General features: G+C 37.0%; 2 protein-coding genes across 4 annotated transcripts; both read left to right on the top strand.

The window, feature by feature from the left end:
• The first annotated feature begins 473 nt into the window (after positions 1-473).
• Positions 474-73353, top strand: LOC112057117 (neurogenic locus notch homolog protein 1). Of its 3 annotated transcripts, none has more exons than XM_024097611.2 (25): positions 474-642; positions 52467-52549; positions 53491-53637; positions 54554-54747; positions 55520-55751; positions 56417-56557; positions 57087-57408; positions 58002-58291; positions 58966-59165; positions 59530-59713; positions 60115-60319; positions 60971-61164; positions 61512-61680; positions 61980-62130; positions 62565-62771; positions 63203-63389; positions 63959-64135; positions 64472-64534; positions 65091-65219; positions 68163-68303; positions 68391-68663; positions 68828-68965; positions 69058-69272; positions 69663-69794; positions 70621-73353. In XM_024097611.2, the coding sequence occupies exons 2-25, from the start codon at positions 52489-52491 to the stop codon at positions 70873-70875; spliced, it is 4407 nt and encodes a 1468-aa protein (XP_023953379.1). In that variant the 5' UTR covers positions 474-642; positions 52467-52488; the 3' UTR covers positions 70876-73353. The 3 variants fall into 3 exon arrangements, with proteins under 3 accessions (XP_023953379.1, XP_052743981.1, XP_052743982.1); XM_052888021.1 differs by lacking the exon at positions 474-642 and adding an exon at positions 52367-52392; XM_052888022.1 differs by lacking the exons at positions 474-642; positions 64472-64534 and adding an exon at positions 52367-52392.
• Positions 73354-73877: 524 nt separating this feature from the next.
• On the top strand, positions 73878-101410 carry LOC112057106 (egl nine homolog 1). The gene is made up of 7 exons (XM_024097600.2): positions 73878-74821; positions 80126-80245; positions 85784-85864; positions 95088-95227; positions 96155-96271; positions 96965-97026; positions 98074-101410. Exons 1-7 carry the CDS (start codon positions 73955-73957, stop codon positions 98100-98102), a joined length of 1416 nt encoding a protein of 471 aa, XP_023953368.1. The 5' UTR covers positions 73878-73954; the 3' UTR covers positions 98103-101410.
• Positions 101411-102206: the final 796 nt, after the last annotated feature.

Below are 102206 nucleotides of genomic sequence, written 5' to 3'. Positions count from 1 at the left end.
TGATTTGTATAATGTATTTTTAGTTACATGTAGGCTTGTATAGCTCATAAACAAACAGATATAAATTAATAATAAAAAGTTTAGTGCTCTTGAGAGTTTAAAAAATATATTTGACCTCTTGGCGTAAATGTTACTTGAAAGTTTGATGGATTGCTACCCCAAAACTGGTAAATAGAGAGTTTATGAACGTTTAAGTTTTAGCAGTAGTAAATCCATGACATTTTTATGGATGCAAACACATCAGAATAAAAAGAGACGCTCGGATTGTTTATAACCTTTCAATTTCAACGACATTCGGCGCCAAGAACCGGTCCGGTCACTTTCCATGACCAAAGTCAAACAGAATCATCCGAATGAGTCAGATATCAGTTTTTTGGGTGCTTTCTCCCACACCTGTACTATCACGGATACGACTTTCCACTGGGGGGAAATGGGAGCAACGTTTTGCATGGCCTTGTTCCGAGGCGAGCGCCAACTTGGCTTCACTTTACTAGCAAACCCACAGCCAGTCTTCGCCGGTCTGTACTGCGTGGTGTACGTATTGAACGAAGTCCCGATACGCGCGAAAATTCGCGAGTGAATAGTGACAGTGTTGTGCTATACAGGATTTGTAAATCTGGAGCTGTACGCGTTTTTGTGGAGGTGTGTTCTATTTTTAAATCTGTATTTTATTGACTTCACTTCATTTCAGATTGAGATGTTTCTTTTTTTTCTACGTTATGCGATTTCGCCGGTGGAGCGAAAATGTGAAAGTCCGGCACGTTCGTTTTATCGCGTGGTCACGCCTGCAGGGTTAACAATGTGCGTTATGATTTATTGCGTTACTTTAAAGTTAAGTTAATAGTGACTGATTCGACAGATTGTCCTTTGATATAATTTAATTAAAAAATATACAAACCATAACGTTTGCCTAATAATTATAACTAGGTATTGTTAACAGGTATTCATCGCATCTTAATTCAAGCTTTTTTTAAATCAAACAATTATTTTACATTTTATTTTAATATAAAAAATATTCTCATGTATTAGTGGTGGGTACGAAAATATTCCAGTGGATGTTAATCGGAGATCGAACCCATGACCTCTCGGTATTAAGCCCGGCCCCTTTACCAAGGAGTTATTGAGGCTTCATCCTCATCATTCATCATCATTAACAACCTATGTTCGGCTCACTGTTGAGCACGGGACTCCTCTCAGAATAGAGAGGGGTTAAGCTAACAGTCCACCACGCCTAGCCTAATGCTAGGCGTGTTAATAAATAAAATTATATTATAAATAATAAGAAAATTCTCAGGTATGCAGGTTTGCCCACGATGTTTTATTGTTTTATTAAATGTAAATATTAAAAAAATAACTAATTAGGTACTATGCGTAAGATCCGATTGTATGTGACTTTCCAATAAGCTATTCAGCATAAGGCACGTGATAGCCCAGTGGATATTACTTCTGCCTCCGATTCCGGAGGGTATGGGTTCGAATCCGGTCCGGAGCATGCACCTCCAACTTTTCAGTTGTGTGCATGTTAAGAATTTAAATATCAAGTGTCTCAAACGGTGAAGGAAAAACATCGTGAGGAAACCTGCATACCAGAGAATTTTCTTAATTGTCTACGTGTGTGAAGTCTGCCAATCCGCATTGGGCCAGCATGGTGGACTAGATTCTGAGAGGAGACTCGAGCTCAGCAGTCAGTTAGATGTGTAAGTCCGATGTGTTTTTGTTAGTGTAGGCCTATGCTATAGGCTGATAAATACATTACAGTTATATTTTTCCTAAATCCTAAATAGGGAATTGCGTAGAATAAAATTTAATACATACAACAATTAGAGTATTATAAAACTCTAATTAATTTTATATAACAATTTCACCCCATTTTTTATTTTAACATTTTAAATTCCAAACTTTTCTTTTTGTCTAACGCCGCATGAAATATGGCCTACTTTTAATTAAGTTTTCATCAAAATTACGTAACAGTCGTAAACGTATTTCCTACATTTTACAACAGAAATAGGAAACCTTAACAATAGCCATAAATTGCTATTCATTATGGCTGTCTACTGCGAAGTAAATTAAAGATTTAAACGAAAGGAGATCCGAGAAGGATTTTCTGCCTACACAATTTTAAACAAAAATCCCGATAAATTATCCAAGTAGGTACCTACTTTCATTCCCCATTAATTCCCCATCATTACGTAATTTAAAAAAAGTACTACGATTTTTTCATATTTACTAACGACAATTTCACCAGTGTGCCTAGTGGGAGTTTTCAATATTTTCATACTTTTAAACGCGAATTTATATGGAATTGAAACAGTTGTGCAGTAGTGCCACTAGATGGCACTACTGCACAACTGTTTCAATTCTATAGACATTTGCGTTTACGTTAACGCGATCGTCACAGTATCAAACTGCTACTAGGCCCTCTGATAGTAAGTGATGATGCAGTCTCTGATATGGTACGGATTGTTGGACATACCATCAAAAACATAATATCTATCTCTTCTCTTCGTTAGAAAGGGACCCAAGAGAGAGAGAGAGAGAGCGATATACAGCCGCTATTGGTTTACGATAGACATTTCAGACCAATAACTACTTCGTTATTGGTCTCGAACTGTCTGGCTAGCCGTTACCACTCTCAAAAGAAAGTATATGATCACGATCTAAAGTGTTTGTACAAACTGCATCTATAGAATCGATGTTTAATTGTTTTAAAATCTGACCAGATAGCATACATACCTACGTAGTAAATTTTTTTTATTAAAAACGGTTAGAACTCCGTGAAACAAAGTCTGAATATGCCCGATTAGTTTCGAACCCATACGGGCCCTTAATCATGAGCTGGTTCTTGAAATGCCCAAGCCAAACTGCACTCACGATAGTTTAAATTCTTAAATACATGTACATAGACAGTCAAAATCATTACCCTTTCTTTTGGTTTCCTATACCTAGTCGTATCACATTTTGTTAATTTAGAGAGTTGTAGGTATGTGTCTACGTTAACACCTTCACCTACTTCCTTAGCTTTGGAATATCAAAGTTATTGTTTGACCTTCACTGCCGACACGCCAAACGCAAATTAGCAAGAAAAGCGAGGCTGATTGATACTTCACAATAGCAAACACTTTAGTTTTATACTTTCTAGATCGCTTTAACGAGAATCTCTAGCAACAATGTAAACAATTAATTTCATTTAAGAGTCACCTGTTTTAGCAGACTCAGAGGTGATTACAAAAGTAAGAATAATAATAAAGTAACCAAAATAAGACCCTAGAATGGCAGAGAATGACCTTGAGTGAAGTCACGCACTTGTGAACGATGTGTGTAGGGTTAAAGGTACCTTTGACTGTTAACAAATACTCCCCTTTTCCACTCAAGTCACTCTCCCCGCCTAACCCAAGTATACCCATAAAGAATTACACAACAAGAGATGTGGACGGCTCGAACGCCACGAGCACACTGAAGCCGTCCGTACCGCAAGTCGTTGCAAATTGCAACGCGGCGATAACACCTGTCACATTTTGATTTAATTAACCCGTTGATTTTAGAATATAACGGCCATAAGGTTTCGAGGGTAGATTAGAAATATTGGACGCCCGTAGACACTATTGTTATAGATGCGACTATTTGTACATAATATTATACATATATTATATTACCAAGTACGTATTACATTTTTTTTGGCAAAGCACTATTGTTGTAAATCAATTCTGTTTGTTATCATACAAAGTCATACTATTGCAAAATAGCTGTTTAAGTCACTAGTGAACAAATGTATTTTCTCTCTCGTGACATAACATTGACCTTAAACCTTAAGAAATTTTCAAAAATTTTACCGATCATCGACCGACTATTCGATAGCAGTACCACATTCAAAAAATCAATAAGAATGTCATAAATGAAGTACCTTCACGAATCCATTAATTAAAATTCAGCTTATCAAACAAGTTTGTGTACAATGGTTTGACGTGCCTGGAATATTTCACTTGAAGAATGTTGTGTATCTGTCAGGCTCGATATCCTTTTATAAGAGAAAATGACGAGAATATTTTCTTGGAGTAAGTAATTTCATTAAATTATTATTACTTTTGAAATGTACCTAATAAGGCCAATCTAAAAAGCCTTAGAAGGCTCAAAGTCACTCAGCGAGCGATGGAGCGCGCTATATGCTTGGAATTTATCTGCGTGATTGAATCAGAAATTAGAAGATTTGCAGACGAACCAAAGTCACTGACATACACTCAGCGAGTCGCGAAGCTGAAGTATCAATGGACAACCTACATAGTTCGAAGAGCCGATGGACGTTGGGGTCCCAAGGTGCTGGAATGGCGATCCCGCAACGGAAAACGCAGTATTGGTCGCCCTCCTACTAGGTGGTCATCAAGCGATCAAGGGAGCCACTGGATGCTCGCGGCTCGAGACAGTTACGCTTGGAAAACCATGCAAGAGGCCTAAGTCCAAGTATGATGAAACAACGGGGCAAGTCCTGTCGCTCTTCATGTATTTCTATGCCGAAACGATGTTACAAAATGGTCCGGTTGTAAATATAGATGAATTTCCCGCCACCACCCAATATTTGAGAATGAAAAAAAATTAGTATAAATACGAGTTCATAATCTATACTAATATTATAAAGATGAAGAGTTTGTTTGTTTTTTTGATTGATTGAACGCGCTAATCTCAGAAACTACTGATCTGATTTGAAAAATTCTTTCAGTGTTAGATAGCCCATTTATCGAGGAAGGCTATATATTATCGTAGGTTGTCTATTTTGACGGCCTCCGTGGCGCAGTGGTATGCGCGGTGGATTTACAAAACGGAGGTCCTGGGTTCGATCCCCAGCTGGGCAGATTGAGATTTTCTTAATTTGTCCAGGTCTGGCTGGTGGGAGGCTTCGGCCGTGGCTAGTTACCACCCTACCGGCAAAGACGTACCGCCAAGCGATTTAGCGTTCCGGTACGATGCCGTGTAGAAACCGAAAGGGGTGTGGATTTTCATCCTCCTCCTAACAAGTTAGCCCGCTTCCATCTTAGACTGCATCATCACTTACCATCAGGTGAGATTGTAGTCAAGGGCTAACTTGTCAAGAATAAAAAAAAAAAAAAAAAAAAAAAAATCCCCGTACTTTACGGGAACGGGAACCACGAGGGTGAAACCGCGCGGCGTTTAATTATTATAAGCCAACTTATGGAACAGGGCAAGATGTGTATGAAGTATATTTCAACTAGATTACGCAACCCAATCAAATGATCCGTGATAGCCCAGTGGATATGAACTCTACCTCCGACTCCGGAGGGTGTGAGTTCGAATCCGGTCCGGGGCATGCACCTCCAACTGTTCAGTTGTGTCCATTTTAAGAAATTAAATATCACGTGTCTCTAACGGTGAAGGAAAAACATCGTGAGGAAACCTGCATACCTGAGATTTTTTTTTAATCTCTGCGTGTGTGAAGTCTGCCAATCCGCATTGTGCCAGCGTGGTGGACTATTGGAATAATCCCTCTCATTCTGACTTGAGACTCGAGCTCAGGAGTGAGCCGAATATGGCTATTATCAACCCATATTCGGCTCACTAATGAATGTAGATCAAGAAATGCAATTGAAAATGGATTCAAAAAGAGTTCATAATACATTCAAGAGAATGAAATTCCATTAAATTTAATTTAAAATGGAATTGGAAAAAGAAATGCAAATCTAAAAAAACAGTACTTAGCGTGCAAAACTTGTCAATCATTTTTCCGTTCAATGATTTCCCTAAGCGACTATTTTTCAATAGACCAGGCACTCGACCTAAATGGGAATGTAGGCTATTACCACTAAACGCTTAGCTAAATTCGATATTATGAGATTTATTAGCCCGGTATGACTTGGCAAACGCTTCACGCATGACCTCCAAAACCCGATACCCAGTCATGTATGTATAATAACGATTAATTAGATTTAAGGACGATATTATCGCCTGTACTGAACAACGTAAATTACGAGTACCGATATAAGGATGCGGTATTATGGGACACAATTTAAGATCTACTTCATCATCATTATAGCCACCCACATTGGTGTTCACTGTTGAGCACGAGCCTCCTCTCAGAATGAGAGGGGTTAGGCTTATAGTCCACCACGCTGGCCCAATGCGGGTTGGCGGACTTCACACACGCAGAGAATTAAGAAAATTCTCAGGTATGCAGGTTTGGATATGGTCTTTAAATCTATTTACAAAAGAAGTAAAGTTGAGCACGAGTCTCCTCTCATTCTGAGGGTATTTCCTCTCATTTTGACTGGTGGGAGGCTTCGGCCGTGGCTAGTTACCACCCTACCGACAAAGACGAACCGCCAAGCGATTTAGCGTTCCGGTACGATGCCGTGTAGAACCCGAAAAGGAGTGTAGATTTTCATCCTCCTCCTAACAAGTTAGCCAGCTTCTATCTTAGACTGCATCACATAACATCAGGTGAGATTGTAGTCAAGGGCTAACTTGTAAATAATAAAAATAAATAAAATAAAGACTCGTGCTCAACTGTGAGCCGAAAATGGGTTGCTAATGATGATGATGAAAGAATATAATCAAAAATTGTAGAACTGCACTGTATATGTATAGTGAAAAACTTATGAAAGTTTTACGGGTCTGTATATTGTATGTATATACGGTTTAACCAACATAAATTTATCTATTAAAAACTTTATGAATTATGATTGAATAGCGACTTTAGAACGAGCTTGCTAGTTCACATAAATTCAAACATGAAACTTCTGAATTCTGAATTCAAATTTTACTAGAAATTCTCTCTCAAAAATAAAAGGAAAGTCTCGGTTTCTCTATTATTTCATAAGCATTAAGATAAGCTCTATCAGTGAGTCATGACAAGAAAATTCCTTCAGGAACGTAGTAGATACTGCAAACACCATTGATATTTTATACTAGAGATAGGGCACTCATCAAAACTGAGGCGGACAAATGTGAATAATGGGGATGATGACTAGGTTTGAATATATTGATTTTTATGATACATTCGGGTAAATAAGGTCAATGTTAATTAATTTATTCATAAAAAGCAAACATTGTCTGGATATTTGCAAATTAAATAAGATTAAAAAATTTCAAAATCTATTAAAAATCTTTTATCGTAATTAGACGAAAATTGATACAGTTTTAGCTTCCTAACATTAAATGTGACATTTTTAACAGACTTGAAAAAAAGGAGGAGGTTCTCAATTCGACACGTATGTTTTTTTTTATGTTTGTTACCGCATAACTTCGTCATTTCTTAACCAATTTTAAAAAAACTTTTTTTGTTTGAACGAGTATACTTTTAGATTGGTTCCATTTATTTTCATGAAAATCTGTGCAGTAATTTTGTGTTAAAATGAAAATTACTACACCGATTTTAGGACACACTAAAAACAGAAAAATATAATATTTTTAACAAGAAAATTGAACCGATTTCAAAATCACAAAAATAAGCTAAAAAGCAAAAAATAACATCGTATGTGCTACCTTCTAATCACTTTGAAGGTGGTGTCATCAAAGTGATGCATTAGCTAAAGCCGATTAAATCATTAACTTTTTGGATTTAAAGACAGTTCTATCCCGTGCTTCTGTCACTGGTTATATCTATAGAATAAAATATCATTGGCGAACACAGTCGACGACGCGTTCAGCTTTAGCAGTAAATATTTGTTATCATCTTAGTTAGCCATTCATAGTGGCGGTTTCGGTCGGTATTTCATTTAATATTGCGGGAAAACTATATACCTACGCGTATAACCAGAACATTTATTAATGTAGAAGGACCTTTGTAATCTGCTCGCACGTTAACCTGAATAATTTTACATTTATATGTACAGACCGATAGATACAGGTAGAGGATCATATTAAACTATTTAACTGCTTTCTTATGAATTAATGAGTTATTATTAATATTATAAAGAGGTCAGATTTGATTTTTTGTTTGTTTGTTACGATTGAACTCAAAAACTATACGAACTACGCGGGACAATCCGCGTAGCATCTGTCAATGTTAGATATTGATTTAAAGGATATTTGCTATTTCTTTCAAACGTGACCAATACGCATTTTCCCTCCAGTTTATCGTCAAGACTGTGTTAGGAGTGGTTACGACCATAATTATTCACCACCACCAGACGAGGCCATGACCGACAGTCGGTCTTGTTCGGCTAGGCGACACCGCATTAGAGAACGCAGTGCTGGCCAACCCCTCATCAGATGGACTGACGACAGCTAGTCGCTAGATGCAGCCAAATCAGGATCGAGATAGATAGATGGAAGTCCTTACAAAAGGCCTATAGCCTGTAGTGGACGTCCATCGGCCGATATGATGTTGATACTAATTAATATTATAAAGAGGTCAAGTTTGTAGTAATGTAGGGGTAATCTCTGGATCTACTGAACCGATTTTGAAAATTCTTTTACCACTATAAAGCCAAGTTATTTGTGAGTGTCATAGGCTATATTTTATCCCCGTTTTCTCCCGGAAATGGTAAATTATGCGGGTGTAACCACAGGTTTGGCTAGTATAGTATATCTTACTTGGCACTTGTCAAGTGATTCTCTGCATAATTGAATTACTGTGAGATATTATGGTAACTGGATTTTTAGGTGACGGATACACCTCGCGTTCGCGCTGAGGCATGCAAAAAAGCTTGGGAATTAATTGCTATAAATGTATAAAGAGGTAACTTTGTTTACAAAAAAATAGCTTTCTGAGTTGGTTAGAGAAGAAACTCAAGTGGAAGATAGGTACATCACCTAATTATATCAAAAACTAATTTCATTAATTTTGTACAAAATTGGGTGATATTGTATATATATGTATATATTTTCGGATTTTTTAAATTTTTAGTCTTTTTCTCAAAAAAATCTATTTACTTAATGCTGTAGCTGCACCTACCTAATTAAGATTTGATTTCTGTTAAATATTAGAATTAAAATTACCAATGTACCTACCTCTAATAATACCACCTCCTTAAATAACGTTTTACTATTTTTGTATATTAAAGAACTTGTTAAATATAAGTTATTTAAAAATTAAAAGAACTTGTTAAACATAACTTATTTAAAATGCTAATTTTCGCTTGCATAGCTTGAAATTCTACTCCAGCAGTAAAAAAGTATACCTAATTAGAAAACTGAAGAGGCTTTTTTAATATTTCTTTCAAATAGCAACCGACTCGGTCTAAGAATGGAGGTAAAAGCGAAAACGAAATTAAAAAGTCACGCAATAACTTCTACCCGGGTACATTAGTTTGTAAATTACTTTATTTTTTACTGTTTTTCAATAAAATTAACAACTTTTCCTTTCATAGAGCTTCGTTTTAATGGCTGAATAAAATTTTGTAAAGCTTTTTTCGTACCAGTTTGCTGTATAGATTGGATAATGGAATAAAAAGTTTTTTTCAGTTAACGGTTAATAAATATTTTTTATCTGAATACGTTTTCGCTACTTTGCAGTTTTAATATTATTTGTAGACACAATAGCATATATTTATTTTATTTGTTCTATCTGAATGAACTCACATTCAAATTTTAGTTTAAAACATATATAAAGCTATTTTGAAAAAAGAAAAAATGTACCTACTAAATGCTAACTACTTATTTAATTTCGATGGAATAAATTTAGTACCTACTTAATTAGGAACTTAATTAAAAAATGCTTTTCCCGTGAGAATGAGAGGATGAAATAGACTCTATGACATTCACAAATAACGTGACTTTCTAGTGGTAAAATAATACCAACTTTAGCTCTTTAAAATATAAGTAGGTATCACCCGTATTATACGGGGCCCCGGACTTCAGGAGCCCCTTGAAAGAAAAATATAGTAAAATGTAATCCACAATCTCACTTAATCTGGTGCTTCCCGGAGAGAATCATAAAAAATACTGTAGAAATTATAAAAATAAAAAAAACTTATTGATGTCTCTCATTTATTTATTTCTCCTTTTTTTATTTTTTTAACAATGTTATACATAAAATATACAAAACACTATTAAAACTTATAAAAAAAAAAATTCCACCCTACCGCTGCGGGACATTTGAGTGCCCAAGCAACCGGTGTTCAGGGCTCCAGAGTGAGGAACCTCCTCACAATACGCACCGTCTCAAGAATCACGGCCTTTTGTATCCGACTCTTGATCCAACAGTTAAGCGAAAGCTTCTCAAGGTGTCGAAGCTTTTCGCTATAAGACCATTGACTGAAACAATTTTGTTATTATTATTTATTATTATTATCCCCTACCAGGTGGACTGACGACATCAAGCAAGTCGCAGGGATTCGCTGGATGCAGGTGGCTCAGTATCGTGATGTTTGGAAGTCCCTACAAAAGGCCTATGTCCTGCAGTGGACGTCCATCGGCTGATAAGATGATGATGATGATTTATTATTATCACTTCAGAAATGATAAAAGTAAAAAACCCTTTTTTTCAGCAAACGTTTTTTTTTTGTGAGAATTCGTTACCTTTCATTCGGGGCCCCTATCTAATTTTGATACAGGGCCCCTCCAAGGCACGCTACGCCACTGTGTAAACATTAAATAATATTCACTGTTGTTCTACTCCCAATGTCAAACATTCGTTTGTAATAATCAACCAATGTCAAACTTAATTGTTATGTGACAAACCGTTAGCAAACATTCGCACAATATGATTTAACTTCAAATTGTGTTGGATTTTGATACACAAGTTTGATAATAATTTATGAAGGTTGTTATTAAAGCACATACATATGTATAATCATTAACATTAACAGCCGATGGACGTCGGCTTGAAGAAACCGAAAGGGGTGTGGATTTTTATCCCCCTCCTAACAAGTTAGCCCGCTTCCATCTTAGACTGCATCATCACTTACCATCAGGTGAGATTGTAGTCAACGGCTAACTTGTAAAGATTAAAAAAAAAAAACGTCCACTACTGGACATAGGCATCTTGCATGGACTTTTAAATCCAAACACCATAATATCGAACCGCCAGCGTCCAGCGGCTCTCTAAGACGCCAATCATAATTCCGACGTCAATCGACGTCGTCGACGTCGACGCATGAATTATGATTGATTCTCATTTCTTTTATTTCCTTTTTTTTTTTTCATTTTATTGTTCAAAACAAAAAAGTTTTACATTATTTAGGCACATAGTTAGCCATCCTCATAAACCTGAATAAGTATAGTACCTAATTTGGTAACTCTATCTAGTTAGCAGCGGCGAAGAGTTCCGTTCCCGTAGGATTAAGGTGATAAAATATGGCCTGTTGCTCGCTGACAGTGTGGCTTTCAATTTATGATTTTTTTCAATCATTTTATTTGTTGAGTTGAAAGTGTAACATACACACAAAGTCACATTTGCATTTATACTATAAGGGTTACAAAGGAATGAGGTGATAGCCCAGTGGTTAAGACCTTCGATTAGGAGGGCGTAGGTTCGAATCCGGTCCGGGTATGCACCTCCAATTTTTCAGTTATGTGCATTTTAAGAAATTAAATATCCCGTGTCTCAAACATTGAAGGAAATGCAGCGTGAGGAAACCTGCATACCTGACAAATTTTATTAATTCTCTCCGTGTGTGAAGTCTCTCTCATTCTGAGAGGAGACTCGAGCTCAGTTGTGAACCGAATATGGGTTGATAATGATGGTAGGTATAAGGGCTACAATCCAATATTAAACTAACCGTGTACCTCCTGTGTAGTAACTAGTACTGTATATATGTACCTATTATGTAGTCTGTGGCAGTGGCGTGCCTAAGGTTTTAAATTAGGGCAATATGCTCTTTAAGGCAAAATTGGAAAATTCCTTGTCCAACTACGGATTCTGTGGTCCGACATAAGTTTTTATTAAGTCCTTAGGGTAGGCAGTGATTTTTTGCTTCTATTAAGTGCACACCACTGGTCTGTGGTAATGACGAACATTCACAATTCACCTAATTACTAATATCTCATTGATAAATGGCTTTATTCCAAGATTGACGTGGGATTTATAATGGATTTCCATTTACTGTTTCAACGAATTAATATAGAATGCTGTAAGCCGCAAACGCGACGTTCATACGGATAATTTATTTAGCTCCATTTGCAAACTAAATTATGAAAGTAAATACATAATATAAAAATAAATCTGTCAATATATAAACAATGGAGTTTCTGATCTTCGACTTTTCATTACTTACTAGAGTTTGGCTAATGAAAGTAGTCTGAAATCGCCCGCCAAATTTAAAAAATCTATACTAATATTATAAAGCTGAAGAGTTTGTTTGTTTATTCTTGATCTTGATCACGTGACGTGATAGCAAATGTCATTCCCATACATTTTTCTAGTTTTCGAAGCGTTTGCGATCGTAGAAAAAGAATCGACGTGCCACTTGGCTACAGGGGCGACTTCTTTACCGTTGAGCTATTGAGGATTGGAATCAGACCTCCAACTTTTCATAGAGCTTAAAAGCTTTTGGAACAATAGTGGTTCGCGAATCACATGATGGTTTAGTGCCGCCGATACAACAAACATTGGTAAACACAGACAAAGCTTGACGGCCTCCATGACGCAGTGGTATGCGCGGTGGATTTACAAGACGGAGGTCCTGGGTTCGATCCCAGCTGGGCCGATTGACTTTTTCTTAATAGGTTCAGGTCTGGCTGGAGGGAGGCTCCGGTCGTGGCTAGATACCAACTTACCGTAAAGACGATTTTAAAGAATTTGAATATCACGTGTCTCAAACGGTGAAGGAAAACATCGTGAAGAAACCTGGATACCAGATAATTTTCTTAATTGTCTGCGTGTGTGAAGTCTGCCAACCCGCATTGGACCAGCGTGGTGGACTATTGGCCTAACCTCTCTCATTCTGAGAGGAGACTCGAGCTCAGCAGGGAGCCGACTATGGGTTGATAACGTAACGTAACGTATATGATGGGTTAGTGCCGCCGATACAATAAACAGTGCCCGGAATTCTACGTTTACTAAATTTGACACGCGAAGTTCGCATGAGTAAACACAGACAATGCACGAAAAGCGGAACAAATATCTCCATCTTGTGCCGGCTTCACTGTTCTCACGGCCGCCTCTTCTCACCACCGATTCCAATGTCACCAGTTAACATAAATTACTTAGATAATGGATCGTAAAACAGTCGCGATGGAGTTATAGGTGAAAATTGCTGTTTTTTACCTTATATCGTTGACAAATCCGGATCTGATTGTTTGCTTTGTGATATCAGAAAGCATTGTACCTACGAGTAATTTACAAAATCGGAAAGAGAAATCAGTGTGACGCTATCGAAATTTCCCTCACATGTGGGTGTAAGTTGGTAAATACAAAACTTTGCATCACGTTTCAGTTAAATGAAATGTCGGTACTTACTGAAATAGAATCCTTCAAGAAGAGTTTAGGAAAGGTTTTTACGTAAATCAGCTTTCTACATTAAAATCCCTTCTATACCTACATGATTATTATACGACTTACCAACGCCCTGCGATTTTACCCGCGTAGTTCCTGTTCCTATGGGAATACGTTATACGAAGATAAATAGCACTCGCAAATAACGTGGCCTTCTTGTGGTAATATGTATAATTTACAAACTCGGTTGATATATATTACCCTACAACATCACAAACTTTACCTCTTTATAATATTAGTGTAGATTACTCTTTATAATATTAGTGTAGATATATTATAAAGGCTAATATTATAAAGGCGAAAGTTTGTGTGTAAGTATGTTTGTTCCTCTTTTACGCTGCGGCTACTGAAGCTATTTGGCAGAAATTTGAAATGAAAAAAGATTTTCCTCTGATTAACACATAAGCTACTTTTCATCCCGGAAAAATCCATGGTTTCCGTGGGATTTGTAAAAAACTTAATTCCATGCGGACGAAGTCGCGGGCGTCCGCTAGTATAGTATTAATTACATGATCACCTATCAGCGTGTGCCTCTCCTGACAGGTGAATTAAACAAAGCTTAAACTACTTACTCGTGTTACTTTAGGATTAGGACAACGTAATTCTAATGAAAACCGCGTAAATACCATAAATTTCCATGTACATTTAGTCAAGTCAAGAGTCAAAATATACGAGTATCTTTAATTTTGGTAAAATGTTTCGGCGAACGTTTAATTATCGGAAACATTTCATAAGGTCGGCAACGCACCGTGTAAAGTTTAATTAATTAATTATTGAACTTTGGAAATTTCGACAGCGCGCTACAATGGCCTTTCTTGTACGCTCAAATAAACCGTAAATACAAACAAAATATGAAGCTATTGTTGTTGAGTATACCTACCAAGTACCTAAAATAGTACTTTAATCGTAACGCAATAATACTATTATTCTATTATTATTAGAGATGGGCCGAGTACTCGGTTGATACTCGGTACTCGGCGTAATCGGCGGATTTTTTGATACTCGTACTCGGCCGAATAACTCGGTCGGTGAATGCCGAGTATACCTTGTTTAAGAAGAGCATTATTTAGGTACATATAATTAAACAAGTGTTAATCAAAAAGTAATTATTAGTAATTTAGGAAATCTTTGAAAATCTCAATTTAATTTAAATAAAATTAAAATTAAAGATTTATCAAAAGAGCAACTGTTGAGTTTCCCGTCGCTCTTCTCAAGAGGAGACTGCGCCTTCTGTGCTGGTGGTAGAGTCACTACAAATGTCAAACTTGACGTTTCAAAAGTGCTTGTAAACTAAGCTTACTTGAAAAAAACTATTTTGAATTGAATTATTACTTGTTTACGCGCGCGAAATGGGAATTTGATTGAACCGAGTTACTCGGCCGAGTACTCGGTAGAAAAAAAATTGAACCGAGTAAAACTCGGTACTCGTTACTCGGCAAAAGTGTTAATCGGCGCATCTCTAATTATTATAATAGAGATTCGAAGTAGAGTTTAATCCCATGTATGACTACATACTACGTCGGCAGTAGATTAAAAAACAAACCAGATTTTTTTTCTTTTTAATGGAAATACGATTAACACACTTAGCAAGCTACCGGTGTATCGTGTTTGCAGTTTTTATAATTATAACGAATTATCAATAACTCTAAGCCAGCTCAAATAATAGACTAGTATGTTTCATCAGTAAATTATGATAGAACTAGCTTTCTATCAGCCTATTTTAATGGCCCACTAGAACGCCAGACCTCCTTCTGTGATTTAAAGCTTGGCGTTGGTCATCCACTACGTTCCTTCAACGTGGGTTGACGTACTTACCTAATCTACACTAATATTATAAAGCTGCAGAGTTTGTTTGCTTAAATGAGCTAATCTCAGGAACTACTAGTCCGATTTGAAAAATATTTTCAGTGTTAGATAGATTATCGAGGAAAGCTATAGGCTATATTTTGTCCCCGTATTCTTGCTGACACCGCGCGGTGTCAGTTAGTAATGTTTAAATTTACAACGATCACCACCTCCGGCACGGGAGTGTGACGTCACCAACACACAAATACCCAACTCCGGTCTGTTTCTGAAAATCTTTTAGAAAAAGAAAAAGTTCTTAATATTTCGTATCTAGCACCTTACGATCTAAAGCCATAAAGGTTAGCCATTCGACCATCACGTAGTTTATTTAATTTATCTATCAGTACATGTATCTAAGCCAGCTCAAAGTTATCCTATTTTAGATTAGAATAGTTTCATCAGTGAATTATATTATAACCAGCTTTCTAAGGTCGCTATAAATTTTCCTTGGGCATTAATTCCTTAACTATCGCGTGACATTCCGCCATGAAACCACAAGTTTGTTCATTAATATGGCGACCATAAATCTAAGCCTTTGTGGACTTCTCTAATTTTAAAACACGCACTTATGATCCATATCGAATATAACGTGAAACATGGTTCTTAACATTCCGCTGATTTTCAGTTACGCACTGGCGAAAAGAGGAAAGTGAATTGAATATAGAGAGCCATTATCAACTGAGGCGTTGGGTCATCAATCATTTCACTATTTTATATACTGATTCAGCCTGCCTTGCTCGGGTAAAACGTTATAAGGGAAACTTACTTGCTTGCTTCTATTCTACCCCTTTTGGGGGCACTATGGGTCAAAAGGGAATGCTCATCCCCGGCCCAGGTCAACCCTACTTAATAATGAAATCATTACTTTATCAAAAAAAGTTTGCTACAACGTTTTACGACATTTTTAATTCATCTTCAATTTGTTCACAACGGGGACAACCTGAGATCGTTAACCATACAGCCTGAGTTTTAGGATATTTTTTGATTGGTTTGTTTGTTAGTTTTCTTGTTTGTCAAGCTTGTAAGAGAAAAATACAGCTTCAAATGTTACTTCGCCGTCGTACACCGGCGAACTTTTTTAACAAGAAGAGTGATAAAACATGTTATTTTCTTCAAGAAACATACTTTTATTATACATCATATTATCATCTCCATACAGGGGTATACCTAGGTTTCAGGGGCTGGCGTTGTATTGGCTGATGGGCATACTCCTTTGTGATGTAATCCATGGGGATGTCGAGCCTTGCGCGATTGGGTGATAAAGATATCAACGACCTACGTCCGCGCGGTTGCATGTGCAGATACGATCTGAAAAATCGGTCTGGAGTTGAACTAATTCCAGTCATTTGAACGACGGGGGCTAACTATGGGTCTTATTAGAAGGCTCGAAGTTACTCAGCGGGAGCGGCTTGGAGTTTCTCTGCGTAATCGAATCAGAAACGAGGAGATCTGTAAACGAACCAAAGTGACTTACCTCAGCGAATCGCGAAGCTGAAGTTGTAATGGGGTCACATAGTTGAGACATAAGAGCCGATGGACGTTGACGAATGTCACCCCGCACCGGAAAACGTAGTGTGATCGCCCCTCCTAGGTGGACCGAGGATATCAAGCGGGTTACTGGGAACCGTTGGATGTTGGAGGTCTATCCCCAGCAGTGGACGTCCATCGGCTAATAATAATAACGATAATGATGAATGACGGGGATGGAATTTTATCTCTACAGCGCTCTGTACGTTCAGAGAACACTGATGATGGAATAGATAATAGATATGAATAGAGACGATATAGCAGATAGAAAACGGGGTTGTAACAACTCCAAATTGTCATTTTGGATTGGGATAGCCATATCGAACAGTCCGCTTCTGAATTCGATGCAAATATTTTAATATGTCCGGGATAATTGAATAACATGGTCGCCGGGAACGTAATCAAGGCAAATGTAGCGCGAATTTACTTCCGAGCGCCGGCGCTCCCGGTGGAACTTTTCAATATGCGATGTTTTAACTGAGAGTTATGAGTTAGTCGTTATTCTTACTTATTCAGTTATGTTGCTTGCCGTACTGTCCAGCTTTGCTATAGGGAGTATGATTGTGGACGCCGGCGAGGGAATAAAGTAACTCTGCCTGTCGTAGAGTCGGGAAAGAAAATTTCAACATGAAAACTTATACTGTTTGAATAAAACTTACGTTGCAATCTTTAGTCTATTCATATTTGACGGCCTCCGTGGCGCAGTGCTATGCGCGGTGGATTTATAAAACGGATGTCCTGGGTTCGATCCCCAGCTGCGTAGGTTGAGATTTTCTTAATTGGTCCAGGTCTGGCTGGTGGGAGGCTTTGGCCGTGGCTACTTACCACCCTACCGGCAAAGACGTACCGCCAAGCGATTTAGTGTTTCGGTACGATGTCGTGTAGAAACCGAAAGGAGTGTGGATTTTCATCCTTCTTCTAACAAGTTAGCCCGCTTCCATCTTAGACTGCATCATCACTTACATGTGAATAAAAATTGACATTTGCGTCTCAATTTTTTTTTCCTATGATCATTAAGGTGAGATGTATGAGATGTGACCTAGGGTTTGCTTTTGCGCCTCCTTGAAAAAAGTGCTGGCGGTGCCCAAAGGCATGGCAAAAGGCAAGGCATTGTAATGGCAAGTATGATGCCCTTTTTAATGGGCTAAGGCTCTGTTAAATTCTTGTTCTAAGTGTTATTACAAATGCAATTTTTAAAATAAATAAGAGAATGTGAAATGGACTTACCTACAAACAAATTTTACAAAAAATATGTAGAAATAATGTCAACCTAGACGCTAGACCTGCCTGTAATATATTGTGACCAATCTATAAGTATGTAAAGTTTTAGCAGAAGAACGAATATTTGAATATAAAATCGATTTGTTTTGTATATGAATAAATGATTAATGACATCGGTACAAAACTTGTTTGAAAGCTCTTGCCGTAGGTACTATAATAATGGTAGGTATTATAATGGTTAAATATATAGTTATAGAGTTTTGTGAGTCTGTGACAGAGCGCGATCACAGAGGTAAAGATGATGACTGGGTTTGAATATATTGATTTTTATGATACATTCAGGTAAATAAAGTGAATGTTAACTAATCTATACTAATATTATAAAGTAGAAAAGTTTGTTTGTTTGTTACGCGCTATTCTCCGGAACTACTGGTCCGATTTGAAAAATTCTTTCAGTGTTAGATAGCCCATTTATCGAGGAAGGCTATAGGCTGTATATTATATTATATTCCCCGTATTCCTACGGAAACAGGAACCACGCGAGTGAAACCGTAAGCTTTTTTTTTTTTTACAAGTTAGCCCTTGACTATAATCTCACCTGATGGTACCTAAGTGATGATGCAGTCTAAGATGAAAGCGGAAACTTGTTAGAAGGAGGATGAAAATCCACACTCCTTTGGGTTTCTACACATCGTACCGGAACGCTAAATCGCTTGGCGGTATGTCTTTGCCGGTAACTAGCCACGGCCTACCACGGCTAACTTGTTAGGAGGAGGATGAAAATCCACACCCCTTTCGGTTTCGGACAAATTAAGAAAATCTCAATCTGCCCAGCCGGGGATCGAACCCAGGACCTCCGTTTTGTAAATCCACCGCGCATACCACGGCGCCACGGAGGCCGTCAAAAGCCTCTTTAAAGCTAGTTTATACATAAATCCACCTGCTTGTTCAATCAACACAAACACAATACAATACACGTAAAACGTTACAAAACGGTTGATTCAACACACAGGTCATACAGACATATCCAAATATAGATTCAAATAAAAGCTATGGGTTTAGGTAAAAATAGACTACATTAAAGCACTACATTGAACTGAAAACGGGTCACATTTCCGTCCCACTGAGCCTCAACCATGCCGTTTTACTACCTATACTCAGAGACACAATTATCCACCCACTTTAATAAACTCGCGTCATATTAAAGTGGACGGATAATTGTGCCTCTGAGTATATTTGGGATTCCGTGTGGTTGACAAGTGAAATGCAATTAAGCTCTTCAAAACTTTTACCGGTTACCGTCACATCCACTGGGCTATCACGGCTCTCTATAATATAATAAACGCGAAAGTTTGTATGGATGTTTGATAGATAGATAGATAGTTAGATAGATAGATAGATATACTTTATTTGCGCACCACAAAGACAAATACAAGTGAAATAAAAACAATATAGGAAGAGATCAGCATACAAAAGGCGGCCTTATCGGTAAGTAGCGATTTCTTCCAGGCAACCTTCGGTTTAGGAAAACTTAAGAACATCAGCAGGTGGCGTAAAACAAAAATAACCCTTGTTTGGATGTTTGTTACTCTTTAACGCCGCTACTACTGAAGCGATTTCACTAAAATTTGGAATGGAAATGGATTTTACTCTGGATTAACACATAGGCTTAAGGCTACTTTTTATCCCTAAAAAATCCATGGTTTCCCGAGATTTGCAAAAACTGATGATTTTAATGATATGAATGTTTGCTACTCTTTCACGCCTCGACTACTTAACCGAATTAGCTGAAATTTTGGTATTGAGATATATTATAACATGGATTAACAATACTTACTTCATACTTTTTATCCCGGAAAAATCCACGGACGAAGTCGCGGGCGTCCGCTAGTTTATTATAATATTAATATTATAGTATAGATTTGAAAATTTCCTTAATCTTATACAGAAACTGGGTTGCAATAATCTGATATGCAGGCTTGTTTGCATGGGGTCAGTGGGGCAAGCGGATACACGAGTGAAACCAGTCCACCAATACTAACTTGTTATTGTGCCTTTGGAAATTGCGTTTCTCCTGGTTAGGACCTTTCACCAAACCTATCTAATTTAAACGCGTAATCCAGTAGATAATTAAAAGTTTATTCCAATTTAAATAAAAGCACAGGTTAATATGCGGATGTATACTAAAGACATGTTACGTGCCTACGAAATCATCGCAAAAAGTGAGCCGAATTTAATTGAGCTCCTCCATTGGCATATCTACGATTATTGCTTTACGTGCTCTTTGAGGCACGGGGGTTTACCAACACCGCCGACTTCCCAACTCCAGGCTGCTATTTAAATTTTTCTTGTAAGAAAAATCCCAATAACGCAATGCCTGGCCCAGGATGGTGCATTTTTTTTTCAAAGTATATTTGTGTTATCACATCACATGACACTAATATATAAATGCGAAAGTTTAGGTGTAAGTGTGTATGTTTGTTGCTCATTTGTGCAACACCTACTGAAGCGATTAGGCTGGAATTTGGAATTGAAATAGATTTTACTCTGGATTAACACATAGGCTTACGCATAGGCATTTCGGAAAAATCCATAGTTCCCGCGGGATTTGTCAAAAACTGAATTCCACGCGGACGAAGTCGCGGGCGTTTGCTAGTACGTAATAAAAGATTGTCGTGATAAAAGGGTTGTCTTCGGAAATACGTAATGTATAAATACCATATTCACTGGCCGATGTCCAAGGTCAGAATAAAGAGCTAATGTTTGCCAGATTCACATGAGAAACGAAACACAAAAGGGCGGTACCAAGAGAAACCTTTTAGCGTTTGATGTATTGCGTCGGGACGGAAAGGATTTTCAGCAGTTATGTGGAAAATGTTACTTTTACGACCTATACAACCTTGTACTGTTTCATATTGTGTGATTTGTGTACCATTTTTTGTTTTAATCTAATGACAAGTAAGTGGATTAAGTTTAAGTTAATATGACAAGCGAAAGCTCGCGACTTTATCCGAATGAAATGAGTTTTTTATAAATCTCACGGGAAGGACGTATTATTTCGGGATAAAATTCCAGTGAAAATTCTAATAAAATCGATTCAGACTTTCCAAAGATTAGCCCGTCTGAAGGACAAATAAACAGACAACATTTGTTAAAAAGTTTGTGGTTAAGTGTTAACTATAAGTATATAAGCACTTAATAAAACACAATTGTTTTGAAGTAACAGACAGAACACTTTAATTTTATTTAATAATTATTATATGTATTGATTGAAAATTCTTTGTAACACACACTGAGTAACCAAGCTTTAGACAATATGTCTACTAAAGAAACTTCTTCTAAGTAAATGTGTGCAAAGTCGGTTTTATCGCTAAATCATTATTGAATGGGGTGGTACGACAAACACAGTTACTTTTGTTTCAGTTTAGATTACAACTTACTGAAGTCTTAAGCTCCCAAGGTCCATATTATTATGATTTTTTTGTGACTTAGAAACTTAACTGTTAAGTTTTCAAATAATGTGTGTTCAACTTTCTCTCGTTCAAATGTTTAACTCTCGTATTTAACACGAAGTGAATGACCGTGTTGAACGTCAGGTTAGATTAATATAGTGCCCAAGGTATTAACGGTTCTCTGCAGATAGATAAGCACGCTGTATACGATGAAATAATGGGCCTTTTGATGAATGGCTTTTACCATTGCTATAGTAACGACGAACAAAGATATCTGCTAAGTCGTTGTTTGAAAATGTTCTATAAGTAATTTCTTCCATCATTATCATCATCATATCAGCCGATGGACGTCCACTGCAGGACAAAGGTCTTTTGTAGGGATTTCCAAACATCACGAAACTGAGCCACCTGCATCCAGCGAATCCCTGCGACTCGCTTGATGTCGTCAGTCCACCTGGTTCGACCAACAGTGCGCTTTCTAGTGCGGAGTCGCCATTCTAGCATGTGCCCCGCCCATTGCCACTTCAGCTTCGCAACTCGTTGAGAGAGTGAGTGCTAGTATACAAAAAACAGCTTGGCAAAAAAGGTGCAATGCGAACTTCAATGTTAAATAAAACCCTTGAATAATAAAACAAACAAAGCCTTAAACAGTTCGTCCGAACAGGGTCATTCCTGTGGCGTTGGACTCAATGCGGCCCGTTTGGGACACCGGCACACCGTGCGCACAGTAAAAGTTTATGGGACGACCCAATTTTTACTTGTTGTGAACCCTTGGTTCAACGCAGGTTAATGTGGGTCGGTTAGGTCGGCGAATTTTCCTCTTAACTGCTTTGGCTCTTTGTTGACATGAAAAATTAAATTTTTCCCTTTTTGTCTACGTTGAGAAATGAATCCCCATTTAAACCTGAATGTAGTGTTTTGAACAGTAATAGTTACTGAAACTTGAGGCATTTGAATGTTTGTTGGTTTTCTTCTTGTAGGTGCATTAATTTTTCTTCAAAGAGAATTGTGACTAATAGATAATAATGTCAGAAATAAAAATGTAAATAAAATTGTTGCACGACACACTAGGTTACAAAAAAATTGTAATTCTTTTAAGGGTAAACGCAAGCTTATAGAAAAATCGTATTATAGTGTTAACGATTATGTAAACGACACAATTGCTTGGAAACGAAATCTATTACATGACAGGCTACATACACCTATTGTTAAATGGTCATAAACTAAAAAAGGAAAAACCTGACTGAGTTAGTTTTGGGCTCTTCTGGGACCAAGGTGCGTTTGGAACCCTCGTAACTTTAATGTTAAGTTTTCGACTAATTATTATTACCATTATCTTAAGTATAATATTATCACCTGACGTTTCAAAAGAGCTTGTAAACTAAGCCAATTTGAAATAAATGAATAATAATATTGATATTGATAGTAGATGGTTGTCTAAATAAAAGCATCGACTCTTTGTCGAAGGTAGACGAAAACTTACTGTTTAAAATTTGTTTTATGCCCACGGGAACGGGAAAGTCCCGAATTGAAATTATGACTTATTGTAATCTAATCACGGGCATTAGCTTTTCTATGAGTTTAATTTCATAAATCTTAGTTTTTAAAGTCAATGGTTTTTATTATTGTTAATACCTACGTAAATACTTATTCCAATAACTGAAAACATACCGAAACAAACTTATCTAGTCATATTAATTTACCAGCGGACGCCCGCGACTTCGTCCGCGTGGAAATCAATGTAAACTTTCAAGCCCTATTTCACCACTTAAGTGGTTGAATTTAATAAAATTTTGAATTACATTATATTTTGAATTTTTTTTATGATTTATGAACAACTTTTTAAAACTGTAACTCTAAAAATAAAAGACTTTTCCATACAAACTTTCAACCCAATAACGTTTGGTGTTACAAAATAAGTATAATCTCAATTTGCGAATAAATAGAATTCGACCAGTTTTATTATAATTATAGATTATAAAAAACGACCAGAAACTCACGTGATACAACGTCAGACTAGCTGGACCAGTTTCGCACGCATACGGGGCTCTTAGTCATGAGCTGGTTCTTCCAACGCGGCGTGATACAAACTATTATTTAATCAATTATACAGTTGCATATCATAATGTGAACTGACATAATTAAATTAGGGGAACATTTCGTTGCTTCCTATTATTACGCAGAGCTTTACGGTAAAGCTAAATTAATTGGTCCCCGCATGTTTACTTTGTTCTATTGCATTCAAAATGGCGGCCCCAATGCTTTGATAAATAAATTTGCATGACTAACAGAATTTTCACAAATAAATTGTATATCTACATTCAGTTTTGAATTTTGATTTTATGTTTTTAGTTTTTCCGGATTTGTTGGTTTTAGGAACTAGGTTATGGTTATGGTATACGGATTTTAAATTTTATAATCTAAATAAATTGTAAATCTGCATTCAGCATTTTAATTTTATGTGTTTTCATATCCTAGTTTTTGTTTTTATTCTTCTACTAGTTAGCCCTTGACCACAATGTCACCTGATGGTAAGTAATGATGCAATCTAAGATGGAAGCGGGCTAACTTGTTAGGAGGAGGATGAAAATCCACACGCCTTTTGGTTTCTACACGACATCGTACCGGATCGCTAAATCGCTTGGCGTTACGTCTTTGTTGGTAGGGTGGTAACTAGCCTCCGAAGCCTCCCACCAGCCAGTTAGTTAGTTTTTCCAGTTCTGTTGATTGGCTTATACTATAAACTAACGGTAGCATACGACTTCGTCCTCGTGGAAATCTGCATTTTCTGTATTACGTTTTTCTCTCGAAATCTCAACGGACTATGTTGCTCCAAGTTTTTTCATGAAAATTTGTCCAGTAGTTTCGGAGATTAGCGTGTTCAGACTAAATAGGTTTGCAAATTTCTGTACTTTTCTGTTATAATATCATATTTTTCTATTAAAACCTAATTTTGGCCTCATAAAAAAAGTCATTTTCAATATCGTTCAAGTACAAAGATTTTTTACTCATACAACTGCTATGTGATCTGCGGTTGCGTGCGTGATAGCGTAGCATTGTTGACATTCACTTCATGAAACTCACTAGATATTCGTAATTATTTACGTAGACTCCGCGCCATGAAAGAAGTCCCGCGGCTAAAACCTGAACTTTCTTATATCTCTGTAGTCTGCCAATCGTCATTGGGTCAGCGTGGTATACTATTGGTCTAACCCCTCTCATTCTGGGAGGAAACTCGTGCTCAATAGTGCACCAAATATGGGTTGATAATGTACCTATAATATCATATTTACACAATAGGTGGCCTTATTTCTTTAATTGAAATCTGTTGCGCGATTCTCGAACCGAAGCAATGATCGTAAAAGATTATTATAGCCCATTTTGTTGACAACGCAGTGAATACAGCCGACGTAATTCCAAATACAAAATATTTATTATTATGATATAAATACGTATCTTCAGTTTATCTGTTGTTGTAAATTGATTTAATTCAAATATTAGGGGTAATACGAAATTGCTTTTTAAACAACTTAACTGAAAAACATTTTACTTCGACGGTTACATAGACTTAGACGGTTGAGGGTCTGGATCCTTAAAACCTACTATCTCCCAAAGCAACAACGGTCCAAACTCCTTATTTTGCTACCGTTCTTACTTATGGTAGGAGCATGAGCTGACAATCTTTCAGCTTTTATAAAATGACGAAGGTCTGGTGGTCACGGGCTCTTAGTCTATTATCTTAGATGTCAACATTTATCAAGCGGCAAGTGGGCGCGTCAAGATTTTGGCAGCGCATGGCGTTCTATGTGGGTCAGCCTTTGTGTAACGACGCGGAACATTGTATTACTGAGACGGGCAGCGTGACGTCAGGAATGTGTATTCAGCAATGAAAATCTTCGTATAGTCCCAACAAAGTGTATTATCACCAACAAAGATCGCGCTCGACTGACCACCAGACGACAAAATAATTACCGACTATGACTCAAACAGTTTTACAATTCAAAATGGTTTCTGTATCTTACAACTACTTTTTAATTAAACAGTTTTACGGCTTAGTCTAACATTATGAAATTAATATCATTATAATATTTAAATTAATTATAAAATGTAAATAGTTTACTTTAATCTGAGTTTAAATAATAAAGCTAAAGATAGAATCTTTAGGTTTAGTCAAATCAGTATCCTATAAACGAAAAACTGTAATCATGACATTGAAGAATTATTATCAGCAAATAACAGACAATGTTTATAATAACATATAGATAGTTTAGTATATTTATAGTTTGTTAGATGGAACTCGTAGGCCCTCGTAACACTCGGCCATCCTGCATTAGCCGTGTCCCACGGCGATCTGGCAACGCATCAGGGTTCTTCTGCGTCTGAAAAACGTAAAATAAACAGAACCGTAAATGTTCTTTTGTATATAAAAAAAAACTTTGTTGGTGGCTACTACTGGAATCTTCAAAATTATGCACCGACTAAGTTACATTTTTTTTATTAGAGCCTGGCTATACTTTAATTTTTATTCATCCCTAGATCTAGCTTAGTTATTAAATGTTCTATTTAGAAGTCACAGATTAGTTTCATTTACTAGGTAATATATTTTAAGGTTGCAGGTCTTATGATCTTGTCTAAGGTGCTGCTGCTATTATATTTTAGAGTCACACAGATTTAGTTGTTTTCTAAATATTATATCATAGTCACACAGATACTGCACTGTAGACACACAGATTTAGTTATGTTTTCTAAATATTATATCATAGTCACACAGATACTGCACTGTAAACACACAGATTTAGTTATGTTTTCTAAATATTATATCATAGTCACACAGATTTTTTTTTTATTTTTATTTTTAGTCACACAGATACTGCATTGTAGACACACAGATATCGTAAACACACAGATACCGAAGACACACAGATCACGATGTCACACAGTTATCGTCGACACACAGTTATCATCGTCACACAGTTATCATCGTCACACAGTTATCATCGTCACACAGTTATTGTAGACACACAGATATTGTAGACACACAGATATTGTATTTTATTCACATAGATGTTATATTTTATACACGTGGACTGTTCTCGTTTTATTACTCTATATTTTATTTTAAAGTTGCATTCTATTTATTATTTCTTTCAGATTAATTTGTTTGTCTGATATTTGTATTTTTTAAGCAGTATGTAAGAGTTCACTAGATATTTAGATTGAAAAGTAAGTTTTCAGTTTATCAACAATTGCTTACATTGTATTAAAAGGTTTTTATTTGTAACTGTAAAATAATAACACTGTTTTTATTAACACGAATTATTGAACTGCAATCTATTGAGTATTTACTCTTATCTCTCCAATGAGATTATCTCGGTAACTCAACTTTGCTGTCGGTAGCGGAGGAGCTATCGGAGACAGATGATTTATGTGGCCGCAAACAATAATTTTATACTATAGATCGGTTACGTCACTACAAAATCACTGTAAAAGAGAACCGAATAATAGGCTACAACACTGAGCGCACACATGCACAATATTGTCTTTAATTCCATTATATATTTACGAATATATCGTTTTTACACTTCCTGAACACACAGCTAGTCATTGTAGACGATATTTAGGTATTATTTCTTTAAATAACGTTCGTTGTTGACCACAACTAACATTGAGTTGACTATAAATTTCCTCTTTTGAGCGCCTCATTTTTCATGTGCTAGTAGCACATCTAACAGTATTTAATATCATTGGTCGCAAAAGCATCTCTAGGAACGATGGCATTACATTTTTTAAATCGTTTAATACCTTTTATGCTATTAATCGTAATAGTATAATCGTAAAAGAGTGGTTAGCCTTAGATACTTTATAAGGTTTCATGTATTTAACTTCCTATCTTTTTAGTAACTCGCGTTTTGTGATCATTAGATAGCCTTTCCACAGCACTGAATCCTATTCTTATTCCTATAATCCTACCTTGTATTTCTTACAACTTTTATGTTTATTTATCGTAGCCATAATAGTCATGTGGCAATCGATAAGTGTTTAGCTTGCTGTCTGTACGATATTTTAGCTGATCAATTGAATTTGGGTGTTCACTATTAGTAGTAGTAGGGTAGGTAGTTAAAAGAGTATTAGTATGTACAAACATTAAACTAAAATCCAGTTACTGCGTGTGGGGAATTAATAATACCCCAAATGACATCAGCTAATTTTTCATCCCAGATGCATTCGCTTTCTGTTGTAGTATTTAGTTCATTAGTACTTTTGACTTTCTGTTGGTTGGTTGGTTTGTTTCAACTTGTTCATTTGTTTTATTTGTTTTTCAGTTACGAACTCCATAAAATACCTAATTGTGAATGATACGCCACGATCAGTTATAAAATCTAGAGGGATTTCCAAATACTGTTAGTATTTCTTTAAAACCATTTATGATTTCTACACAGCTAATATTTTTGTTTTAGGACAGGTTTAGCAAACACAAACTTTGTAAAGGAATCTATGACCACAAATATAATGTAAGTAAAATCAGTACGAGTTTTGATAAAAGGCTCCAAATGATCGGCATGGACAGTGTGTATACGGATTTGTAGTTTTTCTATAGGGTGTAACGCGCTTTCTAGCTTACCATAATTACCCTTTGCATAGGAGAATTGCAGACATGCATTGATGTACTTATGAATTTTGTCATACATAAAAGCCAAAATTGGTGTTTTTGTAATAAACTCGTACACACAACATAAAATAAGATTCTTTACCCAAATCGAAAATGATAGACCGCGTTATAGATATACTTTTTTGCTTATGCACAAATTAAACAAGTATAACCTGGCTGTAGTTCCAAATCATTACTTAGGAACCTTCCCTGTGAAATCATTTGAATAACGCTAGGTTTAACGATTAACGATTAACGATTTATTAAATCGTGGGTAGACTATTTTGGAATTAGTAACTAATGTCACAGTGTAACCAGTAGTTGGACTTCATACTAAAGGTCGAAACGTGAGCTATACCTACGCACCTCGTACGTGGGATGATCGTGGGGTGAAGATCGTTGCGACTGTGCCGCGGTGACGAACGCAGTGTATTGGATTTTTTAATTATGACGACTAGGAAAAAAGTTATTATTTTTATAAAGTTTGATTAATACTTTGTATTCTAAAGGCATAATTTTAAAAAAATATATATATAAATAAATAAATGATGCTTAAATGATAAAATTGTGTAAATAGGTAAAAGACGTGAACGGTAATAAATATTAAATAATTATTTATTAACTTCTTCATTTAGGTTGTTTTCTTTGATTATTATGTAATACATAGATTTAAATCTTATGACATGTATGTTTTGTATACCTGTATTTTAATGTAATAAAGAAGTTAAGTAAAGAAGTTGTTTGAATTTAACAACATTAATGTGTTGCTCATACTTTAATGTATTTGAATAAAAAGAGTAAAGAGCCAGCTGATATTAATATACCTATCCAGATTTTTTTATTAAACTACTAGCGAACCCGGTCAGTCTCAATTTGTTTTTTGTAGTTCCTTCCCTACATGCCAAGTCAGGATCGATTTTTTTATCGTCTATTCTATAGTGTGGGGGTATCGTTATCGGTATTTTTGTGCATTACATAAGGGATTGAAGTGCTAACATTATCTACGAAACCCTACTCTGCGCGTGGCCTGACGCACTTGACGCACTTTTTTATTATTTGGTCACCTAGTGTGGTGGTAATACCTAGATGGCATCACCAAAATAAATATATGAAGGTCCTTCAAGATCATTGATTAGTATCAGCCTTATTTAAAGCTACCAATCAAAGAACAACACGCATTTTATTGATCACTTCCTATTTTACTACAATTTACTAAGTTATTTTATTTGTTTATTTAAAAAAAAGTATATTTACAATCACATAACTAAATGGAAACACAAAGTTGGCAAATGTAATTAAAATGCTGGAGGCGGGCAGCCCTATCACATGTTTACGGAGCGCGCGGCTGTAGGTATTTATTTCAAAAATACGGCAGAGTTATTATACTGCTTGTTATATCTACTGTGCTAATGTCAAGTTCGGATGATTTATAATTGGTTGACCTATTACAATGTTTAAGTCTTCAATTTGTATTGGTTATTTCAGCATTACTGTTTATATATATGTCGTCTATATCTACATGGATATGCACCGTGTCCAAAGAATTGATTTGCAAACCACCAAAACCTTTCATCAATACATTTGAAGTTAAGATTTTAAGTTTTTAAATGTGTAGCTGTTTCTAGTGCTATAATATTAACTTTACTTCCTGTGTCAATGTAAGCGTTTACTACTACTCCGTCAATAAAGATACGTTCTTTATACAAATCAGATAAAATATCGAATGTGTTAAATGTAACATTACGTACCCGGATAACGTTTCGTGAAGTTTACGCAGAGTGCTCCTCTCCGGACACCGTACTCCCAGCAGCGCCGGCAGCAAACCAGCAAGTGGCAGCCTTGTGGCCAACGCGGAGGCAGACTTCGCAGCGGCGGCAGTCTCGGGCTTCGTGACCGGCAACGCCGCGGAGATGAACTTGCATGACGAAAATGCGATCTATTTCCTTCCATGTATACATATCACCCAGCTGGTAAATTTTATTAAACCAGTCCATCACGTTCGTATTTTTCTTCTCTGGGTCAAATTTAGGTACAATATCGGCCTCCAGGTGGTTAACTCTTCGTTTCTTCGGCAAATATATTTCTTCAGGGTGTAAAAAAAAATGTTAATTTTCGTCGGGTAGGTACTTCTTCGTCGGTCGATACATCAGTATGGCTTCGCCTTCTTTTTCCGTGTCCCTTATTGTATGGTCCGAGAATTGAGTCCATTTGCATACCACTTCTGAAATATTACTGAGACGGGCAGCGTGACGTCAGGAATGTGTATTCAGCAATGAAAATCTTCGTATAGTCCCAACAAAGTGTATTATCACCAACAAAGATCGCGCTCGACTGACCACCAGACGACAAAATAATTACCGACTATGACTCAAACAGTTTTACAATTCAAAATGGTTTCTGTATCTTACAACTACTTTTTAATTAAACAGTTTTACGGCTTAGTCTAACATTATGAAATTAATATCATTATAATATTTAAATTAATTATAAAATGTAAATAGTTTACTTTAATCTGAGTTTAAATAATAAAGCTAAAGATAGAATCTTTAGGTTTAGTCAAATCAGTATCCTATAAACGAAAAACTGTAATCATGACATTGAAGAATTATTATCAGCAAATAACAGACAATGTTTATAATAACATATAGATAGTTTAGTATATTTATAGTTTGTTAGATGGAACTCGTAGGCCCTCGTAACAATTGGTCAGATTGGTAAAAAGCTTTGAGAACTTTCCAACTTTATTATCCAAGAAGTAATAGTTTAGACATTGCAGTTTAGGGTTCCGTTAGCAAACAATTTAAGTATAATTACAATTCAAATGCAATTACAGTTGAAAATGTTTTCAATATGAAACTTGAAATTGTGGTTACGGTAATGTACGTTTATTTAAGTACTGTAGGTATACTTTCTACACAAAACACCCAATCAAAACGCTTAAATTAGTATGTTAATCGACAAAGAGAACCTCATGGAAAAATGTTTATTTTCTAAGAACCTGACGAGGAATCCTACTCGTACTAAAACTTTTCCTTAAAACGGAAGTCACATACAGATTGGATGTTTTTTTTTTTTCGAGAAAACCACAGACTTACGTACGTATGTAGGTAGATACGAGTCGAATACAGGTTTTTTATTTATTTTGTATTTGCTTTATGATAGGACAGCACAGCAGCGTCATCAGGAGGTTCTAAATGAACCTTACCTTACCCTTACCTACCTACTACTAACAAATCAAATAAATCAAAGTAACACAACTCACATTAACTCATAATAATGGTTGGAATACGTAGGTAATAAATAATGTAAAAAAATCGCTTCTTTTCATACCTACACACACTTTTCTGATTCCGGATTTTCGATTATCCGAATGACAACGATAACTCCGGCTAATCGAGTATCTACTATAATAAAAAACCTCCATTAGTTGGGAATGTCTCGCAGTTTATGTTACTTGCGGTATAGCGGCCTTAGTAATGGTGCAGTCAATCGTATTCAGCACGATATCGTGTTGTAGCCTCGCTGGCTAGCTGTGCCGTTAACTACTGGAATACAGGCCATGAGAATTAATCACACAAATTGAAAAAAAAAATACTTTTTGTTTCGAATTCGATTCGCTGGAACAAATACCTTGTTAGTACTGAGTTTTAAGAATGTAGTTCCTTGTTCGTGACTTCAGTCGTCCGAATTCCGTTTTGTCGCGTAACTTTTCTCACATCTAAAAAAACATTTGAGATAAAGTCTGTTCTAATATCTGTTTATCTACTCGTACATCTACTAGTTTAAGGGCGAAGTGAGTAACTGTGGAATTCAAAATTCATTTATTCCTAGTAAGCTCAGTTTACAAGCACTTTTGATACGTCAGTTGACTATTTGTAAAGATTCTACCACCGGTTAGGAAGGCATGTTCTGCTGAGAAGAAGCAGAGCTAGAAGCTTTAAAGTACGCACTGTTTGTGATATAAATACTAAGATAATGTATTAAATACTGAAAAGCATCCACGTTCATCACACAAATTTTCCAGTTGTGAGAATCGAACCCATGACCTTGGATAGACACACCTGCACCAATTGGCGTTCAAAACCAGCTGGTCTATTCATTAACTTTGGTTTATTATTCCCCTAATATAATTAACATCGAATCAATAGCAAATCCATTTTTCATATTCTTTAAATATCATTGTTAACGAAAATCACTATGGTGAACACATTGGTGAGTAATTTGGATCAGTTAGCGATAGATTAATATTTAATACGAAATCACGTAGGTACTTAGGAATCATTAATAATAATAGTTACACTCCGCCATGAAGCAAGTGTCATAGACACGGCGCTAAGGCCTAGTTCAGACTACTTTAGTATTTTAGTCGAGTACGAACGATTTTTGGACGGTAAATACAGTACCAGTAAAGTAGTCTGTTAGTTAGTCAGTAGTAAGTTACAATGACTTAATGGCGCTCATTGTCATTTGGTAATGGCGCTCTTATTGTCATTTCTGTAAGGCGCTGTCAATTTTAGTTCAGGTTTTAGCCGCGGGACTTCTTTCGTGACGCGGCGTCTAGTTGGTCATATACGTACATACAGTAACTCAAAGTTAGAGAATAGGCCAGCAGAACTGTTTTACCGCTAACGCTGTCTGCCATCACTTGGACCGCACCTCGAGTGCAGCAGTGGACCGGTCCGTTACCACGGTACCTCGGACTCGTAACTAGGTGGGCTTAGATGCGGCTCGATGCACGCACGCTAACTGCATTTATTATAGTTGTGCGTTATCGAATCGACCAATTACAGATTGGAATATTACTATTCAAAATATTTGTATTTCGAATAGTAATATTCCGAACTATAATTGATCGATGATTGTGAAAATGCAGCCCCCAACCAAATCTTATATTATAATCTCTGATAAATTATGTGATTTTATGCGGTCGTCATAAGAAAATTTAATATCCACGTTATGTTGAGTGTCTGCTGGTCCAGAATCGCACCCCGTGCTTCGGAGAGCACGTTAAGCTGTCTGTCCCGGTCATTATGACTAACATGTGGTTAGGGTTAGGCAGGGTTATTATGTAATTCGGTGTACCATTAAAACAATCAGTCACTACATCGTTTTACATCGTACTTCGGATTTGCAATCATCTAACATTGTATTTTCAACGAAATGACATAATTATTGTCATTTTACATAAAGTAAAATTAGTATAGTCGTGGTAGTAGCCGATAGTAACGTAATTTCAACAAAAAACTAAAATTTACGTTATTCCGTTGAAATAATCATGTTAAATGATAGTAGAAACAAAAATCATAACGATTTCATGGAAAATAGTGTAGTGAAGGTGATTTCGTTGAAATAACTACTTTAGATGATCACTAAAATGAAATTACCATGAAAAACGATGTAGTAACTTACTAATTGAATGGTACACCGAGATACATAATAGGCCCGCTGATCGTGATAGTGGTCGTTTGTCGTCGTAAAGAATTTGACACTATCACCCTAAGTCCGTCAACTTGCCTCGGAGCAGCTAATCCCTTTCCCCCTCTAATAAAAGTAGTGGACCGTTAAAATGATAATGATCCCTCAGTAGCCAGTGTAGAGAAAAACCGCAAAGTAACTCGTCAATGTCAGAGGTTAAAAAGGAATTTTAACAAAAGTATTTTCTCTTTCATTGCCATTAATTTTCCCAAATTGAATTTCTGTCACGGCCCACGTCACCCCTTTAGGAAAGGATTTAAATCTATATTTAGCTGCTGAAACTACGCACCAACCCTTAGATACGTATATATACGAGTATCTATGGTACCAACCATAATGAGTTTCAGTGTTCGTTGTAACTTTTTAAGTGGTATCTTAAGTAGTTCTTAAGTATTTACGTGAAACCATTTTCTTTTTTTTATAAAATAAATATACTTAAACAATACACATCACTATCTAGCCCCAAAGTAAGCATACAGAGTAGCTTGTGTTATGGGTGCTAAGATAGTTGATATTATAATTATAATATTAATATACAATTATATACTACATATAAATACTTATACTTATATAATGTATAAATACACACAGACACTGGAAAACACTCATTGCTCATCACACAAATATTTTCCAGTTGTGGGAATCGAACCCACGGCCGTGGATGCAGAAAGCAGGGTCACTACCCACTGCGCCACGCGGTCGAAATTTCTTTTTATTATTCTTTATTGAAATACTTTTCCTATTTGCTTAAGAATCCACATGGGCGACCGAGCTTCACTTGGTGTTTGTTACAGTTTGTAATTTTGCTTATATACTCGTATTATTAGATACATTCTGATCTTAAATAAGTGAGTACTTTGCTTACAATAATTGTTGTATTCAATTGTTGACCTCAACTCAAATTGGCTTTAAAATCTAGGGCTTCTGATATTTTTAGATCCTTCAATGGTTGCCCAATGTTAAAAGTTGCTGTTAATAATAATTTATTACTTATGTAGTTTTATGATAGTATTATAGTACGAGATCATCATCCTCATCTTTTATTTATTTGGGACTAGCTGACGCCGCGCGGTTTTACTCGCGTGGTTCCCGTTCCCGTAAGAATACGGGGATAATATATAGCCTATAGCCTTCCTCAATAAATGGGCTATCTAACACTGAAAGAATTTTTCATATCGGACCAGTAGTTCCTGAGATTAGCGCGTTCAATCAAACAAACTCTTCAGCTTTATAATATTACTATAGATAAGAAATGAATGATAAAAAATATTCACATTGACACATTGCACATATCATATCATATGTTTTTAACATTAATAAATATGATGAGGGTATATTTTAGAATTTTAACTATTGTGAGTGTCATTCATCGGAGAGTGTAATGGAACCTTCACTCCCCACCACTCAACCCCTCTCCCCGCACGCAATGCGAGCGGCTTCGCGGCCGCTTCGCAGTTTGGATCGTGCCGCGTTGCAAGAACCAGCTCATATCTAAGGACCCTGTATGGGTTCGAAACTAGTCGGGTATAGTCCAACCTTATATCACATGAGTTTTAGCCGTGTTTCATAATCAATTAATATGAGGGTATATATTTCTAATCCCGGATCTTAAACCAATATAGGCTAATGAGGATAACGACATTGTAGTAACTTGGGTAAAAACTTTGCTATTACGACGTAACATTTAATAACAACGTGATTATGTTAATCCAATTGTATAGAAAAGATTTCTATTTCAAGCACGAGTGAATCAGCCGGTAACACTATATTGGTGAACGGTGTTGCCCGTAACGAGCCATTTTCTTCGCCGCATCCGGTTGCGGTCACTGAACGTTGGTAAGACTAGGTAAGGTGAGTCGAACTACGTCTCTACAGCCAAGTTACTCGACCCAAGAATCTAATAGGCTCAGACCAATTATTGTATAGGACCTGCCTCGCTAGACGTTACTTTTCTGTCAAAGTATATGATCAACGATCTAATGCGATTATAAAAACTGTCTCTATAATATCGATGTTAAATAGTTGTAATAGTGTTCGTCGGTTAAAGAGCTCCCTAAAAATACCTTTTTGTGTAATTGAATTGTGTAAAAAACGGGCAAAAACTTCTAGTTTAGAATAAGATATATACCAAATCTAAGCTTGTTTTCTTCAGAAAATGACAGACAATTTTGTTCGTGACTATGAGTACGATACAGGTCCTTCTATAATTGGTCTAAGCTAATAGGCGTCGAATGGACCGAGACTCTGGATAGCCAGACATCTTCATTTTCAATACAGTGGCAGTGCCGCAAATCTGACCATTTAAATCCCTATAGCTCGGAAAGTAATGTTTGATGAAAATCAGTTGAGCCGTTTAAAAGTTATTGTCGATGAATAACCTAATGTCTGCAAATTTACTCGAGTGGGGTCTCAAATGAAAGCGCACTGAAAGAGAATATTGATGACTTGATTGAGAGTGTAATTACGAGTAATAATTTCATGACATTCGGGAGCTTTTTAAAATCATCAGGAATAGTCTGCAGTCGCTAGGACCTCAGCCTCGTGGCAACTGTATGCTAGAGATCCATAAACATTGATGTTTAACAGTGCTTTTCTGAGCTTATTCCATAATATGCGTTTTCAAAGAAATTTTTGTATGTATATTTGAGATTTTAACAAAGGGTGGGATAATTTAGATATAGACGTGTTAATGTATTCTGAGTGTCATACAATTTCTGCTGCGTTTGTGCGCTTATTTTTAGACTGACAACACTTATCATTAGAGCGTCAGAAAGGGACTCTTTAGTCAACGTTGTTCCCATTATAATGAGTGAGAATACTTCAAATGTAGCCCCAGCTTCATATCTTTGAAACGCCTTCTATTTTTTTTTATTCTCTACAAGTTAGCCCTTGACTACAATCTCACCTGATGGTAAGTGATGATGCTACGGACTAACTTGTTAGGGGGAGGATGAAAATCCACACCCCTTTCGGTTTCTACACGACATCGTACCAGAACGCTAAATCGTTTGGCGGTACGTCTTTGTCGGTAGGGTGGTAACTAGCCACGGCCGAAAGCCTCCCACTTGCCAGACCTGGACCAATTAAGAAAATCTCAATCGGCCCATCCAGGGATCGAACCCAGGACCTCCAGGACCTGTGGTTATTTAATAATTAAATGACTAAGATTATCTTTAAATAATTAACCATGCATACATAGGTATATCTTTAATTAGTCAATAGTCATTGGCTCTTGGTGCAAGAGTTGAATGGAAAATAGAAGTAAGTAAGGCTCGGTAACGGTGTAAGTTCGTCATTACCGTTTTTAACAACCCATATTTGGTTCATTGTTGAGCACGAGAGTCCTCTCGGAAGGCTAAAAGTCCACCACGCTGGCCAAATGCTTCACACACATCGAGAATTAAGAAAACTCTCAGGTATTCAGGTTTCCTCGCGATGTTCATGTTTTCCTTCATCGTTTGAGACACGTGATATTTAATTTCTTAAAATGTACAAAACTGAGAAGTTGGAGGTGCATGCCCCGGACTGGATCACTATCAGGGGGTGATTACTGATGCCAAAAATGCAATCAGTAATTTTTTGTCTGTCTGTCTGTATGTTCGTTATAGAAACAAAAACTACTCGACGGATTTTAACGAAACATAGTATAATTATTCTTCATACTCTTGGACAGGTTATAGTATACTTTTCATCACGCTACGATCAATAGGAGCAGAGTAGTGAAGGGAAATGTTAGGAAAACGGGAGAAGTTAGTGCAAGAGTTGAATGGAAAATAGAAGTTTTTAATAGTAGTATAGTAGTTTGAAATAGTAGTTTTTTATTTAGTTTTCTATTATTCAATATTTGGTACCATTACCATGGTATCATTCATTGTCATTGAACATAAAAACGTCGCAGGTAAAAAAAAATCCAATAGGCAAAGATCAAAAGCGAAAGATTCGTGACTCTTGAATTTATTTTCTTCGCCGTCTAGCTATTGAAGCGTCATTTGAAATTGTCACAAGAATATATTTAATATAATTCCCCACTAGGGCTTTTCTCGGCTAAGTAGGCAATCTCGTATGCAGCGCGGTTCTCTAGCGGAGCACCACTTAAGAATAACACCTTCTCTGCCGCAATACTTGACCTCGTTCCACAGCTATCGGCATCTTTGACAAAAAGCTACAAAGAGTTCGTACTCATACTCTTTGACTATAAATTTAGACTAACTTATAATATTATACAGCTCTTTGACTTTAAAGATATACGGGGTCACTGGAAACGTATAGCGATCCAATTAAGGAGTGATAGTAGGGATAATTAGCTATCAAATTGCATCCTACTAATATCATAAACGAGAAAGTTTGTATGGATGTTTGTTACTCTTTAACGCCGATCTGATTTGGCTGAAATTTGAAATGGAAATATATTTTTTACTCTGGATAAAACATAGGCTTTACTTTTCATCCCAAAAAATTCGGAGGGATTTGTGAAAAACTAATTTCACGCGGACGAAGTCGCGGGCGTCAGCTAGTTATCGGTTATCGGTTTTATGGGGCAAAAATGTACAGATTTCGAAAAAAAAAGGATTTCTCTTTTTTTAAGCTATGTGGGTTACTCTACTTCAAAGTGGATTATAAAATAATATATATCTACTTTTTGATTACAAAGTTTTATTCGACGAAGATTTTCTTTGTCAAAGGCATTGGATTGCCTATTATGGCTTTCAAGGTAGTATGGTTCAATGGAAACAATAGGTCTATTTTTAAACGTATTTTATATTATAAGAGTGTAGTCTGAATAAGGGTAGACAGACACGGTTTTGAGCCGCCACTCTGTAATCCGCTTTACTCCTACAGAAACGGAAACTATGCGGGAAAAACCACGGGGCGTCTGCTAATGATTAATATGAATGTTTGTTTTTTTTTTTAAATAAATATTCTCTTTTAAGACTATAGGTGCTATAACCGACGCCCGCGACTTCATCAGCCCTTAAACCTCTTTAATACAGTAGTATCTCTGTAAAAATGGAGTAACTTCTCCCGTTTTCCCAACATTTCACTTCACTGCTCTGCTCCTATTGATCGTAGCGTGATGAAAAGTATACTATAACCTTGCCAGGAGTAGAGAGAAGAATAATTGTACCGTTTCGTTAAAATCCATCGAGTAGTTTTTGTTTCTATAACGATCATACAGACAGACAGATAAAAAATTTACTGATTGCATTTTTTGGCATCAGTATCGATCACTAATCACCCCCTGATAGTTGTTTTGGAAATATATTTCATGTACATTGTACAGAATTGACCTCTCTACAGATTTAGTAATGATACAGACAGTTTCTACTGATTTATTGTAGCATAGATTAATAAAGTCGTGTAATATGTAGAAGGCGTACATTCATAAAGTCTGGGACGCAATCGGGCCGTTGGCCGTAACTTTTGTTTGCCGCTATTACAATGAAACCGAGTCACGTCTCGCACGAGATCAAGATATTGTTTATACAAACAACTGCGGAATTTGTAAGCGTTGAACAACCGCGCACTGCAATATCGCCGGTCTTACTCTATGTATATTCATCTAGGTATACTCGTATTGTATATTTTACTAGCTGATACCACGCGGTTTTACTCGCGTGGTTCCCGTTCCAGTATGAATACCGGGGTAATATATGTAATACATAGTGGACCCGGTCAAGCTTCGCTTTGACTTATGTGCACTTCTTCCCTATCCCTACTCTACACTACTCTACCCCTACCATACCCTACCCCTTGACTCTTAAACGTTTGTATGGGAAATAGAAAAGGGTTGTTTTTATGGTTTTCCCGGCAATTATTCTAATTTTCCTCACCTTTTAAATCTTCCCTATACCTCCACGAACATTTGAAGACCAAGATAAGATAAATCCGTTCAGCCGAATTTTTTTTTTCTTTTCTTTATAAATAGTAAATCAATTATATAATATAAGAAATAAATGAAAGATATTTTAAGTAACAAAAAACAGTAACCCTGCGGGGCGTCCTTCGAAGAAAACAGAAAGGCTGCGTGGGACGACTCATTATTCAATATTTTATGTTATAAATAACACGAAGCTACAACACTACGAGTAGGCGGAGGTTTCCGCCTAAATTAAATCTTACATTTTCAATATTACTTTTATAGCATTTACAAAATAAATAAAAGATGGAACCTTACTGCATGCTCATTATATAAGGACTAATGTCACTAATAAACACAGATAATTGTAGGTTGTAATGTAGAGCATGTAAAGGCGGGCTTATTACTTTAATTAATTTTGAATTTTAGCAGAAGCTTCAAAAGTGGATTTAAAAACTAAGAAAACTAATATTGAACAACGGTTACAATTCTAATGTCAGGACAACTTAATATTAACAAATCAAACTGTAACCAAAATAAGATATATGCCTAGGATGGCAGAAAATGATCTTGAATTGAGTCACGTACTTGTAAAGGTTGTGTGTAGGGTTAAAGGATCCTTTGACAGTTAACAAACACTCCTCTTTTCCGCTCAAGTCACTCTCCCCGTCTATCCTAACTAACCCATAAAGATTACACAACAAGAAATGTGGACGGCTCGATCGCTACCCCTCACGAACTCCCTACTCTTTACGGAAACAAGTCGCGCCACCTAGCGTCAACACATTATCAAAGTCACAGTATATTGTAATAAAGGATTTAAATACTCCTTAGAGGCACATAACAAAAATGTTTACGATAAATGCAAACTCTCTAAACGTACTGGTTTCACTCGCGCGGTATGTCGCATGAGTCAAAGAGAAAGTGTGCGTTTCAACAGAGCGATAATTGTGGATTAAAATATTATATTATCTGCGCTTGATGGAATCTTTGATTTATGTGTCTTTTATCTTGTACCTATGTATTGCAAACAGAAGGACACAAGAGGAGAGGAAGTTTGGAAAAATAAGATGGTTAGGTTAGGTTAGGTTAGGTTAGGTAGAGCCGTGATAAGCCGAGTGGATATGACCTCTGATTCCTCCTCCTCCTCCTCCAGACATCTATACTAATATTATAAAGCTGAAGAGTTTGTTTGTTTGTTTGATTGAAAACTCTAATCTCAGGAACTACTGGTCCGATTTGAAAAATTCTTTCAGTGTTAGATAGCTCATTTATTGAGGAAGGATATAGGCTATGTATTATCCCCATATTCTAACGGGAACGGGAACCACGCGCTAGTTAACAATAACACCCAGGGATCTTAAATTATTTAAGTGGAAGATACGAAGCTCTCATTAAGCACCGAGCGTTACTAATGTGATTATAATTTATTAATATTACTTTTTATTTATTACACTTTTCATAAACCTTACATATTTTATATAAACACAAAATTATCAGAGCAAAACTAACATCGAATATTAGAAGTAGGGCGGATTTATTTCCAGCTATTACTAGAACTGATTATTGTATAGGAACTAGACTTGGTAACAAAGAAAGTAAAAAAAAACGACTATCTTTTTAAATATTTCATTATCACAAAACCAACAGGTATTTTAATTTAACGTCAATTAGCTCAGAGAGTTACCTAATGGTTATATGAATGGTTCTATTTTTAATAGGAAGGTACAGATAATCAGGAGATATCTGTGGATAACAATTTCATAGGAAACTATGACTGTGCATAGGTGTTTCCTCTGACTCTAGGCAGAGTTTGCACAGATCTGTGTCCCGGAGTTTAAGTTGAACATGTGTCTATTGAATCCACAGTGTCCGGTAAGTGCCCGCACTAAGATACATAGGTTTTGAACTATGAGCTCACGTATTTAAAGATATCAATAACAGCATGTACGAGTACTTACTCGTATTACCGTTTTAGGTGTCTACACTCTACACCTACTTAAACGTTGTGATTATATCATGGATTAGAGTATATGAGTTTTTATTTGTAACAATTGAATATCTTATCAAGAATCAACTAACTTATGAGCTATTGTACGAAGATTTCTCTTTGTTATAAACGGAAGCAATATCTACCTACTTCTTACGCGTTAAGTTTCTCCAATTTTATTGTTACAAACCAATTACTGCAATATACAATACGAAATATGTATTTAGCAAATACATACTGTCATTAGTATTGAGAAGAACACAAAAAGAAAAGAAGAAATGGTAGACATAGAGGTCCCAAAGTATTGGTATAACGACCCTGCACTAAAAAGCGCAGACTTTGTCGTTGGTTACAATCGAATCGACGAAGGACCCCTTCAGGGGTCCCTACAAAAGGCCTATGCCTATTTATAAATAATATGTTATGTTATGCTCCAAAGCCCAATTTATCTTTATACCAAACTAGCGGACTCGGTCAAGCTTCGCTTTGACTTACGCCTACCCCTACCCTTCCCCTGCCCTACCCTATCCCTTTTTCTTTGCTATAAACCTCACGGAGCCTGAGACCTTTCTAACGAATGCAAAACCGTGAAAATCGGTTCGTGCGTTCTTGAGTTATAGCGTCAGGAAGGAAAACCCGACTTATTTTTATATAGTAGATTTCATCCAAATCAGTTCAATAGTTTAACCATGAAAAGGCAACAGACAGGCAGACTTATTTTCACGTTTCTAAAGAATGTTAAGTATACATAGATTTTTAAACGAGCAAAGACAAAAGAAAACGCTGAGAATAACACTATAATAAAAAGTGCAATTTACATAGCAAAAATTAATAGCTTATACTTTCTAACAATGCCCTTTAAAGTTTTTAAAGGTTTCTCCATCGTAAAACTGTGTAACCCCTTGAAGTTAACAAAGTAAATTTTGGCAGTTTAGTAACTTTGGGGAACAACGAACATCGCTCATTTTAGGAACTTTACTGTTTAACTTACTATATCAAAAGCCTTTCATGTACGTTAGTTTATCAAAACAAAGTTAATAAAGTAAATAGAAGAGGTAAATAACTTGTTTGGGAATCATTTAGAATTTAGATACTCAAAGTTGGAGCTCATTTTATTATTAACTAGATGACGCCACGCGATTCCACCCGCGTGGTTTCCGTTCCCGTATACGGAGATAAAATTAGCCTATAGCCTTCCTCGATAAATGGGCTATCTAACACTGAAAGCATTTTTCAAATCGGACCAATAGTTCCTGAGATTAGCGCCTTCAATTAAGCAAACAAATAAATAAACAAACACACAAACTCTTTAGCTTTATAATATTAGTATAGATTTAGCTTCAAATATTATAAAGAGGGAAGATTTGATTATTTCCATTGAATAGGTTATGAAAATATTAGACCGTTTTGAAAAATTCTTTCTCTAAGGGAAAACTACAAAATGGGAATCTGGGGTACTGCTATTTAATTCTTTCAATCAGCGTTGGTAGACGTCCTGATAATATAATATGATAATATAAGGCGGACGTACCGATTTTTAAATCAAAATTAAATGTCAAATGTCTTTTCAGGAATAACTCGACCGTGCTCGGCAAACTCACTTCTCAGATAATAAAACTTTTTTGATTTTTATTTTTGTTTTATATTTTTTTTTATTATTTAAAAGACGAATAAGTCTTTAACAACAGGGTAAATCTGATTACAATATAATATTTTTAATAAAATACATTTTCTATGGATATTTTTAAATATTGTGACGTAAACGTAATTTGAACTCAAAAAAAAAAGATAAATATTAAAAAGCTTTTGATACACCTACATTTTTTTAAGATATCCCGCTTTCAACGAAAGAATCCCGATTTTTTCACTCAAAAAAATCCTAAATCCCGACTTGGCAAAAAGAAAATCTGGCAACGCTGTATACGATATTCGTAATCAAAGAGCTATGTATATATTTTCTTTGAAGCCGGTAATCTGATCGTATTTCGTAGTATAGGTTCCTACCCTCATCCGCAAAGTAAACTTCGCCCGACTTATCTTGGTTTATCCAAGTCCATCCATCGACAGCCGACCCATTGTTAAGGAATGCATAAATAGGCAAGCCAGGAAGTTGAATTAGAGTTACACGCTATAAATAATTTATGTAGGATTAGAGATTACTGAGAACCGTGATAGCCTAGTGGATATGACCTCTGCCTTCGATTCCGGAGGGTGTGGGTTCGAATCCCGTCCAGGGTATGTACCTCCAACTTTTCAGTTGTGTGCTTTGTAAGAAATTAAATATCACGTGTCTCAAACGGTGAAGGAAAAAACATCGTGAGGAAACCTGCATACCAGATAATTTTCTTAATTCTCTGCGTGTGTGAAATCTGCCACTCTCTCATTCTGAGAGGAGACTCGAGCTCAGCAGTAAGTGGGATTGATAATGATGATGAGAGATTAATAGCGGACGCCCTTTTAAAAAACCTTACCAATTCGCCTCGCCATTCGCCAATTGAAGATTTATTGACGGCCTCCGTGGCGCAGTAGTATGCGCGGTGGACTTACAAGACGGAGGTCCTGGGTTCGACCCCCGGCTGGGCAGATTGAGATTTTCTTAATTTGTCCAGGTCTGGCTGGTGGGAGGCTTCGGCCGTGGCTAGTTACCACCCTACCGGCAAAGACGTACCGCCAAGCGATTCAGCGTTCCGGTACGATGCCGTGTAGAAACCGAAAGGGGTGTGGATTTTCATCCTCCTCCTAACAAGTTAGCCCGCTTCCATCTTAGACTGCACCATCAGGTGAGATTGTAGTCAAGGGCTAACTTGTAAAGAATATAAAAAAAAAAACGCTCTTTTAACAATTCGCCTCGCCATTCGCCAATTGAAGATAGGTATAGGGCATATTCTTCGGCTATGTGACAAACAAATATATTTCAGTCTATATGTAAAGTTTTATATTACAGACTGTGCTTTTATTATAAAATGAGCAAGTTTGCACACGCGGGACCCATTTGTTTTGTTTGAAGGTCAATGACCCTGCAGTTTGTCGCGCGACGTGTTGTGAAACTGCTTGCTGGCTGTTTAGGGCCGAGTCAGATTCATTTTGTATTCCATAAAAGTGAAGCGGTTCACTTCACTTTCTAATTCAAGTGCAAATGACGCGTTTATTTATTGCACCCATTTTCACTTTCAAAGCTCTGTGCCGAATTATAAGTTGTAAGCTTTTTTGCGTCTTAACGAATGTACCGACTAATTTATTTATTTAACTAACACATGTGTTAGCACAGGTTATACCACGAAGACGACACGAGAATTAAGAAAATTCTCAGGTATACCTACAAGTTTTGTAACGATGTCTTTCCTTCCTTGTTTGAGACAAGAGATATTTAATTTCTTAAAATGCACATAACTGAAGTTGGAGGTACATACCCCGAACCGGACTCGAACCTACGCCTTTCGAATCAAAGGCAAAGGTCATATCCACTGCGGTATCATGGCTCTTTCATTTACCTTATGATTGTTAATGAACAATGTTTTGCAAGAAACTTTTAATATTTAGAGTCTTTTATCTGTCACCCCTATTCATGCCTTCACTGAATATGAAATCAACCGAGTAACGTCGCAAACAAAAGCCTCCAACAGTTTGACAAGAAAACTTTGCATTTTAATTAAAACCCAACTAAGTTTTAGAATTAATTAAATTTTCTCCCGTTTCCAATTTTCACATCGGGCGAATTGCTAAATTCGTGGATGCTTTTTGAAAATATACTGATGAATTTTTCTGCGAAATTACTAGTAACTTTTCAAACTATAATAGCAGAACTAATTTTGAAGGTTTTTCTTGGATTATAATTTCTTATAAACTTACTAATTATACCTACATATACGAGTAGTAATATTAATTCATTAATAAAGCGTTAATTACTTCCGCTAGCTTACCCCAGCTATCCTTGATTTAAAAAAGTTTACATCTATAATAATAATAATAATAATTTATTTATTTGCTTTAAACATGGGTTACACTTGTTATAAAATTAAATATACCATTAATTATTCGATCCAAACATGTCTTGCCTATAGGCGTGCAAAATATTTATGAAATGTGTCAATGGAACAATACCTAAATTACAAAAGCTACAAAATTACAAAACAAAAAAAAAAACAATATAAGAGAAAATTATGTCAATTTAAAAAAAATGTCAATTATTACAATTACTCAAAATTTCAGTTGAAAATAGTCTTTGTAGTTATATATATTTGCATTAATTAATTTATTAAAAATATAATTTTTGAATTCATTCAATGTCATATCTTTCGCCTTTTCGGGTAAATAGTTAAAAAAATTTACCGCCATACAGTAGACATTATTTTTATAATGTTTCTACCTAACGTAGTGTTTTAATCATAAAGGGAAAAAAAATCTAAATAGAAAAGCAGGTTCTTTTATCGACCTATATACTTTGTTATATTAAGAATAGATTTTAATTGGAATGTATCTCCAACTTTTCGGTTATGTACATTTTAAGAAATTAAATATCTTATCTTCACACCGTTGAAACATCGTGAGGAAATATACCTGATACATACCTGAGTATTTTCTTAATTCTCCTCGTATGTGTTGTCTTCCAATCCGCATTGACTATTAGCCTAACCATAATATGTTTTCTGTGGCCTAACCTGAGAGGAGAATAATGCTCAATAGAGAACCAAGAGTGCTCAAGAGGGAGTAATATGGATTGTTATTTATCATGACGTTGTCGTTGTCGAATTATGGAGACTAAATACACGAGTAGGATAGTAGTAGTACTAGTATGACTCAAAAGTAATATTATTCTTTACACCAGCTGACTGACTGATAGCTGACCCTGTGAACTTCATTCATACGACTCAAAAGAGAAAAATCGTACAAGAAAATCACAATTCCCATGCACAATCAATTTCATGCTTTTCAGTTGCTCCTTTGGGATTTGTCGAATTTTCTTTCCCTGTATTAAGATCAAACAAAACATATACTTATATAATTTGTGTATTATACACAAATGTTTATGTATTAGTGTGTAGTTATTTGTATGTATGTATAATGTACATTATTATTACGTACACACCACCTACAGTTATCATAATAAGTTGCCTGGAAGAGATCGCCACTAAGCGATAAGGCCGCCTTTTGTATTCTACTTTTTCTTATGTTTCTGTTTTCTTTTATTTATTGTGGTGTACAAATAAAGAGTATTAAATAAATAAATAAAAATAAGTATATGTTCAGACGACAATGTTTTTAAATAACAATGCTTTTTATAGAGCAGTAACTAATACCCGCCAACGCTGGGTTTTAACGCATCGCTTTTTTATCTCTCGAATTACTTAAGATCAATGACGTCATCTCAATAAGAATGGCATTAAAATGAGTACTTATACTTGGCAGTAATACTTTCGTAATAACCATACTCCGTTCCATATTCGAAGTCATCACACACGTATGACGTGATTGATACCTTACCAATATTTGGAAAGAAAGTTGCATCGTAAGTCAAGGCGCGTCACGCCTTTCACTCGGTACACAACGTCATTGCGTCACCAGGTAGAATAGGTACTTGATCTGGTCACTACGCTAGAGTTCACTCACTTTAACTTGCATCATACGTAAACGGTTCCGAACACGTAAGTAAATAGCCGTTTTTAGCAATACAATGCCGGTGTAAAGCTTCCTTTATCTACACAATTAACAATAAGTGTTTGAGAGCAATCATCATAAAAGGCAATTCACACTTTGCATTATGTAAATAATTGTTACTGTTAGTTTTTAATTTTCGTATTAAGTGGAGATGACTTTTTCATCAATATGGTAGTAAAATATCAAAAATTGAAATTCAAATTTTGTTATTATATAAGATCTAGCTATTATGTAGCACCAGATTGATTAGCAAGACGAATGAGCCTAAACTCGAAGGACGTAGCTTGATTGGTTTAGGAGTTCCTATGGTTAACTTCCGACTCATCATCAGATCGATCTGATGATGAGATTGGCTCCATGGAATCAAATTATCGCATTGTCACTGAATATATGCTTACATACTAGTATATATGTATACCTTATTGACTCCAGCCAAATGACAGAAAGTTGTTCTTTAATTTCCAATATTTGACCCACAAATACTCGTTTTATATTTCAATTCAATTTGGCGACGAAGGGCTGGCCAATATATTGCGCAAAAATTACCCTGACTGTCCATCACTGAAATTCAGCATGTATTCTTGCTATCAATCCACGTGGGCATGATTGGATTGTTCCTATTTATCCTATTTTCCACGTTTCGTGGACGTGGTGTGCTCAAAATTATGCTCCATATTTTATTCCATTTTATTAAGTTAACTTAAATTTCATATTTTATTCTTTCTCAGTAAAAATACCTTTATTTGACTAACAGTTAAAATAGTAATAAGTTAAATAGAAGTTTGTTCACATTCACATTTAAAATTACAATTCAAAGTCTTTGTTTTAACTTAAACAAATGCACTTACCTATATTTGAGTACTCTTATATTTAAACTACCGCCAAAGACGTACCGTTGTAAAAGCAATTTAGCGTTCCGGTACGATGTCGTGTAGAAACCGAAAGGAGTGTGGATTTCATCCTTCTCCTAACAAGTTAGCTCGTTTCCACTTTAGATTACATCATCACCATCTGGTGAGATTGTAGTCAAAGGCTAACTTTTAAAGAATATAAAAATATAAAAAAAGTTACAAAATAAATAGTTAAATAGAATAAAGTTCGCAATATGTAGTGTGTGATGAACATAATATTTAAGTGAGTATGTGAGTGAGTGAACAAAATACTTCTCTACTCAGACAGAAGGATTTCTATAGCCACTAAAGCCTTTAAAAGGAAGAGATAAAAAGATTTGCTCTTAGAAATCCGACAACTAGTTCCATTAATGCTTTTAAAAAACCACCTAGAGTCTAGACTAGACAGTATAAATCGTAGTTATAAATTATATTGAAAGGTTTATAACTAAAAGATAAGTAACTACGAGTATATACATTTATGTAAAAGCTTTAGCTTTTCCGTTGAGATGTTCTTTCGGCGTCATTAGCTATGAGATGGGTATACCCTTGAACTTCTATAGGTATTCCTTACTTTTACAAGTTTAACTAACGTAATACTTAATACTATAAATGTAAAAGTAAGTCTGTCTTTCTGTCTGTTACGTTTTCACGGCTAAACGGCAAAACCGATCAAGATGAATTTTGGTATGATAAATAGGATATTGGAGAAAAACATAGTGTACATTTTGACCCTAAAATATAAATAGATATATAAAATATAGAGACCCATATTCGGCTCACTGCTGAGCTCGTGTTTCTCTCATAATGAGAGGGGTTAGGCCGCTACGCTGGCCCAATGCGGATTGACAGACTTCACACACGCAGAGAATTAAGAAAATTCTCTGGTATGCAGGTTTCCTCACGACATTTTTCCTTCACCGTTTGAGACACATAATATTTAATTTTTTAAAATGCACACAACTGAAAAGTTGGTTGTGAGCATGCATGCCCCGGGAAGGATTCAAATCTACGCCTTTCGAAATCGGTTGCAGGGGTTATATCCACTGGGCTATCACGGATTTATATATAAATGGATGCACATAATATTAAATTCGTTCGCATTCCATATTTTGTGAATGGGTGTAAGATAATTGTTGAATATTAACAGGAGAAAGCGAGACCAAATCAAATTAACATAATGACAATGTTCCACTTAACATGACGTAATATTCCAGCACTCTGTATTATATTATTGAGCAAACAATAGAGTACTTCCGAGCAGCATCATTATACATTGGAATATATTAAACTGAGATTGAATTTAACGACGCATCTTAACACCCACATTCGTACATAATGGATCTACCTACACGATCATTATACTGTTTCGAGCATACCACTTGTACTCGTAAGTATCTATATGTATTAATTATTATTATTAGGCCTCCGTGGCGCAATGGTATGCGCGGTGGATATACAAGACGGAGGTCCTGGGTTCGATCCCCGGCTGGGCCGATTGAGGTTTTCTTGATTGGTCCGGTCTGGCTGGTGGGAGGCTTTGGCAAGCGATTTAGCGTTCCGGTACGATGTCGTATAGAAACCGAAATGAGTGAGGATTTCATCCTACTCCCAAGTGAGCCCGATTTCATCTTAGATTGCATCATCAGTTAGCATCAGGTGAGATTGTAGTCAAGGGCTACCTTGTAGAGAAAAATAAAAAAAAATTAGTCCGCGACTTCATCCGCTTGAAAAATTCTTAATCTTTGAATTTTCAATAAACCACCAGACCATTGGCGTAACATGCAACCAAGTGAAGAGAAAATAGACAAAATGTCGTCCAATGTCGCCAACCAACGCAATGAAAGAGATAGAGATATTTCCGTTTGCACCGCCATTGGTTGAATTTTTCACGAGATTATCTAGTTGGTCGCATGTTAGAGCGTCACACGACAACCTGTAGAAACCTAAAGGGATGTGGATTATCATCCTACTCCTAAAAAGTTGCCCGCTTCAATTTTAGATTCCATCATCATTCATCACTTACCATCAGGTGAGATTTTAGTCAATGGCTAACATGTAAAGAATAATTTTGACGGCCTCCGTGGCACAGTGGTATGCGCGGTGAATTTACTTGACGGGGGTCCTGGGTTCGATCCCCGGCTGGGCTGATTGAGGTTTTCCTAATTAGTCCAAGTCTGGCTGGTGGGAGGTTACGGCCGTGGCTAGTTACCTACCGGCAAAGACGTACCGCCATGCGTAGCGTTCCGGTACGATGTCGTGCAGAAACCGAAAGGGGTGTATCCTCCTAACAAGTTAACCCACTTCCATCTTAGATTGCATCACTTACTATCAGGTGAGATTTTAGTCAATGGCTAACATGTAAAGAATAATTAAAAAAATACAATTACAACAGCTGTAAAATTTTCTTAGCGAATTATTTTTACCCGACTGCCAATAAGGGTTATTCCTAAAGTAATCAGAAAACATAAAGGCGGAATTATATTTACCACACATTTATTTATTTGTATTTGTAGTATTTGGAGTATTTGTGTGACGTGTCGTGACATGACGTGACGCATCAGAACAGAATTGGTATCATACATTTTGTACCTATGCGACACATCAGAACCCATCACGACATGTCACAACACATAAGTGTAAACGTTGCCATACAAAATATATGACTCTGATTCTGTTCTGATGCGTCACGACACGACACCACGGACAAAATATAATTCTGCCTTTAATCTATATTCTAATGGTACTCACTGAAGCTACGAAACGTCTTCCAAATCAAAGTAGCGCGAGGCCGCTACATGTAACGAATTACGATTTAGTATAGTTAATTAAATCACTGGTGCAATCTAGCAGACATTAGTAGATTTGATTGCATCAGTACACATGAATAAAATCATCAAGTTCATATATATATATATAATTCATATATATATATATATATATACATATGTATATATATAAAACTGAAACTTACATTAAAGTGTCTAAGAGCTGTAACAGACCATAAGTAGATACCAAGATAGAAAATAAGATATAGGGAATAATTGATTTATTTTGCTATTCTTCGTGAAAAAAAGTAAAGTGCTTGTGGCAAGTAAAGTTGGTAAAGTGCTGCCAAAGCAACACGATAAAAATCACCATATTGGTACTTGTCATAGCATTGTGATTGCCTATTCAAGACTACAAATCATTATCAGTTTTATCATTAACATTATCATTATCATCATCATCATCATCATCATCAGCCGATGGAAGTCCATCCCAGGCCTATGTCCAGTCTGGACATAGGCCTCTTGCATGGACCTCCAAGCACAACGGTCTCGAGCGGCCAGCATCCCTGCTGCTGTAACCCACTTGATATTCTCAGTCCACCTAGTGGGGGGTCCACCAACACTGCGCTTTCCAGTGCGGGGTCGCCATTTCAGCACCTTGGGACCCCAACGTCCATTGGCTCTTAGAACTATGTAGCCTGCCCATTGACACTTCAGTTTCGCGACTCGCTGAGCTATGTCAGTGACTCGTCTGCGGATCTCCTCATTTCTGATTCGATCACACAGAGAAACTCCAAGCATTCATAGCCCGCTGAGTGACTTTGAGCCTTCTAATAAGGCCCATAAATAACAGTTTTATATGATACTGTAATTTGCAACACCTATGATTTTATAATTAGATAAATTGTTTGTAACTGCAATAGGTACGATTGCTCAATACTTGTGCGTAATTACTCATTACAAAGGCCTTGAGTTACTGCATTCGGATGGAAGACCCGACTCCGGCTATCATATTCGTAATATAATGATTCACGTTCGAAGACTTGAGGTGAATTTTAAACGCTAAGACGTTTTTGGAAAGTTGCATTCGCTGGAAACAACACTTTTTCCTTGTAGCATGATAATCATGAGCAGATTAGATACGGTTTTAAATATACAAGAATCTTATGCTAGTTTATCTTAATAACCATGAATACAGAAATCGTACCCACATGGAATGGTGGCAAGAATACTGGCTCCATATCCGCGTACTGCGTAGGATAGTCAGGATGATTTTTTGCGCAAAATAATAGCCAGCCCTTTAATAGTTGATGCAATAAGCAATAAAAGTCCGGTCGCTCAGAGTTTGCGTTTCTGACAGGTCGTGGTCGATTACAAATATTTAATTGTATGTTTAATGTCCTACAAAAGCGCAGTGTTGGTCGACCCCCCGCCAGGTGGACTGGCGATATCAAGCGAGTCGCAAGCATTCGCTGGATACAGGTGGCTCAGGATCGTCATGTTTGAAAATCCCTACAAAAGACCTATGTCCTGCAGTGGACGTCCATCGGCTGATATGATGATGATGATGATGTACTACAATAGTCCAACCGGTGGATATTGAACTACTCTCGGTGATGAGTCCTATTTACCGTGGCGTTTGAGGCTTCATAGCCATAATAAATTATGAATTTCATGTAGGTAGATACAATTTAGTTGAAAGCCCCATTTCTACGAAACAATGCACTTAAGTGAATTCTTGTTGTTTCAGAAGAAGCTCGTGTAATGCAACGATGGCGACGCGAGCGGTGAGAGCGGCGCTGCTCTGCGCATGCCTATTGTTCGTACAACAAGGTAATTATAAACGTTTTGCAAACAATCCAACCATACATAACATGATATCATCTATCGATAGCTTAGACTAATTATTAAAAATATGGACTTCATCGCACCGCAATTCACCAATAAATTTTGTCTGCCGTTTTTTATAGAGGACGAGATAAACTTCGCACGAAATTTTTTTAACGGAAGTTAAAAAAGCGTTCAAATACAACAAATGCATTCCTAAATATATGTTCACACGACACCGTTTTTAAAACACAACGCTTTATTTCGTGCAGTTTTGAAGATATAACTTCATTTAACTTCATACTATATTTGAACGCTTTTATAACGTCCGTTGAAAAATTCTCATGCAAATGAAGGCTTACGTTACACATAACCATTTTAAATCGCACTAAATACACGTGTAATTTTACACACGTTAATAAAACTTTAACAATCACATTATAATTTACTTTCGTTTTCAGACAAATTATATAGGAACCTGATTCTATAGACGTTACCCCTCTGTCAAAGATCAACCATTGCGTTTATAAAAACTGTTTCTAGAGAATCTTAGATTTAAAAATACTTAATTGAGGTTTCAATTTCAATCTATGTTTATAAATATGACGGCCTCCGTGGCGCAGTGGTATGCGCGGTGGATTTACAAAACGCAGGTCCTGGGTTCGATCCCCGGCTGATTTTCTTAATTAGTCCAGGTCTGGCTGGTGGGAGGCTTTGGCTGTGTAGTTACCACCCTACCGACAAAGACGTATCGCCAAGCGATTTAGCATTCCGGTACGATGCCGTGTAGAAACCGAAAGGGGTGTGGATTTTCATCCTCCTCCTAACAAGTTATCCCGCTTCCATCTTAGACTGCATCATCACTTACCATCAGGTGAGATTGTAGTCAAGGGCTAACTTGTAAATAATAAAAAAAAAAAAAAAATGGCCGTTTATTGTCTGTTCAGCAAGCGCCGAGCTCAGAGGACGATGTCCCGCCGAAGACGGCGCGTGTCCGCCGCGAGCGACTCCCTGCCATGAGGACGACGACTGCGGCGATCAGATCTGCTGCAACACTTCGTGTGGAAGAACTTGTGTTGAACCACTTTACACTGGTAAGTGCCTACGTGTGTCGAACAAGACGTACCCTTGATAAATATCCAAGTTATTCTCCAACTACCTCATTGGACGGCCTCCTTGGAGCAGTGATATGCGTGGTGAACTTACAAGACGGAAGCCCTAGGTTCAATTGAGGTTTTCTTAGTCTGGCTGGTAGGTTTCCACCGAGGCTAGTTACCACCCTACCGTCAAAGACGTACCGGCAAGCGATTAAGTGTTCCGGCACGATGTCGTGTAGAAACCATAAAAGGTGTGGATTTACATCCTACTAACAAGTTAGCCCGCTTCCATCTTAGATTGCATCATCACTTACCATCAGGAGATATTGTTGTCAATGGCTAAATTGTAAAGAAAATAATTATGAAAAAAAACTTAGTTTGTAAGGCTTCGGAAGACGAGGCTCGGGCTATAAAATACTAAGCTATACTTTCTTATAAGTATACAAAATTTTCAGCAAATAGTTGGGAAGTTAACGGTGCTGCACGATGCACTCCTGTGCCTCTGAGAACATATTAAATGGGTCTCGGTCATTATTATCATTATAATTTTGAATGGAGAAAACCACTAAGAATGAAGATCAGTGTTGACTATTTTTAAAGGGATCCCTTAAATCTGTAACCAAAACAAAACAGACAGAAAGAAAAACCCAGAGTAAATCCTGAGACTTGGATACTGTAGGTACTCCCTTTGCTTGGGATTTATCTCCCTGCCTGTATAATTTTGTTTACAGACTAAACTGTGATAAAGCACTTGAGTTTTATTACATTAAAGGTGATACGTCTTATGACTTTCACCGGTTTCTTTCAGAATGGAGCAAAGTTATGCTTCTTTTTCGCTTGACGGCAGAAATAAGCATGCATGCGGTAGTAAGAACACTCCCACAAATAAAAACTTAATTTATTTATTCGCCAGGCTGTGAGAACATAAAGCTGTCGTCTGAGAGAATATCAAGAGCGCTTGCGGCCGAAAACACGCGTAGTGGACGAGGTGTCATTCGGTCTCCACGATCTCCGAGGTGCAAAGTGTCGGACGGAGAGTTTGAGGAGATTCAGTGCGACAATGAGATTGTTAGCACGTGTTGGTGCGTTGACGCCGCTGGGTTCGAGGTATGGAAATAATTGTAGTCCATAGAAATCTTAAATTTTCTTGGCCGAAATTCGGAAATAGAATAATGGTGAAATCAAGAACATGGGGTTCCTGACCTAAAAGCAATATCATCCCCTTCTAAATCCAAGACCCTTCTAGGATCTAGAACCTCAACCCACCTCGGAGTAATCCTCCATGGTTTGTGATCATGGTTGGTACGTGACCAACGTGTAAGGCTGCGATGGTCAGCGTCTTGTCAGCGTGACTCAAAAACCAGCCTAAATTTTTCTGTTTTTCAACACAATGAACATAGCTGATGCTAGGGGTTAGAATCTCGAAATCTTAAATTTAAGCTTCCTATGGTGATCCCCTTCATGATGAAACAAAATAAATAATTCCAAGGTTCAATGAAACTTTTACATAGAATATTAGGAAAAGCAAACAATTAGATTTTTTTTAATATTGTCGATGCCCTCGTGACCTTACATGGATTTACACTTTAGTATGGATTTAATATGAAATATTTTTTCCAAAATGTGTCCCGCCCGAGTTAGTTACAAGTAACTACCTAACTACCCAGACCTTTCGATAATTATCTCTGATCTAGGAAACGGGTTAATGAACAAGGGTAATAACATCTTAATTGATACTATAAATTTTTATGACATTCCCAAGGGTATAAATTCATTATAAAAACCTTCTCCAGGTTGAGATATCTATTTCCGACGTAACTGTACGGACGTAATCAATATAAGGGCAACATCCTTAACTTTACTTTTATTGATATTATAGGTTCCTGGCACCAGAGCGCCTGCGGCAGGGCTTGTCAACTGCACCAACTCAGCTCCATGTGCAGCCCACACTTGCCGAATGTTGTGTCCCCTCGGGTTTGAGCTGGACAACCGTGGCTGTCCGTTGTGCAAATGCAGAGATCCCTGCTCAGGTGTCACTTGTCCAGGACAATTGGCTTGCCAGTTGGAGGAGACTCCGTGTTTGAGGCCGCCTTGTCCGCCTGTACCAACATGTAAGCTATAGAAAAACAAAGAATTGAATTAAGAGAAAATCTTTGACCACCTTGAGAATTTCGTTCGACGTTTGATTGGCAGCGATCAAGAAATGCAGAAGGCTAGTTCTTGAAACGGCGCGTATTGTGTTATGGTTCCTCACTCTGGAGTTCTGACCCTCGATTGATTGAGCATTCAAAAGCCCACAACCGGAGGGGCTGATTTTTTTATAAATTTATACAGTAGTGCCTGTTAACTATACTTATACACTAATATCATAAAAAGGTAAAGTTGTGGTGTTGTAGGGGGTAATCTTTGGATCTATTGAACCGACTTTAAAATTCTTTTACCATTAAAAAGTCAACATTGTTAAAAAATAAATGTAAAGACTTCAAAAGAAGTTTGTGAAGTCCGTGGTGAAGAAGATTGAGAGACTTGACCATCACCAAAAATAACGTCGTGCCTGGACATTGCTTACAAAACTCATGTATGATAGAATTTTAAATTGGCATGTACAAATTGCAATATACACATAAAATGTTGTTATAGATAACTTTTATGTAAGTTTCATGCAAATTTTGCTCATTTTGTATACAACTTGCAAGAACAAAGTTATGCTAGCGCATTCAACTAACAAAGTTTGTCGTTAGTTTTGCCGCACTCAACCAAACTCTAATGATTTCAGGTAAAAGAGGTCGTAGTCTACAAAATATATGCCCAGTTGGAGAACCACTTTTGATATCAGAAACTAGTAGGCCCGTCTTATGTGGCACGGATCCAGGAAAACCGAACTGTCCGCCGCTTTATAGATGTCTGGTTGAATCAGGTATGACTGTGTTTATTGTTCGATACTCCATTGTTCTTTCTGGTACCTGCTTTGCTAAAGGAATTCACAATTTGTTTCGTGTATTCATGCGTGCGAAATCGATTGCAAATCAAATTTAAACTTGAAAACTTGGAAACTTTGAACGCGGAAATGCAACCAGTATTCTTGTCACCATTCCACGTAGGCATTATTTGTGTAGTCATTAGACTAAGTCAGCTTGAATGCGTTATACTCGTATTCTTTCTCAGTACAAAAATTTATCTTTAATCTTAAATATCTTTGGCATCTTATTAAATTTATGCTTACCTACTAAAAGTTCAAGTGAAAAACATATTGATTAGTCGTCGATCAATACAATCACCTTAAAAAAAAACCAGTTTTGTACTACATGCACCAAGAAAACATTGGGCATACAAGGCTGATTTTCAGCTAATACCAGTTCACTTAAATAGTACTAAAATTTGTTAGACAGCTGAGGTACAATGAAATTCATCTTTCATGTTTGTCCTCACTACATAATCTCTTTCAGGAAACGACTATGGAGTGTGCTGCCCCGCGTCCCTAGAGCTTCAGAAAGCTGGTACATGTCCAGCAGCATCTACTACAGACCTTGATTGTGGAACACCCTGTGCTCACGATCTAGAATGTCCTTCGATGCAGAAGTGCTGTGACGGCGGTGAATGTGGAAGACACTGCACGCTACCACACAACGTTACAATGTGTACGCAGCAGAAGATGCTGGCAGAGTTGTTGGTTGTCAGTGAAAAAGAGGGTAGAGGATACGTGCCCCAGTGTACAGCTGATGGTGCTTTTGTATCGAAGCAGTGCTCGAGAAATGGACTCGTTTGTTGGTAAGATTCACATCTCCTTTAAAGAGACACAAATATCATTAATATTAACCTAATATTACGGATAGGTATTTGGAACTGAGAGTAAGATTCTCTAATGTTGACTCTATAAATTAATATAGATGTTATAAATAACGACCGGGAGCGACAGCTAAATGTGTTCTTTGAGGCACAAGGAGTAAACACCATCGACTTCCCTTGGAATGATTTTTTTATTAAGTAAAGAAAAGCTCAGTATTTCGTACACCGTACCCAAAACCCGAACCCAGGACCAACGAAGTAGTTAACAAATGTAATAAATATCTTTCGTTTGGTTAGGTAGTAATTGAACTATTTTATTTCAATGATAAGTCTCTACTCACCTAAAAGTAAATATAAAGTGTGTTAATTGTCTGAAATAAAAATTTACAAGTATGAAATACGATCAGAATCAAAACTAATTTATTTGCTCGAATCATTACATTTTGTGTTAAACAGATTTCGTTATGTTAATTAGGATCAATGTTTATCTCATCTCACCGCTATCAGTTATGCAAATATGAGAATACAATCAAATGTGAAAAAAAATTATCAAACATAAATTTTCTATCTACAAGGTGCGTGGACACAGACGGCAACAAACTTCGAGGCTCAATGGGTCCATCAGATACAGTTCGCTGTTCCCCAACCCCTCGACCTGCCCGATCTGGGGGACGGAGTCTAAGCTCCTGTGCAAGAGCACTCTGCGCCGGGGTCTGTGAATACGGCTACAAGACCGGCAGCGATGGATGCCCTACGTGCGAATGTGACGACCCCTGCGCTGGCTTCCCTTGTGCTGATGGAGAGGAGTGCGTGCGAGTGCGAGATGCTGATTGTTCGGGTGAATTGTGCACTGGATACCCTGTGTGTAAGCAAATGCATTATACGAGTAATAAGATATTTTTACCAAATACAGACTTACTAGCGGATGCCTATACTAAACTATAAATTGGGTACCTCCCTCCCAAATTTAATCTTTGTATGTTATGAGATTTTCGATACTTCGTGAACTTTCGCTTTAAAATATATTATGATTCTTGATCGTCCCCAAAAAGTATCAAAAACATTTCTTAAATATTTCCAAAAAGTATAAAAAGATAGATATGGACTTGTCAAGCATACCTTTGAACAACATATTTATACCTGTTACACTAAGCTAACTACAATTCATGAATTTATTAATGACAAAGATGCTTGATTAATGGAGGCAATCGGACCGGCTTTAATCTTCACACAAGAATGAAATGATAGTCGTCATCATTATCATTATCTTACCAGCCGGGTCATCCACTGCAGGACATCAATAACAATAAATATTGTAAAGAATAATGATTTTAAAAGGGATGTTGGGTTTATTCTCTTCTCCGTTGAACCTGCCTTCCAAATCGGTGGTAAAGTCTCTACAAGTAATCAAACTTGCTATTCCAAGAGTGCTATTGCTTGAAATAAACCAATTTAAATAAAATATTTAAAAATATTTTTTTGGTTGATATTTCTGCAAAAACCCGACCATCAATTCCACTCATCGTTGTCAAATTCCAGGTCGTCCCAAAATTTCCTACGACAATCCTTGTGAGGAGGGCGTACCAGCAACTGACGAGGAAGGCTCACTCATAGCTTGTGGTACAGTCCAAGATTGCCCCAGCGGTCACTTGTGCGCTACAGCGCGACGAAGCGGCGCCGCTGTCTGCTGTCCAAACCCTAACTTTATGGACAATTCTACAGACTCGGAGGTTTTAGAAGTAAGTATCTACTTCAAAAGAATTGATAATAACAGCTTATCACCTTCAAAAAGGGACAAAATATTTCTTGGGCCCCCATCACGCGATGCTTCTGCTCTCGCCCAAACCCAACCCCTTGCTGAGGTCCCATTATGGAGCCTACAGCACTTACTACACAATCAGGGGAAAACCTGTCTGCAAACCTGGTAGAATCACTAGTCACTACAAACATACAAACCTGACGTTTTAAAATAGCGTTTACTCCTACTATAAATTAAGAATTATTTGAATTTAGTTAGATGGGTTTCTAAGTTTTTCTTAGGCACATATTCTTATATCAATAAACTACGATAGTGTTTATTAAAACTGCGTATCATTCTCTAAGATTAACTTCGAGTCCTGCGGTCCGGAAGCCGAGGCAGTTTGCAGCGTGAACTCAACCATCAACTGTTCGGAAGGCGTTTGTGAGGAGGGTCTCATCTGCTGCACCACAGAGAGCTGCGGCCCTGTATGCGTGGATGCTGCCAAGATGCGACTACAGACCGATAGAGTGGATGATACACCTACTAGTAAGGGGCAACCTTTTTTACACATCACTTAAGTCTGAGAGTGAAAACAGTGACAGAGGAGTAAAGCAAGTTGAACTTAAGGTGGCTTAGAATGGACATGTGATGCGGAGAGAATAGAGAGAAAGTAAAGTTACTAAAAGAATGTTAAATCTGCAAGTTGATATGTCGATCCCACTTAAGTAGAATAAGATGGAGATGAAATGCATAGATTAAGAATTGGTCTTACTCTGGCCTTTGCGGAGAAAAAAAATCATAATATAATTAAAAACTCCAAAGCTTTATTGCGATCAAATCAAATCAAGAAACTCAAACTTATCGACTTGAACTGTACTGTGTAGTTGTTAACCCCTGACTTAAAAACTTGGATTTCTAAATACAACAGCTATTCTATTATTTAACAGTGTGCGAATATCTTCGTGACTTCGACGAGAAAATGGAAGGAACTGTTGACGGTATGAAGTTGGCACTGCCAGCCCCGACCTGCCAACCCGATGGCTCGTTCGCACCACAGCAGTGCGCCGGTGGACGCTGTTGGTGTGTCGACTCTTTTGGCACGGAGATACCAGAGACCAGAAGTAGCAATGCTTCTGATGTGGATTGTGACAAGTAAGTTTGACGCGCTAATATTGTTAATTATTTCTTTATTTTAATTTTTACAAAAAAATAAGCCTCGCTAGACACCATTAAAGTTTGCTGCATATCGGTTTCATTGGCTAACGATTAATTCAGTGAGTCTCTAGAGCCGCTACGCTATTATAGTGTGGAGAGCTTGTTGTCTTGCCAATCAGTACCTACGCTTTCAATTTGCAAAACGGTTTATTGAATGATACAACAAATGCTTCTATCTTTTACTTCTAAATTTTATTTATATCTAACTGATGCCCGTGACTTCGTTCACGTAATTAATTTTTTTTTGTAAAATCCGCGGAAGCATCAGATGGTACACGTTTACCTGACGTATTGAAAATTGCAACCAAAGCCGTCGGTCAGTTAGATATTAAAAATATTTAAACAAATACAAAGTAACCAAAGTCTTAAAGCCATTGAGTCGATTTGCTTTGCTTAAACTAAACTCTTAAACTACCTACAATTTTTCTCATCCTCTAGTATATTATCAACTTGCCTCCCCTAGGCAGCTAGGCTATCATATCCCCCCCCTAAGGTATGAACTAGTAACGCTCTAGTACGTCACGACACAGCATGTCAGTCAAATAAAAATCAACAAGTGACATTTAGAATCCACGTCTTTGTCTTCAGGTTGCGATCAGAACTATCATGTTTGGAGCTGACCTGTCGGATGGGCTGTGACTACGGGTTCGAGCTGGGCGCGGGCCGCTGTCCCACATGCAGGTGTCGAGACCCTTGCGCTGGAGTGACGTGTCCCGCAGGGCGTGCGTGCGCGCTCGTAGACGTGGCCTGTGACGCGGACTACTGCCCCCCTGTGCCAGCCTGTGAGTATCATCATTAGCAAGTTGTCGTGTCTGGAGCTGACCTGTCGCATGTCAATGTCCCCTTTTTTGAACGGAACGGGCGATGTCCCTCACAAGAGACTGAGGACGCATAGTGTCCCCGCATTGACTCTTATATTTGGCGGCAAAAGAGGACAGGAACCCTCCTAGTGGAGGAACCCGCTATGCTTAAATCACAATAAAAATATCTAATATACACAACTGAATGGACACATTGTGATGTGAAATAGATTGCCAAGTTGCAGGAAACATAAGAAAAACAAGTTACGGCAAGAGTACGTTAAACCTTCAGCCCTTGCAAATATATATATAATTATGTATTTTTCCAGGTTTACCCCGCAAAGCTGGCCAGTGCCCATACCTAGTGCCATGGACGGGTGCGTGCGAGTGGGCGTGCCGCACGGACGCGGAGTGCGGCGCTGAGCAACGCTGCTGTGCGACTGGTTGCGGCACTGCCTGCACCTCTGTAGTGCATCAATCTGCTTGTCAGCAACGAAGGTGCTATATATGATCCTGAGAACGCACAAAGAGAAAGCATTCAAGCGTTCTGATTAGTTCTGCATATCACAACACTTCTCTTTAAGTTCTGATGCCTAGGGTCCACAGATGCAAAGTTCTGTTCGTTCTGAATTTAGTTCTCTATAATTTAAGCAGCATAGTCTGACCACATACTATCTGCGCGCTGGTAAAGTTACAAACGTTGCTCAGAACGCAGAAATCATAACACTTATAGCTTTCTGCCTTTAATCAAATTGTTATCTTTGGCAAGTTGTTTACTGGTGTATCCTTTTTCACAGAGCACTCGCCTTACACACAGCAGCGGAGAGCGGCAACCCGCCGTCCTGGACATGGGTGCCGGACTGCAGGCCGGACGGAACCTACGCGCAGGTGCAGTGCAGCGGGTCCGGCACTAAAATGTGCTGGTGCGTTGATTCTGTCGGCAATGAAGTGAGTATATCACATTTAATACATCTTAGAATATAATAAACTAGCGGACGTCCTCGACTTATAGAAAGAAAAAAACTTCGTCCTCCCTTAGACCTATTTAATCCGACCCTTCAAAAACCTTTGCTAGCGGACGTCAAGAAAAGTACCTAGCTACACAAAACAGTTGTTAAAAAACTTGTAAAGAGAGCTCAGTTTTTAAACGAGTAGCTACTTTGTTGAAGAAATATATGGAAGTTTCGGAGATTCTCCACTTGATGTTAAGAGAAAAAGCATCGCCTCTCACAAAGCAAGGCTTTGGAGGATATGCTAGGAACTGCGCACTGCCATACGCCCGTAAACCTGTATTCATATATATCAATAATACCACACTGGAACACATCAACCTACTAAAAATCTCTTAAATTACTTGAAAAAATTATATTAATTGTCAACAGATCTCAGGTACCCGATCAACAAATTCGACGCCAAATTGTGATGCACCAGCCAAATGTCCTGACCCTGGATGCGAAGTAGAGGAAATATGCCCTCATGGACGTTTATTGGACAACAAAGGATGTTCCACGTGTGTTTGCAGAGACCCTTGCGCTGAAGCTAAATGTAGAGATGATGAGATATGTGATCTTGTTCCATTAGATTGTGAGGTATAGTAAATTTGTACATTCATCATTACTAAATTTTACACAATAAACATCATCAATTTACTTTTCAGTTAAGTCAATTAATGTCTAAAACTTACAACACAAAAACAACAACTCTAAAGTTTATTTCAGAGCTTTAGTTCTAAATAAAAGTAGGTGTTAGCGTAACTCAACAATATTCAAATTGAAGTCGAGTAATAAGTAAGCAAAAAATTTTAGTGACAGAAGTTAAGTTCTTGTCTAAGTTTGAAAATCAGATAAGCCGAAGAGAATATTTTTCATCATAATGGAAATCACGTGTCTTAAAGGGTGAAATAAGAATGACCCTACCCCCCCCTCCCCTCCCTTCCAATCTCACTCTGAGAGGAGACTCATGCACAACAGTGAAGCCGAATATGGGCTGATAATAAAGATGATGATTTATAACATTTTAGGGAGAAACCTGCCCACCACTTGCCCGTTGCTCCCCTTCGCCGCAATGCCCAGAGGGAGAGCCGCTGCAAGCTCCAGATGGTTCGGGAGCTTTGCTTTGTGGGCCGAGTGCTGCAGCCTGTCCCTACACCCATGCTTGTCGCTTCGCACCCCATGACTCGAGGCCTTCCGTCTGTTGTCCTAAGCCACGTAAGTGTTCTCAGAAATCACCTTCATCCTTTTTTTCTTTTAGTGCCATCTCGGAGATAAATAGCGATTAGGTTTATTTGGCTTATTTAACTGCAGCCTCAAATACTGATTTGAAACTCATATTGAACCACTAATATAAGTTATTGAGCCCAGATGTAGTCAGGCCTTCGTTTGTCCTTTATTCGTCAAACCCTATCTCGACTATTTTGTTATATTCTGCGTCTTCGTGCAGTTTTATAGAGAAGTTAAAAGTCTGACCATTAAACTCACGAACACAGACCATTAAACTCACGAACTTTATATGTATATCAGTAGACTTCATTTTAGCATTACAGTGATGTTTAGCAGTACAACCATGTAATATTTTTGCTAGTGACATCCTTAATGAATTAAAATAATTTCAACAACTAAGCGTCATTTACAACATCGATTTTAAAACTAAAACTCCTCCTTTTTGAAGTCGGTTAATTAGACTCAGCCCAGCAAATATGTGCAGCGCGTAAATATTCTATACCTCGTAGGTTCAATATATGCCTTTATTTTTAACATTTGCATTGGAAATTTTTCAGGAACAGTCTGTTTTGAAAGTAAAGACGAAGGTGATTGTGAAAGTGGCGAGGGTTTGAACACGACGCGATGGCACTTCAATCACGAACGCAACCGGTGTGAGAGGTTCCGCTACCATGGCTGCTCGGGCAACCACAACAACTTCCGGACTAAAGACGAATGCAACTCTGTATGCCCTGGTAAGATCTTCTTTTTAACCGACTTCTTATAGCAATAAATTGACGGACCCTCTGATGTTATGAATAAAACCATCGCTTATAAACAGAGCAACACTTCCTACAAAATGCCGCCCTGTGTCCATCAGGTGTTGACGTGTGTAGTCTCTTGTGCCTGTAATTATACCGGCAATCATGCCCCTGAGACTGGACCTGAGCAATGCTGCAAATAAGCAAGCCTTAGCCGTACCTGACGAACTCTATCAAAATAAGGCTTACTACTAAATATTCTAACAGATACGTCATTCTATTTAACACTGACTGAAAAATTGAGAGATTGATTTGTATTATTTTTAACAGAGAAGAAAGTGAGGGGACAGTTAAAGAAAGAACAGAACAGGAAGAAAATTAAAGGCTCAGAAGGCATGAATTTTGTTTCTGATTTTACATGTTTGTTCTAAACTGTTGGTAACTTTTTTTACGGAGCTGCATTTAATCCAGATAGAGGCTTTTGGGATACCAAAGGGAATATTATTATTATGTTTAATGCAAACACTTTTGACTTTTGATTTACCGCATAATAAAAATTAGCACTTTTCTTGTTTATTGCTTCATGAAAATGTTAAATATATTGCACATATTCTGTTAATAGCACGATTATGTTATTGGTCCTAAATAGCCAATTTGAATAATTTACTTCATGTTTTTTATGCTAAATATATTTGAAACCTTGGGTAAGTAGGTTTCAATTATATCACCAAAAACTTTGAAATATTTTTTTTTAAATAATAATAGCTGGATGTTTGAAAACACAACTACTTCTTTCCTGTTTACGCAATACAATGGATTCTACTTTTGAGTTGAACCTGTAAGCCATTGAGTAATTTGGGATGTTTGTGTTTCAAACGTCTATATTATTTAGGTCTTTGTTGCCTTCACTACACTACATCATACATGTACAATTACGTTTTCTTTATAGTGTTAAGTCCTTGCGAACGATTACGAGAAAAGAACGAAGCCGCTGCTCAGAAGTATGGCAAAGGAACTTTCATTCCCAAGTGTGACGCCAGCGGCGCTTGGGAATCAGTACAGTGCATGTCGCATATTGGTGAGTAAAATAAAACCGTTTTCATTGTAACCAAAGGAAATTAATTCACAATTTGTCTTGTTCCACTTTTGTCTTTCTCATTCTTCGGACCCTCTAATTTAATGTTGTCAGAGTTTTCTCGCTTTTTGTAGTTATCTGATCTACAATTCCTTTAACAAAAGCATAAAAAAGATCATGTAGGTACAGGGCCGGACCGTCCATACGGCGAACGGAGCGGTCGCTCCAGGCGCCAAATCCTAGGGGGCGCCGAAATGGTAAAGACAAGGTTTTAAATATAGACGATCGAAAAGAAATAAATTAAATCGATCGTCTATATTTAAAGCGAAGAGATGAACGCGACGTGCGCTAATTTACTTCTAATAGAGGCGTTTTTCTTTACCTATGGTGCAGGGAGTGCGTTGATTTTAACCCGGTTATATACATGTAATAGAGGGCGCTACGGTGATGATTGCACCCGGGCGCTTCGTGAGCTAGAGTTTTTACCTGTAGTGCATTGGGTGCCTTACACCCGCGTGTCGCGATCTCAGGGGCGCCCAAGCGCCACTCGCCGCGCGGGTTCTATAGGTACTAAGCGGCGCTAGCTAGGGTGATGATTGCACCCGGGCACTACGTGATCGAGAGACGGTATTGTGCCTGATTTTCAATTGGTCTGAGTATGGTCAAAATCTTCGCGTTCCATAAGTTCGTAGCCTAAGTAAACCAGGAAACTACAAAGCTATAATTTTTTAGTTAATTTATTTTTCAACTTTATTTAGCTCAATACACTTATTTTGTTGGCCTGGAAACATTTCTATATCAGCTATTTTTTTTCTTTAAACTCGTAAAAAATGCATAACTTTCATAAAAATTTTGAACTCGATAAGTGCTTTTTCTAGCTGCGGAGATAGATAAAAGTCTGATGGAGACGAGACTAGATCATATGAATATGGTGGTAAGGTAAGAATTCCAAATTATACTGATGAATTTCTGCTATGCTTTTAACAAACGTTTCACACGTTTGTTAAGAGCATAGCAGAAACTCGCAAATTATCCTGATGAAACAAACAAAACTTTTCTTCTCAATGACCATGGCCATTTTTCTTTAATTTGTCCTCTGAAACATCGCAGCAGATTTCACTATTAAGCAGAGTTTATATTTACGCCTTTTTTTAGTAATCCACCGTAATTACATCCCGCGAATCTTAAAAAACTAAGACCATTACTTTTCCAACACGCAAAACTGCTTCTGCCTTTTTGGAACATTTTACCCAAGCGTTTTACCCAAGCGCAAAAAACGCTGCCATTTTACCCAAGCGAAAAAAACGCGCGGCCTTCGGCCGCGCACTTTATACTACACCGGCTTTCGGCCGGTTGTTTGTAATAGGGTTTCTGACTGTGACTATGGCTGGGCATTTTACCCAAGCGCGAAAAAAGCGCTGTCTTTGACCGCGAACTTTATTGTACACCGGTCTTCGGCCGGGGGTTTGTAATAGGGCTTTCGACTGTGGCTATGGCTGGGCATTTTACCCAAGCGCGAAAAACGCGCGGCCTTCGGCCGCGAACTTTATTCTGCACCGACATTCGGCCGGGGGTTTGTAATAGGGCTTCTGACTGTGACTATGGCTGGGCATTTTACCCAAGTGCAAAAAAAGCGCGGTCTTTGGCCGCGAACTTTATTGTACACCGGCCTTCGGCCGGGGGTTTGTAATAGGGCTTTCGACTGTGGCTATGGCTGGGCATTTTACCCAAGCGCGAAAAACGCGCGGCCTTCGGCCGCGAACTTTATTCTGCACCGGCCTTCGGCCGGGGGTTCGTAAAATAGGGCTTCTGACTGTGACTATGGCTGGGCATTTTACCCAAGCGCAAAAAACGCGCGGTCTTCGGCCGCGAACTTTATTTTACACCGGCCTTCAGCCAGGGGTTTGTAATAGAGCTTTCGACTGTGGCTATGGCTGGGCATTTTACCCAAGCGCAAAAAACGCGCGGCCTTCGGCCGCGAACTTTATTCTACACCAGGCTTTGCTAAACCTTTCTTCTTCAAGTTCTTCATTGCAGTGATTAAGTTTATTATTAAAATTAAGATACTCGATTTTTTTTCATGTTAAAAAATACGAGTACCTAGTCACGATTTGTTTGAAGGGATCGCGTGGGGAACGTAACGAATGCATAAAATTTTATTCTATTAATATAGCTATACATTGAATAATGTAGCTTTAACATGAGGGTAATTTAAAAAAAAATAATAAAAAAGAACAACCGACCTTAAAATCATAAAAAAGTTTCCATTAAATTAAAAGCGAAACATAAAACCGTATGTGCTACCTTCTGATCAGTTTGAAGGCGGTACCAAGTTAGTGCTGTGTTACTTAAAGCCGTATCTGAAAATCCAGTTAAAATCTTTATGATTTAAACGGCTTGAATCAAATCGAATCGATTTTTTGAAGTCGGTTAAAAATGTATGACATTCCGATATAAATTAGGCTACGAACTTTTCAAACGTCCTTAGAATATAATGTTAGGAGCAAACAAGAAAGGCGCCATAATTGGATCTCGCTCCATGCTAAAATTTACCTCGGTCCGGCGCTGTGTAGGTACTTGCGAGTAAGTTGGGTATTTATTTACAGTTCTATGGAACGCTTCTTTATTGTCATTCATTCCACTGAGACAGGGAAAATCTTTGCGACACCATATAAACAACTTATAGCCCCTCCAAATGCACTTTTTGCGTTTTATTTGATCAAGATCAGTGCATTCCTTAGTGAAGTTCCAAAGCAAAGAGAGAGAAAGTTCTAGAAAATCAAATATCAGGCTAATAAAGACTTGTACCTTATTGATGTATTGGGAAGGGTACTTCTAATGTTCGCAAACATACCCTGTTTACAGAACATTAATGGTGTAGCTAAAACGTTTTACCCCTATTTTCTACTGTTTGAGAACGTATAATAATAAAATCCCAATTTGCAGATGTGTGCTGGTGTGTAAGCGCCCGAGGAGAACCGCAAAAGGGGTCCCTAGTACGAGGAGCAAAACCAACGTGCAATTTCAGACAAGCTCGTAAATGGGTGCGAAGGGATCCATTAGACGAGAAAGCAAGAGCTGATGAAGGTAAAGAAAGTAATACATACGTGCATGTTTATGTGAAAAAATCCGAGACGTTAACAAAATTGACAAAAATGATGGATTTGTTTTCAGTGCTAGAAGAATTGATCAGACAAATGACAACGTTCAGAGAAGATGAACTCGAAGAAGTAGACGAAGACTTAGATCTCGAGCCCGAACACAGAGGAGGTGATGATCCAATTTCCACAGAAGGTTCATCAAGTGAAGATACATCAGTGCTCTCAGAAGTAATTGAACCGAAGTTAGCCGAAAGTACGAGAAAAAATATAGCGCCAGTCGAAATTGTTGCGGAGAAAATTAGCTTCAAGACCAAGTGTCAGCTGATGCAAGAAGAAATTGATAACGGTAAATTGGAAAATAATATATTATTCTATATATGTAGATTGTTGAGGTCTTTTCGGATTATGTTTCCTACTTCTCTATCAATCGTAACCCATAGTCAAACAGACTACATACGAGTACATCTGTTTGTTCTCCATTCTGACGTGAAACTTTTTAACTTTGCGTAGGCGCTGAGGGTTGGAGGCCCAGATGCATGCCGGATGGATCGTTCGCACCGCGGCAGTGTGGTCGAGCGCGATGCTGGTGCGTGGATGCGGCAGGGCAGGTGCGACCTGGTACCAGCTCCTTTAGCACTGAGCCTTGTGGTAAGTTCCTACCATCCAGCTAATTCAGTACTGAAAAATAATCATTCTGGTTCACATTCATGACTTAAAGTCTCCTCGCTTTTTGTTCACAGAGGTCACACAAATAGAGTCAGCTCTCCTAGAGTTAGAACTGATCGGTGCTGAAGAGGCAATTGGAAATAAGGCCCAAGCTTTACTTGCATCGCGACTCTCCGCTTTGGGCTCCCAAGTGCCAGTAACTGTCAGCAAAGATCGGGAGGCCGTGAAACTACGAGCTATGCTGCCTGGGCCTCGAGCTGCCGATTTGGTTTACCATCTGGAATCGCAGGTAAGCACGTAAACGTTAAAAGTAACACTTTTCGTAATGTGATTTTAGTGTCTGATATTGTGTCTCTTAATCTCGTAAAATATATAAAAGTTTCACCCGCGTAGTTCTCGTTCGCGCTGGAATACGGTGACAAAATATGACCTATGACACTCACAAATAACGTGGTTTTATAGTACGAGTAGTAAAATAATTTTCAAAATCGGTTCAGTAGATCCAGAAATTACCATAAACTTTACAACTTCGTCCGCCCTTAAACCACCTTAATTCGGTCCTGTCGCAAAATCCATTCCTAACGGACGGCTACTTTTATTGTTCTAAACTATCTCCTTGCCATTTAAACGTCAATCAATTTCGAGATTTTGTACATTTAGATTAAATTATGATCTACAGGTCAAAAAGGAAAAGCTATCGGGTGCTAACAAGTCTGACGAAGGCATCATCGGGGCGGATGTCATCCGTAGCGAATACCGACTGGTGGCGCCTATGCCTGCCATTCAGAGGGAGATACTAAGCGAATCCACGGTAAGTTTGGAGTTCTAGCATTTATATCCGAATTTTTGTGACAATTAACGATATAACCAGAATTTGGGTACCTACCAAATTCTAATAAATGTCCTTTAACTGCCTTGCTGGTCCTGTGACTTCGGATCACAAGGTCCTGAGTCTATGAGATACTGAGCTTTTCTTTCTTCTATGAAATATATTCTCTTGATTGAGTTAATCTCAGCCCGGAGTTGGGAAGTCGGTAGTATTAGGCTGCCTGTCCACCAGAGTTGAGCGAGGGAGCGCAGCGGAGAAACGGACTAATGCGGAGCGGAGTAGCGTACTGTGTCTGTCCGGAAGCAGAAGCGAGGGTGCGGAGCAGACAATGTTAAATAAATAAATGTTAAATTTAATTTATTTAACACCGCTCCGTTTCCCCGCTCCCCTTACCGGTATTATAATAACTTTTAACCAATGTCGCAAGTCCCTGTCCACTTGGTTAATATTTCTCCGTTTCTCGGCTCCGCTGCCTCGCTCAGCTTCGGTTGATTGTAAGCCTTAAACCCCCGTGCCGTGGAGATTACGTCAAGCCGTGTGCGTCCCGATCATTATTATTAACATCTGATAGTGTTCGTTAAACAAACATAAACTCTAAGTCAACCAACCCGCATTGGAGCAGATTTGTAGGTCTAATCTGCATGTTAACTCTGAGTGAGCCCTGTAGTGAGCCATTAAAATAGACTAATAGTTATGATTATACGTACTTCTTGGACATAGGTCCTTCTTTAATTTACTATCCAAAAAATTATGTTACGATCGTCTGCTACTCTTAATAGTCATATTACAATCTCAATTGTTTTTTCAGGTTTCCGCAGCTACTTCATATCACACCGCTCTCATCGTCCTAGCAGCGACATCTGCCTTCATAATCAGCATTTTATGTGTGTTAGTGATGCTTTACCGAGCCAGATTACAACGGGAACCCCACAAAGCGGAACGATTCCTTCCAGCAGCGCCTCCCGTATACGTGTTGTCTGCTGACGAAAAAGCGGAATTGGCGAGAGTGTTGCACGCCCCGCCACCACCAGTCCCTCCTAGTGAAGATCACACGAGAGTCTAAAGAGTACATACAATATCAATGTTATCTATCCTCTGAGAGTATGTTTATTTTAGTCGGGGAGCCTAAGTGGGGATTTTGGGATTAACTCAAGCGGGACAGATGCATGTTGTTGAGTACCTCCAACAAGCCCTTGATGTTGGCAAAATAGTTAGGGTAAACAATAAAAACAGAAACACGTCAGATTAAGGCTAAGTAGCGTGCATTTCTAATATTTGAGGGTAACTTAGGAGACACTGAACATTTAATAATTTATATTTCTATGCTTAGGGATTTATTTCTTCAAGAGCCACTAGAATTTTTAATTCGATGAAACTATCCCAAAATGAAATAAAGTTAATGAAACAATATATTATAATCTATCGATTTTCGCAATACGAAACGAAGTGATAAACATTGCCTTCAATCTGAATATGTTTTCCGACCCCTGAAAGCGTAAATATTATAAAACCATATAATCTTCATACATTATACCTCCTCTAGCAAATATAACAATTCCCCGCGAAGTTTTAGTAAATACCTATTTAATATCATGGGCTCCCCTACCATAGAGAACAATGTTGAAAGGGAATGAATTATGGTACCTAATGACGTCACTACGTCACACAAATTAAAAATGACGACCAGATGTAACACGTTAAAAAAATAACAGATTGAGTATTTGAATAACGAACGTAACTTTATATTACCTGCCAAGAATCAAAATGTTCGTCTAAAGAGATAGGAGATAATACAAGAGGCTTTAGATTTTAATAATGATTGATTATTTATGTATTATGTTACATCATATTAAATTACACTATTACAAGCACTTCAGCTTGGCCTAATATTTTTAGGGGTACGAAGCAGCGTTGGCAGCGTTTTATAAATTGTGCTGTGAATGACTATTACCCAACTAATTTGGTCTTCTAATGTTTATAGGCATAGTATAGATTAACGTATATATATTTTAATATACGAGGATACGTACCTAAATTAAACTTATGATTTTAAATTTAGAACTAACTTCATTTTGCAACTCATTTTACCAAAAATATCAAACGGCCAATGGATACATAAGATCATTAAAGTGGATAGCATGAGTTTGATGCTTAAACTTTCTGTGAATAGAGCGTAGGTTGCGAGTAAAGTGATAAAATACGTTTATTTGGAGCCTTGGTTAACCTAGTGATGGTAATCATTTGATAACCTAAAGGTGTGTCTAATAATGCCAGCTTTGTTTTGATAAGTTTAATGACGATCGGGATGGATAAATTATTATTATACGTAATATACTGACATACATAGTACATACTGACGGGTAAGTGCGTCCGCATCGTACGGATCACACGAATCTTTCGTAATCGTTTAATGCGATGCGTCCGTTATATACGATGCGGATCTGTGGACGCATGCCTTTACGCGCCAGTATAAAAATAAATCCTCTTTATGGACTCACGTTCGGATACTTCGCACGTATTAAATCTTAAAAGTTTTTCTTTTTATCGAATATTAGTATATCTTCCGACTGACCAACTCAAGAACTGCCTAATAAAAAATATTGGAAAGTAAATATATTTGTAATTTATTTCAACGTAACTTCGATGTTGGACTTAGAACGATGTCATTGAGAAATAAATCTCGATGTCGGTTTCGGAGGTGGGTAGGGTTTGTTAGTAACTTTAGAATTTGAATAGGGTCCAATTGGCTAGCAACTCGTGATCTTTAATAAACTTCTTTAGTCCTTCATTATCATAAAATAAAATATTAGTGTTTAGGGAATCTCACATGGCCTTGAACGAATTTAATAACTTTGTAAAATAGTTAAGTTTTTTTTGTTTTACGTTTGAGATTTTAGATATGAAGAAATTTTTATTCGTTCTAGCGCACAATGTTTGTATATTTACAAAGTTTATGTACTTACTCGTAATAGACTTCTTCTTCATTTTGAAATTATGATAAATAAAATAATATTTAAGGATTCTTGTATAATAATATCGATAGTATTATAATTATAATCAAATAATTAATTACCTTTTTATTATTACTTTACAAATGAAGTATCTAGTAGTACCTAAGTGCTGTAAAAAGAAAGCGCAGGGGCGGGCGTCGACTAAAACGACGAACGCCTATACGCACCTTTAGTTCCTCTCGCCGAGATTCTCTCAACAGTGTGATTTTATTAAATATAGTCACTTAAATATGAGGGTTTCTCAGTGCAGAACTAATCTAGTCTCTTAATTTCAGTAAAACCTTTCAAATTTGTCTCCATTTTAAGTTTCATCAGGAACTGTACCTAATTTCTAGATATAAGTATTTTGAGATGTAAGCAATTTACGGTTAAATTCAAAATACATATTATGTATTAGGTTTATTGTTTCATTCTTTTTAATTTAGATTATTAGTAAAGTTTTTATTATATTATTATTGAATAGTAAGTATATTATATTATATATTATTTAAAATGTTCATGTAAAATAAAATTAAAAGATAATAATTTTATATTATTTGTTTCATTTATTTTCAAGAAGTCTTTATAATATATCTCAAATATACGTAACTAAATAGAGCCCAACCTTGGGCTCAGGAACAAATTATTCATGACCATACTCATGCTTTGTATGTGACGAGTTGAACAAAACTATGAACGAGGCGAACCATGGTGGTTAGGAGTATTAATTCCGAGCCAGAAAAATAAATTATCACACACAAAGCCATATATTTATGAGTCGGTACAAGTATTTATAATTCTAAGCACAAAACTATAACCTTTCTAAGCACCGATATAAAAGAGGAGGTTTAAGGTAGCGAGTAGCAAATAAGCAATATACAAGTATCCGAACAAAAATGAACAAATTAGTGAGAAGCTAAATTAAAAAATTAGGTTGACGTAATTTACATCCGTCAACTTTTGCCTTTTCCTTACGGAAAGAATAAAGAAAAGAAAAAAAAATACAACTGTCACAATCACTTTGTGGTTTGACAAACAAACGTCTGTGGGTTTGACTATCTAAATTCTAATTATCTGTGGTTTGACATGTTGAATTGACAGCGGAAGGCAAGGGCCGGCTAGGGGAAGAATTTATTTTATTTCAGAATCAGAATGAATCAAGAAGGCGTACTTGCTAGTTGCGCCGTTTGCAACCAGCAAACCCATCGAAGGTGCGCTCGCTGTCTTAACATTTATTATTGTAACACAGAACATCAACGGCAGGATTGGAAAAGACATAAAAGTGAATGTGCACCGAAGTTACAAAAACAGGATCAGCGCAACGACAAATCTGGCGAACATTCCTCGCATATCCAAGATAAACTAAAGATAGAGAATGAGGAGATCATAGCAAACACTCTAGTGAATAGTGATAAAAAAGAACAAGCGCCACAAACTGGTAGTGAAGTGAGACGTTTAAAAAAAGCCAAAAACAAATCCCTCAAGAAGGAGGGTAGTGACATTGTTAGTGATAAGAAACCCTCGCAAATACAGAGTGACAACAGTGACAGTTCGAGTCAAAACAAATCCAATAAGGACAATAGTGTTATATCTAGTGTAGTGTACACAAATAAAGACTTAACTAAAGTGAGTGCCATAACTCACGAGGGCTCCTCGGAGCAGGAGATACTGAGCGAAACAGCCCAGCAGTTGAATGCTGATTTATCTGAAGCAGGTACATCAAATGTTTTGAAAGCTGTGAACAGGACAGAGGTGAAAATGCCCTCAATACCGAGTGAACAGCCGATAAAGATGAAAGAATACCCTGAAGCCTCACTCAAAGGGAGCTCAGCGCCGTTCAATAACATAATGAACAGTTACGACATGGACCCCAGCGACCCTTGCTACGGCCTGTGTCAAAGAGTGATAAAAGACATGACTCAATATGGAGTGTGTGTGTTAAATAACTTCCTTGGTAAAGAGCGAGGACTCTTAGTTTTAAAAGAAGTGTTAGAAATGCACAGATCAGGGATTTTCACAGTGAGTAACCCTTTTCATGAAATCATTTAGAATAGTATTACATTTGCTACATTCATTTTTAATTTGTTTGTTGATATACATTATAGAGGGGACGTCTGACGAGGCCTAATTAGGGACCATTCCACCCAATTCCCGTGGTAAAAGGACACAGGTTCACTGGTGTCTCGACAGTGTTTCCTCCTCAAATCTTTCTGTAGCCTTCTCGAACCTAACAATATCCCCTATAGTGAGATCCGTCAAGTCTACTTCATTTAATGTATCCTTACCTAGTAACAGTTGTAAAAATTGCACAACACAACATTGATTACTACTATTTACTATATTCATTTTATTACTTTTATTACTATTAGTCGCAATTCTCACTCCGATTAAAACAGCCGCGTTCGCGCTCACAGTTAAACTGCTGACACAGCGCTACCGTCCGCGTTTCTTACCGGCCTCGCCGCGCGAGTTACGATGGCCTACATTATTTGTTGCATAAGACGTAATAAATAAGTGATCTGTAATATAATATATTTTACTTACACTAGTATTATTAAATACTAGTATTATACTGAGAATGCGATGCCTTTTAACCCGGCTAACCCCTGGCGCTCCCCGGTTCCCGGACCAGGCAATGTGACCGACGACTCTCCAGGAGAGAGTTCTCAGGACCCTGCCGATGTTCATTCTACTGGAAACAGAAAATATGTGCAACAAGTCTTACATCCAAGTTTCTTCCAACGTGTAACTAATTCTGTAAGTGATGTTGAAGAATCTCGTATCGTTGGCGAAAAACCTGCACAAACTACAAGCACAGACAAATCAAACTACAAAAAACGTCCTATGACCAGCCCTACCAACAATTTCAATGCACAAAAACAGACCAAGTTTAAAAGTCAACCAATTCAAACCTCCAACTCTTTTGAACAGTTGGATCTAGACGCTGAAGACAAAGAATCAGCCGTCCCAGCTGAGAAAATCCCAAGGCCCCCTCCAATATTTGTGGATGGAGTAGAAAACATCACACCTTTAAAACAGCTTCTAGACCAATATGCAAGTAAAAATTATGAGCTAAAAATATTAAGCGGTAATAGAGTAAAGATTCTATTAAAAACTCAAGAAGTCTACAGGGAAGTAGAGAAACAGCTTGATACGAGAGGTACAGATTACTACACATATAAACCTAAACAAGAACGATCATTTAGGGTAATCCTAAAGAAGATTCACCCTTCCACTGACTTGGAAGAAATAAAGGCAGCTCTGCTAGATCTTGGACACGAAACAGTTAATATCTGGAATATAAAACAAAGAATATCTAAGAAACCACTTCACATGTTCATAGTGGAACTATCTCCACAACAAAACAATAAAGAAATATACGACGTCAAAAGCCTTCTAAACTGTCGGATAACATTTGAACCTCCCAGACCAACCCGCCACATTCCACAGTGTGCCAACTGTCAAAACTATGGACATACCAAAGCATATTGTCACCGCAAGCCCAAGTGCATAAAATGTGTTGGGAATCACGCCTCAAAAGACTGCATACGCAAAGAACGATCAGACTCAGTCAAATGTGTATTATGTGGTGGAAATCACCCGGCAAATTACAAGGGATGCAGTGTCTATAAAGAACTACAGAAGCAGAAATATCGTCCTATTCGCCCTAAAATACCTGCTACAGAATCAGGACAGCCTAAAATACCAATCAATCCTATAACGCTGAGACAACAATGGCAAATGCCTGAAACAAGCTATGCAGATATCCTCAAAAACAAATCTCAACCAAAAAATTATTCTAACATCCAAGAATCTTCCGATAATCAAAATGATATGAAGAATTTAATAAATATGTTCAATCAAATTATGAATCAATTATGCACCGTGACAAATCTCCTCACCAATTTAATGACAGTCATATGTCAAAATTCGAGCAGCTCAAAATAGTTTTATGGAACCCAAATGGCCTGTCACACCACTCTTTAGAAGCTAAACTATTTATAGAAACAAATAGCGTATGGTGCGCATGATTACCAATTCTCCTTGGTACATCAAAAATGATTGCCTGCATCGTGAGCTAAAAATTAAAACTACAAAGACAGAAGTTGCACACTCAATGAAAACATACCAAAGCGTATTCGTAAACATCCAAATCAACTTGCAAGGAACCTAATGATGAAGAAACCTGATACAACTTTCAAAAGGCTTAAGAGACCAAGCACCACAAGATGTCATGAAATAGACACTACATTATTATATTTGGGCAAATCACTGGATTTTGCACCAAACACGCCTTGATTCAAATACTTAAAATCCCGCTGAATGTCTCACGACAGATTGCAGGAATAATTGAGAGACTAAATAAAAAAAAAAAAAAAAAAAATTTTATTACTGGTTTGATAGAGATTGATATATTTAAACAAACATAAATACAAACTCTACCTCTCTATAACATTAAGTAATATAGATTCCCACTATTCTATACTATAACTATGTATATATTATACTACAACACATGGTTGAATGAATGAAAATTATTCAATTAACACCATTTATAAATCCAGTATGGCAGAACAGCATTTCCCAAACTTTATTTATAACCTGGTAAATTTCATACTCCTCCTTCGTGACCCACTTAAGTTTTTGGACCAATTATACCTACAATCCGCCCGTCGAGCTATCATTATTGTCTCATTAGTCAATAAATAAAATGGACCATCTCCTACTACTAAGTTAAATTTGCTGCATTGCCTCCATAATGCTGCAACCTGGTATTTTTTTTTGCGACCCGGTTTTGGGTCAGGATGATGGGAAAAGCTGTCACTTTTTATCTTGATATTTCCACAGAAACACAATCTATGCAAGTGTAACTGTAGGACACAGATATCCTATAACATATTTAATCATAGATTTAATTGACCATATTGTACAAAAATAACATGAAATGTTTAAGTCATACCCACTCCTTACACAGTCTAACAAATTTACTAACTAGAAATGGCTCTATGTTTAGTCAGCATGCTGTAGAAGTAGGTGCGAGAGGATTACCAGCAAAATCTCTCTATTAACTTGCTTAAAGACATCTCTAGAACTGCAGCAAATTCTATATTACAATGGGTATCCAAAGCTCTTCTTAGATCTTGCCAAATTTGCCTAGGCAGGGAGAACAACACGCACCAGAGTGTTTATTGATTGTCAAGGAACTATTTAACCCTATGTCCGTTAGTCATAAGTCCAGGTCTCTGCTCTGAGTTTTTTAGTCTGCCACTCAATGGACCCTGCACCCTCACAGTGAACCCATGGATTGCTAAGATATTTCTTTATTTTTATATATTAATTAATCTGGCTACTTGGGGGAAATGGGAATATTGGTGATATTTAAAGGATATGGCACACAGTCTTTTAATTCAAAAAAATTATATAATGTTGTTGATCTCTGTAGCAATGTGCATGCTTGTAATTTAGGTCTTACATCACAGTTCTTACCTAACACTCACTGGGTATTGCCCAGTAGGCGTAGCGTGCGTTGAGTCAGCCTTGTTTATGTTTAGTTTTTATGTCAATCATGTATTCAAATGTGAAATTCAGTACATTAATAATATTTATTATCTACTTTTATTTTTACAACTTTTACTTTGTTAATTTAACTGTTGATTTATTTCTGCATCTGGTATTGTAATCTGTTGGTATAATAACTATGATGTAAATAAATGTGACATCATAAAATATAAATTTTTTTGAACCATACACACATCACTTTATTTACTTTAAAGAAAGCATACACTAAATCTAGTTGTGGGTACCCAAGGCTGTAGATGCAGAAAGTAAGGTCACAACCCACTGTACCACACAGCAGTCGATTTGTTGAAATAACTATATCAGCTAGCGTTTTTCGGTTGTATAGAAACAAACATGATACCAGAACCAACTAATCACAAAATTAATCCTTGTTGCCTACAGAACCCTAAAAAGTACCACCATCTACCACTTGATGTAGTGGCTTAGGTTTTGAAACATGTTTGGTAATATTAATACTGAATGCATGTAAAAATATTTCTAAAATTCCATTATTCAGAAACCTAGTAGATAGGTGTTTTGATTTGAAATACAACAACACACTTAATGTTACACTTGTTCACAAAACGTGGTTGTTGTTCTAGCTACTTGCATTTTTGCTAACTGTACCATGATCTACTGCCTAGTTCGCTGTCCAGAGGTGACTGTAAATTTGCTAAGTAGGGAGAACAACACAGGTGGAGAAGATTTATTTATATTGTACAAGTTTTTCTAAATCAAGATAGACTACCACTGCTTTGGAAGGAGCATAGATCTTCTCTAACTGAGTGAGCCTACCATTACTCAGGCTTTATAGAGCCATTTACCTCGTTTGTTTTATGGTGCATGCACATTTGTGTTTTCCAAATTGTTTCATTATGCCGTTAGGCCATGGCACCTCCCCAATCACGCCATGCATCGCTATCATCATCATCATCATCATCAGCCGATAGACGTCCACTGCTGGACATAGACCTCTTCCATGAACTTCCAAGCACAACAGTCTCGAGCCGCCAGTATCCAGAAGTTCCCTGCAACCCGCTTGATATCCTTGGTCCACCTAGTGCATCGCTATGCCATTACCTATTTATGTATCTACATATATAAAAATCAATGCCACTTTCGTTGTAAATTTATAACTCAAGAACGGACTCACCTATCCAAACTAAATGTTTAGGCTTTGTTCGGACTATTTAGTAGTTTGGCTTTGTCCATAAAGTCTAATACCCAAAGAATGACCACGATGGGCATGAGGGTTGGTCATTCGCAGGGCTGGATCGCCCGATCGGATGTTGTCACTGTTGCCCGACACCGGCCTGTGCCATTTATAAAAAACCAGGCAGTTGAGTCGGCCGCCAGAGCCTCGTCGTTCAATCTGCAGGGTGCACCACGAGTAGGTGAGGTTGGCAGTTGAGGATGCTGACTGGCACAAGCCTTACAAGCCGCTGGATGCTGGCGGCTCGAGACCGTAGTGCCTGAAGGTCCATGCAAGAGGCAGAGAATATGTCCAGCAGTGGATGTCTATCGGCTGATAAGGTTATGTGAAGTTTGCACAAAATTGGTCGAACGGTTATTCATTTATCACATTTTTTGTAATGAATTAATTCAGGGGTTGGATAGGGGTAGGAGTAGGGTAGTGTAGGGTAACGATAGGGAAGAAGTGCACATAAGTCAAAGCAAAGCTTGATCGGGTCCGCTAGTAATGTATTATGCATAATTTTTTTAATATACTTAGATAATATACATATTAATGCTTATTTCCCATAGGCAGGTCAGCTAGTCTCAAATCCAGGCAGCACAGAAGCACAGACGATACGAAGTGATCGCATCACGTGGATCGACGGCAAGGAACCCCACTGTTACCACATAGGACAGCTTATTAGTCAAGTATGTAATCATTTTATAATAAAAATTTTAATAAAAAAAATACAACCGACTTCAAAACCTAAAAACGTACCCACTAAACTAAAAAGCGAAAAATAACATCATAATATGATCTACCTGCTGATCAGTATGAAGGCGGTGCTAAGCCGGTGATGTATTAATTCAAGCCATGTGAGAATATCTTATAGATTTAGATTTTGCAGACAGTGTTGTTTCATGTGGTCCTGTCAGAAATGGCTTAAATTAAGATGAAATGTTTTCACTAATGGTCATTATTATACGTTGTACACGATTAATAAAGTCCATTGAAGTTTTCATCGTTTGTTTTTTGTCAGTTAAGGGGGGCGCAGTATTTTAGCGTAAACTTTAGGGAGGCTCAAAGGGTATTAGGTTGGGAACCGTTGCTGTAAGCGTCGATTGGCCTATGGTTTTTAAAGAGAGCGAGCGAAGAGCTGCCCTTACCTCGCTAAGTCCTTGAATAAGCGTATAGCATTTTAATGTAAGGAAGGTCCTTCTATTGTAAATCAAAATCTACAAATAAATTCATGCCAACTTAACCTATCCATATAGTTAGGTCAAGTATATTCACCTGTTAAACTTCTAACTGTGCATTACAATCCCATCTCATTAATTCCGCAAAGCTCTCGTGAATCCGGTGTAAGTACCTGATTTCTACTGGTCGGAGGTATTTGGAAAATTGTCAGTACGATTTTATGAGTCATTTGTTTTGAACGCGGTGGATTATACAAATATTTTTCACTAGCCGACGCCGTGCGGTTGCACCCACGAAGTTCCTGTTCTCGTGAGAATACGCAAACGAAATATAGGCTTTAAAACTCACAAATAACGTAGCTTTATAGTGAAAACAGGTTGTTTTTAAATCGGTTTAGTAGATCCAGAGATTACCCTTATATCACCACAAACTTTACTTCTTTGTAATATTATAATATTAGTATACAGGCTGCTCGGAAGTATTTCCCACAACTTCAAGTTCAGTCAACTCGGTGTTAACGAGTCCTCTTATAGGACTGAAGCCAAACTGCATAACTTTTTTTTTTTACTAAAAATATTTTTTTTTATGTTTTTATACAAAGTATTTCAAATATTTCCGATTATACATGTAACACACTCCTTTATCTACCCTTGCCTTTTAAAATTTTAAATGTTGGCTGCGTCTTAAATAAGGATGCGTATGGGGCACATTTTAAGATCTATTTACAAAATAAATATTATTTAGTCCGAATAATAAATCCGAAAAATATTAATTTTAGAACACATGTTCTTTGGACATTTATAATTAATTTTCGGTAAAGAAAAAGGTCCCATAGAGTTATGGGAAATACTCCCTCTGTTCAATAGATAAATTATAAAAAATAATTACAGAATCTTCAAGACTGTATTGAATCATCAATCATTAAAATTAGTATTTTTTCTGGACTTCCTTATTATTATGAACTAAAAAAAAAGAAATACTTTTTTTGAACATTACATTCGTTCATCCATTTAAATTAGTAAAATCTCCAATATGGTTTATTTCGTCGTCTCACGTAAATTAAATGGCAATTCGCAAACGAAATTAATATATTGTTATACGAAATTAATATTTATTGTTAGGCGTAGCGAAATATATGTTTATAAATAGTAGCTAGACCTTTTCAAAAAGGAAAAAGTCCCGGAGCTAAAGCCTGAACTAAAATTGCCATTGCCAAAAAACAAAGCGTCAAGACATTGTGACAATTAGCGCCGCGTCTGAAGGACTTCATTCATGAAAAGGGCTTTACCTATATAGTTCCAGCTAAGTTGCATTCCATTGTTTTAATTATTGCGTATAAATTCGCACAACGTATCACATTATACGAATGATAAAATACCAGACTGATTATGTGCTTGAAAGTGATAACTGCTGATAAAATTTCAATTTATTGGCGCCTCACTAAGTAGTTCCAATGCGAAAGGCTGCCTGACGCTATTTTTTGTCGCAACTGTTCTCAACAGTGGATACGATCTCCCTTAGACTTGTACGGAGAGTTTTGGCTCCAGGTCCCTGCAGGGTTATTATTTAACTCGGTGTACCAGTCTCGGTGTAATCAGTCATTACATGCCTGACATATCCAAGACATCAAAACAATACAAACTGGCGTACGTTCTGTAATTCATATCGTTGGTTATCAACCCATATTCGGCTCACTGCTGAGCTCCAGTCTCCTTTCAGAATGAGAGGGGTTAGGCCAGTAGTCCACCACGCTGGCCCAATGCGGATTGGCAGACTTCACACACTCAGAAAATTAAGAAAATTCTCTGATATGCAGGTTTCCTCACGATGTTTTCCTTCACCGTTTGAGACACGTGATATTATATTTCTTAAAATGCACACGACTGAAAAGTTGGAGGTGCATTCCCCGGACCGGATTTGAACCCACACCCTCCGGAATCGGTAGCAGAGGTCGGAATCCACGGCTCTCGTATTTCATATACTCGTACACACACAAATACTTGGTTCAATCCATTCCGTAAATGTGTTAAGTATCCATATGTTTTACAAGTACCTAGTATTACTTATGAGTACTTTCTCGGTAATCTAATAAAGCCAACTCATACAACTCATAACGAGGTACATGAGTCAACTGTTTTGCAAGATAAATACTAACTGCGTATAAAACTGTAACGTGCTTTTGCGTTACATGATTTCTGCCAGTTAAGGCTACTGTAAGTCGCATATACTTCTTTCTCCGTTTCAAAAAAGATGAATCAAATCGGTTTAGTGTTTCTCCAGTTAGAATGTGACCAAGCGAATTACGGATTCATCTTCTTCTTCTCTACTTAAAGGCGAGTATATTAAAGTTGGCGGATAATATTGTGCCTCTGAGTATATATAAGCGTCTAAAGTTTCTGTTTATCGCCGATAGGTATACCCTATTGGTTGCTTGCGTAACCAATTGGGTGAAGAAGAAAGTAAATGAGGTCAAGTTGAATAAGTCAAAGCGAAGCTTGGCCGGCGATATAACGTATTATACCGTAACGTAGTACCTATAACGTAGAAATAAAACGTGGTAACAAAATTCAATTCAAAACCGAATACATTCTCGAGTCAGTACGACACGAAGTGTCGCATCAGTAACTTTCAATAAAATCATTATTCAAGAAAAATGGCGTCATATGTTTTTAAATATTTTAAAAACATTTTACAACAACTAAAGGAATAAAATGGAGTATTTTTTATTAGTAATTAATTATTGATTATTAAGTATATTAATTTACGTAATTGTTCTTACTGTTAAATTTTGAAACACAAATTATAAAAAGTTTATAGAAACTTTTTATAATTTGTGTTTGTTTTGTTTTCATAAGTTGTGTTAGATGTCGAGGAGACGCGTGACGTTTCGTTTTTATGGATTTCACCGGCTTCACCAAATAAAGTTAATACTCATTCTATATGATCTTTATTCTGTGTACGGTAGATAAAATCCGTGCGATGCGTTCCATACGGTGCGGATCAGTGGACGCACTTGTATTGACTTTCTGTACAAAGAATACTACAATTTGCCTGATACGATGCGTACAATGCGGATATGTGGACGCCTACCAATATCCGAATAATTATGATTTATAGCATTTTAACGTAAGTTTTGTATAGGCTTTATGTAGATTGTACTCGCAGGGCCGATTCCCTTTCAGTGGCAGACGTGACAAACATCACACATCCGATATGGGCTTCTAATGCCATATAGTTTCATTAGTAATTTGTTTCCTGCCTAACCCGTACTGAATCAATTAGGTAGGTACCTATTGTTGATGCGGTAAGGGCAATGAGTAATTTTGTTTTCTATGATCTGTGTGACATTCGATCGAGGAAAGAATATGTGGTCACGTATACGAGTAGGTACTCGTATGTTATATTGTCTTTATTTTTTTTTTTGCGAGTGGTAATAAGAAGTATGATTTAGGTAGGCATTTCAGAACGTTTACTTACTACGGTAACGGTAATGGTTCAATAGTTTTGAAAAACCCAATTTGGTTGAGTTCTTTAAGGTATATAAAGGTATATCTTTAAGGTAAATACCTTCTAATCAGTTTGAAGGCGGTAGGGATTTTCAGACAGTTCTTTCAGAAACGGCGTTTATATTATATTTTTTTATTTGCACCTTGGTTACCTAGCTACGCCACTGGCTCGGTTGTAGGTGAAAATTGATCATGTAAAATGATGAATGGGAAGTGTGATGTGTGATGGGAAGAAAAAATAATTATATTAAATAAATAATATCAAATAGGCTCTGTTATTTTTATTTTATTGAAATGAAATGAAAAGAAATGAAAATTTATTGTTTTATCAAGTTTACATAGCTGATTGGGCTGGGACCTTCTATTAAGTACTAGACCTGTATCAGAAAGCCCCGCTCTTCCTTAACTATAATATTATTATAATTATAAAACAAAAACAATAATTTTAACATAAATCAAATAATACATAATTTTCTTACAATTCTAACATGCAAAATAAGTGAGAAATAAGAATAAAATTGTTTGCATGAGCATGCGTACAAGTGCGTGTGTGCGTGTATGTGCGTGTGAGTGTGTGTGTGTGTGTGTGTGTGTGTGTGTGTGTGTGTGAGTAATTGAAACTGAAATGGAATGTGTATCCAATCTAATATTTCTGTTTATTGTTTTGTCTTAACTAACTCGGAATTTATTTAATAACGTTTAACAGATCTTCGGTTTCATCATAGGTAAGGGCTTGTAACCATGGAGAGAGCTTCCCCTTGCAGTCAAAGTAGTTTAAGGGGTAAATACCCAAAAGTTTATTAAGTCTATTATATAACATACTTGATCGTTTTTTATATTGCATAGCTGCAAAACAAGTTTTGTTAATTATTGTGGTTGTAACGTTGCCGTGACGTCTGTTATTTAAATGATCTGGATTAAAATGAAGGGATTTGTGCAGTTTTAAAGTGGCGTTTAAGATGAATAATTGTCTTACTGTTAACATTTTACTTTCTGAATATAATAAGTCCGTAGGGTGTTGATAGGATTTAAAATATATGGTTTTTAATAAGTACCGCTGAGCTCTTTCAACTTCAACAAATCTTGTTTTAGCAGCTCCTCCCCATAAAGGAATACAATAAGTTAAGATGGGTTGTGCCAAAGCAATATATATTTTGTTGAGCAAGTTAGTCGGAGCAACATATCTTAGTTTCTTAAAAATCCAGTTATTCATTAAAGTAACTAATAGCCCAGCATCAGCTAAATCTATCGCCATGGAGATTTATAATATTTGGTATACTTGAATGAGGCGATGTTGTTGATTGATATATTTATTATTTCACTTTACTGATTATAACGAAGTGGAATGATGAACTGACTATGTGTAATGAATGGACAAAACAATTTTTCTACGCATGCGCATTTTACACTATTCTAAATATGAATTAAATATGGAATGTGAATGTAGATGTTGATGGCCTAACCTAAAGTGGGCGAACGAAAGAGTTCGTTCGCCACAAATCCATGTTTGACAATAACAGACTGTTTTGTTACTATTTACAGGTAGATAACATAATTCTAAAAGCAAACAAGATGGTCAACAACGGCAAGATGGGCAATTACAGCATCAACGGAAGGACGAAGGTATGTTTCTTGCTCAAAGTAGTAGTAAGGGAGACCGGGATGCTAAATTTGCAGTTACTAAAGCGTCATGAGAATCTATTAGATTTGGTAGATCATAGCAAGAATAAATGGTTATACGAAACGTAACGTAAGCCAAAGCTATAATAATTGTCTTTAATGCCTGTAGTTTTTTTCCCGACCGCTGAAACCTAATAAAGTATTTATTAGGTTTCAGCGTTTCGTAGCTCGATAACAGAAATATAAGGGTTTTATTTTAGAATTTAAACTATCGTGAGTGTTATGAAACACGGCTAAAACTCACGTGATATAAGGTCGGAGTATGCCCGACTAGTTTCGAACCCATACGGGGCCCTTAGTCATGAGCTGGTTCTTGCATCGCGGCACGATCCAAATAAAAATGGTTTTATTTTGTAACTTTGGAACCCTCCCATTCCATTACGTTAAGTTCAAATCGTCAGATTTTCGAAATGCCACACCTTTTAGCCATCAACTCCTACCTTATCTTAATCTGACGTGCTAGTTGAGTATTTCTGAAGTTTTTTTTTGGTTGCCCTAAACGTACCAACCAAAATTAAGGGCCCATACTTGGTGAAGGTACTCAAAAACAAGCAAGGTATACTCCCTTATGTTCATTTACCGCGCTCGAGTAACTGCAAAAATCCCCTCTTCGGCTCCCCTACTATAGATTTTACAGATGTTAGAATTTAGAAAGTGTTACCACTGACACTATGTTATACTGATATCAAGAAGACTTAGCGATAATGATCCCCCGATGATAATGTACCCCCTCATTCTTAGAGGAGACTCGTGCTCAGCACTGAGCCGAATAAGGGTTGACAATGATAATGATAATGGTACAAATTTATAAATTTTTTTAAATTATTTTATTCTTCACAAGTTAGCCCTTGACCACAATCTCACCTGAGATGGTAAGTGTTGATGCAATCTAAGATGGAAGCGGGCTAACTTATTAGGAGTTGGATAAAAATCCACACCCCTTTTAGTTTCTACACGACATCGTACTTGAACGCTAAATCGCTTGGCGGTACATCCTTGCCGGTAGTGTGGTAACTAGCTACAACCGAAGCCTTCCGCCAGCCAGACCTGTACCAATTAAGAAAACCTCAATCGGCCCACCAGACATACCACTGCGTTACGGAGGCTGTAAAAAAAAACCCGGCCGGAGGGTTAAGAACAAAAACCCTCTAAAGTCTATACAAATTGTAGTAAAGCCAACAAGGCCGATACACACCTACTTTTAAATATAGAAAGCAGATTACACCAGCTACCTATATAGCGCTTGCTAATGATGGCGCCGAATTCGCACGACTCTTGCCAAACTATTTCTAGTTTTCTACTGTTATGTTCGCTATAGCGCGGACTGCGCGAAGCGTAGCGCATCGGACACTTTCAAAATGGAACGAGCAAAATTGTTTTAAGTTGCGTTGCTTATTTACTGCGTTTGGAAATTAGAGATCTTAGTACTTCTTTTATTTAGTTAAGTACAAATTCAATAGTCTTCCGGGGTGACATTACACCCCGTGCCTTTGGGCACGTTAACCCTGATAATAATTAACGATAATTTTACAATGGCAAACTTTGCCCTAAGTCCGCCAAAGCGTATTAGAGCATCATACCGGGTCCAAGTCCTCAAATCTTCCTTTTTTAGAATAGAGAGAAGGATGGAACCCTGCTGTACGCTATCAAAAACGAGCTATGAGTTAGAAATAACGTTAAAAAAAATTTGTTTAAAATAATTAAAAGTACAAACAGGTAAACTACTACAATCTATTTATGTACGTCAAAACATTCATAAACACAACCTTGGAATTTATTGTAGTTCTAATATAAAGTAACTTTTGGTACCTACGTAGGTTTCCATTAAAAATAATACAAAATTAATTCAACATAATTAAAAGTACAAATAAGTATACCTACCACAATATAATCTAGAATTATGTGAAAGATCACGCGTATGACTAAAATATGTACAGATTAGAAACTGCCCGTATTTTACAGGGGATTAAATGTAGCCTACGACACTCGCAAATAACGTGGCTTACTTGTGTATAGGCATATACAAGGCAAGAGTGTATAGGCATTTCCCAAGCAAGCGCGCTCCAACTTATACTACAGCCTTTCTTGATGAGTCCTGTTTACCAACAAACAAATCAAGAATGAGGGTATAAATCACTCATGTCAGTAATTTCACACCTAATAATAATTATGATTAACTTGTTCTTAAATTAATAAAAATAAATGTGGTTAATAAGCTTAGAACAATTAGATATGGTTAATATATTTTATATAACATTTTATAAACAAACCATACATCATTTAAAATAAATAAGTTATGAAATGGCATGCGTTTTCTACCTTCATTTCTAATTTCTTTTTTGATAAACAGTACTCATCAAGAAAGGCTTTCACCAGGCATGATTGTAGTCAAGCGCCAGTCTATTAAGAATAAAAAATAAAAAAAAACTTTACCTCTTTATAAAATGTTAGTATAGATAAAACAAATAAGTAAACTACTCCAAAAGTACTACGTACTAGTATCTGCGTGAAAACCCCCATAAGCACAGCATTGGAATTTATCGCAGATCGCGTGTCCATGCTATACAATCGTTATCAGTGCGAATGTGTTTAGAATCGCGCTGATAGCGAGCGGGCGGAGCGACGCATGCGCGGCGGCGACGTGCGTACGTGATCCGCGGCATGCGGCCGGGGGGGGCGACGCGCGGGGGCAGGGGGGTGTAAACATTGCTGTCGTAGTGGGAAACGTGTGAAGTAATACTGTGGGCACGCCGCGCCGTGTTTACAAACGTTACTCTTCACTCCAGTCCTAACAATATCCAACTACCTATTTGCATGTGCTATTCACGATTTTGGTCTTTAATATCAACCTATTGCAGTGGACAACAAAGTATCATATACTGTATGATACCCACTGTAAGCACCGCTTGACAGTTTGCCTAATGATTTGTTTTTTTTTATTTTGATGGGTTGATAATAAAGACTAAAATAGGAAATATAAAAAAAGAAAATGCCTGCATTAGACAATGTCTATCGAATCGACACAATCAATCAATTTTTGACGGCCTCCGTGGCGCAGTGGTATGCGCGGTGGATATACAAGACGGAGGTCGGGTTCGATCATATATGGGGCTGGGCAGATTGAGATTTTCTTAATTTGTCCAGGTCTGGCTGGTGGGAGGCTTCGGCCGTGGCTAATTACCACCCTACCGTCTAAGACGTACCGCCAAGCGATTTAGCGTTCCGGTACGATGCCGTGTAGAAACCGTAAGGGGTGTGGATTTTCATCCTCCTCCTAACAAGTTAGCCCGCTTCCATCTTAGACTGCATCAGGTGAGATCACTTACCATCAGGTGAGATTGTTGTCAAGGGCTAACTTGTAAAGAATTAAAAAAAATCCATCTATAAAATCAAATCTTAAGTGTAGTCATTAAACCCAGAAATTATAAGTAAAATTTTCAATGACTCAGCAGATTAAGAAAACCATTTTTGCTTTTAATACTTAAATATAATTATTATGTAGATTGAAAAAAGTTTAACACTTATTGCAAAAAGTTCAATACTGATTGCAAAAAGTTCAATACTGATTGCACAAAGTTCAACACTTATTGCAAAAAGTTCAATACTGATTGCAAAAAGTTCAACGCTGATTGCAAAAAGTTCAATACTGATTGCAAAAAGTTCAACGCTGATTGCAAAAAGTTCAATACTGATTGCAAAAAGTTCAACGCTGATTGCCAAATTAAAAGGAAAATTTTTGAAAGTGATATAATATCTAAATTTACTGCAGCATTCGGCTGAGGCTGTGCATATAGTATATAAAGTATGACTTAAGAAAACATAGTATTGTAGGACAAAGACAAAATTATGTACATACAGTTTTGTTATTATAATGTTTATGTACATAAACATAATGAAAACAAACATAACAATGATGACAATAGGTACAAATCTATATACAGGCGAATACAAGATATATTTACATATCATTACGAGCAACTAAAAATAAATTCTCGCAGGGATTTCCCTATGAAAATGGTACGAAAGTCGAGGTCGCTTCTTGTTCATTGCTATGTATGTTTTACTTTGCGCAAACCAACGAAGCATTACCTACTAATCCTTTCATTAGTATTCCAATCAAAGATTTTTTTACTATTAGACATGTTACAGGCCTACGAAATCACCGCAAAAAGTAATCCGAATTTAGCGATTGAACGCACACATGCACTATTTTGTGTTTTTTACATTATACAGGGTGCTCGGGAGTATTTCCCATAACTCTAGGGTTAGATATATAGTTTAAGAAAAATAAATAAAAATGTCTGAGGAACATGTGGTTTAAAAAGAATATTTTCGGATTTAAAAATATTTCTTTTGTAAATGGATCTTAAATTGTGTCCCTTCTATCGCATCCTTATATTATGACCTAGCCAAACTTATTCATTGATAAATATCATGAAGTAGCTTACTAGTGAAGTGCGGAGTGCCAGTTGCAATATCTCGTCGATATCGACATTCTTACCATTACGATTATGTATTTAAAAATGCAAGGATAGATAAAGGCGTGCGTTACATGGATGGTCGGAATTATTTGAAATACTATGTATGAAAACATGAAAAAAAAATTCAGTAAAAAAAAATTGTAATGCAGGTCGTCCTATAAGTGGACTTGTCAACGCCTTGAAGTTATGGGAAATTATTTGAATTACTTTGAATGAAAACATTAAAAAAATAGTTATGCAGTTCGGCTCCAATGTGGACTTGTCGACACCTTGAAGTTACGGGAAATACTCCCGAGCACCCTGTATATTTATATACATACATTGTACTCATAAATTGATTCAACAATAACACCATATTTTAAGGCACGTGGTGAGATGTTCCGATATTTTTCTATTGAACCTCACCGCATTATGGATGTCCATTGACCCTCTAAAGGTCTAACCACTCTTACTTTCATAAAGGTGTCACTTGAACAAAGAAAGCTTGCCTATTCGTATCTATTATTTATTGAACCCAATGACTTATATTGTACCAGATGTTTCAAAACGTTCTTCAAACAACTTTTTTTATGGTTAATAGCGAACAGACCTGACTAATTTTAGTCAAACGCAAACCTAATTGTCTGTTAAAAATGAAAATAAATAATGAAATCTCAAATCTTAGTTGTATTACCTATACCTGCTATATTTTTTTATTTAGTGGTGTTTAAATTATATACTTAAATGACAGTATAAGCTAATTCACTATATTTGACTTATACTCGTTGACATGTACGAAATTGAGATTTTATGTAATAATGTCAACCGGTGCCTACTGGTGGATATCTAAGAGTAGGTAGATGACATTTTGTCAGTTGAATTGATGTTTATTTTAATAAGTTGATAATAAACACCAAAATAGTGAATAGGTCAGCAGGAAACACTGACGCCGCAAAGGTATTTAAAACATACAATTACATATCGTTTTCTTTGATTCATAAACAATTTCTTTTTTTTATATATTTTCAAAGCATCGTCATCTTTATTGCCTATTTTAACTACTCACTACAGAGCCAAGCTGCGTCCTTATATGGGGTATAGAGCATCGACCACACCACTCTTCTCTAATGTATAATAAGTTAATAAGACGTGCAATGCATGCAAAATAAATTCATGCAAAGACTGAACTAATTTTATCACAGTTATAAAGGATAAGTAATCACATTATCAAGATGGTCCAATTCTGTTACAGTTTTCTCACGAAGAGATTTATAGCGATGCCCTTGACACATATAACCATTCAAATGTATCTACGCGCCTTCGAATATTTTCATAACCGCATTTCATTTAACATCATTCAAACTTTCGAGTCATTATTAACGCGTTACACGTAATTTCCCACTATCATCTGTCGGGCCCGGGTTGTACGTTCCAGTACCAGAACATTTTATATGAAGCTATTCACCCTGGTCATCAGTCGTGATAGTTCAGTGGATATGACCTCTGCAAATTCGGAGGGCGTAAGTTCGAATCTGGTCCGAATTAAGAAATTAAATATCACGTGTTTCAAACGGTGAAGGAAAAACATCGTGAGGAAACCTGCATACCTGAGAATTTTCTCAATCCTCTACGTGTGTGAAGTCTGTCAATCCGCATTGTGCATTTCCTTGGACTATTTGGCCTAACCCCTCTCATTCTGAGAGGAGACTCGTGCTCGACAGTATGCTAAATATGGGTTGTTAATGATGATGATTCACCCGGTTTTGTGTCGGACGAAGTCGCGGGCGTCTGCTAGTAGTTGGTGGTACAAATTCAAAACAGTGATGTGTACAGTACTGAAATAGCCGCACGTGCCATAACAAATGTGATGTTATTGCACCGAGTGCAACTACATCACTCGGACAGTCAGTGAGTGCGCGTGGCGCTCAGAGGACGGCGCTCAGACTAATTACATAAGGACTCGTACAAAATTCACAAACAAAATTGTCTGTAGCTTTTTAAGGGGGACGAGGTAAACTCACACATCGAAATTAGTTAACACCAATAAATATATTTTGTGTCCTTGTTAAATATATCTTGTGTATTTACACTACACACTACTATAAATTTGATTCGCAATACACACACGTGATTTTTTTTACACAAATTAACAAACACATCGCTTGCACTGGTTTGTTGGATTGTTATTATTACACCTCTTACTTTTCAGTTGTGTGCATTTTAAGAAAGCGTGGTGGACCATTGGCCTCACCTCTCTCATTGTGAGAGGAGACTCGAGCTCAGCAGTGAGACGAATATGGGTTCGATAATGATGATGAATACTCTAACTACTACTACTACTGAAAGCTCACTTTGACTAAGAAAATTGAGTTTTTTAGTCCATATTCATAAAAACGAGTAAGACAATATAGGAGGAAAATTCTCTGAGAAACATACTTGTAACACAAAAGTGTGTACATTTACATTACGAATAGTGAATCTAAATATTTGTGAAGTAACACATGTACACACTAAAACGTTGGTTCCCAAAGTGATCCAGGTGGACCCCCAAGGGTCCCCGGGAGACTCAACAGGGGTCATGGTTCGTAAGCGGGGGTCCATGAAATTGTATCTAGTTTCAAACTGAATCTGGCGTTTTCTAAATAAAACAAGTAAGAAATTTTTGAATTCTTGTGCTGTGAGTAAGATATTAAAAAGTAAAGTTTTTTGATTGGCCAACTTTGCTTTTTTGCATCCACTCACAACTCAATAAATTAATTAATTTAGCAATCGATTGTCACTTTTTTTCAAAAACTGATAATTTTGTTGTTAATTTGCTTGGAACTGAGCCGCAACGCAAACTTCCATAGTTAGATATACATATTTTTGAAATTAGAAATGGTAAAAATGTAGCTCCACTGGAACCAGCTACATTTCGAAAATGGTCTATGAGAACAAATTGTTTGGGAACCTCTGCACTAAAACATTATTGCAGGGAATTACCCTGATGCATTTCGCACTCAAGATAAAATTATGTGCAATTGTTGTGTGGCATTAATTGCCACGAGGAAACACTATGTGCAAGAAAACAATACATAAGATTACGTACCATCTCGTATTACTCATATAGAAGTATTTTTACTAATGGAGAATGCGAATAAACAACTTTGTGTTTTGTCATAATGATTTCCGATTAGAATGTTGTTATTCTTACCTTATACGAGTATATTAAACACTAGTCGACGCCTGCGACTTCGTCCGCATGAAACTCGATGTAAACCCCTACCCTACCTTTCTGGTTGATTTTTTACACCTTGTGTCAGAAAAACCCAAATATCTTACGGAACCCTATTTTTTCCGAAATAAAATTTAGCCTATGTTACTTGTGGATAATGTAGTTTTCGAATGGTGAAAGAATTTTTAAAATCGGTTCTGTAGTTTTTGAGCCTATTCATTACAATCAAACACACAAACAAAGTTTTCGTCTTTATAATATTAGTATAGATTTTATAATAATTGCATATGATTTGTATATTTTATTTTTTTAAGATTATGCGGGTAATCTCTGAATCTACTGAACTATTTTGAAAATTCTTTTATCACTTGAAAGCCACGCTATTTATGAGTGTGATAGGCTTTTTTATCCCCGTATTCTCACAAGGGGATGATAATGGGAACTACGCGAGTGAATACGCGGGGCGTTCGTTATTCCATAGTAAACATACTTAGCTACACACACTAACGTCCAAAGCTATAAAATCATATCTACCTGCTTGGGTGGTCGAAGTTATTAGTATATTTATGTTTATTGCTATTTTGCGCATCCATTACATTTAATTACTATCGTATATGTATCGCTATCGATTTATAATTATATACTGCATAAGCTGTATTCTATACAAAAGACAGCAAATATCTATTTCCGTTCCCTTATCAGCATTAGGTACGTAATTTAACCTAGGGGTAAACCTTATCGTTGAAACCGGGAATTCAAAGAATATTGTTGCACGTGGTTACGAATTGAAACTAAACAGCGAATTACAAAATGCTTAGCGAATTTGAGGTTAATATCTTTGCTTTGTGATATGATAGGCGTCCACAGATCCTCATCGTACGTATCGGTCGTATCGCATCAAACGGATTTAAATTTTACTGTAGATAAAATCCGTTCGATGCGATCCGTACAATGCGATCCGTAAACTACAAGTTTTTTATGTCATTCAACTACACAAACCGGCATTTTTAGGGAGCTCTTTACACGACGAAAACCATTACAACAATGAAACATTCTTCCTATAGCAACAGTTTTTATAAACGCGTTAGATCATTGATTTTTGATCATTGCCAGAGGGATAACGGTTAACGAAGCAGGTCCTGTTATTAATGGTCGAAGGAGTATTACGATTAAAAATTTACAGAAACTACACACAACTGTTTTAAAACGTAATACACCCGAGCAATTTTGATACAATGAAACATCGATATAGACGCAGTTTGTATAAACACGTTAGATCGTGATCGTATACTTTTAACAGAGGTGTAACGTCTAGCGAGGCTGGTCCTATGATAATTGGTCTAAGGCTTATGATGATAGATTAAATCTTTAACGATCATCATCAGATTCTAATGATAATAACCGAGACAGACAGTTTAATGTGATCTCACCACATTAACTATATTCACAACTACGAGAAAAAGTAAGATAATAATCATGAGTTTGTTCGCAGGCTATGGTGGCGTGTTACCCTGGCTCAGGCAGCCACTACGTCAAACACGTGGACAACCCCAACAAAGACGGGCGCTGCATCACCGCGATATACTACCTCAACCTCGACTGGGACGTCAAGCGATGTGGCGGCTTGCTCAGGTAACACTTCTACCTATCACCATTCGGCTCACTGTTGAGCACGAGTCTCACGAGTCTGTCAGAATTAGAGGTGTTAGGCCAATAGTCCACCACGCTGGCCCAATGCGGATTGGCAGACTTCACACACGTAGAGAAATAATCTCAGGCAAGCAGGTTTCCTCGCGATGTTTTCACCGTTTAAGACACGTGATGTTTAATTCCTTAGGGGAGTAATACCATTTTATAGATCCCCCACTTTAAGAAGGCTGAGAATTTTTACTGAAAATTTCATAGAAGAAAGTAATACTCAGTATTTTATACTTCAAACTGGACTCGACCACAGAACCTCGTGATTCAAAGCCACAAAGACTAACCAAAGACCAAGGAGGAGGGCATGCAACGAAGTCGTAAGAATCTTTTTGGTTTATCAGTTGACTGAGAACGCTACCTATTAGAGTCGTGTTTTTTTTTTATTATGACCAATATTCCCATTCCATCTAAAAAAAAAAAAATTGACTGTATTGTTACGGAGAACCCTATTAGGTACTAGAGACATAAGGTTCATAATCACTCGCCCATAGAGTTGTTTACAATGTTTTATTATTGTTTTTTTGTCGAATTTTGTGGAATAAACAACACGCGTGTAGGCGTTTCCAGAATAATCTAAAATCAATATAATGGATATAAATACGCGACCGACGTGACGCTCGGGGCAGTTGACTTTCGGAGCGAAGCAAAGTAACATCGAAGTGTTACCAGCAATACAAGTGAACAATAGTGAACTCGGCTATAATTTTGAACAAAGAATTGCCTACGTATCGAAGTGCGTATTGGTACTCGGATTAAGGTGTGGAATAAAGTCTCATACGAGTCACCAGGTGTTTCATTTTAAATCCTTGAACCCTAGTTCGTAACAGTATAATAATATTTCATCATGTTTATTTCCAGGGTGTTCCCGGAGGGTACAAACCAAGTAGCAGATATATCGCCCATATTTGACAGAATGCTGTTCTTCTGGTCCGACAGGCGGAACCCACATGAAGTGCAACCTGCATACGCGACGAGGTATGTGATGTTAAGTTTAAATGCTAATTCATGTTGGAGTCAACTGTCTCCCACTCTGCCTCTAAATAGCTGTTTAAGGATAAGTGGACTAATTACAGAAGTAATATATCACCATCATCATCATCATATCAGCCGATGGACGTCCACTGCAGGACAGGCTTTTTGTAGGAACTTCCAAACCAGAGCCACCTCCCTGTGGCTCGCTTGATGTCCTTAGACCACCTGGTGGGGGGTCGCCATTCCAAAACCTTGGGACCCCAACGTTCATCGGCTCTTCGAACTATGTGCCCCGCCCATTGTCACTTCAGCTTCGCGACACGTTAAGCTATGTCGGTGACTTTGGTTCTTCTGCGGATCTCCTCTGAGCTTTCTTATGAGGCCCATAGTTAGCGACCAAGTCTTGAAACCATAGTCATCACTGGCAACACGCACTGTTCGAAGACTTTAGTCTTCAGGCACTGAGAAATTTCGGGCGAAAAGACATCGTGAAGTTTCCCGAATGCGGCCCAGCTGATTTGAATTCGGCGGTTCACCTCTTTCTCGTAATTGGACCTACTTAACTGGATCATATGTCTATAAACATATGTATTCGTCTACAATTTCGAGTGCAGCGTTCTCAATTATAACTGGGTAGAGCGATACATGAGCATTAAATAATTATAATTTTAATATGTGTTGTTTTTTCAATTTCAGATACGCGATAACGCTATGGTATTTCGACGCCTACGAAAGAGAAGAAGCGCTTAAAAAGTATAGTAAGTAATCACACAAATATTATAAAGACGAAAGTTTGTGTGTGTGTATGTTTGTTCCTCCTTCGCTTCGGCTACTGAAGCGATTTGGTTGAAATTTGGTATGTGGAACTTAGATATTTAGTGCATTTTTATTCTGTAACGATCATTACAAAATACTAACCGGCGTCCCGCGTAGTTCCCGTTCCTGTGGAAACATATGACACTCGCAAAAATACTTTTTTTGGTTGTTTATAGCAGAATATCTGTAGCTATACAGCGGACTTAGCGCTGTGCATATCATAGAAGTTAAATTGAATGGATTTAGTGAAAAGTTCAATATGTACCTTAATGTATAAATTCGAAAGGTCGTTCATCACGAAATCTCGAAAACCGAGAACCGTATAGTTAGTAGGTATCCGCTAAGAACGGATTTTGCGATAGGGCTGGATTAAAGAGATCTAAGGGCGGGCGAAGTCGCGGGCGCCCGCAAATTTTTGAATATTGCATTATTAATAATAATAATAATAATATTTTTTTTTTAAAGGTTTTACCCAATATAAAATATATAATCATCATAAGAGCTCTCCTCTTAGGAGAGTAAGGTCATAAGAAGAGAGGAAGGCCAAAGAAGAGATGGTTGGATTGTGTGAAAGAGGACATGTGTGTAAAAGGAGTGGATGATGAGTTGACAAGTAATAGAGACGAATGGAAAAGATTGACATATTTTTCCGACCCCACTTAAGTGGGATAAGGGTAAGGAGATGATGATGATGATGACCCAATATAAAATATACAAAAGTAATAATACAAAAAATATAAAAATTCTAAAATTATAAGTAGCCAGGTACATTACCTACATTACTTTTTATTCGGCTCCTGGTGCACTGAGCGCCAATGTTTAAGAATTGAGCAGTCTTGACACTCCGCCAGTGTTCAGGATCTCGTTTTTCGAGGATCGCAAACGACTCCAAAACTTTGCGACTCGCGATCGCATTATCGCGAAATATTATTGAAATACTGTTTTATTAGATTATTATTTGAATCGTTTAACTGTTTTTTTTTCTCTAGAACGCGTACAGCCTTCGTCGAGCAAGTGATGGTGGATGCGGCGAGGCTTCGTCTGCCTCTAGCGAACCGGCACTCGGCGGTGGCCTGTCAAATGTGGACCTGCTACACGCAGCTCTGCCATATATGGCCTCAATTCATCCCTTGTCAGTGATTAGGGACATACTCGGACAAGTCTACTTATACTATAAATGCCAACAGATCGAGGATAATACTTATAAAACATTACCTATGAGTTTAGATAGTGTTTTTTTTAATTAATTTCAAGTGATTTATTGTCTATAGCTAAAAATCGCGCTATGCATAAAAGTTTTATATACGCAAGATATAATATGCCAGATCTGCTGGCCCTAATCCATACACAATAATCTGTCTTACTATTACAAAACAATGTATAAAACGTCTACTTTTGAGTAATCACAGTTCCTTGGCTTTTTTTTTTTAATTTCCACGCAAATCATATATCTTTTGTTTACTGTATGACTCTATGTACAATATACCACTTGATTTGTACTATTTTCATTGATATATTTATACTTTCACAACTTTGGCTCAATTATTACTGTATTTGTGTATTACTAAAGGTTGTAAAAGGGGGTACAACCCCCTAAAATTATAATTATCAAAGTCCAACATGTCCTTACAATTATAATTTTACTTATGTCAATATTGACAAAAACATTTTACAAAGAGTAACAAACAGCGTCCAAAAAAAAATCAAAAGAAATGATAACTTAAAGGAGATGGTCCAAAATTGTATGGAGCCCAGGATCAGTCATTGTACCCTGGCGGAAATAAAAGAAGATATTTTTTTTAACTATTTTTGATTATACAAATCTACGAGTTTACTTTAATTCTTTCGAAATAATATTAATTTTCTCCCAAGAAATGCAACATTAATTTGGGTAATAATGGCGGATAGATGACGTTTTCAATGCATTAATCGATTTGACGTTTGCTGTCAATTGTCATATCATAGTTGCTCTATGGGCGCCATCTTGACATGACTCTAAAACTTGTGATTTTATTTATTTCTTTTTATTTAGTTAGATTTATTCACTTTAGTAAATTTTAATAAAATCCTTGTAATTTTTAAATTTTAATGATACGTGGTACAAGAGTGGACCTGAAATGGACCATCTCCTTTGCTGTCGTATGTGAGAGAAAGGAAAGCAAAACAGTGGCGCTGTAACGCGTTACGTTACGTTACCCTCCCATAAGAAATTATCACTTCAAAAAAAAGTTTATAACGTGCCGCATTTATTGAGTCCGTATTAATATTGTAATAAATGTGAAATAATAGATATTTAAATACATAAATTGTGTAATATATGTTTGTTTATATGACAAGAGTCTTAGTATAAGGAGTTAAGTGCATTTTAAAGGTAATTTTTGTTCATACCACCACTGGTATTATTATGGCTATAAGGGCCAGTTTCGTCACCCTTTGATAAGTGTTAAATAATATAACAATGAAGTTTCCTAACGATGTTTTTCCTTCACCGTTTGAGAAACGTGATATTTAATTTCTTAAAATGCACACAACTGAAAAGTTGGAGGTCCGGATTCGATCCTACGCCCTCCGAATCGAAGGCAGAGGTCATATCCATGGGCTATCACGTCTCTTTATAGTATATAGATATACTTTAAGTTGTGTATTTATTTTTTTCAACATAACTGTACATATTGAAAATAGATACTTACCATAAATACAGCCATTATAAATAAATATATGTATAATTCCAAATATGGCTGAATTTACCATAAATACTTTGCCAGTATTTAATAATAGCTTATTGTTTACAGTTTCGAAGCTCGAGCTTCGAAAACAATTATAAAACAAGTTGATTGCATCATCACTTACCATCAAATTAGATGATTGTGGTTAAGGGATAACTAGTAAATAATAAAAAAGTCTGCTTTACAGTTTCGAAGCTCGAGATTCGAAGCTTCGAAAACAATTATAAAGAAGATTTACAAAGTATGATGTTTGTGGTAATAATATTAAATAATGGGAGTCAAAATGTCCCATAATATGTAAATTGTTTTACCCTTACAATATTATAGAGTGATCAATTTGCCTAACTAAGACTAACAACAATATCTTGTGAACACAAAATCGACCAATAGCCGCAAACAGCAGATATCGCTCTTTTTCGTTGATATAGGACGAAGGAGATAGCGATATTTCCGGTTCGGCTCATTCATTTTGCTTCACGTGATTTCTGTGAGTCCTAGAAATATAAAACCTCTATTGGGGGGACCACAAGTATTTTCAATCTGTGCTTAATATGCGAATGAGTGAAATTACTTCTTTTTTTCGCAACATGGCGACGATTTTTATTTTTCTGTAAGGCTAACATGCGACAAACGTGAGTCTCTTGCACAGAAATAGACAGTTTTTTTTGCGTTATCTGTTGTTTTTGGTTAAAAGAGACGGGACTGGGACAACTCCGCCGCCATTGGACGAAATTTTGTCTATTTATCTCCACTTGGTCGCATGCTAGGTCAAGCTATACGTACCGTGTTTGTGTTGTGCGTATGAAGTTGCAAATGACATTTAAATGTTTCATCTTGCGCTCATTCATGGAAAAAGTCCTGTCAAATTAAAAAAAAATCCATATAGCAGAGCGAATTTACCAATTGTGTGTAAAAAAAATATAGTATTGAATTTTATACAAAAATGTAGTTAGACTATGTATAAATATGTGTATAATAAATATTAAACATACTATTAATTCTGAATAATATAGGCTAGACTATAGTATATTTTGATAAGTAAAGTAAGCTGAATAGAGAGGACATGGGTTCGATTCTTAGCTTGGCTCAGTTTCGGATTTAAAGATTTCTAAATTGGCTCAGGTCTGGTCTGTTACCACCCTACCGGTAAAGACGTATGCGATTTAGCGTTCGGGTACGACGTCGTGTAGAAACCGTAAGGAGTGTGGATTTTCACCCTACTCCTAACAAGTTAGCACGCTTTTATCTTAGATTGCATCATCAATGAGATTGTAGTCATGGGCTGACTTGTAAATAATTAAAAAAAAAAGTATGCCTATTTATTCAGAATTATGAGTACCGCACATTAGATTAAATTCTAATTATACTAGTTATTACCTATTTGTAACAAATAATAATTTAATTTAGATTATAGTAAAACTTATGAGAAGAGTTTTTATTATATAATTTTGTGATTTTATAAACTTGTTATAAACATGAGAAATACAGTAAAATACATGTGTTTATTTATTTGTTTTTACTATTGAAAATAATTCAAGTGATTTCAAGTCATAAATTAATTTTGTGGACACAGCTGTGTATTAAAATATTTCTTTTTCAATTTCGACTTTTATTTATCTCTTGAATTATGTATACAAATATTTTGTACTAGCGGACTGCCGCGACTTCGTTCTAGACCTCTTTAATACAGCCCTTACAGTAGTATCGCTGTAAAATGGAGTAACTTCTCCCGTTTTCCCAACATCTCCCTTCACTGCTCTGCTCCTATTGATCGTAGCGTGATGAAAAGTATACTATAACCTGCTCCGGAGTATGAAGAATAATTGCAAGTTTCATTAAAATCCGTCGAGTAGTATTTGTTTCTATAACGAACATACAGATAGACAAAAATTTTACTAATTTATTCTCTGGGGGAATTTACCCCACATATTGGAAAATAAATATTATTTATTATATCTATGGCACGTACGGGAGAGCGGGGCTGAAAGTGCCGATTTTGACAAATCATATAATTCGAATTATACAAGTACTATGTCTAAAAGTAGTGGTTCATCCTAAACCAAATTTAGTCTCGAATACGAATTTACTGTCAGATTTTTCACATTTTTTGAAAAAGAAGTGATTTTTATATGCTGCGGCGGCAAGGCACTACCAACCTCACGTTGGGGCAAGTTGTGCCGTAGCCGAGGTCGGTTGTGCTGTTGATATGCTATAGGTCATACTTTTGCCTCTGCGTAGTCTATGAACCAACAAAACCTTTTCGAAAATGTAATATTAACACTTAAAATTGTATGTCAGCTGACATGACATTTTAGAAGTTTTTATGTGTACATGTAAATTTATAAATTTTTATATTAATATATTTATTTTTTGTTTTTAGAATTTTTACTTTTGAT

Source organism: Bicyclus anynana, chromosome 21 (assembly GCF_947172395.1).
Source record: "Bicyclus anynana chromosome 21, ilBicAnyn1.1, whole genome shotgun sequence".
Classification (NCBI taxonomy): domain Eukaryota; kingdom Metazoa; phylum Arthropoda; class Insecta; order Lepidoptera; family Nymphalidae; genus Bicyclus; species Bicyclus anynana.
This window is presented reverse-complemented; position numbering and strand designations above follow the sequence as displayed.

Coding starts and splice junctions, on each gene's coding strand:
- LOC112057117 (XM_052888021.1), top strand. Junction 55,752..56,416: donor TTGTCCGCCTGTACCAACAT/GTAAGCTATAGA, acceptor TAATGATTTCAG/GTAAAAGAGGTCGTAGTCTA. Junction 57,409..58,001: donor AGAAATGGACTCGTTTGTTG/GTAAGATTCACA, acceptor TCTATCTACAAG/GTGCGTGGACACAGACGGCA.
- LOC112057106 (XM_024097600.2), top strand. CDS start 73,955: ATGAATCAAGAAGGCGTACTTGCTAGTTGCGCCGTTTGCAACCAGCAA. Junction 74,822..80,125: donor ACAGATCAGGGATTTTCACA/GTGAGTAACCCT, acceptor TATTTCCCATAG/GCAGGTCAGCTAGTCTCAAA. Junction 85,865..95,087: donor GCATCAACGGAAGGACGAAG/GTATGTTTCTTG, acceptor GTTTGTTCGCAG/GCTATGGTGGCGTGTTACCC.